The 121,896-nt window shown below is 44.5% G+C and overlaps 1 protein-coding gene across 1 annotated transcript; it reads left to right on the forward strand.

Annotated features, from left to right (window-relative positions):
• Window positions 1–16,369: 16,369 nt before the first annotated feature.
• LOC143767933 (uncharacterized) lies at window positions 16,370–120,083 on the forward strand. The gene is made up of 11 exons (XM_077256464.1): window positions 16,370–16,454; window positions 19,970–20,119; window positions 20,249–20,368; window positions 20,445–20,568; window positions 20,652–20,749; window positions 87,379–87,528; window positions 87,660–87,839; window positions 87,922–88,045; window positions 88,115–88,212; window positions 88,411–88,501; window positions 118,388–120,083. Exons 1-11 carry the CDS (start codon window positions 16,428–16,430, stop codon window positions 120,058–120,060), a joined length of 2,835 nt encoding a protein of 944 aa, XP_077112579.1. The 5' UTR covers window positions 16,370–16,427; the 3' UTR covers window positions 120,061–120,083.
• Window positions 120,084–121,896: the final 1,813 nt, after the last annotated feature.

The following is a 121,896-nucleotide window of genomic DNA, read 5'->3' on the forward strand; positions in this document are numbered from 1 at the left end:
GATATATCACTTGACATCAATTTATAAGGTCAATAGATACTGTGCACTTATAAATGAACTAGCTATTGAACCTGTTCTACATTTATATTGGTATATGGTCTCCATCCTGGTATGTGCTGCTTCTTTCCTGGGCCTTAATCCTGTCATGTGGTGCTCCCATCTTCCGCCCCAATCCTGTCATGTGCAGCCCCCATCCTGCGCCCCCTTCCTGTCGTGCAGCCCCCACCCTCTGCCCTCATCTTGGTTTGTGTGCCTCCATCTTGCCATGTGCTACTCTCTTCCTGTGCCCTCATCCTGTCATGTGCGCCCATCCTGAGGCCCCAATCCTGTCATGCACTCCCATCCTACGCCCCAATCCTGTCATGTGGTGCTCCCATCCTGCGTCCCCATCTTGTCATGTGGTGCTCAGATCCCGCACCCCCATGCTGTCATGGGCTGCTCTCATCCTGTGCCCCCACTATGGTATTGCCACCATCCTGATATGTGCTACTCCAATTCTGCGCCCCCATCCTGTCATGTGGTGCTCTCATCCTGCGTCCCCATCCTGTCATGTGGTGCTGTCATCCTGCATCCCCATCCGGTGAGGTGCTGCTCCCATTCTGCACCCCATTCTGTCATGCGCTGCTCCCATCCTGCGCCCCCATTCTGTCATGTGCTGCTCCCATCCTGCGCCCCATTCTGGTATGTGCTGCCCGCATCCTGCACCATTATGGTATGTGCTGCCCCCATCCTGGTATGTGTTGCTCTAATTCTGCACCCCTATCCTGTCATGTGCTGCTTTCATCCTGCGTCCCCATTCTGTCATGTGCTGCTCCCATCCTGCGCCTCCATTCTGTCGTGTGCTGCTCCCATTTTGCTTCCCCATTCTGTAATGTGTTGCCCCATCCTGAGCCCCTATTCTGTCATGAGCTGCTCCCATCCTGTGCCCCCATCCAGTCATGTGCTGCTCCCATTCTGCACCCCATTCTGTCATGCGCTGCTCCCATCCTGCGCCCCCATTCTGTCATGTGCTGCTCCCATCCTGCGCCCCATTCTGGTATGTGCTGCCCCCATCCTGCGCCCCCATTATGGTATGTGCTGCCCCCATCCTGGTATGTGTTGCTCTAATTTTGCACCCCTATCCTGTCATGTGCTGCTCCCATCCTGTGCCCCCATTCTGGTATGTGCTGCCCCAATTCTGTGCCCCATTCTGTAATGTGCTGCCCCCATTCTATCATGAGCTGCACCCATCCTGTGCCCCCATCCTGTCATGTGCTGCTCCCATTCTGCGTCCCCATTCTGTCATGTGCTGCTCCCATCCTGCGCCCCCATCCTGTCATGTGCTGCTCCCATTCTGCGCCCCCATCCTGTCGTGCTGCTCCCATTCTGCGCCCCCATTCTGGTATGTACTGCCCCCAACCTGCGCCCCCATTATGGTATGTGCAGTCCCCTTCCTGGTATGTGCTACTCCAATTCTGCACCCCCATCCTGTCATGTGCTGCCCCCATCCTGTGTCCCCATTTTGTCATGTGCCGCTCCCATCCTGTGCCCCCATCCTGTCATGTGCTGCTCCCATCCTGCACCCCCTTTCTGTTTTGTGCGCCTCTATCTTGTCATGTGCTCAGAGGTGTTGTGATAGAAATATATATATATATCATGTAGATCTCACTTGCATGTATATCCCTTTAAATCATGTCCTAGCTTAAAAGCAAATATATTCAGCTATTTTATGATCAATTGCTCAATTTAATCACATGAGTTAGGCAAGACAGACCTTGGGACTTTCTGGTATGTCTAGATCGCCAGAGAACAGGGAAGTTAAAGCAGATGGTTCGAAACTAATGTCCCAAAATGTTGCTGACTAGCAGGATAAAGGTGGCAGATGTTTCCGAAAGTGCAAAATCAGTTTGTTGCTAGGTAGACCATAGTTCAAAGATGCCATGTACTCAGTTAAATGCATTATGTACTCAGTCAGCCAATGAAATAATAGCTAAATTGAATGTTAATTTACTAACCACTCCCATTTTATACGCTTTTATAAGATCATGTATCAATCAATAAACCAGAGATCTGGATGGAATGTTATACTGTCACTTTGTGTCAGAGTTCATTCTTTCTTGAGCGCTCAATAGATCTGATCTGATAATAATTGGGAACGCACACAGCATACACACGGAGTTAAATTCACCCCGAGCCAAATTTCTATAACAGTGTAGCTAGAGGTTCAGCTCAGGAGGGCAAACCATCTGAGTGAGCCCCTAACTCTTGATTACTACTATGGTGGCACACTTTAATCATTGGTATAGGGGAACCTCAGCAGATGATCCTGCTGTAACCAAAATTAAATCAGCAAACAAAGACCAAAACTACCGCCATATGGTGACCACATAGTGATGGATACCAGTGCTGCAGAATATATAGGAGATTACAGTACAGGAACAGATAGTGACTTACAGCTGATGTTCATTCTTATGAAATCGTTCATCTTTTCCATCTGGCCCAAACTGACATGAATTCTCCAGCCAGGACTCGGCTGCAGAGATTACAACAAAGACACATTTGAATGCTCATATTTCCATCCCCATCACCATCTATTCCCAACCTGCACAAACTCCTCATCCTGCTGATACCCCAATATTGAGCCGCTGCTGCTGTATGTGTCCCTATTACTGCCCCTGATACCCAATACTGAGCCGCTGCTGCCGTATGTGTCCCTATTACTGCACCTGATACCCCAATACTGAGCCGCTGCTGCCGTATGTGTCCCTATTACTGCCCCTGATACCCCAATACTGAGCCTCTGCTGCCATATGTGTCCCTATTACTGCCCCTGATTCCCCAATACTTAGCCTCTGCTGCCGTATGTGTCCCTATTACTGCCCCTGATACCCCAATACTCAGTCCCTGCTGCCGTATGTGTCCCTATTACTGCCCCTGATTCCCCAATACTTAGCCTCTGCTGCCGTATGTGTCCCTATTACTGCCCCTGATACCCCAATACTGAGTCCCTGTTGCCGTATGTGTCCCTATTACTGCACCTGATACCCCAGTACTGAGCCACTGCTGCCGTATGTGTCCCTATTACTGCACCTGATACCCAGTACTGAGCCACTGCTGCCGTATGTGTCCCTATTACTGCACCTGATACCCAATATTGAGCCGCTGCTGCTGTATGTGACCCTATTACTGCACCTGATACCCAATATTGAGCCGCTGCTGCTGTATGTGTCCCTATTACTGCATCTGATACCCCAATACTGAGCCTCTGCTGCCATATGTGTCCCTATTACTGCACTTGATACCCAATACTGAGCCGCTGCTGCCGTATGTGTCCCTATTACTGCACCTGATACCCAATACTGAGCCGTTGCTGCTGTATGTGACCCTATTACTGCCCCTGATACCCAATACTGAGCCGCTGCTGCCCTATGTGTCCCTATTACTGCACCTGATACCCCAATACTGAGCCTCTGCTGCCATATGTGTCCCTATTACTGCACTTGATACCCCAATACTGAGCCTCTGCTGCCATATGTGACCCTATTACTGCACCTGATACCCCAATACTGAGCCGCTGCTGCCTTGTGTCCCTATTACTGCACCTGATACCCCATTACTGAGCCGCTGCTGCCATATGTGTCCCCATTACTGCACCTGATACCCCAATACTGAGCCGCTGCTGCCGTATGTGTCCCTATTACTGCACTTGATACCCCAATACTGAGCCGCTGCTGTTGTATGTGACCCTATTACTGCACCTGATACCCCAGTACTGAGCCACTGCTGCCATATGTGTCCCTATTACTGCACCTGATACCCAGTACTGAGCCACTGCTGCCGTATGTGTCCCTATTACTGCACCTGATACCCAATATTGAGCCGCTGCTGCTGTATGTGACCCTATTACTGCACCTGATACCCAATATTGAGCCGCTGCTGCTGTATGTGTCCCTATTACTGCCCCTGATACCCCAATACTGAGCCTCTGCTGCCATATGTGTCCCTATTACTGCACTTGATACCCAATACTGAGCCGCTGCTGCCGTATGTGTCCCTATTACTGCCCCTGATACCCAATACTGAGCCGTTGCTGCTGTATGTGACCCTATTACTGCCCCTGATACCCAATACTGAGCCGCTGCTGCCCTATGTGTCCCTATTACTGCACCTGATACCCCAATACTGAGCCTCTGCTGCCATATGTGTCCCTATTACTGCACTTGATACCCCAATACTGAGCCTCTGCTGCCATATGTGACCCTATTACTGCACCTGATACCCCAATACTGAGCCGCTGCTGCCTTGTGTCCCTATTACTGCACCTGATACCCCATTACTGAGCCGCTGCTGCCATATGTGTCCCTATTACTGCACCTGATACCCCAATACTGAGCCGCTGCTGCCGTATGTGTCCCTATTACTGCACTTGATACCCCAATACTGAGCCGCTGCTGTTGTATGTGACCCTATTACTGCACCTGATACCCCAATACTGAGCCGCTGCTGCCGTATGTGTCCCTATTACTGCACCTGATACCCCAATACTGAGCCGCTGCTGCCGTATGTGTCCCTATTACTGCACTTGATACCCCAATACTGAGCCGCTGCTGTTGTATGTGACCCTATTACTGCCCCTGATACCCCAATACTGAGCCGATGCTGCCGTATGTGACCCTATTACTGCACCTGATACCCCAATACTGAGCCTCTGCTGCCGTATGTGTCCCTATTACTGCACTTGATAACCCAATACTGAGCCGCTGCCATATGTGTCCCTATTACTGCACCTGATTCCCCAATACTGAGCCGCTGCTGCCGTATGTGACCCTATTACTCCACCTGATATCCCAATACTGAGCCGCTGCTGCCGTATGTGCCCCTATTACTGCTCCTGATACCCCAATACTGAGCCGATGCTGCGGTATGTGTCCCTATTACTGCACCTGATACCCCAATACTGAGCCATTGCTGCCATATGTGTCACTATTACTGCACCTGATACCCCAATACTGAGCCTCTGCTGCCGTATGTGTCCCTATTACTGCACTTGATAACCCAATACTGAGCCGCTGCCGTATGTGTCCTTATTACTGCACCTGATTCCCCAATACTGAGCCTTTGCTGCCATATGTGACCCTATTACTCCACCTGATATCCCAATACTGAGCCGCTGCTGCCGTATGTGCCCCTATTACTGCCCCTGATACCCCAATACTGAGCCGATGCTGCCATATGTGACCCTATTACTCCACCTGATACCCCAATACTGAGCCTCTGCTGCCATATGTGACCCTATTACTCCACCTGATATCCCAATACTGAGCCGCTGCCGCCATGTGTGTCCCTATTACTGCACCTGCTGTGTGGTTCTCTGCGCCCTCTAAATTCTATAGGAACCCTCTATAATATAGTAATGCCGGGTGCAAGTGCACTAGAAAACAGTGCCCATATTTTGCCCCCTAGAAAGTAATATTGCCCTGTGTGCCCCTTTGATAGTCACAGTAACCTAAGTTCCCTATAACAATAAGTGACCACTTTACATTTAATAATGTCCCGAGTCTCCCCCTGTACAGCTCCCCTATACACAGTGTGATGCTCTCTTATACACAGTATAATGTCCCCTCACTGTATAGTACCACCCACACACTATACTGACACCTTAGTAGCCCCCAAACTGTTTGATGGCCCCAACAATGTATGATGACCACCTCACTGTAATCTCCATACTGTATGATGGCCCCCTAGATAGCCTCCATATAGCATAATGCACCAAATAGTCCACAATATAGTATAATGAACTCGCTATAGGCAGACTCTATAGCATAAGGCAGACACTGTAATAAGGCAGCACCCCCATAGGCAGACCATGGAATAATGCAGCACCCCTATAGGCAGACCCTGTAATAAGGCAGCACCCCTATAGGCAGACCCTGGAATAAGGCAGCACCCCTATAGGCAGACCATGGAATAAGGCAGCACCCCTATAGGCAGACCCTGGAATAAGGCAGCACCTGTAATATTATTGTAGGAACTCAAGGATTCTGGTAGCGTGGGGCAATGAAAAGACAGAGACCGATTTCTTTAGTGCAAATAGTGTATTTGTACCACAGCAATAACACCCAAAACAATATACTGATATCCCGCAATGAAACAAGTCCCTCAACCATATATAGCAAATCGGCAGAGTTCTTAAGGCAGAGTCCTTGGCAAGGTGAGTGTGACAGGTGACGTGGTGCAGATCCAAAACCCTGTCAGTGCCGAAAGAGTCAAATCCGGGTATGTAGTAAACACAGGGAAGTCTAGAACAAGTCCTCAGGTTAATCCCAGGTGTGGCATGAACACGGGTAAGTCCAGAAAAAAGTTATCAAGTTGATCTCAGTTGTGGTATAAACACAGGTAAGTCCAGAACAAGTTCACATTAAATTATTATACTGGTGTAGATTCCAGTAGCTCCCACCGGGGGGAGTAAATGAAGGATTAAGTGGCAAAAACACAGTCCAGCAACATAAATCCAAAACAGTTCAAAAACAGAGTTCCTACCAGGAGGAGTGAACCAAGGGTTAAGTTCCAAAATGAACAGACTAAAGATAACTGAGAGTGTAGCTTACATAGGCAAAGAATGTCCAGAGCCACGGGTAGAAACACAGTAGAACAAGCAGCTAAGCTGAAGGGGAAACGGAAGCAGAATACTCCAGCAAGGAGGCTGACACCTGAGCCGGGTTTTAAACAAACGAACAGGAAATAGGGCAGACAAAAACAGGAAACTCCATCTTAACAAAGGGCAAGATCATTCACAAGGTGACTTGGAAAACCCAGAATACTGACAGCAACCCTATAGGCAGACCCTGTAATAATCCAGCACCCCTATAGGCAGGCCCTCTAGTAATGCAGCACCCCTATAGGCAGACCCTGTAATAATGCAGCACCCCTATAGGCAGACCCTGTAATAATACAGCACCCCTATAGTCAAACCCTGTAATAAGGCAGCACCCCTATAGGCAGACCCTGTAATAAGGCAGCACCCCTATAGGCAGACCCTGTTATAAGGCAGCCCCCATAGTCAGACTCTGTAATAAGGCAGCACCCCATACTCAGACCCTGTAATAAGGCAGCACCCCTATAGGCAGACCCTGTAATAAGGCAGTACCGCTATAGGCAGACCCTGTAATAAGGCAGCACCCCCATAGTCAGACTCTGTAATAAGGCAGCACCACCATAGTCAGACCATGTAATAAGGTAGCACCCCCATAATCAGACCCTGTAATAAGGCAGTCCCCAAAGTCAGACCCTGTAATAAGGCAGCACCCCTATAAGCAGACCCTGTAATAAGGCAGCACCCCTATAGCACCTGTGCAGCGCGTTCTCTTCTTGAAGGATCAATTAATGTCTCCATGCAAATGGAGTCAAGAAAAAGAATGTGCTGGAGCAAACAAAAATTTAAAAGTGATATTTTAAAAACAAGATAGCGACATCCTTCCCAAATTGAAAGTCATAAGGCAAAATATCACCTTTTGTGTATGACAAAGAAAGCAGCTTATTCAATGAACGGCTGCATATTTTAATGTCACTTTTTGATAAGGGGAGCACAAAAAAGCAGAAAACTGAACAGAAAAAAGGAAATAATTCAGCTCACCCTTATGATGGTATTCTCACAGCCTATGAGAATTTTGATCCGAGCACGGAAACGTCTCTGCTTGACGCCAGGTACTTGTGCATGAAAATGAAGGTATCCAGCTCAGGAAATAAAGTTAAAAGTCTTTATTTATACAAATTTAAAAAGCTGCTTGACAAACCAGTGCATACCGGGGGAAGGAATGTCTTGAATAACTGGACGCGTTTCGAACACATATAGTGCTCTTAGTCCTCAGTTTCACAATGAGCAGTCTTGCCACAAGTTAAAATACGCCCCAAACAGGTGGGGAACAGAGTGAAATGATTGCTCCACAGAATAAAATTAACACTTGAATAGCATGACATGCAATGAAAAGTGCACAAAGAAGAAAAAAAATAACCCTCCCCCCCAAAAAAAAAGAAAACTATTATGAATGTGCATAACATGCAAATAATATTGTCTATAAACAATCAATAATGCAACATAATTTCCTTCTTCAAGTTCAACCCTGAAGAACTAACCCCTTCTTGACCCAGCCTACTTTGACCTTAATGACCTGGCCATTTTTTGCAATTCTGACCAGTGTCCCTTTATGAGGTAATAACTCAGGAACGCTTCAACGGATCGTAGCGATTCTGAGAATGTTTTTTCGTGACATATTGGGCTTCATGTTAGTGGTAAATTTAGGTCGATAATTTTTGCATTTATTTGTGAAAAAAACGGAAATTTTGGCAAAAATTTAGAAAATTTCCCAATTTTCAAATTTTGAATTTTTATTCTGTTAAACCGGAGAGTTATGTGACACAAAATAGTTAATAAATAACATTACCCACATGTCTACTTTACATCAGTATAATTTTGAAAACAAAATGTTTTTTTGCTAGAAAGTTATAAGGGTTAAAATTTGACCAGGGATTTCTCATTTTTACAGCAAAATTTACAAAACCATTTTTTTTAGGGAACACCTCACATTTGAAGTCAGTTTGAGAGGTCTATATGGCTGAAAATACCCAAAAGTGACACCATTCTAAAAACTGCACCCCTCAAGGTACTCAAAACCACATTCAGGAAGTTTATTAACCCTTCAGGTGTTTCACAGCAGCGGAAGCAACATGGAAGGAAAAAATGAACATTTAAATTTTTAGTCACAAAAAGGATTTTTAGCAACAATTTTTTTATTTTACCAAGGGTAAAAGGAGAAACTGGACGCTGAAAGTTGTGGTCCAATTTGTCCTGAGTACGCCAATACCCCATAAGTGGGGGGAACCACTGTTTGGGCGCACGACAGGGCTCGGAAGGGAAGGAGCGCCATTTGACTTTTTGAATGAAAAGTTGGCTCCAGTCTTTAGCGGACACCTTGTTGAGTGTGGAGAGCCCCTGTGTGCCTAAAGATTAGAGCTCCCCAACAAGTGACCCCATTTTGGAAACTAGACCCCCCAAGGAACTTATCTAGATGCATAGTGAGCACTTTAAACCCTCATGTGCTTCACAAATTGATCCGTAAATATGAAAAAGTACTTATTTTTCACAAAAAAAGTTCTTTCAGCCTCAATTTTTTCATTTTCACATGGGCAACAGGATAAAATGTATCCTAAAATTTGTTGGGCAATGTCTCCTGAGTACACAGATACCTCATATGTGGGGGTAAACTACTGTTTGGATGCAGGGCTCGGAAGGGAACGAGCGCCATTTAACTCTGAATGGAAAATTAGCTCCAATCATTAGCGGACAACATGTCGCATTTGGAGAGCCCGTGTGTGCCTAAACATTGGAGCTCCCCCACAAGTGACCCCATTTTGGAAACTAGACCCCCCAAGGAACTTATCTAGATGTGTGGTGAGCATTTTGAACCCCAAAGTGCTTCACAGAAGTTTATAACGCAGAGCCGTGAAAATAAAAAATCATTTTTCTTTCCCCAAAAATGATTTTTTTAGCCCGCAATTTTTATTTTCACAAGGGTGACTGGACAAATTGGACCCCAAAAGTTGTTGTCCAGTTTGTCCTGAGTATGCTGGTACCCTATATGTGGGAGTAAACTACTATTTGAGCACACTTCGTGGCTCGGAAGGGAATTACTGACGTTTTGAAATGCAGACTTTGATGGAATGGTCTGCCGGCGTCACGTTGCGTTTGCAGAGCCCCTGATGTGCCTAAACAGTAGAAACTCCCCACAAGTGACCCCATTTTGGAAACTAGACCCCCCAAGGAACTTATCTAGATGTGTGGTGAGCATTTTGAACCCCAAAGTGCTTCACAGAAGTTTATAACGCAGAGCCGTGAAAATAAAAAATCATTTTTCTTTCCCCAAAAATGATTTTTTTAGCCCGCAATTTTTATTTTCACAAGGGTGACTGGACAAATTGGACCCCAAAATTTGTTGTCCAGTTTGTCCTGAGTACGCTGGTACCCCATATGTGGGGGTAAACCACTGTTTGAGCACACGTCGGGGTTTAGAAGGGAGGGAGACCAGTTGGCTGGAATCAATAGCGGCGCCATGTCATGTTTGGAGACCCCCTGATGTGCCTTAAGAGTGGAAACCCCTCAATTCTAACTCCAACACTAATCCCAGCACATCCCTAACCCTAATCCCAACTCTAACCATGACCCTAATCACAACCCTAACGCCAACACAACCCTAACCCCAACACACCCCTAACCCTAATCCCAACAGTAACCACAACCCTAACCCCAACACACCCCTAACCCTAATCCCAACCATAACCCTAACCACAAGCCTAACCCTAACCCCAACACACCCCTAATCTTAACTCTAATTCCAAGCCTAACCCTAATTCCAACCCTAAGTCTAAATCTAGCCCTAAGGCTATGTGCCCACGTTGGGGAGTTTTCCGCACCATTTTTGAAAAATCCGCAGGTAATATGCACGGCGTTTTACCTGCGGATTTACTGCGGATTTCCAGTGTTTTTTGTGGGTATTTCACCAGCTGATTCCTATATAGAAACAGGTGTAAAATGCTGCGGAATCCGCACAAAGAATTGACATGCTGTGGAAAATACAGAGCGGTATTTTCTGCACCATGGGCACAGCGGATTTGGTTTTCCATAGGTTTACATGGTACTGTAAATGTGATGGAAAACTGCTACGAATCCGCAGCGGCCAATCCGCTGTGGATCCGCAGCCAAGTCCGCACCATGTGCACATAGCCTAATTCTAACCCTAACCCTAATTGCAACCCTAACCCTAATTGCAACCCTAACCCTAGCTCTAACCCTAATCCTAGTTCTAACCCTAACCCTAGTTCTAACCCTAACCCTAGTGGAAAAATAAATATATTTTCTTTATTTTAATATGTTCCCTACCTATGGGGGTGATAAAGGAGGGGTTTATTAACTATTTTTATTTTGATCACTGTGATATGATCTATCACAGTGATCAAAATGAATGAACCAATCTGCCGGCCGGCAGATTCGGCGGGCACACTGCGCATGTGCCCGCCATTTTTAGAACAAGTATATGGGAGGGGGAAAACTTTTCAGGATGGGTGGTGACCATGGTGGCCATTTTGAAGTAGGCCATTTTGGATGCAACTTTATTTTTTCTAATGGGAAGAGGGTCACGTGACACATCAAACGTATTGAGAATTTCACAAGAAAAACAATGGTGTGCTCGGTTTTAACGTAATTTTATTCTTTTATCAGTTATTTACAAGTTTACGACAACTTATACAATGTGTTCAAAGTGCTGCCCATTGGGTTGGATTGTCAATGCAACCCTCTTCTCCCACTCTTGACACACTGATAGCAACACCGCAGAAGAAATGCTAGCACAGGTTGTTTCAGATGTTGGGGTCATCTGAAGGCAATTGTCTATGCTGTGAAGATATGAGATATGCAGCATCTGAAACAGCGGATACTGGATATTCGAAGAGCGCGTGTTGGTTCCTGATCGCGGCTGTTCTAGTAGCAGGAGACATAAACCTATTGAGCATGTATCAGGGTCAAGATACTATGGTGGAAGCTGATAGAACGTGTAGTGAATAGGAGTGAGGGAAAATGAGGGAGGTTTTGTAGATTAGGTGAATAATGCGATACAAAGAGCATCGGCTGATCACTCAGGCTACAGAACGGAGGATCCATTGGAGGAGCGCTCTGGATGCTGGAGACAACAAAAAACACTGGGGGAACAAACTACACACACAGGAATTGTTGGCAGGCGTGTAGTATATGATATAGTATATATCAGGATATGAAAAGAATAATTACCCGATTTGATATAAACAAACTATGTGTTATTATAGTACAAATCTATTAAAACTGTATTATAAATAAGGGTGATAAGAAATATAACAATGACATTTATGAATGTATTAGAAGTATGTTAAAAATATTAAAATAGTTAAGATCCTCAATGAATAGATCAATAACATTTATGATGAATATGACAATAACATTTTATAACAAATAATACAATTTATGAAGTCAAAAAGGTCATCACAAAAATACATCTGTAAATCTGTAACTTCGTTGAGTCCATTTGGAGTAAGGTGTTTAGTTTATAAATCAAAAAGGTTTCTTTCCGATTCAGTTGTCCAATGCGATTCTGAACCTGTGGGGGAACCTCCTCTCTAGGGAATATTTTCAGTTGTTTGTAATATTTGGGAAATAAATAATAGTGGTGCTATTATACCAAATAACTGCTCAGCTGCAAATAAAAAATAACCACAAATCAATGAATGTGAATTTGTGCTAAAGGAGTATGGTTAGGGAGAAAAACGATTCTAGTGTTAAGAAGGGAAAACAATGACATCTGACCCCACATATAACATAGTAACATAGTTATTAATGTTGAAGGAAGACTTTAAGTCCATCTAGTTCAACCCATAGCCTAACCTCACATGCCCTACATGTTGATCCAGAGGAAGGCAAAAAAAAACCACGTGGCAAAGAGTAAGCTCCACATTAGGGAAAAAAATTCCTTCCTGACTCCACATACGGCAATCAGACTAGTTCCCTGGATCAACACCCTATAGAACATGTAAAAGTAATAAATACGTCACTGATCCTAATGTAGATTCAAAATTGAAAATCACTACATGTTATAGTGGACTAGTGATCCTACCATAAAGTTTTAGCGTGAGTTAGACCAATAGGGAGGTTCATTTACCTTGTATTTGGTAAAGCCATGCATAATGATTAAATTCTGCGAGAGCAGGCTTCATGTACAGATGTAGTATAGAAGTTATGGGGTAAATGCTGTCTCACCTCCGATGGTCAGCAATATGGAGGTACAGTCAGTGGGGCGCTGTCACGGCCAGTGACAGGTGCTCAATATTCATCCTATAATACAGGCGCGTCTTCTGTGTAGTATGGTAACGTCAGGACCTACATGACATTGTTGATCATGTGAGAATCACGCGACTGATCTTCTGTATGGAGCAGCAAGTGTACCAAAGCAATCCTAGCATCCTACGCATGTTAGGTGTCGAGTTCTCTCCGCTGCACGGGGGGAATCTCAAACCATGTCATCTGCGGACTCCCATTCTTCCCCAGCCGCAGAGTAGGCTGCTCAAGCTGATACTGAGCGTCTGGTTACTGCTGCCCTCCCAGGTTCAGCAATTGTAACCAGCAGTAATTAGCGGTGAGCAGACGCTCCAGGGACTAAGTCCTGCTTTTTGGTCAACTGAGCATGCTCGTGGGACAACCTCTCATTGGAGGTCAGGGGTCACATGCTCAGTTCCTGAAGTGGCCCTAATTGGACCACCGGGAAGTTCCCGGAAGGACGCAACTATAAAAAGTTTGCATGGCCACTCGGCCATGCGCTAGTATGAATCTAAAATCGTGTATGTGTGGATGAGTGTGTGCAATCTGATGAACCCCTTCTCTAGTGTTGCTACCTGAGTGTGGGTGATTGGAGCTAACTAGCGCCAGATTGTGCCATCCAGCACTAGGCATGAGAGTACTGTGTCCATTGCAGCATCCGTCAGAGCAGCGCCATGCGCAATTGGTGGGCTTTGCTGCCCAAGTTTAGGGTGGTTAGTGGCGTCCACCAGAGCGGCTCTGTATGCACTTTATGCGGTAAATCTTTAAGTTCAGTTTTCTCTCTGGCACAGCAGTTGCGGCATCGAACGCTAGTGGGTCTAGAGGGACTCTAACCCTGTGTCCTTGGGGTAGAGTTCTGTGACCAAACATTAGCGTTCACTCTGTGGTATTGCGGCCCTGTGACGCAAGAGGGTTCGCCTCCTTACATACCGGGTGAAACTAACCTGTGTGTGCTCACATTATACCGCCATATACTGTCTGCCATTACCGAGCAGCAGGTGTCATCTCTGCACGGTGGACCCCGGGCTGCGAACGCACCTTATATTTTCCTTAATATTATTTGGTGTGTGCCGCCATCCCTAATATTGCGTTTATAAGAAGGCGGCCTTCTTCCTCAGACTGCTGCTAAAGTCTGGCTACAAATATCCTTGCTGACAATTAGATAATTGAGAGGTTATAAAATCCAAAGAGCTCCATTTCACTGTTTTACCCCTTCGGTCTCAGAGTGTCCAATTGATAGATCTATTTGCTTTCTGCCCTGGACATTTGTTTTACAAAGTCCCCTTTTCTCCATTACGGGTGAATAATCTCAATGCCCATTATTGTCATGTCTTACACCGTGCTGTTAGGGTGTTCATAGAAATGTTTGGACAAAGGATGTCCCATAAATTGTTTTTTAATATTTTGCATTTTGCTAAAACGCCCACTGCATATTGATTATCGAACACATGTGAAATATTAAAAAACAAAAAAAGGGATCTGTATTGTTTTGGAATAAAATTATCAGGATTGAGGTGCAAAAAAAAAATATTCCTAGCCACTGATACCTGGAACTAGGTATATATGTAATAGTCAGCAGCAGACAGTAATGGAGCCTTTTGATGCATGCAATGATATGTATATACCCACATACAGTGCCTGCAGGCCTCGTACTGATGTGTATATACGCACATACTGTGCACTCCCTGCTTCCCTAGCACTACAATCTATATATGCAGCACGGTGGCGCAGTGGATAGCACAGCAGCCTTGCAGCGCTGGAGTCCTGGGTTCAAGCCCCACTAAGGACTGCAAAGAGTTTGTATGTTCTCTCTGTGTTTGCGTGGGTTTTCTCCGGGCACTCCGGTTTCCTCCCACATTTCAAAGACATACTGATAGGGAATTTAGATTGTGAGCCCCAACGGGGACAGTGACGATAATGTGTGTGCAACCTGTAAAGCGCTGTGGAATATGTTAGCGCTATATAAAAATAAGATTATTATTATTATTATTATATACCCCGTAATTAGTCCTTAGAAGGACTGTTGGTTTAGCTGGATTTGTGGGTTCTAGGATGGTATACCCAAAGTATGTAATAACAGCACAAATCTGTCCATATCTCGGCAGCAGCTCTCCCTACACTGTCTGATTCCGGACATGACTGTGAGGAGCAGGGCGGCGGCAGGTCTCTTATAGACCTGATGACGCTGTGCGGCCAGCCAATCACTGTAATACCACAACAAAGATGGCTGCAGTATTACAGTACGTGGCAGACAATCACTGCATGTTGATTGGAGCTCTAAAGAGCCAGAATTGCAGGGCGGAGACCCGAGCTCCCACCGAATAATCCTGGAAATGCTCGGTACTCGCCGAGCACACCGAGCACAGTGATTCTCGGGCGAGTAACGAGTAGTGGCGAGCCTGTTCGCTCATCACTAAGATCGCATGTAATGATTTTATTCGGAAGACATGCCACTTTTAGTGAATCTTTCTTCTTTTTTTATCTTTCTTGGTGCTAGGACATTTTTCAATGGAGCTCTTCCAAATGTCAAAGGAGGATTGCTGAGTAATGTTTTTCCCTCTCCAGCTGTCTGACATGCTCATGATGCTCCTGCAGAGTACGTGAGTAACTCAATATATCATCCAGGTAAACCACCACAAATCTACCAACCAGTGAGGAAAACATATAATTTATGAAATGTTCAAAGACTGATGGAGCATTGCTTAATCCGAATGGCAACACCAAATTTTCACTCTGCCCCTCAGGTGTATTGAATGCGGTCTTCCATCCGTCACATGGATAAGGTTATATACCCCTCTCACGTTGAGTTCGTGAATTCATTTATCTCCAGGTAATTGGCTAAACAGATCAGGTATAAAGGGTAAAGTATAGGGATTGGGCACCGTGATTTTACTAATCTCTCTAAAATCCAAGCATGGACGTAGCCCTCCATCCTATTAAAAAAACCTCTCACAGTGACTGGAGAGGTGGATGGTTGTATATGACCCTTAGGGCTCATTTCCACATGCGAGGCACACGTCCGTATCTCGCATGTGGAAACCAAGCTCTGGCGCCAGCACTCCAGAGCGGAGCGTGCGGCCGCATAGGAACACATGGAGCTGCACAGCTCCGCTCCAAAGTGCCGGCGCCAGAGCTTGGTTTCCACATGCGAGATACGGACGTGTGCCTCACATGTGGAAATGAGCCCTCAGCCGGGCACTGGAAGGGGATAAATGAGATTTCGGCATTTTAGCTCCTGGTGTGGAGTCGATAGCACAATCATATGCCGCCATATACTAGACGTCCGGTAACTGGTGATAATTCCCTCATGTGTGGGGTCTATTTGTCTCCAGAGAAATCACACGTTACATTCCACACATAACACTGTGCAGAAAAGGCGGCGTGAGGTAATTGTGCCAGTAGTGAGGGGGAATAATGGCGGGAATGTCACTGACTGAGGAGAAGTTTCCATGTAGCCTCTTTACTCTGGATATCATTCACTCCCCTGATCATGTGACCCCTGACTCCTCCCCTCCGTGACCTCATCACAGGTCCTGTGCGCACAGAGCAGCCATATATGTGGAGTGCGGCTCTGGAGGTGGAGGTAAGTGGTGGAGATTCCCCATTACTGGGCGTGGGGGACATTAACCCCTTCAGCACTGAGACTCTTGAGGTTTCTGTTGCCACTTTATAAGAATTATTGCGTTTTTGTTCTGTTTCCTGTAATAGATACATACGGCCCAACTATGGAAGACAGGAAGTGAGGGAACGTATGGTTCTCACAGTACAGGGCCCCTTTCTTCGCCCCCATTTTGCCCCTTATGCAGTATATATGATGCCCCCACACAGTGTAATGCCCCCATTATGCCCCTGTAATCAGGTGACCGGATACAACACACCGACAAACACAAGATGGAAGTAACCAATATAATTATTTATTTCCTGATAATGGGAATTGTGGTCACTACGGCAACAGTGAATAATGCAGAACAGGGTGATTACGAGGTGAAATATCCAATATCAGATACACAATGAATTCTCCGCCTCACTCTCACTAATAGCAGCCTCTAACCACATGTGACTTTAGCTACTGACAAGGGGGATTTTCCTGGCACCTATAGTCGACAACACTCTACTCTGTGAACACCGGCCATAGCGGGGTCTCCGCCTCTTCCCGTTAGGCCATAAGTCCTCCTAATAAAGCCTATCAGGGCTCGCTGGGCCGCCTTCACTTCCACCAGCTTCCTCCTTGTCTCTTGTATTACCCTAGGCCAGGGGTAGGGAATCTTTTTTCTGCAAAGGGCCATTTGGATATTTATACCATCCTTCAGGGACAGTATAAACTCCACCCACAAAGTACATCCTGACTCTGGCATTGGTTTCAGGACGTAATCTTTCATTGCATGCCCTTCAGTGTCCAGTAGTGATCACTACGTGTGTGTGCTAACAGAGCAAGAAGAAATTAATGAGCTTGTGGCAATCAAAATACAGCTCCTTGCCCAAGAATGCGGTCCCTGAGAATCTGCTCGGGGGCCTGATAAAAGGTCACCGAGGGCCGTAAATGGCCCTGGGGTCTGAGGTTCCCCACCACTGCCCTAGGCCAACACCTGTACTGACTTCAGTGTTGGAAGCAATGGCCCGGCTCACTTGCACCTCCTGCTCTGCACTGCAGGCCTATACTACTGAGCGGAGTCTCCTTACAGATCCTCAGTGCTTGACCAACAGCAGATGTCTCTTGTTCCAGAAGAAATGAAAGCTGGGACTCTGTTCTTCCCTGGCGGAGTCTGAACTCTAGGTCTTGACCGCTGCAGGTCAGGTTCTTAGGCCTTGGCAGGCATATTCTGGACTCTGGGTCTTGACCAGCTCAGATGTGGTTCTCAGGCCTTGGCTGGGTTCTGCGACAACCAGCTGCCTCGGGCACTTTACCATGGCCTGGTACATTACATTCTTCCCTGGCACCCCATTGTTTTGTTTGGTGCCAAATCTGTTCTGGCTTTGGGGCTATGGCCTTTATAATAACAGGAAATTGCATCATCAAGGTCGCTTGACCTGGTGTACCTTCTAGACTCTTCCTTGCTGACACCCTCCCTCTTCCCATTGATTCCGCAGGGTCCCGTCTGGACGGCAGATGCCAGTCTTTTTGTACAAATGCCGCACAGCCCTGTGGAATTGTTCTTCTTATGACACACCTTTTTACACCCCTTATGCTGTATATATGATGCCCCTCACACAGTATAAAGTTTCTACAGTACTGGCTTCTCTCAGACAAAATATATTTCCACAGTTCCGCCGTACCCCCACACATAGTATAATCTTCTCACAGTACCGAAGTTCCCTCCATACACAGTATATGCTGTGTTCCAAATTATTATGCAAATTGGATTTAAGTGTCTTAAAGATTTAATTGTTTTGTTTTTCAAATAAACTCGTGGATGGTATTGTGTCTCAGGGCTCAATGGATCACTGAAATCAATCTTAAACACATGTGATAATTAGTTTTCCAGGTGATTCTAATGAAAGGAAAACTACTCAAAAATGATGTTCCACATTATTATGCAGGTCACAGGTTTCAAGCAATATGGGAAATAAAAAGGATCTCTCTGCTGCTGAAAAGCGTTAAATAGTGCAATGCCTTGGTCAAGGGATGAAAAAATTAGATATTTCACGAAAACTTAAGAGTGATCATCATACTCTGATGAGATTTGTGACTGAAACAGAGCACAGACAGAGTTCATGCAAATAAAGGCATAATGAGGAAGTTTTCTGGCAGACAAATTCATTGGATTAAGAGAGCAGCTGCCAAAGTACCATTACAAAGCAGCAAACAGTTATTTGAAGCTGCTGGTGCGTCTGGAGTCCCTCGAACCTCAAGGTGTAGGATCCTTCATAGGCTTGCTGTGGTGCATAAACCTACTATTCGGCCACTCCTAAACAGTGTTCACAAGCAGAAATGGTTGCAGTGGGCCCAGACATACATGAAGACTAATTTTCAAACAGTCTTGTTTACTGATGAGTGTCGAGCAACTCTGGACGGTCCAGATGGATGGAGTAGTGGATGGTTGGTGGATGGCCACCATGTCCCAACAAAGCTGCGACGTCGGCAAGGAGGTGGAGGAGTCATGTTTTGGGCTGGAATCATGGGGAACCAACTGGTAGGGCCCTTTAAGGTTCCTGAAGGTGTGAAAATGACCTCAGCAAAGTAAATAGAGTTTCTGACTGACAACTTTCTTCCATGGTCTAAAAAGCAGAAACGTGTCATCAGGAACAAAATCATCTTCAAGCTGACAATTAATACCTCTGAGTAATTGGCTGCTATGGGCATAAAAGGAGATAAACTCATGGTGTGGCTACCATCTTCCCCTGACCTCAACCCTATGGAGAACCTTTGGAGTATCATCAAGCAAAAGATCTATGAGGGTGGGAGGCAGTTCACATCAAAACAGCAGCTCTGGGAGGCTATTCTGACTTCATGCAAAGAAATACAAGCAGAAACTCTCCATAAACTCACAAGTACAATGGATGCAAGAATTGTGAAGGTGATATCAATGAAGGGCTCCTATGTTAACATGTAACTTGGCCTGTTAGCATGTTTTGGAGTTAAATAGCTTTTTTGCTCAGTGGATGTGACCTCCTAATGCTGCAAATTCCACAAATGAGCATTTTCAGTTCTTTAAAACATATCAAATGTTTAGAAATATTACTGTGCCTAATAATTTGGAACAGTGCATTTTGAGTTTTTATTCATTTTGGAGATTTTACTGTTATCATTGGGAGGTTTCTTCTATAAAATTCGATGTATACTCTAACGGGTGATGACTTTTATTAGACTGACTGTCATTTGCACAAACCATTTAGGAAAATCCGAGAAAAATGTCCTGACCTCCCTGGGACAATGACTCTAGTATAAGCCGAGAGGGGCACTTTCAGCCTAAAAGAATGGGCTGAAAATCTCGGCTTATACTCGAGTATATACGGTAGGTTTTATTAGTAGATGTAAAGAAGAAAATTAAATACTGTAAACTAATAAATCTCCTCATATGTTTCCCTTATTATCTCCAGTAATTGTATTATTACACAGGATTTTATGATGTTACATCGGCTCATCTTCTTCTCATTCAGGTCTCTACAATATCAGATCCTCTCGGGGAATATCTTCTGTATAAGAGAATTTTCCTAATTTACCCATCAAGGATTGATATGGACAGAGACAAGATGGCGGAGAGGATAATACACCTCACCCTAGAGATCCTCTTCCGGCTTACTGGAGAGGTGAGAGATTCTGATGATGTCACATTACATCATTCTTATCTATGGGAATAACAGATGGACAGAACTGGAGAGGTGAGGACTCTGGAAATGTCTGTAGTGTCATTTATTAATGTGTCTCTCCATAACCAGGATTACACAGTAGTGAAGAAGACCTCTAGTGAGCGCTGTCAGGACCCTGTAGATGAGGATATCAATGACCAGAAGATCTTAGAACTCACCTACAAGATGATTGAGCTGCTGACTGGAGAGGTGACACTGCTGGGAATGCTGGGACATTATACAGTAAGAAGGGAGCAGGGGATGATAGTATCATTGTATGTGTCAGGTTCCTATAAGGTGTCAGGATGTCACTGTCTATTTCTCCATGGAGGAGTGGGAGTATTTAGAAGGACACAAAGATCTGTACAAGGACGTCATGATGGAGGTTCCCCAGCCCCTCACATCACCAGGTAATAGACAGGACTAAATACACACTTCCTATAATTATCTGTATGTAAAGAATGAATTCAGTCCCTGTATGTGTTTCCTCCAGATCTATTCATTAAGAGGACAACACCAGAAAGATGTCCCCATCCTCTTCTTCCACAGGACTGTAAACAAGGAGATCCCAATGTTCCTCAGGATCATCAGGTAGATGGAGAGAAGGAGTCATGACATCTCCTCTATGATGTGTAGACGGCTGTGAAGGTCTTGTGTCCAGTCTTGTTTTATCCACCAGTATTATATGTTTTATACTTAGAATCATAGTTAGTTATATTCCATTGCTTCTCGTGTTTCCATGTGCAAATGAGAATAAGGATGATCCCTCTATACTGTAACATCCATTCAAATATTTTTAGACAATTAAGTCTCCTCTTGGCCTTCTTTTTGCAAGATAAACATTCCCAAATCCACCCCCTTCATGACATGTGCCGTACTAGTACTGCTCAGCAGGAGGTGCGATTGTGCCCGGAGCAGTGCTAGTACAGCGCCGCGATTACCACGGCCTCACGGTGAGGGCCGCGGCGATCGCGTGTGGGTGTCAGCTGTATGTGACAGCTGACACCCAGCAGCAATGCCCATGATCGGTGCTATCACCGGAAATGGGTGTATAACTCCTTTGATGCCTCTATCAGTAGTGACAGCAGCATAGAGAAGCATCGCACGGGAAGGGGGCTCCCTGCGTGCTTTCCTGAGAACAATGCAATGTGATTGCGTTGTCCTGAGGGTCAACCCCCAGCACCAAGATGGCCACGGGGTCCTTCCGGGTCCTGCAGGGAGGTGACTTGTCAGCGCTTTCTTAAAGCAGGACCTGAGAAGCCTCCTTCACTGCCTGACAGATCGCTGATCTGATAATCAGCAGTACCAGATCAGATCACTCAATCCACAAAAAAAGAAAGTCCCCACTCAGATCTGTCATCTGTTAACGGAAATATAGGGGGCTTCCACGTTACTGGTAGTACAAAGGCTCTGGAAAAGCAAAATGGCTCTTCATCCGTCAAAAGAAATTCAGCAAATTTTCCGCTCCCAAATCCAAATGCCCCCTCCCTTCTGAGCCCCACTGTGCCTAAACAACGATTAGCACCCACATGTTTGGCATTTCTGTAGTGATGAGAGCCTACCTAATTTACAGGTGCGTGTCTCCAGAAGCATGAGCTGGGCATAATGTACTGGTCCCTACAGTATACTGGTCACTGCAGAGTACTGGTCACTACAATAGCAGTTTGCAATTTTCACTCTGCAACATCCACTGCTGCCTGTTTCTGGAAAACACCTATAGTGTCAAAATAGTCCCTACATCTGTAGATAAATTCCCCAAAGGGTTATAATTTCCAAATTGGGGTCCCTTATGGGGGGTACATCTGCACTGTAAGATGGTGCTACTTCCCTTCTGAGCTTTGCACTGTGACTGAAAAGTAGTTTTCGACCACATATGGGGTATGGGTGAACTCAGGAGAAATTCTCCATTTTCTCCTTTTGCCCTTGTGAAAGTACAAAATTTGTAGCTAAAAAAAAATTAATTGTGGGAAAAATGTGATTTTTCAACCCCTTCCCGACCTGTGACACAGCGTATGCGTCATGAAAGTCGGTGCCAATCCGACCTGTGACACATATGCTGTGTCACAGAATGATCGCGTCTCTGCAGATCGGGTGAAAGGGTTAACTCCCATTTTACCCGATCTGCAGAGACAGGGGGAGTGGTACTTCAGCCCAGGGGGGGTGGCTTCACCCCCCCCCCCCGTGGCTACGATCGCTCTAATTGGCTGTTGAAAGTGAAACTGCCAATCAGAGCGATTTGTAATATTTCACCTATGAAAATGGTGAAATATTACAATCCAGCCATGGCCGATGCTGCAATAGCATCTGCCATGGCTGGAGACCCCGATCTGCCCCCACCCCACCCCACCGATCGCCTCCCCAGTCGTCCTTTTTGCCCCGATCTCCGTTCCGCTCCCCATCTCCCTCCTGTCGGCTCCCCCGGTCCTCCTGTCCCCCCCCCGTGTTCCGGTCCCACCCGCCCATACTTACCTAGCTCCGATGTCCCTCCCGGTGTCCGGCCGTCTTCTTCATGGGCGCCGCCATCTTGGAAAATGGCGGGCGCATGCGCAGTGCGCCTGCCGAATCTGCCAGCCGGCAGATTCGTTCCTGCACATTTTGGTCGCTGTGAGTTCTATTACAGCGATCAAAATAAGAAAAATAGTAAATAAATCCCCCCCTTTATCACCCCCATAGGTAGGGACAATAATAAAATACAGAAAATATAATTATTTTTGTTTTTCCATTAGGGTTACTGTTAGGGTTAGGGGTAGGGTTAGGAGTACGGTTAGGGGTAGGGTTAGGGGTAGGGTTAGGGTTGCACTTAGGGTTGCACTTAGGGCTAGGGTTGCACTTAGGGTTGCACTTAGGGTTGCACTTAGGGCTAGGGTTGCACTTAGGGCTAGGGTTGCACTTAGGGCTGCACTTAGGGCAAGGGTTGCACTTAGGGCTAGGGTTGCACTTAGGGCTAGGGTTGCACTTAGGGCTAGGGTTAGAATTAGGGTTAGAATTAGGGTTAGGGTTGGAATTAGGGTTAGAATTAGGCTATGTGCACACGGTGCGGATTTGGCTGCGGATCCGCAGCGGATTGGTCGCTGCGGATTCGTATCAGTTTTCCATCACGTTTACAGTACCATGTAAACCTATGGAAAACCAAATCCGCTGTGCCCATGGTGCGGAAAATACAGCGCGGAAACGCTGCGTTGTATTTTCCGCAGCATGTCAATTCTTTGTGCAATTCCGCAGCGTTTTACACCTGTTCCTCAATAGGAATCCGCAAGTGAAATCCACACAAAAAACACTGGAAATCCGCGGTAAATCCGCAGGTAAAGCGCAGTGCGTTTTACCTGCAGATTTTTCAAAAACTGCGGAAAAATCCACACAAATCCGCAACGTGAGCACATAGCCTTAGGGTTAGGGTTGGAATTAGGGGTAAGACTAGGGTTAGGGGTGTGTTGGGGTTAGGGTTGTGGTTAGGGTTGGGATTAGAGTTAGGGGTGTGTTGGGGTTAGTGTTGGAGTTAGAATTGAGGGGTTTCCACTTTTTAGGCACATCAGGGGGTCTCCGAACGCGACACGGCGCCACCATTGATTCCAGCCAATCTTGCGTTGAAAAAGTAAAATGGTGCTCTCTCCCTTCCGAGCCCCGACGTGTGCCCAAACAGTGGTTTACCCCCACATATGGGGTAACCAGCGTACTCAGGAGAAACTGATCAACAACTTTTGGGGTCCAATTTCTCCTGTAACCCTTGGGAAAATAAAAAATTGCGGGCTAAAAAATTATTTTTGAGGAAAGAAAAATGATTTTTTATTTTCACGGCTCTGCGTTATAAACTTCTGTGAAGCACTTGGGGGTTCAAAGTGCTCACCACACATCTAGATAAGTTCCCTTGGGGGTTTAGTTTTCAAAATGGGGTCACTTGTGGGGGGTTTCTACTGTTTAGGCACATCAGGGGCTCTGCAAACGCAACGTGATGCCCGCAGAGCATTCCATCAAAGTCTGCATTTCAAAACGTCACTACTTCACTTCCAAGCTCCGGCATGTGCCCAAACAGTCGTTTACCCGCACATATGGGGTATCACCGTACTCAGGAGAAACTGGACAACAACTCTTGGGGTCAAATTTCTCCTGTTACCCTTGGGAAAATAAAAAAATCAGGGCTAAAAAAATTTTTTTTGAGGAAAGAAAACGTATTTATTATTTTCACGGCTCTGCGTTATAAACTTCTGTGAAGCACTTAGGGGTTCAAACTGCTCACCACACATCTAGATAAGTTCCTTTGGGGGTCTAGTTTCCAAAATGGGGTCACTTGTGGGGGGTTTCTACTGTTTAGGCACATCAGGGGCTCTGCAAACGCAACGTGACGCCCGCAGAGCATTCCATCAAAGTCTGCATTTCAAAACGTCACTACTTCCCTTCCGAACCCCGACGTGTGCCCAAACAGTGGTTTACCCCCACATGTGGGGTATCAGCGTACTCAGGAGAAACTGGACAACAACATTTTGGGGTCCAATTTCTCCTGTTACCCTTGGGAAAATAAAAAATTCTGGGCTAAAAATAATTTTTGAGGAAAGAAAAATTATTTTTTATTTTCACGGCTCTGCGTTATAAACTTCTGTGAAGCACTTGTTGGTTTAAAGTGCTCACTATGCATCTAGATAAGTTCCTTGGGGCGTCTCCTTTCCAAAATGGGGTCACTTGTGGGGAAGCTCCAATGTTTAGGCACACAGGGGCTCTCCAAACGCGACATGGTGTCCGCTAACGATTGGAGCTAATTTTCCATTCAAAAAGCCAAATGGCGTGCCTTCCCTTCCGAGCCTTGCCATGCGCCCAAACAGTGGTTTACCCCCACATATGAGGTATCGGCGTACTCAGGAGAAATTGCCCAACAAATTTTAGGATCCATTTTATCCTGTCGCCCATGTGAAAATTAAAAAATTGAGGCTAAAATAATTTTTTTGTGAAAAAAAAAGTACTTTTTCATTTTTACGGATCAATTTGTGAAGCACCTGGGGGTTTAAAGTGCTCTCTATGCATCTAGATAAGTTCCTTGGGGCATCTAGTTTCCAAAATGGGGTCACTTGTGGGGGAGCTCCAATGTCTAGGCACACGGGGGCTCTCCAAACGCGACATGGTGTCCGCTAAAGATTGGAGCCAATTTTTCATTCAAAAAGTCAAATGGCGCTCCTTCCCTTCCGAGTTCTGCCGTGCGCCCAAACAGTGGTTTACCCCCACATATGAGGTATCTGCGTACTCAGAACAAATTGGACAACAACTTTCGTGGTCCAGTTTCTCCTTTTACCCTTGGGAAAATAAAAAAATTGTTGCTAAAAGATCATTTTTGTGACTAAAAAGTTAAATGTTCATTTTTTCCTTCCATGTTGCTTCTGCTGCTGTGAAACACCTGAAGGGTTAATAAACTTCTTGAATGTGGTTTTGAGCACCTTGAGGGGTGCAGTTTTTAGAATGGTGTCACTTTTGGGTATTTTCAGCCATATAGAACCCTCAAATTGACTTCAAATGTGAGGTGGTCCCTAAAAAAAATGGGAAATCACTGGTCGAATTTTAACCCTTATAACTTCCTAGCAAAAAAAATGTTGTTTCCAAAATTGTGCTGATGTAAAGTAGACATGTGGGAAATGTTATTTATTAACTATTTTGTGTCACATAACTCTCTGGTTTAACAGAATAAAAATTCAAAATGTGAAAATTGCAAAATTTTCAAAATTTTCGCCAAATTTCCATTTTTTTTCACAAATAAACGCAGAAATTATCGACCTAAATTTACCACTAACATGAAGCCCAATATGTCACGAAAAAACATTCTCAGAATCGCTAGGATCCGTTGAAGCGTTCCCGAGTTATTACCTCAGAAAGGGACACTGGTCAGAATTGCAAAAAACGGCAACGTCATTAAGGCCAAAATAGGCTGGGTCATGAAGGGGTTAATTTTTACAACCTAATGTTATAAACGTCTGTGAAGCACCTGGGGGTTCAAGGTGCTCAATACAAATCTGGATAAGGTCCCAAAGGGGTCTAGTTTCCAAAATGGTGTCACATGTGGGGGTTTCCACTGTTTGGCACATCAGGAGCCAGGGGCTGGCTGGCAAATTTTAGCCTGGGGGCAAGCATAATGCAGTGGCCCACTGTGACGTGGGCCGGGGCCCATCTTAAGGCTTGGGTCTCCTGTAGTAGCACTTGAGTATAGCACATGTGCCACAGAGGTACACCTTCTAACAACCCATTTCATAAAAATGGTTGAGGAACAATAAATACTTATCAATAGAAAAAATGCTCTGTTATTTGTGATGCAGTGACCCCTGTGGCAGCTAGGGGGCGCTGTGTGTGAGCCTCAGGATATGCATGGAGGCGTATCTGTTGTTATAATGGTGGTGAAACAGTGACTGGCAGAATTGTAAGTGGCGGATATGTGCCGCAGAGGGAGTCCGCGTGGTAAGTCTGATGTAATGTTGTTGTTCTGGGACCTGTAGTCTCTCAAGTATTTGTATAGTTGTAAGGGAGACTTACTAGGCTAGTTATGAAAGATGGGCGGGTCAAACTGGCCACACACACACTCTCCCACCTGTGGGAGTGGTTACAGCTGCATAATATGACCAGGTTGTGGGTCACATGTTCGCTGAGTGTGGACCTGAATGGTCTATACTGGAAGGTCGTGGAGAACCTTTGTGTTGGGAGTGTCGTCTCCCTGAAGAGCACGTGGTGGGGCTTTGGACCAGGTGGCCTGGGGTGTTGGACAGATGTCCTGAATAGCACCTGGACAGGTCACATACCTGTGTGTTGGGCGGTCCCATGTGGGATGAATGTCCTGAATAGCGCACAGTAAGACTATGGTCCTGGACAGTCTGTGTTGGAAGCTCCTGTGAGTGGAGCACCTGAGAGACTGTGGACCTGGATGGTCTGTGTTGGGGAAGCTACCGTCCTTTGGTGGCTCTGGACTGACTGATGTGTGCTGGCCAGGCAAGTTGGTGAACCCTGTAAGGCAGTTTCCCCAGGAGAGAATATTAGGGTTGAACAATTAATATAAATGTTCAATTTTCTAGTTGCCTACTCCTGGCCTAATGGATATTGATCATGTGCACTAAAGAAATACACCAGACACAGTCAGCTGTAACTCTCCTTGATCAATGGGTGGCTCAGCTCCAAGAAGAAGAAGAAGAAGAAGAAACTTTTATTAGTGAAAACACAATGTTATATATCTCCTGTAAGGGGGCTCGGTTAGCTCTAAAATGGGAGTGATCGGATGTATTCCATTGGTTAGTGGGTTGGGCATGAGCAAGTCCATGGGCGGATCCATGAGGTCATCAAGGTGGGTTGGTCCGTGAGGTCATCAGAGTGGGCGTTGCTGTGGGTGGATCCATGAGGTCATCAGTGTGGGCGTCATCTTGGATACCAGACCGCATGGTCTGCTGAGACAGGAAATGGCAGCCATCTTCAGTGTCTTCATTGTTCATATACCAGAGCACACGGCTCTGATACAGGAGATGGCAGCCATCTTAAGTGTCTTACTTTGTCTGAGGAAAACTTATGTAAGGTTAAACAATACATGTTATGGGTTATTTCTCTCAATTACCTTATGTGTTGAGGTTAATTAAGTATTTGATCTTATGGCTCTCCTCAACAGTCCCCCCTAAATACTTTATTAACCTTTTCTTTTATCTTGATCCCACCGTGGTTCCCTAACCCACCGATGTTAAGTGTTATTATGACATCAGAAGCTTCATGACAATATGGATGCTATAGACACCAGAGAATGTATGACTAATTATGGGTATACTGCGGAGGTATATCGGAGCGTGTTACCAGTGTCCTCGGGACTTCCCAACCTGCTGGATCTATTACTCTCCAATCTCCCATCTCCATGGTTACTTACAGTAAAATACACATGTGACTAACCCTGTTGTACACATCCTAGATCTGACCGTCTTGCCCGGGAGGGGGAGTTGGAGTTTTCACCAGTTTGAGACAAGTTTTCCCTTGTGGAAAACCTCCCTTTGTAGCTGGACTTTGACAAGCAGGTCAGATCCTACTCTGTCCCTAACTGTCTAACAAGTTCATAATGTGAGAGATGGATCCAGGAGGCGCTCAGCAATCCTGACTGAAGTAGGAGTAGTCAGGAGCACTTGGTAGGGACCCTCAAATCTCGACTCCAGGAATGTCTTTTCGGATGGACTTCTTTACTAGCATGTAGTCACCAGGTTAGAAAGTATGGGTACCGTCACTGGAATCTGGACCTGGAATGGATGATAAAACTTGTACATGTGTTATTGACAGTTCTTTAGTAACAACAATTAACAACAATTACAGAATTTACAAGAGTATCACTTCCCAAGGCTAGCTGTTGTGGAAAATATTGACCCAACCTTGGAGGCCCCCCCAAAAAGAATCTCGTATGGTGTAAGTTTAGTGGGACCCCTTGTAGTGTTTCTGACTGAGTATAAGGCAACGTGCAAAATGTCCGTCCAAGTCTGACCTCCTAACTGGCTTTCAGTATTTTATTTTTCAAGGTGCCATTCAGTGTTTCTACTTTCCCACTGCTGTGTAGGTGATATGGAGTATGTAAACCCAAATCCGCTCCCACTAATGTTCATAGTTCCTTAGACAGTGCTGCAATGAACGCAGGTCCTTGGTCACTCTCAATTACCTCTGGGACCCCATATCTGCAGACTACTTCAGTCATCAGTCTCTTAACAGTCACTCTGGCAGTCATGTTTGTTACTGGATAGGCTTCGGGCCATCCTGAGAACATGTCAGTCACTACCAGTACATACTCGCACTTCCCTACTTTTGGCATTTGAATGTGGTCAATCTGAATTCTCTGAAAGGGATAGAGTGGTTTAGCCAAATGTTTCTGAGTAACTTTCTGAGGCGGTGCTGGATTGCATGCTGCACACACAAGGCAGGACTTGAAATATTTTTGGTTGACAGTAGAGATCCCAGGTGCCATATAAATCTTCCAAATCATGTCATTCATCCGATTCTTGCCTCTGTGGGTGATACCGTGTGCCCATTCTGTCACTGAGGGGTACAGATTACGGGGTAGACCTTTGTGTTCACCCTCCAGACTCCATCTTCATCCTTTTTTAGTTCCTCCTTCTTGCCATGACTTCTTTTCATCATCTGATGTCTTGTCTTGATGTAGATGGATGATCATCTTAAGAGAGCCTTTAGTCCCTTCTTCAGTGTCTTGTGACACGTACACCGCTGCTTTTTCTTTCCCAAATGGATCCACAGCATAGGTTTTTTCTGTTTTGTCAGCAAAGAAGTTCCCCCTTGCTTCTGGAGAATCCAGTCTCCCGTGAGCTTTGATCTCGATCACTGCAACCTTTGAAGGTAGATTCAGAGTGACTACAAGTTCTTGCATGGTAGCAGCATGTTTTACAGGAGTTCCACTGGACGTTAGGCATCCTCTGGCTGCCCAGATACTGCCGAAGTCATGAGCCACTCCAAAAGCGTATCTTGAATCCGTATAGATGTTGACCACCTTCTCCGTCGCTTCCTGACAAGCCAACGTCAAAGCTTTAAGTTCCGCTTCTTGTGCAGACATGTGCGGTGGTAGCGATCCAGCTGAGATGACCTGGTCATGTGTAACCACGGCATATCCCGTATGGAATCTTCCTGTTTCATCTGCAAATCTGGAACCATCAGTGAAGAACGTCAGGTCAGCATGTGGGAGTGGGTCTTCAGACACGCTTTTCTGGGAGGCTACTTCTTCATGCATTTGTTCGAGACAGTCATGATCCTCTGAGTGTGTAGAGGCATCTTCTCCGAGAGCATCAGTATCATCCACATCCCCCCTGGAAAGAGGAAGCAGCGTGGACAGTTTGAAGATGCTGCAGCGGACAAGAGTGACATTATCCGGAACCAAGAGCGAACATTGGAGTCTCATATGATGCTGTACCAACAGATGTTTAGGTTCCAACAATAGCAATTATGTCGTGTGGAGCCATTAAGAGAACTGGATGTCCTCAGATGATATCAGAAGTTTTGTCCAGAAGCATATGTGCAGCATGAACAGCTCTGAGGCAAGTCGGGGAAGCTTGAGATACAGAGTCCAGGCGGGCAGAGTAGTAGCCGATTGGTCTTGTTCTTCCCCCATGTTTTTGTGCTAGGACTCCGGAAGCATGTCCTGCTACTTCACTGACAAACAAGTAAAAAGGTAGTTGATAATTTGGGATTCCAAGAGCTGGTGCAGACTGTATGGCCTGTTTAAGAGCGTAGAAAGCTTCCACGGATTTAGTACATAGTGGAAACGCTGATGTCTTGAGGTCATCGTACAATGGCTGCATCAGCTTTGAGGCATCTGGAAACCTTTGGCAACAATAATAATTGATAGGTCAGCCAACTCATCTGAGGCCCTTGTCTTAGGTTCTTGGCAGAACTCAACACCAGAGTCCCATGTCTCGTCATGCTCCTGTAGAAAGGCATTGGCTGTTTTTCTGGATCTAGAACTTGGTTCAACAGAGTAGCAGCGTGCCGGGGTGTAAACTTGACACAGATGGTGGGCTCCTCAGACATGAGCATTGGCACTGTTGGCGGTGGCACCTGAAGCGGGAGTAGAGATGGCACCGGGAGTGCAGATGTAGTCCCTTGTGTATGAGGAGCCGGAGGAGGTAACAGAACTGGAATGAAGGGCTCTATTTGGGCAGCTCCAGTATCATGGTATGGGCTCCAGGTGACGCAGGCAGTCTTAAAAGCTTTAACAGTCCTGTCCTCATTAATGCGAGTTATTGCTGCACGAAGTTGTTGAGCACTAACGTCTGGATGAATAGGGTCATAAGTAGGGGTCACAGCATGTATGATCATTCTACATGGAAGATTGCCAGCTTTAGTCACCGCTATGTCCCCAACAGCTATCTGACCACGTGACTCAACAATGATATGACTGTCAGCTTGAATAGTCACCCCTCCTGCTTCCACTATAGCTCTAGCTACACCTCCATTGTGTTCTAACCGAGAATTGGCAGCATTAACAATAGCGTCTGTCTCCATTGTTATGTCACCCTTTCCCACCACTAACAAGGGTCCCTCAGGAAGTTCTTTTTCAAAAATAGGTTGCCAACATTCCCTCCCCTTTGTGCTTCCTGTGCTATTGGTATCCCCCTCCCACATTGAGCCCCCCTTGTTACAGTTGCCACCGTCCCATACAGGTGTGCGCTTGGCTGCGAGACAGCCTGTGAGGTACTGGGCATAGGGTTATGTAGGCTGCGTGAGAGTGCTGTTGTGGAAGCATTGGGAGGAGAGGCCGCTGCTTGGAGCATCTCATGTGGGTGTGCGGCTAAATTGGCAGTGGAAGTGAGAGTAGAAAGGGTAGGTGCTGGGGACGATCCAGGTGGGAGGACTGCTGGATTCACAACAGGAGTGATAGAGGAAAAGGGTTGGTGCCCCATTGGAAACAACTGAGATAGGAAACATGGGTAAAGCCTGTTCACTTCCCGAAGGAATATAGTATTGGCCATTAGTGGTCATTACTGGGTAACAAGGATTTGGTGATGTGGTGTGTAGCCTTAATCTGAGATGTTCAACACCAGGAGCAGCACATTCGCCATCCACAACATGGCTGCCGTCAGAATTATATTTACCACCACCAAGATGGCTGCTATTAGAATTACATTTACCACCTCCAAGATGGCCGCTATTAGAATTACATTTACCACCTCCAAGATGGCCGCCATTACATTTAGCACCTGGCTCTGGGCCACCATTTTGGCTGCTATCACATTTAACACATTGGCCATTAACAAAATGGCCACCATTACATTTACCACATGGCTCTGAGCCACCATTTTGGCTGCTATCACATTTAACACATTGGCCATTAACAAAATGGCAACCATTACATTTACCACATGGCTCTGAGCCACCATTTTGGCTGCTATCACATTTAACACATTGGCCATTAACAAAATGGCGACCATTACATTTACCACATGGCTCTGAGCCACCATTTTGGCTGCTATCACATTTAACACATTGGCCATTAACAAAATGGCGACCATTACATTTACCACATGGCTCTGAGCCACCATTTTGGCTGCTATTACATTTAACACATTGGCCATTAACAAAATGGCGACCATTACATTTACCACATGGCTCTGGGCCACCATTATACGGTGGTGGCCGCTCACAGGATATATTTTTGTAATACACAACTCAAAACTCTATTCTTTCTATTCCTTTTCTCTTCTACCCAATTTCCAATTTTTCCTTTTTTTTTTTTTTTTTTTATATAGACTTTCAGAGACTCTTTCTCCTGCCCTAGCAATAGACAACAATCCATTATCTTCTAGGGTACCTTTTCTTTCTTTCAAGACAAGCTTCCACTCCAGGGGCTGTAACCATCCCCCCTCTGGCATTCCACACAATTTCCACTAATGTGCATGAGTCTAACTTGCCATCTGAATTTGGCTTAGTGCCCATGCGGCAGAACTGCATTAATTTCTCCATCTTTCTATAGATATACAGTATATATATATCTATCTATCTATCAAGATAACAAACACCAAACAAACAATAAGACGGGGGAGATGACTCAAACCTGAGATTCTAAAGGGAACTGAGTCTGCAGTACCCAGTTCCTATTGCTTCTTGTCACGTGGTCCCTGTCTGACTTCCGTGCTCCGTACTTTACAAACCAATTATTCCCTACTTTGTCAAATTGCTCCCTAACTTACCGGTCCCCGTGCAGAGTCAATTACTCGATGTCACGGGGCAAAAAAAGAAAAACTATAAATTTAATTGGCCCAAACTGAGCCAATTGCTCCAAGTTTCAATGAGCCGCTACACAATTTCTTATGCCCGAACTGAGCCAATTGCTCCAAGATTTACCGGGTCCCCCTAGGCCGAGTCAATTACTCCAGGTCCTAGTCCTCATGTACAGAACTGAAAATCTTATCACAGGCGACAACCGTATACCACAGACAAAAATTATTATTATTTTTTCCTACACTTGCTTTCTTTCCTTCTTTAAAAACAAAACCTGTTTTTCTCGTCCTACCACATGCTTTTCTTTCTGTAAACAAACCTGTTTATTCTTTCCTAGTAACCTGCTTTGTTCCAAACACAATGCTTTTCTTTAACTACCAGTACATACCCTGTTTTTTCCTGTTTTATCACTTGCCTGTAGCCCTCTGTAAACACTTCTATTTGTCATCTCCCCTCTCCACAACATGTAACAGGCAGTAGGCAACTAAAACGTGACGGTTCTTGCAATTAAATGACCAGCAGCGGAGATACCCTTTCTGCCGTCTTACAGATACCAAGAAAACCGGACACGGTCAGGCAATCTGCACAGGATACCCCGAAAGACACAGGTAAAGACTACAGATTATAAAAAATCAGCAGACTTACCGTGTTCTGTTAAAGAGGTGATCAGTCTCCAGATTCGGGGTACTCAGTGCATCCAGCCGTTCCACTCGCCGGTTTTACAGGGTTCAGGGCTCTTCCTCTGCTGGCCCCCCGTTGGGCGGCCAAATATTAGGGTTGAACAATTAATATAAATGTTCAATTTTCTAGTTGCCTACTCCTGGCCTAATGGATATTGATCATGTGCACTAAAGAAATACACCAGACACAGTCAGCTGTAACTCTCCTTGATCAATGGGTGGCTCAGCTCCAAGAAGAAGAAGAAGAAGAAGAAACTTTTATTAGTGAAAACACAATGTTATATATCTCCTGTAAGGGGGCTCGGTTAGCTCTAAAATGGGAGTGATCGGATGTATTCCATTGGTTAGTGGGTTGGGCATGAGCAAGTCCATGGGCGGATCCATGAGGTCATCAAGGTGGGTTGGTCCGTGAGGTCATCAGAGTGGGCGTTGCTGTGGGTGGATCCATGAGGTCATCAGTGTGGGCGTCATCTTGGATACCAGACCGCATGGTCTGCTGAGACAGGAAATGGCAGCCATCTTCAGTGTCTTCATTGTTCATATACCAGAGCACACGGCTCTGATACAGGAGATGGCAGCCATCTTAAGTGTCTTACTTTGTCTGAGGAAAACTTATGTAAGGTTAAACAATACATGTTATGGGTTATTTCTCTCAATTACCTTATGTGTTGAGGTTAATTAAGTATTTGATCTTATGGCTCTCCTCAACAAGAGGACTGACGAGGAGTCAGCAGGTGGAGCAGGAGCTCCCATAAGGTACCATTGACTGTTGGTGCTTGTGATATGCTATGAACTGTGTGGTCTCTTACGGTAACTGAACGAAGCGAGGTTCAGGGTGTTTAGAGACCGCGACCCAATGTCATGTGCGCTATTTGACTAGGGACATTGGTGAACTGTTCGGCTTACGGACACCCATGGTAACTGGACGAAGTGTGAGGTCCAGCATGTTTAGTGTCCGTGAGATAAAGCCGAGATATGAAGTGTCTAAAGATACCTTCACACGAAACGACTTTGTAACGATATCGCTAGCGATCCGTGACGTTGCAGCGTCCTCGCTAGCGATATCGTTTAGTTTGACACGCAGCAGCGATCAGGATCCTGCTGTGATGTCGCTGGTCGCTGAATAAAGTTCAGAACTTTATTTGGTCGTCCGATCGCCGTGTATCGTTGTGTTTGACAGCAAAAGCAACGATACCAGCGATATTTTACACTGGTAACCAGGGTAAACATTGGGTTACGAAGCGCAGGGCCGCGCTTAGTAACCCGATGTTTACCCTGGTTACCAGTGTAAAATGTAAAAAAAACAAACCGTACATACTTACATTCGCATCCCCCGCCGTCTGCTTCCCACACTGACTGAGCGCCGCAAAGTGAAAGTGAAAGCACAGCACAGCGGTGACATCACCGCTGTGCCCTGCTACTGCCGGCGCTCAGTCAGTCAGTCAGTGCAGGAAGCGGACGCCGGGGGACGCGAATGTAAGTATGTACTGTTTGTTTTTTTACATTTTACGCTGGTAACCAGGGTAAACATCGGGTTACTAAGCGCGGCCCTGCGCTTAGCAACCCGATGTTTACCCTGGTTACCCGGGGACCTCGGCATCGTTGGTCGCTGGAGAGTGGTCTGTGTGACAGCTCTCCAGCGATCAAACAGCGACGCTGCAGCGATCGGCATCGTTGTCGCTATCGCTGCAGCGTCGTTTCGTGTGAAGGTACCTTAAGGTAAAGCTGCAACTTAATGTCACCGGTTGGTGACTATTGTGTTCCACGAAGTGTAATGAACTGTGCATAACCCGGTTTATGATGCCATAATAAACCGCATAGACTGTGTTTAAGTGAAAAACGTGCCCGTGTGCTTGAATTCTCTGCGAAGCGAGTATTCCCCAATGCGTTAGTGAGCGCAATCTTACATATTGTATCACCATCGATAACACAAGTGCTCAATTAACAAATTGCCTGGTTGCTAGGGAATCCCCACATGTACTTATGCTGGCTAACAGATGTAAATCATTCAGCTGCGGCAAGAAAAACTAAATCTCTGAGCACTAAAAAATACTCGGAGGCCCCCCGAGCATGCTCGAGAAATCTCGAGTAACGAGTATATTCGCTCATCACTAGTGACCTCCGATACACTCCATGAAACACTGGATCTGCCGGAAGGTCACAAAGGAGCCCAATGGGAGCAACACTGGAAACAGATGATGATGGCGGAGGGTGAGTATAAAGCAGGGAGCAGGAGACTTACATTTAGAGCACCACTCCAGCACTGAAGAAAAACAAATTGCTAGAGTGGTGCTTTAAACACTGAGAATTCTCATACAGTTAGCGAAGATCTCATCAGAGGTGAACTTCCACAAATAATTTCCAGCACATCTTGAAATTGAACTAGTTCCAAGAGATCTCGCTCCACGGACATGATCATAAAGGCTTCAAGCAGGTCTTGTCCCATTGTAACCCGCAGTCTTGTCTTCATGAGTTAAAGCTTGCTGAATGCTCTTTCACATGAAACTTGTGAGAAAGATGGAGTCAGTAAGTACTCATATGCCACAGTCAGAGTCTCATAGGCAGCTGTAGAGATTGTACTTCATGAGTAATCGGTGACAGCAGAGGAAGCAATTTTTACATGACTTGCATTTCATTTTGACAACGTCTGTAGGTACACCCCATTCATCTCCATCTCCTCCATATTCTTCTGTAGCTGCAGTTGCTTTTTCTGGTTCATCCAAGTGTACCATCAACTTAGGAAAGAGGTTTGCAAAACTTTTGAGCTCACTAATAAGAGCTTCTTCATTAACTTTTGATAATTCTGAGATTCTTGTTAGGTTGCCTTCCTTGAGTAGGTTGGGGTCATTTTGAATATTTTCAAAAAATGTTGGCTGCAAAAATTGAGTATCAATTATCAACTGTTTATTTTCTGAAAATCTTTCAGTGAGGCTTGTCAAAATCTGATCTAAAATTGGCCTGTATACTTCCACACGAAAACGTTGTGTTTGATCAGCCGGCCGTTCATCAACTGAGCTTTCACCTGCCATTCTTTTCTTTCTAAACAATTGAAATAGCAGCCTTATTTCCCAGCCAGACCATAATAAAGGTAAATATAAAATATCTTAAACTCATATTATCAATAGGGTCAAACAAACCAAAATGTGACTGCTAAAATGCTAAAAAATTGAATGGCTGACCATTCGGATAACTAAAAAGAACAAAAAAATAAATAAATAGGATAACGAATAAATATAATTAAAAATTATCTAAATATATAATAAAACAAAACATGCTAGGATGATACAATAAAAAATGCCTTTTTTATATATTATTTGGTAAATGGTAGCATTGTGCCCGTACTTGGAAAGCAGATACAACAATAATTTAAAAATAATTTTAAAAAATTAATGTGTATTATTGTACAAATAATGGCGGCAGAGGTGAAAAAGCAAATGCAAAGATAAAGTATAATATCACATAAAATATTCTATAACCATCAGATAAAAGGGAGGTATGGTGTGCACAAAAATCAATACTAGAAAATATATATTATTTATGGTTCTCAACTTAATATATATGGCCACAGAGCAGGATATTCCCAGAGATCCTATTGTCTGTGTGCTTGGATATGTTGAGGAGGCGGGAGGAGATGATCATTCACAAATAGCTGTTGCCAGAATGCTTTTTACTGCTAGAAAATTAATAGCATATCACTGGATCTCAGATAAAGTTCCCACGAGGAAGGAGTATGTAAATAAGCTAAACCTCATACTATGCAGAGAGAAGGCCATTTATCTTAAACGGGGTAGACCGGCAGTGTTTGAGAAAATTTGGGCAGGATGGTTGAATGTTCCAGGCTTACCGTCTGTAAGTTTATTCTCGTGATACCATGTTTATATCACCCTGAAAGTGATTTAGTTGTACTCCATGACTGGTGCCTTGGGATATGTGCCTTATCTATGTCTGTATTTTTCTTGTGATATATTTTATCATTGGACCAGGGTTGGGGGGGGGGGGGGGGGAAGTTGTTGGGAATGGGAAAAGACTGTGGGGTATTTTGGAAAAAATTCTGTTATGTTCTGAAAACTTTAATAAAAAATATCTGATTTAAAAAAAAGAAAATATATATTATAATATATACATGTGCAATAAACCCCCATCAATATTAACTAAGTGTACTCAAAAAAGTGCATGGTGCAATATAGAATGTATATATAAATTAAGTGGAAGAAAGATCAAAATATAATGACAATATGGTCAAAAAAGTGCACCCCGACCCGCTTTTTGGATAAATCCTTCCCGTGACGAAGGATTTATCCGAAACGCGCGTTGGGGTGCGCTGTACTTGGAGAATCTTTAGATTTTATACACAACTTTGGTGTGCGTATTGAATATATGCATGGGAGATGTGTGTGTGTGCGTGTGTATATATATATATATATATATATATATATATATATATATATATATATATATATACTGTGTGTGTGTGTGTGTGTGTGTGTATGTGTATATATATATATATATATATATATACTGTGTGTGTGTGTGTGTGTGTATGTGTATGTGTATATATATATATATATATATATATATATATATATATATATATATATATATATATACACTCACCGGCCACTTTATTAGGTACACCATGCTAGTAACGGGTTGGACCCCCTTTTGCCTTCAGAACTGCCTCAATTCTTCGTGGCATAGATTCAACAAGGTGCTGGAAGCATTCCTCAGAGATTTTGGTCCATATTGACATGATGGCATCACACAGTTGCCGCAGATTTGTCGGCTGCACATCCCAAAGATGCTCCATACAAGGCAGGATGGATCCATGCTTTCATGTTGTTTACGCCAAATTCTTACCCTACCATCCGAATGTCGCAGCAGAAATCGAGACTCATCAGACCAAGCAACGTTTTTCCAATCTTCTACTGTCCAATTTCGATGAGCTTGTACAAATTGTAGCCTTAGTTTCCTGTTCTTAGCTGAAAGGAGTGGTACCCGGTGTGGTCTTCTGCTGCTGTAGCCCATCTGCCTCAAAGTTCGACGCACTGTGCGTTCAGAGATGCTCTTAGGCCTACCTTGGTTGTAACGGGTGGCGATTTGAGTCACTGTTGCCTTTCTATCAGCTCGAACCAGTCTGCCCATTCTCCTCTGACCTCTGGCATCAACAAGGCATTTCCGCCCACAGAACTGCCGCTCACTGGATTTTTTTTCTTTTTCGGACCATTCTCTGTAAACCCTAGAGATGGTTGTGCGTGAAAATCCCAGTAGATCAGCAGTTTCTGAAATATTCAGACCAGCCCTTCTGGCACCAACAACCATGCCACGTTCAAAGGCACTCAAATCACCTTTCTTCCCCATACTGATGCTCGGTTTGAACTGCAGGAGATTGTCTTGACCATGTCTACATGCCTAAATGCACTGAGTTGCCGCCATGTGATTGGCTGATTAGAAATTAAGTGTTAACAAGAAGTTGGACAGGTGTACCTAATAAAGTGGCCGGTGAGTGTATATATATATATATATATATATATATATATATATATATATATATATATATATATATATATATATATATATATATATATACACACTATGTTCCAAATTATTATGCAAATTACATTTTTCTCGGATTTTCCTAAATGGTCAGTGTAAATGACAGTCAGTCTAATAAAAGTCATCACCCGTTAGAGTATACATCGAATTTTATTGAAGAAACCTCCCAATGATAACAGTATAATCTCCAAAATGAATAGAACTCAAAATGCACTGTTCCAAATTATTAGGCACAGTAGAATTTCTAAACATTTGATATGCTTTAAAGAACTGAAAATGCTCATTTGTGGAATTTGCAGCATTAGGAGGTCACATTCACTGAACAAAAAAGCTATTTAACTCCAAAACATCCTAACAGGCCAAGTTACATGTTACCATAGGAGCCCTTCATTGATATCACCTTCACAATTCCTGCATCCATTGAGTTTCTGCTTGTATCTTTGCATGAAGTCAGAATAGCCTCCCAGAGCTGCTTTTTTGATGTGAACTGCCTCCCACTCTCATAGATCTTTTGCTTTATGATACTCCAAAGGTTCTCTATAGGGTTGAGGTCTAGGAAAGATGGTGGCCACACCATGAGTTTATCTCCTTTTATGCCCATAGCAGCCAAAGACTCAGATGTATTCTTTGCAGCATGATATGGTGCATTGTCATGCATGAAGATGATTTTGCTCCTGAAGGCACATTTCTGCTTTTTAGACCATGGAAGAAAGTTGTCAGTCAGAAACGCTATTTACTTTGCTGAGGTCATTTTCACACCTTCAGGAACCTTAAAGAGCTCTACCAGCTGGTTCCCCATGATTCCAGCCAAAAACATGACTCCTCCCCCTCCTTGCTGATGTTGCAGCCTTTTTGGGACATGGTGGCCATCCACCAACCATCCACTACTCCATCCATCTGGACCGTCCAGGGTTGCTCAATACTCATCAGTAAACAAGACTGTTTGAAAATTAGTCTTCATGTATATCTAGGCCCACTGCAACCGTTTCTGCTTGTGAACACTGTTTAGGAGTGGCCAAATAGTAGGTTTATGCACCACAGCAAGCCTTTGAAGGATCCTACACCTTGAGGTTCGAGGGACTCCAGACGCACCAGCAGCTTCAAATAACTGCTGCTTTGTAATGGTATTTTGGCAGCTGCTCTCTTAATTTAATGAATTTTTCTGCCAGAAAACTTCCTCATTATGCCTTTATTTGCATGAACTCTGTCTGCGCTCTGTTTCAGTCACAAATCTCATTAGAGTTAGATAATCACTCTTAAGTTTTCGTGAAATATCTAATTTTTTCATACCTTGTCCAAGGCATTGCACTATTTAACGCTTTTCAGCAGCAGAGAGATCCTTTTTATTTCCCATATTGCTTGAAAACTGTGACCTGCATAATAATGTGGAACATCATTTTTGAGTAGTTTTCCTTTCATTAGAATCACCTGGAAAACTAATTATCACGTGTTTAAGATTGATTTCAGTGATTCATTGAGCCCTGAGACACAATACCATCCACGAGTTTATTTGAAAAACAAAAAAATTAAATCCTTATGACACTTAAATCCAATTTGCATAATAATTTGGAACTCAGTGAGTGTGTGTGTGTGTGTGTGTGTGTGTGTGTGTGTATATATATATATATATATATATATATATATATATATATATATATATATATATATATATATATATATATATATATATATATATATATATATATAGTAAGATTGCACCTACTTGCGGGTTGGGGAATACTCGCTTGGCAGCAGGATAAACATAGACAGGCACGGTTTTTTCTCATAAATAGTCCATGTGGTTTATTATCCACTCAGCATAGACCACGGAAGGCCATGTTCCACATCACAGACCTCACATAATACTTAGCACTTCACAGTATATGGCTTTGAAGCACAATCGGTCAACATGCAGGACCTTACTTTGTCCAGTTGTCCTGGGTGACTGCATGCCGCACAGTTCAGTAACTGACCTTCAATAAAACACATAGTCCTTTCCTTGTGCTGTTCAGGGATCCGGTCCTCCTCCCAGGACCTCCCAACACCAGCATGTGCTTTCAGGAAGCCTCCTCCCAGGTCTTCCAACACAGGAACTTACACAGAGACCTGTGACCCACACCCTGGTCACATTATGTACCTTGTAACCACGCCCCATAGGTGAGGTATATCACATGGGCTGATCACGTGATCATGACATCACTCCAGGTCCTCATATTCCTGCAGGGAAAAAGGTACAGTGAGTGCCCTCACCCAGTGGTGAGGTATGTGGGTAGCCAGACCCTCCCATCTCTCATAGCTACGCACAACCCGGACCCAGGTGCACTAAATGACATCATCAGTGCTTACGTGCTCTAATGACAAGATACTCCGGGTTGCATCGCAGGGAGCATCAATCCCTGTGACACATACCTCCCATTAACCACAATGCCAGACACTGTCTCACTACCACATCCATGCATACCCATGGCCTCAATATGCCTCCGTGCATATGCTGGAGAGACCATGCAGCGCCCCCTACCTGTTTCAGGGGTCACTGCATCACAATATATATATATTATACATACAGTATATGTATGCTATATCATCCACACTTTAGGTCTTTGCACTTATATTTTCATTATATTTTGATATCTTTTTCTATTTAATTTATATATACATTCTATATTGCACCATGCACTTTTTTGAGTATACTTAGTTAATATTGATGGGAGTACCGCAATGCATGGCCCGGAGCGTCGCGAGGAACAGGAAAGGCGCCGGAAGGTGAGAATAGCACGATTTTCCATTTTTTTATTATTTTTAACATTAGATCTTTTTACTATTAGTAAATTAGTAATTAGTATAGTAAAAAGTTCGTCACATAGGGTTAATACCAGCGTTAACAGACTGCGCTACACCGCGTTATGCTACGGTGTAACGCAGTCGGTTTAACAGACTGCTACAATGCTATGTGGGTGGTGGGCGCTGACTGGGGGGGGGAGTATGGAGGGGGCACTGAGTGCAGGGGAGTAGGGAGCGGCCATTTCACGGCCGGACTGTGCCTGTTGCTGATTGGTCGCGGCCAGCTGGCCGATCAGCGACTTGGGATTTCCGTGACAGACAGAAAGACGGAAGTGACCCTTAGACAATTATATAGTAGATATTATTTGTAATTATATTTATTTGTTATCCTATTTTGTTTCTTTTTTTTTTTTTCCTTTTTATTCTTTTCCTTCTGCCAGTCCGCTTCACTTGGATTTATGTTTCAATTTCCAAGAAATAATATCACGACTCGATATTTTATCATTCATTGTTTATGCAAACTGTGTATCAGTTTCTTTAATATGTTCACATGTTATCTTCTTAAGCTGGCCAATCGCATTTTCAATCATTGCCCATGCTACCATGAAGTCAAGGCTACTTGTCTGCAAATATTCTGAAACAGGCCCGATAATAACATAAAAAATAGGAAGAAACACGTGTGCTGTTAAAATGGTCTTGAACTCGCACAGCTTTTCATACCGGGATGCAGCCTCAGATGAATTTCTTGAATCACAGTTGTGCATTTGTGAGATTAAAAATAAAACCTCAATGGCATCCAGAAAAAGAGATTGCTTCTCCCCAAATAGCCAATTAAGTTCCTTCTCCTTTGCCCACCATCTTGTTTCTCCAATTTTCTGTACTCTTAAAAGTTTTTCATGACCATGGCGTTTTTGAAGTTGTTCTCCCCAAATGTTCATTCGCTTGTGTGAATCTCCAATAAAGGATGCCATGCGATTTAACAGCCCAAAACAGTTTTTTGCCTCAAGGACCTCCCAACAATCGGAGATACAGAGATTGAGGATGTGACTGTAGCACCAGATGTAAATAGAGTCAGGCACTTCTTTAGCAATCTGTGCTCGTAAGCCTACATATGAACTTCACATATTTGCTGCACCATCAAATGATTCTTCAGCGATCTTATGGTAGTCAAGTCCAAGTACTTTGAAGTTGGCCATTAACAGTTCATGAAATCCTCGACCAGATGCATCTTTAACTGGAAGAACAGAAATGAGTCGTTCCTGAATCTCTTCATTTTTCACATACCTTAAGAGACATGTTGCTTGATCTACAATCCCTGCATTTTGAGTGGAATCAACTTGGATGCTAAATCTCTTTTCACCAATTCCAGAGACTATGGCTTGTTTTACACAATGACCCACTGCCATAACAAGTTTATTAGCGGTCTTGTATGATAAAAAGTCACTAAACTTCCATGACCAACTGCCATTTTCCCAGCTTTTCCTCTTTTTTCCTTTTTCACTCTTTTGAATACTTTTTTCAAGGTGATTTTTTAATGGTACATCATAATGGGATAACAGTAAGGTCATTTCCAAAAAATGACCATGGTTAATTTCACTATTGTTAAGGTTGTAGAGTGACTCGTTGGTTCCATGGGCACGAAAAGGCAAGCCTTGCTTCCCTAATAGTTTTACCACATCAAAAATGCATTTCATGACTTCAATATTCTGAAGTACTTCCTTCTTTCATTTTGAAGCTTGACCTGGGTTTATTAATACGTCGATGGTTTTGATTTTCTTTGCATTATCGTCATCACAATCACTGTTTGATAATTCATGTTTTATAACAGCTTGGTAGCAGTGTCTAAAATTTGTAGAGCCATCAGTAAAATGTGAAACAGCATTTGAAAAGCCAATGCATATGCTGCAGAAAAATGCTTCAATTTTTCGATTTATCACCTTTAAGGTTAGCCAAGAGCGCACAACATGATCTCCATTTTGTTTCCTCCGATAATAGAAATCTGCCTCCCTAAATGGGATGTGGTCGCAATCCAAGGTAGTAGGTTGATCTACAAATGCAATTTTTTCAGCAACAGAACTTGATGAAGATAGCACAAATGAAAGGCTGGTATATTTTTTTTCTACATCTAAGTAATTGCTTTCTGATATCATGGTGACCTCTTGCTCTGGAAGGTTCATTTGTTCTGCTTGGGAAGCACTGTGTGATTGTGGCTGAAAGCTCTGCCGTGAGCTGCTTTCAGGGAAAACCTCTATATCACTAGCATTAGCGTCCAAATCTCCTTCATTTGTATGTAACATTTTTGGACAGCTTGAAAGTTCACTTGGATCAGCCAAAATCTCCTCAGTATTACTTTTTGGGGTTTCATCTGTTCCCTAAGAAAAGATTTGTGTCAGTAAAAACAAAGGTCTTTTGTTTATAGCGCTTTAATGCCGCACTACCACCTAAACCAATATAGGTCAGTAGTGTATCTTACATATTACTCATCAAACTCAATTTGACAGGTGGACCCGCCCCTATCAAAGTGTATCAAAGTGTGTAACCCCTCCCCTCCCTGTCTGGCAGCTGTCCCTGTGTGTCTGCTCTCTTCTTTTGATACAGTTTGATATTGTTAATTTGATACAGTGATTATTATCCCAGTATTTGTTTTTATATTAGATTTTTCGTATTATATGTAGCTGCTGTGAGATTATTCTGTAATCAGGGCAGTGTGTTTTATTTTTTGTATTATATGTAGCTGGTGTGAGATTATTCTGTAAGATGTGTTTTATTACCAATGAGCACATATAGTGCAAAATTGTGTTTTATAACACACCGGGGCAATTATATAATTTTATATCCTAGGATTCTCATTTTTACACGTGGTTTATAACACCAGTCTCATTATATGGGCACATTATGTATATGGCCATATTACAACACCCGCAAGTATGAAGCGGTGTGTTTTATACATTTATAAAAAACCAAAGACACGATATTGTAAAAGTTTAAAAGATTTTATTGTTGTAAAATAAATACATCTCAAAGACATTTCAATACTATAAAATTCTTACAGAATATAAAAAAAGCAAACATTAAATAGTACAGTGATCATACATCAACACACTTCTTACAAAATAAATAAGTAAATAGTATCACAAGTACAATTAACATTACACTTCTTACAAAATAAATAATATAGTGTTACAAGCCAAGTACAGCATTTATCCAGTACATTCTTTACATTGTGAGCCACATAGTTTGTAGTATCGGAAGAGACCTTTTTTTTAGGTAGCAGAGTTCCGCGTGTGGTACCTAATGACGGGGAATGTAAAGATTGAATTGTACGCGGCGTTGGGGCTAGCTTCTGTGGTGTAGATACAGCGTGTGTCTCACTGCTGGAAATTTTTAATTCATCTAAAGCTTCCTAGTAGTGGGATTACCCACAACTGTAGACGGTATATTTAGCTCGGCCATAGCTTGCATAAATGAATCCCAACCCGGTAGTAAATTTCTGCCGGTCAGAGCATGACTCTGCATTGTACTACGTACCAAATCCAGTAAGTTAAACCCTGGTATTACGGATCCTTTGAAAATAAATTCAGCTTTATTATTCCAGGCTGTAACATTTTTATTCTGCAGTAACCTGTTTAGTAAAAATTCAGCATTCTTTTTATATCTTTGGTTTATATGGCTGACAATTTCAGCGATCTCTTGATTTTTATCAGTCGGTATTTGACAATTGTTGCTGATCAGGATCAGGAGTGCTAACGAGATTTAAAGCCGTTACTTCTTTTGAGCTGTGTCTCGTATGTACCAAGTAGCGCTGTAGCACGGAGCTATACATTTTAATTTTCACATCATCGGGAATGTCACGACGTTGTAAAATGGCGCTAATTTCACCATCAAGGCATCGAATAACACTGTCGCGTATGTTATCTGTAGTACCGGGTCTTAGTTTGTCTAGCTCCTGTTTGGAGACTCGATACATTTTCTCTGTGTGCTCCATTATTTTCCTGCGAGCAGGCTTGTTATTATTGGAATTGCAAAAGCTAAAAGAGGGCCGATAAACCCGCCGGCCTGCTTTAGTAGCCGCTTCTTTTTCTTTATGGGCTGAGATCTGTCGCTCAGGGTTCTTATAGCTTTACGCCACTTCTTTAATATGCCTTTTTGACGCTCTTTCAGCGGAATCCTGCCTTTTAAAATGTTTAAAGCAATCTTGCCTATGGCTGTAATTAAATCATTGCTTGAATTGCGCAAAATAGACTTTCTGACAGCGGGGGTTGCTTTCACCAGAGTTTTTAAGAGCGCCCAGTTACGCCGGAGTCTCTCAGACATCTTTACATCACAACGCACACAGCGTAGAATGTCTGATACCGGGTAAAATTCACTTTTTAGAAGTGTTTTTCTTTTGAACATAGACAGCAGGCAATGCTGGTGGAAAGAATCCGGTCCTTAAGCGAAGATCCTCAGGGGTATTAGCTCTCAAATCTACAAGCAAATACCCATAAGGCTCCCGCGTGGCATCCTCAAAAGCTTCTAGGAAAAAACGTGTTTTTCCGGGATACATCTGACGAGCTAGAGTTAATTTGTAATTTATCTCGGGGGTTATTAAAAAGCACCATGTACTTGGTGTTTAAATTTATCTTGCGGCTTTTCTTACCCTGGCAAAATATGTTTTGTACCAGGTAGAAAATGCTGAGATTTCTGTGGTGGACATACTTAGTAAAGGCTTTTTCTATCTCACAATTTTCACTAGCACTCTCCATAAGATCGTCAACAATAGCCAAATTCACGTTCTCTGGCGGGAATAATTCGTCATCTACGAATGTATTCGGCAGACCCTCCACAAATCTGGCGTTGGGAAAAGAGAGAGAGAGATTTCATCATATAGTTTTTGCCAACACGAATAAAACCAAACAATATTATCAGGTTTCTGAGAAAAATTAGTTTCAATATTATATAGCAGTTGTTTTACAAAATAGCTCTTTCCAGAATTAGACGGTCCTGCTAGAATGCATGAGAATGGGTGTTGCAGGCGTGTATCCATCACAATACTCGACTAATACCCAAAAGGTAAGGTAGTGAAATCGTCAATTAGTCGCCGCTTTGTGTAAACGCACTTTTGTGTTTTGCGTAATGTCCTCGTCTCAATCTCCCAGTACTTTTTATTTCTCACAATGGACGGCTGCTGTATGACAATACGTTTCTGTGTATCTGTGTCAGAATTGCGCGGGTAGTCCAGAACTAGGTCTTTTAGACTGTTGAAATTAATAGATTGAGAGTTACCGACATTTAGTGTTATCCCCTTAACTTTTAAGACCGTTTTACCGGTGTTGAGTTTGTACCCGTAAGTTTTGGGGCCCGCGGATACAAATTCTGTGATGTGTGTACCATCGGGTATTTCACTGGTCAGTTCCCCCAGGTAATCGCCTAAAGGCGGCTGCCACTCACCATCTCTCTGTACAAAAATAACAGAATCTGTGTCGTGATAAAGGCACCTCTCCTGCAGCCTGTCCAGCAGCGAATAGAGCTCTAGCCGGGCATACGCTGTTGTAAAACACGCTATAAAAATGTTTGTGTTTTTGTTGAGTGTGATAGCCTTTTGCCTATTTCCAGTTAATGGTTGCGGTGTCATCATCAAGGAAATGTAACATCGAGATGTCATAGTAAGGCAGGAACAAATACGTAAAAAGCTCATCTGGATCCCTAACAATGCTGGTACATGATAGATTAGACCTCTGAGCAAACTTTCCCCATAAAGAATTTAAGAAAAGCTTGGAGATCCGTCTCTTAGCAGGATTGACAGCTATATTTTCAGGCCATAATTGGACACCTTCTTTTTCAAGAAAAGAGTCAATGTACTGCCTTTTCTTGTCGTCATCAGTGCACCAGCTAGGATAACCAGAGGCTTCCTGCTTATCCCTAAGATGTAATTTAATGTAGGGTGCAAACAGATCATCAGTGGTTTTAGGAAAATGCCATATTTCATAGATGTGTGCGATCCGATACCCTTTTTCTATCGCCATCTCGAGCTCTATAGTGCACCAGGTGCCTGTCAGGGCACGTTCTTCATCACTATGAGCACAAATATCTGTCTGGGAGTTTACAACACATGTGTGGCAAAGGGGGAACATTAATTTTTTGTTGAGTTTTACCGGTAGAACTGGAAAAAATAAATCTCTCGGTGGGTAGACCTTGACTTTAGCAATGCCAAAGTATTTTTTAATGAATCCAAAATTGTCATAGATGATGTCTGGATGGCCTACAGGGTATGTTTTAGTTTTGTTTACAAAGGGGTACAGACTGGTGAAATCGTAGTAATGTAAAGTTGTTGAGGGAGGATCTAAATTGATCCTTCACGGTTGACTCAGTGATTTCCAAATTAATCTACAGGGCGTTGCCGGCAACTGAAAATGACCAGACGGAGACGTGTGCCTCTGTATGGGGGATCGAGCAGATCTCTGGCCCCCGTTTATTGTGTATGAGTTTTCATAGTCATAGAAATTATACTTCAACCAATCAGCATAAAAACACGCTCACAGTTCTTAACCTATAAGAATGCAGGAAAAACTTAACCCATGAGGATACAGGAAAAATGGAAACTACAGATATGGTCATAACTTCTTGGCATAGTATGTGTTTTTCTAACAGATGCCTCAGTCTTGTATAGCGATACACCCCTGAATCTATTATCTGGCTCGAGTCAGAAGACTCAAGGTCTTTATACCAATTATGAACCATAGCCTAATTGCATAACAGGCTTGTGAACAACAAGATAAAGTTACTTCATGGCAGATGTAACCTTTTACCTAATTAAATAACAGAATTTATCTTTAAGCAACAAGAAAATGGAGTCAAAAACACAAAATGGAGAATCTAGCACAAAATGGAGAACCTTTCATAATTTGTTCCTTCACAAAGTCTCCCCTTCTTCCAGATAGTGATAGAGCTTAATGGCGTTAGTTCGGCCGCCATAAAGTGCATCACGGGGGTCTAAAGGAACGGGGAATTCCATCTGGTGGAGAAATGCTTGAAGGTTAGAATCATTTTCAACCATTTCATTCCACGCATGCTCCCACATCACTCTTACTGTGTACCCGCAGCACTGTAAGTAATGCTTTTCTCTATCCCCATGATGGCACCACGGAGAGAGGGGTCCGCCCCCAGGGACAGGAAACCTACAGGTGAAAAAGGGCGTACCTCTCTCCCACATCAGTTGGTTTCCTGTCCCTGACGGGGAACCTACAGCACGTACCTGAAGGATTCTTCGTGGGATTCCAGGGGCTGGTCCAGTCGATTTCTTGATAGGGGGCGCCCTGTCACGGCTGGATTGAGCGGTTTTCTCCCCCCTTTTTTCCCTTCCCTGAAGCACCACCACAGGGGTCGGCGGGCCTCATGGGTGAGTGAGGGGGGAAGGCAGTGAAAGGAAGCAAGTCTGCCTTCCTCACAAAAAAAAAAAAAAAAAAAAGGGGGTAGGAAGGAGCGGGTGACGGCGGCCGCCAAAAGAGCTCTATACCACCGCATGGAGGTAGCGGCGGCTACCTTTCCATAAGCCCAGGCAAGATCGGGGCTGCAATGGCCGAACCATGACCGGACGATGTGGGCAAAGACACCGGCGCCATTACCGGCAGAACCGTTACCGCCGAAGTGTAGGCGCCGACAGAGCGCTAGTACGCGCGCGCCGGTGTCCCAGCGCATATCTTTCCCCATGTGAGGCCGGCGATCCAGGGAACCGGAAGTGGGGCGGGCGCATGCGCAGACCGCCACTTCCGGTATCGCCGGCACAAATACAATAAAAGAACGCCAGCAAACAGAAAAGTGTGGCAAATTCAAACTCCAAGTGCACCAGACAGTGCGGAGGCCACTATGAGCGAAAACGAGCAGCAGGTTATGCAGGAAGCTGTCCAGCAATCTCCTGAGCAGGCACATGTGCAGCGGCGTCTGCACTTACAGCAGCAGCGCAAAGGAAACTCTTCCTCTGTACAGCGCAGCAGCAGCGGACGATCAGAGTCTCAACGCAGTCGAGGATCTGCAAAAACCACACGGCCAGCGACGATTCCAGCGGATACAGTCCCCAGGCCTGAGACGGTATCTCTGATCCACAGGGGGTGAGTGATCTACGTGAAAGTGCTGAGTTTAATATGGGGTTACTCTTTTTATTCTAGGGTAAAAAATGTACAAGCAAAACTAAGCACAAGGAATGTGCCATATGTTCAGACGAGCTGCCTTCCTCCTGGGAGAAGAGATTATGCAGCGGTTGTATAAAAAAGACGATTCAGGAGGAAACCCCATCATTTGCCTCAGAATTAAAGTCATTAATAAAAAGCCAGGTGGAAAGTGCCATTAAAAACATTAAAACCACAAAGAAAAAACATAAAAAAAAGACCGGAGTTCCCTGAGTCTAGTGCGGACGAGTCAGAAAGCGAGTTATCTGACTCAAATGATTCGTCAGCCTCTGACACCTCTTCAGTATCCTCTGAGGGGGGACGCAGTTGCTTCCCTATCGAGGAAACAGACGCTTTGGTGAAAGCGGTCAGAGCAACAATGGGGCTAGTAGATGAGCGACCTAAAAGAACAGCGCAGGACATAATGTTCAGCGGCCTGGAACAAAAAAGGAAAAGAGCATTTCCAGTAAATGAGAAAATTCACTCGCTAATCAAAAGAGAATGGAAAAAGCCAGACAAAAAAGCTCTCCTGACCCCCAAAAGAAAATACCCGTTTGATGACCCAGCCTGCTCGTCCTGGAGTAAGGCACCAAAATTAGATGTGGCCATAGCAAAGGCCTCAAAAAAGTTTGCCCTACCTTTTGAGGACATGGGTACCTTAAAAGACCCGATGGACAAAAAAGCCGAGGGTTTCCTAAAAAATTCCTGGGAAGCGGCAGGAGGCGGGCTTAAACCAGCTGTCGCGGCCACCTGCACGGCTCGCGCGCTAATGGTGTGGCTCGAACACTTGGATTCCCAATTAAAAGAAAAAGTCTCAAGAGACACAATTCAAAAATCAGTGTCCGTAATGAAAGGTGCAGCAGCTTTTTTGGCGGATGCATCTGTAGATTCGGCCAGACTAGCAGCCAGGGCTGCCGCCTTCTCGAACGCCGCAAGACGTGCCCTGTGGCTAAAATGTTGGCCAGGGGACCTTCAGACAAAAACAAGACTGTGTTCAATACCCTGTGAGGGTGAATTCTTGTTCGGCGCAACGCTAGATGACATCCTCGAGAAAGCCGAGGACAAGAAAAAGTCTTTCCCTGGTTTCCCCAACCAATCTTACAGACGTTCCTTTCGGAATAAAAAATTTATGCGGAGAAAACCTCCGAAAGGGAACAAAGAAACGTGGGAGGAAAAAAGAAATAAAACCAGAGGGTTCCTATTCAACAAACCTACTCCCGACAACAAAAAAACTCAATGAAGGTGTCCACCAGGTTGGCGGAAGACTGAAAGGGTTTCTTCCAGCCTGGGAAAAAATTTCAAGCAGTCCCTGGATACTAGGCATAGTACGAGAAGGGCTCAAGCTAAAGTTCCGCATTCCCCCCAACAACCTCTTCATGGTGACACCACAGAGACAGTCTCAAGAACAGTCGGCTCTTCAGGAAGAAATTCTAGGCCTAGTCCAGAAGGAAGTCCTACAGGAAGTCCCACACCAGGAAAGGGGCATGGGCTTCTACTCTCCCCTCTTCCTCCGAAAGAAGCCAGATGGATCATACAGGACGATAATAAATCTCAAAAAGTTAAACAGTTTTCTCGAGATCCCACACTTCAAAATGGAGACAATAAAATCTTGCGTAAAAATACTCTTTCCCAGGTGTTTCATGACTGTTCTAGATCTACGAGATGCATACTATCATGTACCGATCCACAAGGATCATCAAAAGTACCTCCGGCTAGCAGTGAATATCCAGGGGGAGGTGAAACATTATCAGTTTCGGGCCCTCCCATTTGGGTTAGCTGTCGCACCCCGGGTATTCACGAAACTAATGTCGGAAGTGATGGCTCATATACGAGAACAGAATATCCTGATAGTTCCCTACCTGGACGACCTCCTTGTAGCAGGGACATCATTCCATCACTGCAAACAGCAGTTGGATTTGGTTATGACTTCTCTGTCAAGTCTAGGTTGGCTGCTGAACAGGGCCGGCGTTAGGGGCAGGCAGACTAGGCAGCTGCCTGGGGCCCCCGCTGCCCTAGGGGCCCCCAGCCAGGGGCAGACATACTGTTGATGGCACTGCTCTGGGGCCCAGAGGTGGAGGGGGGCCCCTGCAGGCAGGCCCGGTATCATGCAGGGTCGGGCCCCTCTCACTCCCTCCTGTAATCACGGAACACCGAGTGCCGGGGAGAGAGCGGGGCGCGAAGTGCAGGAGATCAAAAAGGGGGCGTGTCATGCAGGAGAGACGCTGGCCAATGAACGCTTTCCTTACCTCACAGTGACCAGACTGAGGAGAGCGTTCACTGGCTGCCGTCTGTCCTGCTGCATGGAGCGTCCCAATGGTGAGTGCTCGCCTACAGTCAGGGGCCCCGGCTGCACAGCACATAGAGCCGTCATGGAGGAAGAGCAGGACTTACAGGGGGTCTTCTGCTCCCTCCACTGTTCTGTTCAGAGCAGGCTGCAGCGTCTCCTCACAGAGAAGAGATGGGGGAGGAGCTCACTGCAGGGGCAGCACGGCAGCAGCAGGGGGCCGATATCAGTGCTGCCTGCTCTGTGCCCCATCCCCACAGTGGGGTCTGCAGCCTTCTCCAGCTGAACTGACCTGCAGGGCTCATCTGACCACCTATACAAGATTAGTATGTATGTATGTATATGCTTGTATATGTATGTGTGCATCTGTGTGTATCTATGTGTATGTTTCTATCTGTGTGTGTATCTGTGTATGTACAGTATATGTGTGTATGTATGGTATAGTTGTATGGCTGTGTGTGTATGCATGTACAGTATGTGTGTATCTGTGTATGTGCAATAATTTGTATGGATATATGGTATATATGTATGTTTATGTGCATGTACATACAGTATATGTGTATGTATATGTGTGTACGGTATGTGTATATACTGTATGTGTGTATGTACGCTACGTGTATGTGTATCTATGTTCGGTATATGTGTGTGTATGCATGTAGGGTATATGTATGTATGTACGGTATGTGCATTTGGGTGTATTTTATATGTATGTACGGTATGTGTATACTATATGTACTGTATATAACTGTATCTGTGTATGTACGGTATATGTGTGTGTATCTGTGTGTATGTACGGCATTTGTGTGAATGTACGGTATATGCATGTGTATGTACGGTATGTGTATGTATGATGGTATATGTATGTGTATCTGTTTGTATGTATGATATATGTATGTGTTTGCATATACTGTATTTGTATGTGTATCTGTGTGTACGAACGGTGTATGTATGTGTATTTGTGTGTATGTATGGTATATGTATGTACGGTATGTGTATACTATATGTGTATATAACTGTATGTGTGTATGCATGTAATGTGTATGTCTGTGTGTATGTACGGTATGTGTATCTGTGTGTATGTACGGTGTATGTATGTACAGTATATGCCGGAACAAAAATCATTGTTCTCATCAGCACATCGCCCAGTTAAAACTGCAGATATTCTGCTAAGATGATACTGTATGGGGACAGATTGATTTACTAGTGATCATTCTGTCCCCAGCCAGTGTAAAGAGGCTGGAAACAAGTGGCGAATGACTTCAATATTGTTGATCACGCTCGTTTAGTGGCCTGAAATCAGCACATGTAGCTACAACCAAAATGTTTCTGTTGGTGCAATATGTTAGCATTTGGGGCCCCATTTTAAACTTTTGCCTAGGGTCCCACTTTGCCTAAAACCGGCCCTGCTGCTGAACCTTACCAAATCCAAAGTAGTCCCATCACAGGTACAGGAGTACTTGGGGATAGTCCTCGACTCAACCACACAAATGTGTTATCTTCCTCAGGGGAAGATTCAAAAAATGACACAGGCAGCAGTACAGTTGTCAGCATCCCCGGTCACCACGCTCAGGAAAGCCATGTCCCTGCTGGGCTCCATGACATCCTGTATCCCGGCCGTGCAGTGGGCACAGTGCCATTCCCGGGACTTACAATGGGAGACTTTAAGTTCAAGCCTGTGTCTGGGAGGAAATTTAGACGGGCAGTTAAGCATATCACCAACTACGCTACACTCCCTACAGTGGTGGGCGGACCCGATAAATCTTACCAGGGGGGTCCCCTGGTCACTACCGACAGAAAAAATCCTAACGACGGATGCAAGCCCCTGGGGGTGGGGTGCTCATATAGACGGTCAGGTGACACAAGGGAACTGGAGCAAAAATCAAGAACTAACCTCATCAAATATGAAAGAACTGCTAGCGGTAAAACTCGCCCTAATACACTTTCTAAAAATCATCCGCTCCCACCACGTAAAAGTCTTCTCGGACAATCAGGTAGTGGTAGCATACCTAAACCACCAAGGGGGTACCAGGTCACAAACACTGATGGAAAAGACCCGATCCATCTTTTACATTGCAGAACACAATCTGAAGTCCCTAACAGCCCTTTACATAAAGGGTTCAGAAAACCAGACCGCAGACTTTCTCAGCAGAACACGCTTGAAACAGGGGGAGTGGGAGCTGAAACAGTCGGTATTCAACCAAATAGTGAAACGTTGGGGAGAGCCAGAAATAGACCTATTCGCGGACTATCAGAACCGGAAAGTGAGAAAGTTCTGCTCAATCGATCCCCGGGGAGGGCCAGTAGCTCTGGACGCTCTTACAGTCCCCTGGAACTATCGCCTCTCCTACGCGTTCCCTCCAATATCCCTCATTCCCCTAGTCTTGAGGAAAATTCGGGAGGAGGGGGCAACAGTGATAATCATAGCTCCATTCTGGCCTCGCAGAATATGGTTTTCTTGGCTGAGAAAGATGTCCTTAGACAGCCCGTGGGTTCTACCAGACACGCAAAATCTGTTATCCCAGGGCCCAGTGTGTCACCCCAATGTAAAAAGCCTACATATGACAGCTTGGCTTTTGAAAGGAAGCTACTAAGTAGCAAAGGGTTTTCATCCAATCTGGTGTCCACATTACTACAGAGTAGGAAACCCGTAACCACCAAAATATATGGCAAAGTGTGGAAAAAATTCATGTCTGTATCGGGAGCTGACCCAGGGGGGGAAATCCCAATAGATAAAATTCTCGAATTCCTGCAAAAGGGTTTGGAAAAAGGGCTAGCTACAAGTACTCTAAAGGTTCAGGTAGCAGCCTTGGGAGCGCTGTATAATTACGATCTAGCCAGAAACCGATGGATCGTGAGATTCATCAAAGCCTCGGGTAGATCAAGACCGGTTCCTTTGCATAATGCCCCTCCATGGGATTTAAACCTTGTTCTAAATGCACTAACCAAATCTCCTTTTGAGCCCTTGGCAGACGCACCCCTAAAGATTCTATCTTTAAAAACAACACTCTTAGTGGCCCTAACCTCAGCCCGTCGCGTTAGTGACATACAAGCATTGTCCGCGGGCCCTCCCTTCACTCAAATTCTCGAGGACAGAGTCATTCTAAAAACAGACCCGGCTTACCTCCCAAAAGTCGCGTCTCAATTTCACAGGACACAAGAGGTCTCCCTGCCCTCATTCTGTCCCAACCCCAAGAATGAGGGAGAAAAAACACTACATACCCTTGATGTTAGGAGGTGCCTACTCCAATACTTGTCAGCCACTAGGGAGTGCAGGAAGGATAGGGCTCTGTTTGTCTGCTTCCAGGGTCCACGGAAGGGACAGAAAGCGTCAAAAGCTATGCTAGCGAGGTGGATAAGAGATGCCATCGCCCTATCCTACTCTTCCAGCGGGGCGGCCATCCCGGAGAATATAAAAGCGCACTCGACCAGAGCAGTGGCATCATCCTGGGCGGAAAAAGCGGGCGCTTCAATACAACAGATATGTAGAGCGGCCACTTGGTCTTCCCAGTCTACATTTTTCAAACACTACCGCTTAGACTTGACCTCCTCTGATCTCACCTTTGGTCGAAGGGTTCTAGAGGCAGTGGTCCCTCCCTAAAAAAGTTACAATCTATGTAAATCTCTCCGTGGTGCCATCATGGGGATAGAGAAAATCGTAGTTACTTACCGATAACGGTATTTCTCTGATCCCATGATGGCACCCGTATATTCCCTCCCTTTTCACACACAGGTGTGCACATAATAATAATGTTGATAATTAGTTTAGTCACGGTGCCTCTGTTAAGTTAAAATTGTTAAGCTTAATTTGTGTAAATATTAAGTTGCAGCTGAAGTTCTGTATAAGGCTCTGTAAACCAACTGATGTGGGAGAGAGGTACGCCCTTTTTCACCTGTAGGTTTCCTGTCCCTGGGGGCGGACCCCTCTCTCCGTGGTGCCATCATGGGATCAGAGAAATACCGTTATCGGTAAGTAACTACGATTTTTAGCTAAAAAGGTATAATATAACTGGCCGTAGGACGTGTTTGTGACCTTATTCGTGTCATTTTCATTATAGCACACGGGACAACCGTGGTAAAAACAACCCTGAAATTCAAAGGCTATGTGTTGGCCGTTAACATAGGCATAACCATCTAGAAAATATTTCCCGACCAGTTTTTCACCGCCTCTCAAAGCGTGCTGTATGTCGATGTTCTCGGAGTGGGCTACATACATGAGCCACTGTATAGCGGGTGACGAGTAGCGCTTTTTTGACTTGTGATAATTATCACCTGGCAAAATGGCGATGGTCTTTTTTGGAAGAAATTTAAATCGGTACATTGCCATACACACCGAGGCTAGGGTGAGGAGCTGAAAAGGATCAACACATCTGCTCACTACAATCGTTTGCTTTTGACGCTTACAGTATTTGTTTACTTTTTTCTGTGTCATTTGCATAATACGCTCTCTATAGATCTCGCAGGAGCGTCTCAAAATTTCAACATCCTGTTTGCAATAAGATTTTAGCTCATCCTTGAAGTTAAAAGTTGTGTTTACCTGTGTCTCATACCACTCCAGGAACTCTATCTTCTCACCAGGTGACATGTACTCCACCCCATAATATTTTACATCAGTTGTGGGGCCTACATAGCTTTGGTTTTCTCTGGTATTGAAAAAGTGTGGAAAATGTCCTTTGCCGTCTGAAAAACCCATGGCCTGTGGTAATTTACTGAGTTTCATGGGGATAAAATTTAGAGAGTCTATGAACCTTATAGACAAATCGGGTAGCGTTACACACAAGAGACGGCCACCTTGGGTATCAACTGTACCTGTAGTTTTTCAGAAATCAGTTCCTTAACAATAAAGTATGAGTCGTATCTTCCACCATTGTGGGCAATAAATGTATGATCTGAAAATTTACCGCTTGTAAAGAACTGTACAAAGTCATGGGTACAGGTATCCCCCTCAATCTCCCAGGAGGGGTGACCATACAGCGTTGTAGCATAAATGTAATTCGGGATGTGCGTGCCTGTCTCCTGCATACATTCAAAATCATAAAAGATATAACAATCTGACTCATCCTGTGCTACATACCTCCGCATGTAACAAAGATGAGCATCAAATTTATTTATACGGCTGCAACATACAGGACAGCGCAAACCATTACATTTATGCTCAGTCTCGCTATTTCTGAAAACAAAACGGTTGCATTCATCACAAAATGTTTTAAGCCTGCAGAAGGCCAAGTCGTCTACACCCAATTGTGTGTGATAATCTAAGCACGCGCTCGAGCGGCAATAAACCCGGGAAACAGGACATCTGGGCTGCTGGTCGGCAGTGCCTTCTGCACATTCCTCTCTCTGACAGGCCCTACAAAAATGCTGGCAGGAATGATTGTTCTTGTGATGAAACACTGAATTGCAGAGCTCACAAAAGTAATCAGCGCTGATAAAACCCTTCATATTTTTGATACCGTAGTAGTGATTATCATGGAACAATATGAATACGGTTTTACCATTAGCTGTATTGCCACTCTGAAAGTAACGCCAATCACCATGACTATAGTACAGCACTTTAATGGTAATCGCCAAATATTTTTCAAATGCCGGAATGTCGCTAAAACTCACTAATTGATCATCAGGGATGCCCAGGGCTGTGTGTATGTTTTTAGAGCGGCTCACTAAAACATCATCAGCGACATCCGTGTCGTCCATCAGGGCGCACACACTAGCAGCCAAACACAGATTTGTCGTGTAATTGTTAAAATCATACAGCCATCGCACCTTTTGTTTAATGACCCGACTGCTCGCTATAGATTTCAAGCGCCTTTTTACACCACCGCATCGGTTTTTAATGATGGTGACGACTAGCTTTAGCGAATTGGATGATATGCATTCAGCGTTACTTTTAAGTGTGCTGGCAACGGCATTTAAAAAAGATTCGGAATTAAAATCTTCACGGGTTTGTTTTGTAGTGAAAATAGGGTCTAAAGTATTGCCACCTTCAAGCCTTAACTGTACAAAGTCGCCAGGTTAATGTCCCTGATGATTCTATCCAGTAATGACTGAATGCCGTCATGAACAATGTTCACACCCTCTTCAAATGATCGTACACGCACCAAATTTACAAATCTAAAATGATCTGTATGTATATGGCCGTTGAAATTGCGGAGGGCCCTTTGATGATGATGAATGTGTTGCAAAAACACTGTATGATCGGTGCTCTGCACATCACCATCAGCGACAAAGTCAGCGTCTGAGGCTTGTGAATTTTGTGTAGATGCATGCAGGACATTTGCAGAGTTATCATGGCTATGTGAATGGTTTCTGACTCTTGTGGCGACAACTGTGGCGTCTGTAGAGCTATTGCAGGACACAACCCACCAAGATGCCTCCTAGCACATAGCACGCGTTTAGCGCTGACCAACAATTTTAGAGCCCTCTTTATAACTCTAGCCCTATTATACCTGGGTAGTGTTGGTTTAGGTGGTTTATGCATGCCGTGGCCGACCATATTCAGTCATAATGGGCTAGCTGCAGATGTTGTCTCGCCATCCAACTCAGATTCCGGAGTGCATATAGTTCGGCCTTATTAGCATGTGTTGGGGCTAGTGTTGATAATAATTTTTCAAAAGTATCACAAAAAAAATTATGTTGGGGACCCAGAGTTTGTAGCGTAAGTAGCGGCTGAACTGTTCCTGAAACACAGCCATTTCAGCGGGGCCCCAACCGACGGATTCATGCAGCAGATTTGTAGATGCCGCTTGAATCCTTGGCTTTTTACACACCTTAACAGTCACTGGTAAAGACCTCTTTAACCATTTCTTAACATTAACAGAGTTAGATACACAGGCATGAGATGTGCCACCCAAATTAGAGGGTCCTGAGGGACCGGCACCAGAGGAATTAGCAGGTACAGTTAGATATGCCGCTGGCGGCTGCATAGTGTGTGCCATACGTATAATGATCGGTTCTATGGCTGATTGCTTACCATCAGCGAGCTGATCAATCGCACGATCAAGCGCTTTACCAGTCAGCGGGGCTGTGGCACCCACGGCGCTGGATGTGCTTGCTGGCTCTGTAATATGCTTTGTTTTTCCCTTATGTTTTCGGGGTGCCTCTACCACTTCTGGATATAGTAGCGCTGGGTCATTCACACGGCTGGTCGATGGCTGGTCACTACTTGAATGGGGTATTTCACGCTGGGCCGCTGGCACAGGGTTTCCCAGACCGTGCACCACACAGATTGGCGATACCGGGGCTGTTCTAACAGGACCATTAGACGGCTGTATTGCAGACCACACTGGTGACGCGCCATTCACGGAGAGTTGTAGCGGCTGTAGAGGTGCTGGTGGCATTTTTCTCACGACTTTACGTTTAGCTGCAGGAAAGATTACATGTGTGAGATATGTGCGAGACCGCCGCATGTCGCTGCACTTAGCTGCTGGAAAGATTATACATGTGTCAGTTATGTGCGAGACCGCTGCATGGCGCGGTGCTTAGCTGCTGGAAAGATTATACATGTGCCAGATATGTGTGAGACCAGGAACTCGCTGGAGAAGCACTTGTATCATTGATTGTACAGAGGCTATGCATATATATATATATCAAAATATACACTTACGGACTAGCGATGTGGGGTGGACGATTGCCGTGGCGGCTTCTGGAGCTTCTGTGAGGTTCTCCATTAGCAGCGGTATATTCTCTTTTGTGTATACAATTCTCCTAGGCTTAACTTTACAAGCTATAAATAAAGATAGAGGACTTAGTAGAGGCGAGGGGGATTTTCTCAGAGCGGTTGTGCAAAAACACGTTTTCATACGATTGCTACCTTTTCCTTTCTTGTTCGCAGGCACTCGCGTTTTTTTAGGGGTTCTAGAAACAGGGCTGTTTCTCGGTGTGGGGGTCTGGTACAACAGGTCTTCAGCTGACATCTGATTGTGTTCCGAGGTAATTGGTTCTGGAATCAGGTCGACATCTGTAAAGAATTAATATATATTTACACGTCTAAATACTTAAAAGATATATATATACACACACACAGACACACACAACGCACCTATGATGTCTTGCGCCAAATCCCACACCGCTGCGTCAGCCTCATTAGTGTTACTATACTCAGCTCCGGGTGTATCACACTCCAGAGCAGGCACGCTGAAGGCGTGTAAAAAAATCATCGGGGATGCTCCTCATGGGTTCATCTTAAACAAGAAAGAATAAAACAATATAAAAATAATATACAAAACACCCCTTACTTAGAATGGCACACTAACAGATGCATTTATATAAAGCTTGAAACATACCTAATAGCGAATCCTCAACTTGGTCGGAAAAATCCAAACAATTTTGGGATTCCATCTAAAATAAATTAACTGTAAATTTTTGTGCTATCTATATTAATTTTACACCACAGACAAACACATTTTATATACCGTAACAAATAAATTTGCGCCTACTGCATAAATATGGCTATACTAAGCAAAACATAGGTAATACGGATAAGTCTTTCTATATTAATTTTACACCATAATACGGGTTATACCGTAAAACTATATTATACAGCACAACTAAATTTGCGCCTACTGTATAAATATGTTTGTCATGCAAAACATATGTAATAAGTCTTTATACATGGTTAAATACCTCAAACGATGAATAGGCTAGTTATGATGTAATAACAGCTATTAACTACTGTATTACACAAATTATGTCATAATAAATATACGGTTAAATTATTAAAACAAATAATGCAGCTAACCATCAATATAATACTAAATTATTAAACCAAATAACAACCTTAATTATGGTTTTAGAGATGCATAGTTAAATATAATTAACCACTTGCGAATAATAAGACAAAATAGAATAATGCGGCACTCTTTATATACTTACATTTAGAATAGCTCTGCGGTTAGTCTGGTCTGACTTCTGGTGGATGTTTGGTGTAATGCATTGCTATAGGCAGCTGTATTTATTCTGACTGTCAGAAAACAAGCCAACTGTTAACACCCAGAAACACACCCAGTTACGCCCCGCCACACGCCTTCTCTTAACACCCAGAACACACCCATACAGACAATTATTGCTTGTACTAACTCAATCATGATATAGCCAGATTAAAACTTGAAATTTTATACAATTGAATTTCTGAAAAAAGCAGGCGGTTGTCGATTATCGACACAATCATTTTATTCAATCATGGCGTCTAATTCGTATCATGAAATATTAGAGAAACAATATTTTACACCTAAGGCCCCCGGATCATTCTGCGGTATTGACAAATTATTTAGAGAGACAAGAGACCGCGGAATAAAGAAATCTGTTGTGACTGACTGGTTGAATAAACAAGATGCCTACACTCTACACAAACCTGTTAGAAAACGCTTTTTGACAAATAAAATTTACGTCTCGGGCATTGATGCACAGTGGCAAGCAGATCTCGTAAGTTTAATTGACTATTCAAGGGAAAATGATAATGTCAAATACATCCTGACGGTGATTGATACTCTATCGAGATACGCATGGTGCGTGGCCTTATCAAACAAAACCGGTGCGAGTGTAGCCAGATCATTCGAATGAATGTTTCAAAATGATATGCGCATACCGAGGAAATTGCAGACGGACCGCGGCAAAGAATTTATAAATTCATCACTCAGGCAACTATGTAATATGCATAATATTCACCACTTTTTTACCAACAATGACGTGAAAGCCGCTATGGTGGAGCGCTTTAATCGAACATTAAAAACTCGTATGTGGCGCTATCTTACGAAGCATAATACCTTTAGGTACATTGATATTTTACCGGATTTGGTGCATAGATACAACCATACTTATCACTCAACTATACGCTGTAGCCCAGCTGAAGTGAGTTCGCAAAACGCGATGCAAATCTGGCGCAATATTTACAGTTCTACTATTACTAATAAAAGGATTAAACCATCTTTAAAAGTTGGAGATCATGTCAGAATTTCCCACTATAAGGGAACATTCTGTAAGGCCTATGAGAAAACGTACAGCGAAGAGATTTTTTTAATTACCGGCGTCTCCAATAAATTTCATAAACCTCGTTATAAAATTAGTGATTTAGCCGGCGACGCTGTAGAGGGGTCATTTTATAAGGAAGAGCTGCAAAAAATACCTATGGATGAGAATCGTGTCTACAGAGTAGAAAAGATTTTGAGAAAAAAACGCGTAGGGGGTGTGAGTCACTGCTTTGTCAAATGGCTGGGGTACCCCGAAAAATTCAATAGTTGGATCCCGGCTTCGGAGTTGACAGATATATAGCCATGGAAGCTGGTTCATTTTTCGTCACATTACCCAGCAATTCCTCAATCAAAATCTACCCCGAAAACACCATATCGAGCTACAATACCAAGTTAGCGAAGGCCGTTCAACTTTCAGACGCTTATGAAGTGGCGTTAACAGAAATACAGTACCCCCATACGTGGAACATGTTTGAGGCTTTTGAAGGGAACTTCTACGCGGCTAAACACAACGATCCATTAGAACATTATCACATAAAATCAGGATTTTACTCAAACATTCATAAGCTGGTTGGCGCGGTCAATGCCCGAATAGAAGCGCTGAATTTATCCACGCCTGCCTACAGAATACGGTATGATGAGCTACGCCGAGAGGTGATCCTGCCCGACCCAGCCCCTATACAGTTTGCTCTGGGTACTAAGCTAAAATTTATTTTCGGCCTACAGACCCTCGATGACTCCCCCCGTTGCTTTAATGCCGTGGAATCGCCGCTTTGACCCTGATTCAAAGGCTGGTTTTTATTCGCTTTTTGTAAACACTGATATAATTCAACATCAGCTTGTAGGGGACAGTTACGTTCAACTGTTACGAACCGTAGAAGTTAGCGGCGATGATAATGATATTGTCACGATGCGCTACTCGCGTCTGATTACATACCGCTGTGCAAACAATACTTTGACTCCATAAATATTACAGTCATGTCGGACCAGGGTACGCAGGTTAAATTCAGATACGGAAAGTGTATAGTGCGATTACATTTTAGACCACGACAGTATTGACACGATAAAATGGTGTCTCAAAGGGTGTATGGAGATCCCGCTGTTTATGCCCGCTACTATACTGCCCAGTCAGGGCACGGTCTAGAGGGGTTCCGCGGGAGTGAGTACATGTATGGCTCTGGCCTGGCCGGAATATTTAAAGGCTTATTTCGCCACGCCGTGTCGCTTTTCAGAAAAGGCCTAGAATTATTAAAACCGCACGTTAAGACAGCGGTACGGAACATCGCGACGGACGCCGTCATGACCGCCTCAACGGCCCTTATGAAACGGCTAAATACACAACCTCAGCAAGACGGATCTGGGATAATTTATGTCACTAAAAAAGCACTAAAAGGAAAGAGGCGCGCTTGCCCGCCTTTAGCGCCGATGCTCATGAATAAAAATACCACCAAGAGACGCCCCCGTCAGAAACGAGTAAGACGCTCTGTGGACGACATCTTCTAATCAGTTATCATGGCTTTCCTGCATGACGCTTCTGTAGAGTGCGCAAAATCTGAACTGGATATTTTTGACGTACCCCCGACACAAACAAGTATAGATAATGGACCGTTGGAATTTTTCATATCTGGGAGCGGCAATTATTATTATGATCTGAACAACACGCTGCTGTACATAAGCTGTCGCATCGTGAAGCATGATAATACGTCTATCGCCGATGGCTCCCGTGTGGCTCTCATAAACTACCCTCTAGCCACTCTTTTTAACCAGGTCGATATTACTCTGGGAGACCGACTTATCTCACAATCGGACAATCACTACAGCTATAGAGCGTACATAGAGACCCTTTTAAATTACAGCTCGCAGACGCTGTCATCACAATTTACAGCCGGTTTGTTCTATAAAGACACTGCGGGCCATCATAATGACCGGAGCTTGGATGGCTCAAATGCAGGGTTTATCAAAAGAGCCAATGCAGCTTCCCGCTCAAAGCCCATCGACCTCTTGGGGCCCATTTTTGGGGATATATTTAATCAACCAAAGTTAATTTTGAATGGACTTGACCTTAAGGTTCAGTTTACAAGAAATAAGGATGCTTTCTGCCTCATGTCCTCAGAAGCCGAGCCGCTGAAGGTGCAAATCTCACAAGCGGCTCTCTATGTGAAAAGAGTGCAGGTATCTCCGGCTGTCCGAATCGGTCACAGCCAGGCCCTCCTATCCGCAACAGCCAAGTTCGCTATTGACCGAACATGCATGAAAGTGTACAGCATCGCCGCGGGGACACGGATCACGAACCACGAGAACCTCTTCCTAGGACAGATACCAAAAACTGTTATATTGGGGTTTGTAGATAATGAGGCGTTCAGCGGTTCTTACGCGAAAAACCCGTTGCACTTCCACCACTACCACGTCCATGTCAACGCTGCATTATATCTGGATGGCCAACAGATACCCGCGAGACCTTATAATCCTAATTTTAATGATGATTTAGCCATCAGAGAGTATATGGCGCTTGCCCATATATCTGGCAAGCAAAAGGCTGATTGTGCCATGGCGATAGATCGTGAAGAATTTATGGCTGGATTCACTCTATTTGCTTTTGATTTATCGCCTGATCAAGAGCCTGGAGGACATTTCTCGCTCATTAAAACAGGTAACCTACGTGCTGAAGTCCGCTTTGCGCTAGCGACATCCCCACACGATAAATATGATTGTTTTTGCAGTCAACCACACCATTCTGGAAATTAATAATAGGCGTGAGATCTTGTACGATTTTAATTAAGTAACGATGGACAGTCTGCAGCTTACAGCGGTATTGAGGGCCGATAATTATACAGAGCGCATATGCGCTGGTGTGTTTCCGTGTGATTTGCTTCCGGAAGAGAGAGTGACTCAGAGACCCGTGGCATATATCGTGAATACAGACCCGGCGAATCGAGCTGGATGCCACTGGGTATTAATCGTACTCTGCGATGATAAGACGGGCATATTTTTTGATAGTTATGGCTTTTGTCCGGCCAATATAATCTTCCCACGCGATTTTGTGACATTCCTGAACAAGAATTGTGAATCATATTGTTACCAGAACGCGCAAATCCAGGATTTGTATAGCCATGTATGCAGCCATTATTGCGTATATGTATTACATCATTTAGCACACGGGTTACCATTCAAGAAGCTTTTACAGCGTTTCACTTCTGACTTGCAGAGTAATGATAGAATCGTATCAGATTTTGTGTCATCAAAATTTTCAAGTTTAACCCGTTGTTCTTTCAGAAATTACTAATTTAATCAAAAATGTACTTGTCAGCTTCACACTGTTAGCTAGCATCTGCTAGCAATTAGCTAAATTCCCTAATGCCCAACATTCCAGGCTGTTGTGTGTGGCATTGCTACCTTATGTGTTTTTTATTTAACATTCCATGCTGTTGTGTGTGGCATTGCTACCTTATGTGTTTTTTATTTGCATTTAGTTCTGACAATAAACATTTTAAACAGCTCTGTGTCTACATACTCCATATGTTTTTTGTTGCTTTGGTCACGGTTGTGTACGTGAATGTGTGTCTTGCAGAACTACATCTGTTTGTGTAAAATGAGAATATGTTTTTGTAGCGTCCTTGGGAATAGACAGCTAGGGGCCACCTGTCAAATTGAGTTTGATGAGTTATATGTAAGGATGTTTTTGTTTCTCCAGACACTCTGACAGTAGTGGTGAATGTCTTGTATAGAGACACAGCTGTGCTTGTGTGTCAGTTTCACACTGATAACTAGTATCTGCTAGCAGTTATGTTATAAAACACATATAAATGAGAATCCGTTTCACATAACAGGCTGCAGACAGAAACACTGCTTCTAAAATACATCTTACAGAATAATCTCACAGCAGCTACATATAATACGAAAAATCTAATATATAAACAAATACTGGGATAATAATCACTGTATCAAATTAACAGTATCAAACTGTATCAAAAGGGGAGAGCAGACACACAGGGACAGCTGCCAGACAGGGAGGGGAGGGGTTACACACTTTGATACACTTTGATAGGGGCGGGTCCACCTGTCAAATTGAGTTTGATGAGTAATATGAAAGATACACTACTTAGGTCTGGCCCATCAGTAACCCTGGGCTCTGACAAGTGCATTGTTTCTTTTCTATGAGTTTTACTATTAAACATATGAAAATTGTAAATCTTTAAAGCAATATGGACATGGTGACATTTCATTGGTCTTGAAACTGCCAAAAGCTCAACCAATTTTAGTGGATAATGAAAATGATCATACATTTAGGTGTTACTGCGGCTTAAAGATATTCGTGCAGAAACCAAATAAACATAATAATCATGGATAAGACAGGTGACATGAAGCAGAATTACCATGAGTGATAAAGAGACCTGAATAGTCTCGAAAGCTTGCAATTTGTTGCTATCTTTTCAGTTAGCCATTAAAAGGTATCAACCACTGAGGACTCTCTCTCTCTCTCTCTCTCTCTCGATCCAGGTAAAAAACGGATCCGGTGCATCAGTTTTTTCAAAATTTACGCCGGATCCGTTTTTGGAAAATTTGCCGATTGTGAAAGCAGCCTTATGGTGTATCTCATGCCAGAGAGGTATGTGGACCAATAGACTTACTATTGAGCCCATACAATGCTCTATGCACTCGGCTGTTGCAGGAGCTAGGCATTTCAGACCATTCTTTTGACTAATCGGGAAACCCCAATGACTGGAAACACAAAAGTCTTTATAATATTTAAAAAATGTTTGCATATGATTGGTACTTTTTAAACATTTTCAGCCATAATTTAAAGAAATAGATTAAGTAACAAGTAATTTATTTTTATAAACAAGTAAGAGTGACTGCATACAGCCCTACGACCTTCTGACATTTTTTAACGGAAACCTGTCACCTCGTTTTGCCACTATAAGATGTGGCCACTGACTTTCAGGACTTATCTACAGCATTCTAGAATGCCATAGATAAGCCCACGATCTGACCTGTAAGACAAGAAAAATAAGTTTTATTATACTTGTCATGAAGCGGGGTTGTTTGGTTGCCCCAGTTCTTCAGGGATTTATTTATATCCCACTTCCCAGTTCCGGTTTGGAACTTGCAGCTCTCTGGTGCCCCCTTACCCTTAGGTCAGTCAGGGAACTGCACCTAGGATAATTATTGGGCAGAAAGGCTGCCTTGCTATGTACTGACTATTGGACACACTGCAGCGAAGACGATATAACTACTCCCGCTCAGGCAGGTATTATAATTATCAAACACTGTCTGTCGCTGCCAGTTTTGCCCAACCAGCTCAGAACGCTTTGCTGCCACCAGCTCCTATTACTATGATTAATAATGAGTCAGGAGCCAACCCAATCAGTAGCGTGATTTACTTCAGAGGACGTACGTTTTAGAGCAAGGAGAACAAGACTAGTAGATATTATAGCTTTCACTCCAAAAAGATTAGGCAGTGTTTACAAAAAGTATAAAAAATGATAATACGAGATGAGACTATTATAGTATGTACAAAATGTTTACAAAATAAAAGGGATTAAAGTTGAAAAACACTTACAGTTCTCATATGGCAGGCTGTGTGGCTGGCGGGAAGGGCAACACATTCCAATGCATCAGAGCAGGTTGCAGAGTTTCTGTTAGCTGACTTCCTGGGCAAAAGACACTCCTAAAATGAGGCTGAGTCTCTTATACCCTCGGCTTGTGACATCACTGAGGGGCTGGATACTCCCCTTTTTTTGAAAGTTATGAAATCCAGCTATTCGCCATAATTCCTGGTGGGGAAGCCCATAGAAGGAAGACAAAATTATCATTTTTCTCAGCATGAAAGGGATGTTCATTTAAGTCTAAACACGATTTGGGTATATGCCTCGGTTAAGCTGTAATCTTATCTGTAATGGATTCTGCTGGTACGGGAAATTAGGAAACACACTGGTGTGTAGCTCTATCGTTGCACATCCCAAATATGTAACTTTCACACCTATACCACTACTTGGGGTTCGAGTTATTCCATCTTGAATAACTCTCATACACAAATGGAAGCATATGGCTGCAAACAAAGAACTGGTTTCTGCTAACCAACACATTCTTGAGAGAGGGGGAATGAGTGGTATAAAATTCCACAGATTGAGAAGGGGAGCTTTCTAGGCAGTGAGAAGGAGGAGCTGTGGAGGGGAACCTCAACTGCAGCATGTGTCTTACACAGACCTAATGGATGTAGCAGAGCTCAGTGTGCATGATAATGTAGAATCAAATACGTCATATTTCCTGACAATAATCACCCGGGGGCGGTCCGGTCCAATGGGTGTCGCAGACCCAGATCCAGCACCTCCCATCTTCTTATGATCGCCATCCTCTTGCTTGCTTAATGGGTCTTGGCATCGCTCTCCTGCGCAGGAGTACTTATCTGCTCTGTTGAGGACAGATGAAAGTACTGCAGTGCGCAGGCACCAGGAAAGGTCAGAGGCCCAGTGCCAGCGCACTGCAGGACTTTCCTCTGCCCTCAACAGGGTAGATTAGTACGTTTGCGCAGTAGTGCGATGCAGGGTAGCCATGAAGCAAGCAGGAGGGCGGCGATCATAAGAAGATGGGAGGTGCCGTACCTGTGACACCCATCAGACCGGACCGCCCTGAAAGGCAGTGGCAGTGTCTTATATCAGCCAAAACAGCTGACAGGTTCCCTTTAAAAAAGATTATGTAACTTGGCATTTTTCATTTGTATTTTAAATGCCACACTTACAAAAGGACAGTAGATACCTGACTTATAACCAGCTGATATGAAATCAGGGTTGCCAATTTTATGTTTTTTATTCTATCTGTATAACTTAATCAAAAGTCACAGCCAGTCTGCCCTCGGACTGGAGCATGCAGCTCCATGTATTTCTATGTGAGACTCACATCTTCACCCTGTGCTGCCGCCGGCCCTCAGACCAGAGCGTGCGGCTCCATGTATTTCTTTGTGAGACTCACATCTTCACCCTGTGCTGCCGCCGGCCCTCAGACCAGAGCGTGCGGCTCCATGTATTTCTTTGTGAGACTCACATCTTCACCCTGTGCTGCCGCCGGCCCTCAGACCAGAGCGTGCGGCTCCATGTATTTCTATGTTAGTCTTTCACATCTACACCCGGTGCTGCCGCCGGCCCTCAGACCAGAGCGTGCGGCTCCATGTATTTCTATGCCAGTTTCTCGCATCAACACCCAGTGCTGCCGCTGGCCCTCGGACCGGAGCGTGCGGCTGCATGTATTTCTATGTGAGTCTCTCACACCTTCACCCTGTGCTGCTGCCGGCCCTCGGACTGGAGCGTGCGGCTGCATGTATTTCTATGTGAGTCTCTCACATCTTCACCCTGTGCTGCCACCTGCCCTCGGACCAGAGCGTGCGGCTGCATGTATTTCTATGTGAGTCTCTCACATCTTCACCCTGTGCTGCCACTGACCCTCGGACTGGAGCGTGCGGCTGCATGTATTTCTATGTGAGTCTCACATCTTCACCCTGTGCTGCCGCCTGCCCTCGGACTGGAGCGTGCGGCTGCATGTATTTCTATGTGAGTCTCACATCTTCACCCTGTGCTGCCGCCGGCCCTCGGACTGGAGCGTGCGGCTGCGTGTATTTCTATGTGAGTCTGCCACATCTTCACCCTGTGCTTCCGCCTGCCCTCAGACTGGAGCATGCGGCTGCATGTATTTCTATGTGAGTCTCTCACATCTTCACCCTGTGCTGCCGCCTGCCCTCGGATCGGAGTGTGCGGCTGCATGTATTTCTATGTGAGTGTCTCACATCTTCACCCAGTGCTGCCGCCGGTCCTCGGACTGGAGCGTGTGGCTGCATGTACTGTATTTCTATGTGAGTCTCTCACATCTTCACCCTGTGCTGCCGCCGGCCCTCGGACTGGAGCGTGCGGCTGCATGTATTTCTATGCGAGTTTCTCGCATCACACACGCTAGTGTGAAACCGGCCTTAAAGGAAACCTAGCATGTCCCTAAAACTATTAAGCTGCAGATATGTGGATAATCTGCAGGTTAGTAGTGTTCTGACACCGTGAGGCACCTGCTCTGAGAGCTCTGATGCTGGGAGGAAATTCACCTTATTCCATCTGGCAGTCTCACTCTTTCAGTCACGTGGTTACTGCCGGCGTGGGTTCAGTCATCACTCTGTGTATAGGGAGCAGTGGCTGTGACTGTTCCCGCTGCACTGACTGACAGCTAACTATGCTTTAGGACCTGCTGTCAGTCAGTGAACATGTGATTGAAAGAGCGGTACTGTCGGATGGAATATATTAATTTCCTCACAGCATCAGAGCTCTCAGAGCAACCGTCTATTCAGGGTGCAGTATATACAGGTACTATATACAGGCTGCAGTATATACAGGTACTATATACAGGATGCAGTATACACAGGTGCTATATACAGGATGCAGTATATATATTGTATATTGTACAGCATACACAGGTACTATATACAGGGTGCAGTATACACAGGTACTACATACAGGGTGCAGTATACACAGGTACTACATACAGGGTGCAGTATACACAGGTACTATATACAGGGTGCAGTATACACAGGTACTATATACAGGTACTATATACAGCGTGCAGTATATATATGGTACAGTATACACAGGTACTATATAAAGGGTGCAGTATACACAGGTACTAAATACAGGGTGCAGTATACATAGGTACTATATACAGGGTGCAGTATATACAGGTACTATATACAGGGTGCAGTATATATGGTACAGTATACACAGGTACTATATACAGGGTGCAGTATACACAGGTACTATATACGGGGTGCAGTATATACAGGTACCATATACAGGGTGCAGTATATATGTTACAGTATACACAGGTACTATATACAGGGTGCAGTATATACAGGTACTACATACAGGGTGCAGTATACACAGGTACTATATACAGGGTGCAGTATACAGGTACTATATACAGGTGCAGTATACACAGGTACTATATACAGGGTGCAGTATATACAGGTACTATATACAGGGTGCAGTATACACAGGTACTATATACAGGGTGCAGTATATATATAGTACAGTATACACAGGTACTATATACAGGGTGCAGTATATACAGGTACTACATGCAGGGTGCAGTATACACAGGTACTATATACAGGGTGCAGTATACACAGGTACTATATACAGGGTGCAGTATATACAGGTACTATATACAGGGTGCAGTATATACAGGTACTATATACAGGGTGCAGTATATACAGGTACTATATACAGGGTGCAGTATATATTAAACACAAATTTTTGCATATCCCATTAGGAACAAAAATTAAATTGAAGTGACCAAAGAAAATATATTAAAATGATGAAATGTATTAATTCATACAAAAATTGATCAAAATAACAGGAACAAAAGGTACTGGATGGTGGAGGCTGTCTCATAAAGTCCACATGTTAATTTTTAATGACATAGAACATATAGCTTATATCAGTAATTGCCAATGATTATTTTTGGGCTTGATCCTAAGTAAAAAGGTACATGTGCAAAAAAGGTGCTATAATGCTATAAAGTGCTTAGTGCAGAAAAATGTACTAACATTTCATTTGTGCCTTAAATACAATCATAATATGCAGTAGTAGTTGCTATTTCCACAATTAGCCATCAGATGGTTCTGTTATCCCATACTAAAACATTCTCCTAGCAAGTCAAGCATTTATCATTAAATCAATAAATATCAGATAGACGATTTTAAATGGAACCTGTCACCTCGTTTTTCCGCTATAAGATGCGGCCTCTGCCTTTCAGGACTTATCTACAGCATTCTATAATGCTGTACATAAGCCCCCGGTCTGACCTTAACCCCTTCATGACCCAGCCTATTTTGGCCTTAATGACCTTGCCGTTTTTTGCAATTCTGACCAGTGTCCCTTTATGAGGTAATAACTCAGGAACGCTTCAACGGTTCCTAGCGATTCTGAGATTGTTTTTTTCGTGACATATTGGGCTTCATGTTAGTGGTAAATTTAGGTCCATAATTTCTGAGTTTATTTGTGAAAAAAACTGAAATTTAGCGAAAATTTTGAAAATTTCGCAATTTTCACATTTTGAATTTTTATTCTGTTAAACCAGAGAGTTATGTGACACAAAATAGTTAATAAATAACATTTCCCACATGTCTACTTTATATCAGCACAATTTTGGAAACACATTTTTTTTTTGCTAGGAAGTTATAAGGGTTAAAATTTGACCAGTGATTTCTCATTTTTACAACAAAATTTACAAAACCATTTTTTTTAGGAACCACCTCACATTTTAAGTCAATTTGAGGGTTCTATATGGCTGAAAATACCCAAAAGTGACACCATGCTAAAAACTGCACCCCTCAAGGTGCTCAAAACCACATTCAAGAAGTTTATTAACCCTTCAGGTGTTTCACAGCAGCAGAAGCAACATGGAAGGAAAAAATGAACATTTAACTTTTTAGTCACAAAAATGATCTTTTAGCAACAATTTTTTTATTTTCCCAAGGGTAAAAGGAGAAACTGGACCACGGACGTTGTTGTCCAATTTGTCCGGAGTACGCTGATACCTCATATGTGGGGGTAAACCACTGTTTGGGCGCACGGCAGGGCTCGGAAGGGAAGGAGTGCCATTTGACTTTTTGAATGAAAAATTGGCTCCAATCTTTAGCGGACACCATGTCGCGTTTGGAGAGCCCCCGTGTGCCTAAACATTGGAGCTCCCCCACAAGTGACCCCATTTTGGAAACTAGACCCCCCAAGGAACTTATCTAGAAGCATAGTGAGCACTTTAAACCCCCAGGTGCTTCACAAATTGATCCGTAAAAATGAAAAAGTACTTTTTTTCACAAAAAAATTATTTTAGCCTCAATTTTTTCATTTTCACATGGGCAACAGGATAAAATGGATCCTAAAATTTGTTGGGCAATTTCTCCTGAGTACACCGATACCTCACATGTGGGGGTAAACCACTGTTTGGGCACATGGTAAGGCTCGGAAGGGAAGGAGTGCCATTTGACTTTTTGAATGAAAAATTATCTCCATCGTTAGCGGACTGTTGTGAATTCCGTTCTCGGGCTCCCTCCTGTGGTCATGAGTGGTACTTTGTTGAGTTCTGTTCTTGGGCTCCCTCTGGTGGCTTTGAGTGATACGGCTGGTCTTTAGCTGGGCTCCCAGCTGCCTTTTTTTCTGCTATGCTGGCTGCCTATTTAACTCCACCTGGATCTTTGCTTGTTGCCAGCTGTCGTTGTATTCAGTATTGGTTCAGATCTCTCTGGGACTTCTCTTGTGACCTGTCTCCTCCAGGAGAAGCTAAGTTCATGCTAGTTCATTTTTGCTCATTGCTTTTGAAAAATGTTTCTCTGTATATGATCAGTTCAGTCCAGCTTGCTTATATGCTATTTCCTTGCTAGCTGGAAGCTCTGGGGTGCAGAGTTGCGCCCCTCACATCGTGAGTCGGTGTGGGGGTCTTTTTGTATTCTCTGCGTGGATAATTTTGTAGTATTTTATACTGACCGCACAGTCCCCTTGCTATCTTCTGACTATTTAGTTATTAGCGGGCCTCATTTGCTAAAACCTGTTTTCATTTCTATGTTTGTGTTTTCCCCTTAACTCACCGTTATTATTTGTGGGGGGCTGTCTATACTTTGGGGAAATTTCTCTGAGGCAAGTGAGGCTTTGTTTCTCTCTAGGGGTAGCTAGCTCTCAGGCTGTGAAGAGGCATCTAGGCAGAGTCAGGAACGCTCCACGTCTGCCTATAGTGTGTGTTGATAGGATCAGGGTTGCGGCCAGTAAAGTTCCCACATTCCCAGAGCTTGTCCGATATTTCTGGTTTACCTATCAGGTCATTTCAAGTGTTTCACAAATTGATCCGCAAAAATGAAAAAGTACTTTTTTTTCACACAAAATTTCTTTTAGCCTCAATTCTTTCATTTTCACATGGGCAACAGGATAAAATGGATCCTAAAATTTGTTGGGCAATTTCTCCTGAGTACGCCGATGCCTCATGTGTGGGGGTAAACCACTGTTTGGGTGCACGGCAAGGCTCAGAAGGGAAGGAGCGCCATTTGACTTTTTGAATGTAAAATTAGCTCCAATCGTTAGCGGACACCATGTCGCGTTTGGAGAGCCCCTGTGTGCCTAAACATTAGAGCTCCCCCACAAGTGACCACATTTTGGAAACTAGACCTCCCAAGGAACTAATCTAGATGTGTGGTGAGCACTTTGAACCCCCAAGTGCTTCACAGAAGTTTATAACGCAGAGCCATGAAAATAAAAAATAATTTTTCTTTTCTCAAAAATGATTTTTTAGCCCACAATTTTTTATTTTCCCAAGGATAACAGGAGAAATTGGACCCCAAAAGTTGTTGTCCAGTTTCTCCTGAGTACGCTGATACCCCATATGTGGGGGTAAACCACTGTTTGGGCACAAGTCGGGGCTCGGAAGGGAGGTAGTGATGTTTTGAAATGCAGGCTTTGATGGAGTGGTCTGCGTGCGTCACATTCCATTTGCAGAGCCCTGATGTGCCTAAACAGTAGAAACCCCCCACAAGTGTCCCCATTTTGGAAACTAGACCCCCCAAGAAACTTATCTACATATGTGGTGAGCACTTTGAACCCCCAAGTGCTTCACAGAAGTTTACAACGCAGAGCCGTGAAAATAAAAAATCATTTTTCTTTCCTTAAAAATGATGTTTTAGCAAGCAATTTTTTATTTTCACAAGGGTATCAGGAGAAATTGGACCCCAAAAGTTGTTGTCCAGTTTCTCCTGAGTACACTGATACCCCATATGTGGGGGTAAACCACTGTTTGGGCACAAGTCGGGGCTCGGAAGGGAGGTAGTGATGTTTTGAAATGCAGGCTTTGATGGAGTGGTCTGCGTGCGTCACATTCCATTTCCAGAGCCCCTGATGTGCCTAAACAGTAGAAATCCCCACAAGTGACCCCATTTTGGAAACTAGACCCCCCAAGGAACTTATCTAGATGTATAGTGAGCACTTTGAACCCCCAAGTGCTTCACAGAAGTTTATAACGCAGAACCGTTAAAATAAAAAATCATTTTTCATTCCTCTAAAATTATGTTTTAGCAAGCAATGTTTTATTTTCGCAAGGGTAACAGGAGAAATTGGACCCCAATAATTGTTGCCCAGTTTGTCCTGAGTATGCTGGTACCCCATATGTTTGGGCACACGTCAGGGCTCGGAAGTGAGGGAGCACCATTTGACTTTTTGAACGCAAGATTGGCTGGAATCAATGGTGGCGCCACGTTGCGTTTGGAGACCCCTGATGTGCCTAAACAGTGGAAACCCCTCAATTCTAACTCCAACACTAACCCCAACACACCCCTAACCCTAATCCCAACCCTAACCCCAACACACCCCTAACCCTAATCCCAACTCTAGCCATAACCCTAATCACAACCCAACCCCAACACACCCCTAACCACAACCCTAACCCTAATCCCAACCCTTACCCTAATCCCAACCCTAACCACAACTTTAACCCCAACACACCCCTAACCATAACCCTAACCACAAGCCTATTCTTAATCCTATTTCCAACCATAGCCCTAATTCCAACCCTAACTCTAATTCCAACCCTAACCCTAAGGCTATGTGCCCACGTTGCGGATTCGTGTGAGATTTTTCCGCACCATTTTTGAAAAATCCGCAGGTAAAAGGCACTGCGTTTTACCTGCGGATTTACCGTGGATTTCCAGTGTTTTTTATGCGGATTTCACCTGCGGATTCCTATTGAGGAACAGCTGTAAAACGCTGCGAAATCCGCACAAAGAATTGACATGCTGCAGAAAATACAGCGCAGCATTTCCGCGCGGTATTTTCCGCACCATGGGCACAGCGGATTTGGTTTTCCATAGGTTTACATGGTACTGTAAACCTGATGGAACACTGCTATGAATCCGCTGCGGATCCGCAGCCAAATCCGCACCGTGTGCACATAGCCTAATTCTAACGCTAACCCTAGTTCTAACCCTAACCTTACCCCTAACCCTAACCCTAGTTCTAACTCTAACCCTAGTTCTAACCCTAGTGAAAAAAAATATTTTCTTTATTTTATTATTGTCCCTACCTATGGGGGTGATAAAGGGGGGGGGTCATTTACTATTTTTTATTTTGATCACTGTGATAAGTTTACCACAGTGATCAAAATGTACATGGAACGCATCTGCCGGCCGGCAGATTCGGCGGGCGTACTGCGCATGCGCCCGCCATTTTGGAAGATGGCGGCGCCCAGGGAGAAGACGGACCGACTTCGGGAGGCTCGGTAAGTATGAGGGGGTGGGGGGGTGGATCGGAGCACAGGGGGGGGGATTGGAGGACAGGGGGAGCGGACAGGAGCACGGGGGAGCGGACAGGGGGATGGAGGGGGGTACCGGACAGAACGGAGGACTGGGGAGGAGATCGGGGGCGGTGGGGGGGGGCAGAACATGATTTCCAGCCGTGGCCGATGCTATTGCAGCATCGGCCATGGCTGGATTGCAATATTTCACCATTTTCATAGGTGAAATATTGCAAATTGCTCTGATTGGCTGTTGCACTTTCAACAGCCAATCAGAGCGATCGTAGCCACGTGGGGGCAAAGCCACCCCTCCTGGACTGAAGTACAACTCCCCCTCTCCCTGCAGGTCGGGTGAAATAGGAGTTAACCCTTTCACCCGATCTGCAGGGACGCGATCATTCCATGACGCCACATAGGCGTCATGGGTCGGATTGGCACCGACTTTCATGACGCCTACGTGGCGTCAAAGGTCGGGAAGGGGTTAAAGATAAGAAAAGCCTGCCATCTTCATGCGATGTTGTTATCCTGCTTGCTTCGTGTCGTACTCCTGTGCAGGCGTACTGATTTGCCCTGTTGAGGGCAGAGCAAAGTGCTGCAGTGCGCAGGCGCTGGGCCTCTGACCTTTCCCGGCGCCTGGGCACTGCAGGACTTTGCTCTTCCCTCAACATGGCAGATCAGTACGCCTGCACAGGAGCACAATGCGAAGCAAGCAGGATGACGACATCGCATGGAAATTGGAGGCACCGGACCCAGACCTGCGACTCCCATCGGAGTGGACCGCATCGGACCGCCCCCCGTGTGAGTATAATAAAATTTGTTTTTCTTATCTTTCAGGTTGGACCGGTGTTGTGAGTTCTCTTGGGCTCCCTCTGGTGGTCGTTAGTGGTAGTGCAGTTGTCTCTGGGTTGTAATCCAGGGCAGGTGTTTCTGCTTATTGCAGCTCTATTAGGTATTTAGGTGTGTAGGATCCAGGAGTCCCTGCCAGTTGTCAATTGTTCTTGGAGGGAATGCATCTCTGTCTGGCTCCTCATGCCCTGCTGTCAATTCAGCTAAGATAAGTGTCTGTTTTTTTGTCCCTGCAGCATACTTGCAGTGTGCTTTACTGTTCAGTGCAATTTATTGTGTTTTTGTCCAGCTTCGACTTTGTTTGGATTTTCCTGTCATGCTGGATTCTCTGGAGATGCAGATATACATTTCTTTTTTGGGCTTCATTTTTTCTCCCTTGTCTATAGAGATGGATCCGGTTAAGGTTCAGGCCATTCATGATTGGATTCAGCCCACATCCGTGAAGAGCCTTCAGAAATTTTTGGGCTTTGCTAATTTTTATCGCCGTTTCATTGCTAACTTCTCCAGTGTGGTTAAACCCCTGACCGATTTGACGAAGAAAGGCGCTGATGTGACGAATTGGTCCTCTGCGGCTGTCTCTGCCTTTCAGGAGCTTAAACGCCGATTTACTTCTGCCCCGGTGTTGCGTCAGCCGGATGTTTCTATTCCATTTCAGGTTGAGGTTGACGCTTCTGAGACTGGGGCAGGGGCCGTTTTGTCTCAGAGGAATTCTGATGGTTCCTTGATGAAACCATGTGCCTTCTTTTCCCGAAAGTTTTCGCCTGCTGAGCGCAATTATGATGTCGGCAATCGGGAGTTGTTGGCTATGAAGTGGGCGTTCGAGGAATGGCGACATTGGCTTGAGGGAGCCAAGCACCGTATTGTGGTCTTGACTGATCATAAAAATCTGATTTACCTCGAGTCTGGCAAGCGGCTGAATCCTAGACCGGCTCAATGGTCCCTGTTTTTCTCCCGTTTTGATTTCGTGGTCTCGTATCTTCCGGGTTCTAAGAATATTAAGGCTGATGCCCTCTCTAGGAGCTTTTTGCCTGATTCTCCTGGGGTCCTTGAACCGGTCGGCATTCTGAAGGAAGGGGTGGTCCTTTCTGCCATCTCCCCTGATTTACGACGGGTTCTTCAGGAATTTCAGGCTGACAAACCTGACCGCTGTCCAGTGGGGAAACTGTTTGTTCCTGATAGATGGACTAGTAAGGTGATTTCTGAGGTTCATTGTTCTGTGTTGGCTGGCCATCCTGGGATTTTTGGTACCAGAGATTTGGTTGGTAGGTCCTTTTGGTGGCCTTCTTTGTCACGGGATGTGCGTTCTTTTGTGCAGTCCTGTGGGACTTGTGCGCGGGCCAAGCCTTGTTGTTCTAGTGCTTGTTGTGCTAGTGGGTTGCTTTTGCCTTTGCCGGTACCTGAGAGGCCCTGGACGCATATTTCTATGGATTTTATTTCAGAACTTCTGGTTTCCCAGAGGATGTCGGTTATTTGGGTGGTTTGTGACCGGTTTTCTAAGATGGTTCATTTGGTGCCTTTGCCTAAATTGCCTTCCTCTTCTGATTTGGTTCCGTTGTTTTTTCAGCATGTGGTTCGTTTGCATGGTATTCCGGAGAATATTGTGTCCGACAGAGGTTCCCAGTTTGTTTCTAGGTTTTGGCGGGCCTTTTGTGCTAGGCTGGGCATTGATTTGTCTTTTTCTTCCGCATTTCATCCTCAGACAAATGGCCAGACCAAGCGAACTAATCAGACTTTGGAAACTTATTTGAGATGCTTTGTGTCTGCTGATCAGGATGATTGGGTGGCTTTCTTGCCATTGGCTGAGTTTGCCCTTAATAATCGGGCTAGTTCGGCTACCTTGGTTTCGCCCTTCTTTTGTAATTTTGGTTTTCATCCTCGTTTTTCTTCAGGGCAGGTTGAGCCTTCTGATTGTCCTGGTGTGGATTCGGTGGTTGACAGGTTGCGGCAGATTTGGGCTCATGTGGTGGACAATTTGGTGTTGTCTCAGGAGGAGGCTCAGCGTTTTGCTAACCGTCGTCGGTGTGTTGGCTCCCGGCTGCGGGTTGGGGATTTTGTCTGGTTGTCTTCCTGTCATGTTCATATGAAGGTTTCTTCCCCTAAGTTTAAGCCTCAGTTTATTGGTCCTTATAGGATTTCTGAGATTATCAATCCAGTGTCTTTTCGTTTGGCCCTTCCGGCCTCTTTTGCCATCCATAATGTTTTCCATAGATCTTTATTGCGGAAACATGTGGTGCCCATGGTTCCCTCTGTTGATCCTCCTGCCCCTGTGTTGGTTGATGGCGAGTTGGGGTATGTGGTTGAGAAGATTTTGGATTCTCGTTTTTCGAGGCGGAACTTCAGTATCTTGTCAAGTGGAAGGGTTATGGCCAGGAGGATAATTCTTGGGTTTTTGCCTCTGATGTCCATGCTGCTGATTTGGTCCGTGCCTTTCATCTGGCTCATCCTGATCGGCCTGGGGGCTCTGGTGAGGGTTCGGTGACCCCTCTTCAAGGGGGGGTACTGTTGTGAATTCTGCTCTTGGGCTCCCTCCGGTGGTTGTTAGTGGTAGTGCAGTTGTCTCTGGGTTGTAATCCAGGGCAGGTGTTTCTGCTTATTGCAGCTCTATTAGGTATTTAGGTGTATAGGATCCAGGAGTCCCTGCCAGTTGTCAATTGTTCTTGGAGGGATTGCATGTCTGTCTGGCTCCTCATGCCCTGCTGTCAATTCAGCTAAGATAAGTGTCTGTTTTTTTGTCCCTGCAGCATACTTGCAGTGTGCTTTACTGTTCAGTGCAATTTATTGTGTTTTTGTCCAGCTTCGACTTTGTTTGGAATTTCCTGTCATGCTGGATTCTCTGGAGATGCAGATATACATTCTATGTCTTTAGTTAGATGTGGAATATAGTATTTTCTGCTGTGGATATTTTTAGGGGTTTTAATACTGACCGCTTAGAATTCTGTCCTATCCTTTTCTATTTAGCTAGAAGTGCCTCTTTTGCTAAATCCTGTTTTTCTGCCTGCGTACGTCCTTCCTCTTAAATTCACAGTCAATATTTGTGGGGGGCTGTCTATCCTTTGGGGGTCTGCTCTGAGGCAAGATAGAATTCCCATTTCCAACTTTAGGGGTATTTAGTCCTCCGGCTGTGTCGAGGTGTCTAGGCCGTGTTAGGTACACCCCACGGCTACTTCTAGATGTGGTGTCAGTTTAAGGTTGCGGTCAGTACAGGTACCACCTACTCCAGAGATAGTCTCATGCGGCTCCAGGGTCACCGGATCATAACAGACCGGGGGCTTATCTGCAGCATTATAGAATGCTGTAGATAAGCCCCGAAAGCCAGTGGCCGCATCTTACAGCAGCAAAACGAGGTGACACGTTCCCTTTAAGTATTCAACTGAGCAAATGCACTAATAAAACTGGCAAAAACCCTATCGTTGCATATATTCATGTTAATACCATCTAATTCAGTTTGCTATTCAAAAAATGGCATAATACTACCCAAAGGTATCTGGGATAATATTGGACGTGGACACCACTTACCGCAGGACACAGGCACTGAGCAGCAGGGACTGGAGTAGGAGTGGAACTCAGACTATCCTGTGAGCTGTGGGCCTGTGGCAAACTGTAATGGCGGCCACTGCCTGTCTTCTCAGCCTCAGATTCGGAGGGTTCAGAGGCGTGCTTACGTATTAGGCTATACATGACAAGACTCTCTGAACCCCAGCTGGATCCAATCCCAGCATGCCACTGGGTGCCATAGCAATGCGCTCTCAGCCTGCAGTGAGTCCCGCCCGCCCCGCTGTCAGCTGTGTGTGGTTGGCCGCTCTCCACTACCGCGGGCCGCAGTCAGGTGTTCTTTCATTGTACACGCTGCAGGGTGGGCAGGTGCTAATTAACTGGCTCGGGGCAAATGCCTCTCTGCCACCCAGCCCAGCGCGCACCTGCCTACAGCACATTTCTTGGTATTCGCCATCAGGCCCACGGCTTTCAGCAAATCTACTACCGCTTGCACCTAGAACAAGTGGGCATGCCAGTCAGTACTAAAGATGAAAACGTCTTCCAATGGGGTTCCAGTACTATGTCCATTAACCTCTGGAACCTGGCTGGGGCCCCATGTAGTCCAAAGGGCAGGCTGACATAGTGGTACAGACTCTCCGGTGTTATGAAGTCGGTCTTTTCCTTTGTCGACTCTGTAAGAGGCACCTGCCAATATCACTTAGTCAATTTGAGCGTGGTGATGTACTGGCCTGACCCAGGTGCTCGATCAGCTCGTCTACCCTGGGCATTAGGTAAAGGTCGAACTTTGACACCTCAATTAACTTACGGAAGTCAATACAGAACTGTTATGAATATGACCAATCCGGCTTCAGAATTAGCACCATCGGGCTAGCCCAGTTACTCCGGGATTCCTCAATTACTCCCAGCAGAAGCATTTGTTTCACCTCACTTACGATCGCTTGTCTGCGTGCCTCGGACACACAGTACAGTTTCATTTATACCGTCACATGAGGCTCGGTGACAATGTCCTGCTGGATGACATAGGTTTGACCGGGTAAACCCGATAATACATCAGTATTCCCTTTTACCAATTTCCGCACCTCTCGCTGCTGCTGTTTCGAGAGGGTGTCTCCTATCTTTACCTCTCCCTCGGCCTCCGTCTGGGCTGATATCGGAAGGTCCCCAGATGATATGTTGGGAGTCGCCTTCGTAAGCATACACTCCCGGTCCTTCCACGCTTTCAACAGATTAATGTGATACAACTTCAAGTTTTCTTTCCCCAGACTGGTACACTCTGTAGTTTACTTCGCCCACTTTTTCCCAAACTTCATACGGCCCTTGCCACTTGGCCATAAGCTTGCTTTCGGTAGTGGGCACCAAAACCAACACCTGATCTCCCACGTTAAAGGAGCGAACCATGGCCTTTTTGTTATAGGCAGACGCCGGTATACCGCCATATAGTTCAATGCGGTGGTGGGGGACTTGGCGCTGGTGACAGGCGGGCCCCCCTGCCTCACAGAGGCCCCATAGTGGCTGCGTGATGTGCCGCTAGCTGAGGGCCCCTGGGGGAGCGGGGGCCCCAGGCAGCTGCCTGCCCCTAATGCCAGCCCTGAATGAGCCCCCTTGTCTTGCCAGGGCCCCGGCACTTGCCCAGGTACGCCGGGTGCTGACGACTGCCCTGATCACCTGGTCCAGAGTGCACTGGTCCCCACCCAATGCTGTATGGCATGAAGGTATTAACCCCCAGTCGGGCGAGGATCTCACCTTTTAGCATGGTGTAGTCCTGGGCGTCCGTCCAACTGAGGTCAAAGTAGGCCTTTAGCACATCACCCCTCAGGAATAGAGCCACCACTTTGGCCCACTGGAACGTTGGCAGGTTCTCCCGCTCTGCCGTGCGCTCATGGACGGTGAGGAAAGCTTCCACATCCTCTTCCAGACTCAATTTCCTCAAAGCAGAGCAAACCTTTTCTTGGGCCTCGCGACATTCCAGGGTCAGCGGTGGAGGTGCCTCACGCAGGGCTGCAATTTGCTGCAGCAACTGGTTATTGGTTTCTTGCTGTTGTTGCTGTGTGAGAACCAGCTGCCTCAGGATTTCCTCCATTTTGTCCACAGGCCTGGGTTGCAATGTGGCAAACTGTAGTGCAGTGGGGATGGTTCAGTGTGACAGACAGTGACGACAGGAAAAGTTCACAGCAAACGTGTTTTAGTGTCCACACTCACACATTATACAGCATCCAGATCACAGCGGGGAAACAAAACAGTCCATGTGTGTCTGGTTGCTGTGGGCGACGGCACCACCATATCACTCTGCGGGGTGCCAGGAGCTAATTCTGCTGGCTCTTTGTTAACTCACACAGACTGAACTTCTGCAGAGCTGACCGCTCCGCAAGTGACAAACTCTAAACTGACACACCAAAACTCGTGCAGCAGGGGTTTTAACCAGGAATCTGTGGCCATGGGCCACTTGCAAGACCTATCTGGAGGAAACGCACTGCCCAGCTACCTTCCTGTAGTCAGTTTCAAAAATAAATTTCCTTAACGGGTTTTCCTGGAAAATTTCTTGGTCAAATAGCTTGACCAGGCCATGCTTACTTTTACTTTGTTTTGTGACTCACAGGCGTCCTGTTGTGACCACAAGGCACTCCAGCAGGTCTAATAGGACTTCGTCCACATCCTGGGGGATACATATCACCATTCACATATGATCCCCCCTGCCTCACAGCCCCCATATATTAGTAATGTCACCTATGTGCCCCCATAGTTTAGTAATGTCAGCTATATGACCCCATATATTAGTGATGTCACTTATGTCCCCAATATATATATTATGTCTCCTATGTGCCCCCATATATTAGTAATGTCACCTACGTGCCCCCATAAATTAGTAATGTCATCTACAGGTGCTTCTCACAAAATTAGAATATCATCAAAAAGTTAATTTATTTCAGTTCTTCCATACAAAAAAGTGAAACTCTTATATAGAGTCATTACAAACAGAGTGATCTATTTCAAGTGTTTCTTTCTGATAATGATTATGGCTTACAGCTAATGAAAACCCAAAGGTCATTATCTCAGTAAATTAGAATACTTTAGACCACCTGCTTGAAAAATTATTTTAAATTCCAAAATGTTGGCCTTCTGAAATGTATGTTCAGTAAATGCACTCAATACTGGGTTGTGGCTCCTTTTGCATCAATTACTGCATCAATTGGTGTGGCATGGAGGTGATCAGCCAGTGGCACTGCTGAGGTGTTATGGAAGCCCAGTTTGCTTTGATAGCAGCCTTCAGCTCGACTGCATTGTTGGGTCTGTTGTCTCTCAATTTCCTCTTGACAATACCACATAGTTTCTCTATAAGGTCAGGCGAGTTTGCTGGCCAATCAAGCACAATGATACTGTTGTTTTTAAACCAGGTATTGATACTTTTGGCAGTGTGGACAGGTGCCAAGTCCTGCTGTAGAATGAGATTTCCATCTCCAAAAAGCTTTTCGGTAGAGGGAAGCATGAAGTGCTCTAAAATTTCCTGGTAGACGGCTGCACTGACTTTGGTCTTGATAAAACACAAGGGACCTACACCCGCAGATGACATGACTCCTCATCACTGATTGTGGAAACTTCACACTAGACCTCAAGCAGCATGGATTGTGTGCCTCTCCACTCTTCCTACGGACTCTGGGACCTTTATTTCCAAATGAAATGCAAAATTTACTTTCATTTGAAAACAAATCCTTGGACCACTGACAACAGTCCAGTTCTTTTGCTCCTTGGCCAAGGTAAGGCGCTTCGTGTGCTGTCTATTGATCATGAGTGGCTTGACACAAGGAATGCGACACTTGTAGCCCATGTCCTGGATATGTATGTGTGCGGTGGCTCTTGAAGCAATGACTCCAGCAGCAGTCCACTCCTTGTGAATTTCCCCCAATTTTTGGAATGGCCTTTTCATAACCATCCTTTCAAGGCTGCGGTTATCCCGGTTGCTTGTGCATCTTTGTCTACCACACTTTTAATTTCCACTCAACTTTCCATTAAAATGCTTGGATACAGCACTCTGTGAACAGCTAGCTTCTTCAGCAATGACATTTTGTGGCTTACCATCCTTGTGGAGTGTGTCAATGGATAACTGTCAAGTCAGCAGTCTTCCCCATGATTGAGGAGCCTACTGTAACAGACTAAGGGACCTTTTTGAATGCTTAGGAAATCTTTGCAGGTGTTTTTGTTAATTATTCTAATTTACTGAGATAATGACTTTTGGTTTTCATTGGCTGTAAGCCATAATCATCAACATTACCAGAAATAAACACTTGAAATAGATAACTCTTTTTGTAATGACTATATATAATATAAGAGTTTCACTTTTTGTATTGAATAACTGGAATAAATTAACTTTTTGATGATCTTCTATTTTTTTGAGAAACACCTGTAGGTGACATTAAAATATATTTTCTATTTTCTATTTTTTTCCTCTTGAGATTGTGGGCCCAATTCCAGCTATTGCTGTCAGACCTGTGATTTCTATCTACACCACAGTGTATAGGATAATAAAGTATAATAAAATTGTTATGGACGTGACTTAACTAACATTGTGCAGTGATTCTGTTTTCCCTATAGTGAAGTATATTTCTTATTGCTAAAACTGGGAATTTTTTTTCACATTAAACCTTTTGTAAAACTTTTTTAAACACCTCTAATAAGTGCGATCATACAACATACAAGCCTCTGATGGCTCCGGTGGTGCACTGTACTACTGTAGTGCCATGTATCATCACTGCTGTCAGTGTAATACTAACGGCCCCATACGCATGAGATAACTGTTGGCTGAATGGTCATTTGGCAGATGGATATCTCTCCCGACTTCCCCATACACACAAATATTCCAGCTTTCCTGTGGTCTGTATGAGAGAGTCGCCTCCAGACTCCTCTAGTGGAGGATTATCTACAGGAACAACAAACGGATTAGCCTCTGAAATTCAGGATGCCAGATCCTTCTCTGCCCCAGTATCATCTGTTGGGAGGCCCTGAAATACATTATATTGTCGGCCAAACCCCCAAAATCAGTGCTTTCATGTAACTTTACTCTAAGGTGTATGGGGGCGATAAAAGGTAACTTATTGGACGCTGCCTCTGGCCCGGCCTAATAGACCTTCGTACATTGCAGGACCAGACACAATTATTAGGCATGTAAGTATCGTAGTAACTAGGCTGCCCCATACTATCGAGTACTTGGGGGCAGAAGGCCATTCAGTGTAACTCTCACACCCTAGATGCCATGTTTACTTTTGGCAGCAGTAAGTGGTTAAACTGCCAGGGTTTTTGTTGCAGACACCCTGTACCGTCCCTGCAGTGTACATCTATGTTCTGGTGCCCGAAAGACTTAATTTTTTTTAAACAATTGTTTATTGTGTGAAAAATAAAATGTGTCTTCTGCTTTTTCCATGTATTTTTCTTTTACAAAGAATTTTCTTTAGAAACATTTTAATATGTGTTCATTTTCTGGTGTTTTTCTTGTAATATAGGAAAGCCTAGTGACAGAAATAAACCCCATAAAACACTGTACATGGAGACGTTGGGATGAGATAATTTCTGTCCGCGGTGTTTGTGGAAAAAAAAAAAGCTTTTATAAAAGCCTCAAACTTCTGGGTGTGAATCAGACATAAGATCTAAAGTGGTACAGTGCGGGGAAGTCGGGAAACCTTCATATAGATGGCCGGTGGTGATGGAGTCAGTGACGGACTCTGGCCAAATATGTTTCTAGAGCCATAGTAAAAGATGAAGGTGTCGTCCTCATCATGAAGTAGTTATTTCTCCTGTCACGTGTAATGAATATCTCCTGCAGTATTGCTAATGCCGATTCCAGTGTCGGTAAATGAGACGAGAATTAGGATACTTTCACACTAGCGTCGTGCACTGCACGTCGCTATGCGTCGTTTTCTAGAAAAAACGCATCCTGCAAAATTGCTTGCAGGATGCGTTTTTTCTCCATAGACTTGCATTAGCGACGCAGTGCGACGCATTGCCACACGTGTTGCGTCGGACCGTCGGCACAAAAAGCGTTACATGTAACGTTTTTTGTGCGTCGTGCCCGTCTTTTTCGACCGCACATGCGCGGTCGAAACTCCGCCACCGCCTCCCCGCACATCACAATGGGGCAGCGGATGCGTTGTAAAACTGCACTGCCACCGTTGTGTGGCGCTTTCAGAGTTTGCGTCGTGCGCCGCAACGTCGCATTGTGACGTGCAGTGCACGACGTTAATGTGAAAGTAGCCTTAGCGTTATGGAAGATGAGTCTATGAGAAACGTATTCAGCTGCCGACTCCGAGGAAGAAACTACTTGTTGTCTGTGGCCTAAATATATAGGTTTTATTAGTAGATGTAAAGAAGAAAACTAAATACTGTAAAATAATAAATCTCCTCATATGTTTCCCTTATTATCTCCAGTAATTGTATTATTACACAGGATTTTTATGATGTTACATCGGCTCATCTTCTCATTCAGGTCTCTTCAATATCGGATCCTCTCTGTGAAGATCTTCTATATAAGAGAATTTTTCTGAATCGCCCATCAAAGATGGATATGGACAGAGACAAGATGGCGGAGAGGATATTACACCTCACCCTAGAGATCCTCTTCCGGCTTACTGGAGAGGTGAGAGTTTCTGATGATGTCACATTACATCATTCTTATCTATGGGAATAACAGATGGACAGAACTGGAGAAGGGTGAGGACTCTGGAAATGTCTGTAGTGAGATTTATTAATGTGTCTCTCCATAACCAGGATTACACAGTAGAGAAGAGGACCACTAGTAAACGCTGTCAGGACCCTTTGTCTGAGGGATGCGAAAGACTCCTGAGCCCAATCACAAGGCCTCCATCTCACCCCCTGATACATGAGGACATCAATGACCAGAAGTTCCTAGAACACATCTACAAGATGATTGAGCTACTGACTGGAGAGGTGACACTGCTGGAAATGCTGGGACATTATACAGTAACGCTATGAAGGGATCAGGGGATGACTGTATCATTGTATTTGTCAGGTTCCTATAAGGTGTCAGGATGTCGCTGTCTATTTCTCCGTGGAGGAGTGGGAGTATTTAGAAGGACACAAAGATCTGTACAAGGACGTCATGATGGAGGTTCCCCAGCCCCTGACATCACCAGGTAATAGACAGGACTAAATACGCACGGCCTATAATTATCTGTATGTAAAGAATGATGTGTTTCCTCCAGATCTATCCAGTAAGAGGACAACCCCAGAGAGATGTCCCCATCCTCTTCTTCCACAGGACTGTAAACAAGAAGATCCCATTGTTCCTCAGGATCATCAGGTAGATGGAGAGAAGGTGTCATGAGATCTCCCCTATGAAGTGTAGACAGCTGTGAAGGTCTTGTCCTCAGTCTTGTTTTATCCCCCAGTATTATATGTTTTATACATGTGTAATGTGAACGGTGGAGATGGCAGGATTAGAGCTGATCATAGATGTGACTTCTCCATCTGTCTGTGACTTTTACAATATTTGTTTCAGGGTGAAGATCTGACCCGTATTAATACTACAGAGACATATGTGAGGGGTGATGAGTGGTGTAAAGAGGAGATTCCTACATATGAATACCCAGGTGAGTAGTAATCACTAAATGCAGAGAAGTCACAGACTCTTCTCCGCCACCGGCTGTGGCTGCTTTATAGGTGGTGTAGTCTGACTGTATCACAATCGTGCGATCACCATTTGGCCTCCCGACCACGACATTCTCCTCCACCAAAAACTGTTCAAATGACTTTTGGGTATTGAAAGCCCTTTTCTATAGAACTTACCACCTGGATGATCCACCTACCCCCTGGGATTAGAAGACAGTGACCGTTACCTGCCCAGATCTGTGTCATGATTTCCAATGGCAGGAAAATAACACGGACATAGACAAAAACAGGACTAGCTCTAGGATGATGGAAGCTGAGCTGACCGCGATGCTAAACCTAACACACAACTAATAATAGCCGGGGAACGTGCCTGCGGTGACTCTAGACGTCTCGCGCCAGCCTAAGATCTAGCTACCCCTAGCAGAGGAAACACAGACCTGGCTTGCCTCCAGAGAAATTTCCCCACAGAGATAGTACCCCCAACATATAATGACGGTGAGTTAAGAGGAAAACACGTACATAGTCATGAAAATAGATTCAGCAAAATGAGGCCCATTTAGCTAGATAGCAGAGGATACAAAAGGAGACTTCGCGGTCAGCTGAAAACCCTTCAAAATACCATCCTGAAATTACCTTAAACTCCGGTGCCAACTCATGGCATCGGAGTGGCAATTTCAGTTCACTAGAGCTTCCAGCAGCAAAGATTCATATTACTGCAAGCTGGACAAAAACATACAAAAGTGAACAAAGGACAAAAAATCCAACTTAGCTGATCCAGCAGACTAGGAGCAGGTAACAAGAGCTACAGAGAGACTCTGGTAACATTGATAGCCGGCAAGGGAATGACAAAGAAACCAGGATAAATAGGGAACTCCCATTTCCTGATGGAAACAGATGGACTGGAGACCGCTAGCACATAAGTCCTCCAGTACCACCAGCAGCCACCAGAGGGAGCCCACAAACAGAATTCACAACAGTACCCCCCCTTGAGGGGGGAGCACCGAACCCTCACGAGAATCTCCAGGACGATCAGGATGAGCCCCATGAAAAGCGCGGACCAAATCAGGGGCATGGACATCAGAGGCTACCACCCAAGAATTATCTTCCTGACCGTAGCCCTTCCATTTAACCAAATACTGGAGTTTCCGTCTGGAAACGCGAGAGTCCAAGATCTTCTCTACAACATACTCCAATTCACCCTCCACCAGCACAGGAGCAGGGGGCTCAACCGAAGGAACAACCGGTACCTCATATCTCCGCAATAACGACCGATGGAAAACATTATGGATAGCAAAAGATGTCGGGAGGTCCAAACGAAAAGACACAGGGTTAAGAATCTCCAAGATTTTATAAGGACCGATAAACCGAGGCTTAAACTTAGGAGAAGAAACCTTCATAGGAACAAAACGAGAAGACAACCACACCAAGTCCCCAACACGAAGACGAGGACCAGCACGACGACGGCGATTAGCAAACTGCTGAGTCTTCTACTGGGACAACTTCAAATTGTCCACCACATGTCCCCAAATCCGATGCAACCTACCCACCACCATGTCCACTCCTGGACAATCCGAAGATTCCACCTGACCAGATGAAAAACGAGGGTGAAACCCCGAATTACAAAAGAAAGGAGAAACGAGGGTAGCAGAGCTAGCCCGATTATTGAGGGCAAACTCTGCCAACGGCAAAAAGGAAACCCAGTCGTCCTGATCAGCAGACACAAAACACCTCAAATAAGTCTCCAAGGTCTGATTAGTCCGTTCCGTCTGGCCATTCGTCTGCGGATGGAATGCAGACGAAAAAGACAAATCAATGCCCATCCTGGCACAGAACGCCCGCCAAAATCTAGACACAAACTGGAATCCCCTGTCAGAAACGATGTTTTCCGGAATCCCATGCAAACGAACCACATTCTGAAAAAACAGAGGGACCAACTCAGATGATGAAGGCAATTTAGACAAGGGTACCAAATGAACCATTTTAGAAAAACGGTCGCACACCACCCAGATGACAGACATTCTCTGGGAGACAGGGAGATCTGAAATAAAGTCCATCGAGATGTGCGTCCAAGGCCTCTTCGGAATAGGCAAGGACAACAACAATCCACTAGCCCGAGAACAGCAAGGTTTGGCCCGAGCACAAACATCACAAGACTGCACAAAAGTACGCACATCCCGTGACAAAGAAGGCCACCAAAAGGACCTAGCCACCAAATCTCTGGTACCAAAGATTCCAGGATGACCTGCCAACGCAGAAGAATGAACCTCCGCGATGACTCTACTGGTCCAATCATCTGGAACAAACAGTCTCTCAGGCGGACAACGATCAGGCCTATCCGCCTGAAACTCCTGCAAGGCACGCCGCAAGTCTGGGGAGACAGCAGACAATATCACCCCATCCTTAACCCCTTCATGACCCAGCCTATTTTGGCCTTAATGACCTTGCCGTTTTTTGCAATTCTGACCAGTGTCCCTTTATGAGGTAATAACTCAGGAACGCTTCAACGGATCCTAGCGATTCTGAGATTGTTTTTTCGTGACATATTGGGCTTCATGTTAGTGGTAAATTTAGGTCGATAATTTTTGAGTTTATTTGTGAAAAAAACGGAAATGTGGCAAAAAATTTGAAAATTTCGCAATTTTCACATTTTGAATTTTTATTCTGTTAAACCAGAGAGTTATGTGACACAAAATAGTTAATAAATAACGTTTCCCACATGTCTACTTTACATCAGCACAATTTTGGAAACAATTTTTTTTTTTGCTAGGAAGTTATAAGGGTTAAAATTTGACCAGTGATTTCTCATTTTTACAACAAAATTTACAAAACCATTTTTTTTAGGGACCACCTCACATTTGAAGTCATTTTGAGGGTTCTATATGGCTGAAAATACCCAAAAGTGACACCATTCTAAAAACTGCACCCCTCAAGGTGCTCAAAACCACATTCAAGAAGTTTATTAACCCTTCAGGTGTTTCACAGCAGCAGAAGCAACATGGAAGTAAAAAATGAACATTTAACTTTTTAGTCACAAAAATGATCTTTTAGCAACAATTTTTTTATTTTCCCAAGGGTAAAAGGAGAAACTGGACCAGGGACGTTGTTGTCCAATTTGTCCTGAGTACGCTGATACCTCATATGTGGGGGTAAACCACTGTTTGGGCGCACGGCAGGGCTCGGAAGGGAAGGAGCGCCATTTGACTTTTTTAATGAAAAATTGGCTCCAATCTTTAGCGGACACCATGTCGCGTTTGGAGAGCCCCCGTGTGCCTAAACATTGGAGCTCCCCCACAAGTGACCACATTTTGGAAACTAGACCCCCCAAGGAACTTATCTAGAAGCATAGTGAGCACTTTAAACCCCCAGGTGCTTCACAAATTGATCCGTAAAAATGAAAAAGTACTTTTTTTTCACAAAAAAATTATTTTAGCCTCAATTTTTTCATTTTCACATGGGCAACAGGATAAAATGGATCCTAAATTTTGTTGGGCAATTTCTCCTGAGTACACCAATACCTCACATGTGGGGGTAAACCACTGTTTGGGCACATGGTAAGGCTCGGAAGGGAAGGAGCGCCATTTGACTTTTTGAATGGAAAATTATCTCCATCGTTAGCGGACACCATGTCGCGTTTGGAAAGCTCCTGTGTGCCTAAACATTGGAGCTCCTCCACAAGTGACCCCATTTTGGAAACTAGACCCCCCAAGGAACTCATCCAGAGGCATAGTGAGCACTTTAAACCCCCAGGTGCTTCACAAATTGATCCGCAAAAATGAAAAAGTACTTTTTTTTCACACAAAATTTCTTTTAGCCTCAATTCTTTCATTTTCACATGGGCAACAGGATAAAATGGATCCTAAAATTTGTTGGGCAATTTCTCCTGAGTATGCCGATACCTCATATGTGGGGGTAAACCACTGTTTGGGTGCACGGCAAGGCTCGGAAGGGGAGGCGTGCCATTTGACTTTTTGAATGGAAAATTAGCTCCAATCGTTAGCGGACACCATGTCGCGTTTGGAGAGCCCCTGTGTGCCTAAACATTGGAGCTCCCCTACAAGTGACCCCATTTTGGAAACTAGACCCCCCAAGAAACTTACCTAGATGCATAGTGAGCACTTATAACCCCCAGGTGCTTCACAGAAGTTTATAACGCAGAGCCGTGAAAATAAAAAAATAATTTTTCTTTCCTCAAAAATGATTTTTAGCCCAGAATTTTTTATTTTCCCAAGGGTAATAGGAGAAATTGGACCCCAAATGTTTTTGTCCAGTTTGTTCTGAGTACGATGATACCCCATATGTGGGGGTAAACCACTGTTTGGGCGCACGGCAGGGCTCGGAAGGGAAGGCACGCCATTTGGCTTTTTGAATGGAAAATTAGCTCCAATCATTAGCGGACACCATGTCGCGTTTGGAGAGCCCCTGTGTGCCTAAACATTGGAGCTCCCGCACAAGTGACCCCATTTTGGAAACTAGACCTCCCAAGGAACTAATCTAGATGTGTGGTGAGCACTTTGAACCCCCAAGTGCTTCACAGAAGTTTATAACGCAGAGCCATGAAAATAAAAAATAATTTTTCTTTTCTCAAAAATGATTTTTTTAGCCCACAATTTTTTATTTTCCCAAGGGTAACAGGAGAAATTGGACCCCAAAAGTTGTTGTCCAGTTTCTCCTGAGTACGCTGATACCCCATATGTGGGGGTAAACCACTGTTTTGGCACACGTCAGGGTTCGGAAGGGAAGTAGTGACGTTTTGAAATGCAGACTTTGATGGAATGCTCTGCGGGCGTCAGGTTGCGTTTGCAGAGCCCCTGATGTGCCTAAACAGTAGGAACTCCCCACAATTGACTCCATTTTGGAAACTAGACCCCCAAGGGAACTTATCTAGATGTGTAGTGAGCACTTTGAACCCCCAAGTGCTTCACAGAAGTTTATAACGCAGAGCCGTGAAAATAAAAAATGTGTTTCCTTTCCTCAAAAATATTTTTTTAGCCCAGAATTTTTTTATTTTTGCAAGAGTAACAGGAGAAATTGGACCCCAAAAGTTGTTGTCCAGTTTCTCCTGAGTACGCTGATACCCCATATGTGGGGGTAAACCACTGTTTTGGCACACGTCGGGGTTCGGAAGGGAAGTAGTGACGTTTTGAAATGCAGACTTTGATGGAATGCTCTGCGGGCGTCAGGTTGCGTTTGCAGAGCCCCTGATATGCCTAAACAGTAGAAACCCCCCACAAGTGACCCCATTTTGGAAACTAGACCCCCCAAGGAACTTATCTAGATGTGTGGTGAGCACGTTCAACCCCCAAGTGCTTCACAGAAGTTTACAACGCAGAGCCGTGAAAATAAAAAATCATTTTTCTTTCCTCAAAAAAGATGTTTTAGCAAGCAATTTTTTATTTTCACAAGGGTAACAGGAGAATTTGGACCCCAATATTTGTTGCCCAGTTTGTTGTGAGTACGCTGATACCCCATATGTGGGGGTAAACCACTGTTTTGGCACACGTCGGGGTTCGGAAGGGAAGTAGTGACGTTTTGAAATGCAGACTTTGATGGAATGCTCTGCGGGCATCAGGTTGCGTTTGCAGAGCCCCTGATATGCCTAAACAGTAGAAACCCCCCACAAGTGACCCCATTTTGGAAACTAGACCCCCCAAGGAACTTATCTAGATGTGTGGTGAGCACGTTCAACCCCCAAGTGCTTCACAGAAGTTTACAACGCAGAGCCGTGAAAATAAAAAATCATTTTTCTTTCCTCAAAAAAGATGTTTTAGCAAGCAATTTTTTATTTTCACAAGGGTAACAGGAGAATTTGGACCCCAATATTTGTTGCCCAGTTTGTTGTGAGTACGCTGATACCCCATATGTGGGGGTAAACCACTGTTTTGGCACACGTCGGGGTTCGGAAGGGAAGTAGTGACGTTTTGAAATGCAGACTTTGATGGAATGCTCTGCGGGCGTCAGGTTGCGTTTGCAGAGCCCCTGATATGCCTAAACAGTAGAAACCCCCCACAAGTGACCCCATTTTGGAAACTAGACCCCCCAAGGAATCTATCTAGATGTGTGGTGAGCACGTTCAACCCCCAAGTGCTTCACAGAAGTTTACAACGCAGAGCCGTGAAAATAAAAAATCATTTTTCTTTCCTCAAAAAAGATGTTTTAGCAAGCAATTTTTTATTTTCACAAGGGTAACAGGAGAATTTGGACCCCAATATTTGTTGCCCAGTTTGTTGTGAGTACGCTGATACCCCATATGTGGGGTTAAACCACTGTTTGGGCACACGTCAGGGCTCGGAAGGGAAGTAGTGACATTTGAAATGCAGACTTTGATGGAATGGTCTGCGGGCGTCACATTGCATTTGCAGAGCCCCTGATGTACCTAAACAGTAGAAACACCCCACAAGTGACCCCATTTTGGAAACTAGACCCCCGAAGGAACTTATCTAGATGTGTGGTGAGCACTTTCAACCCCCAAGTGCTTCACAGAAGTTTATAACGCAGAGCCGTGAAAATAAAAAATAATTGTTCTTTCCTCAAAAATTATGTTTTAGCAAGTAATTTTTTATTTTTGCAAGGGTAACAGGAGAAATTAGACCCCAGCAGTTGTTGCCCAGTTTGTCCTGAGTACGCTGGTACCCCAAATGTGGGGGTAAACCACTGTTTGGGCGCACGTCGGGGCTTGGAAGGGCGGGAGCACCATTTGACTTTTTGAACGCAAGATTGGCTGGAATCAATGGTGGCGCCATGTTGCGTTTGGAGACCCCTGATGTGCCTAAACAGTGGAAACCCCTCAATTCTAACTTCAACACTAACCCCAACACACCCCTAATCCTAATCCCAACTGTAGCCATAACCCTAATCACAACCTTAACCCCAACACACCCCTAACCACAACCCTAACCGCAACACACCCGTAACCCTAATTCCAACCCTAATCCTAACCCTAATCCCAACCGTAACCCTAATCCCAACCCTAACCACAACTGTAACCCCAACACACCCCTAACCCTATCCGTAACCCTAACCACAAGCCTAATCTTAACCCTATTTCAAACCCTAGCCCTAATTCCAACCCTAACTCTAATTCCAACCCTAACCCTAAGGCTATGTGCCCACGTTGCGGATTCGTGTGAGATTTTTCCTCATGATTTTTGAAAAATCTGCAGGTAAAAGGCACTGCGTTTTACCTGCGGATTTACAGCAGATTTCCAGTGTTTTTTTGTGCAGATTTCACCTGCGGATTCCTATTGAGGAACAGGTGTAAAACGCTGCGGAATCCGCACAAAGAATTGACATGCTGCGGAAAATACAACGCAGCGTTTCTGCACGGAATTTTCCGCACCATGGGCACAGCGGATTTGGTTTTCCTTAGGTGTACATGGTACTGTAAACCTGATGGAAAACTGCTTCGAATTCGCAGCGGCCAATCCGCTGCGGATCCGCGGCCAATCCGCTGCCAATCCGCTGCGGATCCGCGGCCAATCCGCTGCGGATCCGCGGCCGATCCGCTGCGGATCCGCTGCCGATCCGCTGCGGATCCGCTGCCAATCCGCTGCGGATCCGCTGCCGATCCGCTGCGGATCCGCTGCGGATCCGCTGCCAATCCGCTGCGGATCCGCTGCCGATCCGCTGCGGATCCGCTGCCGATCCGCTGCGGATCCGCGGCCGATCCGCTGCGGATCCGCGGCCGATCCGCTCTGTGTGCACATGCCATAACCCTACCCCTAACCCTACCCGTAACCCTAACCCTACCCCTAACCCTACCCCTAGTTCTAACCCTAGTTCTAACCCTAACCCTAGTGGAAAAAGAAAAAAAAAATATTTTCTTTATTTTATTATTGTCCCTACCTATGGGGGTGATAAAGGGGGGGGTTTATTTATTATTTTTTTATTTTGATCGCTGTGATAGAACCTACCACAGCGATCAAAATGTACCTCTAATGAATCTGCCGGCCGGCGGGCGCACTGAGCATGCGCCCGCCATTTTGGAAGATGGCGGCGCCCATGATGGAGGCGGACGGGGACCGGGAGCCTCGGTAAGTATAAGGGGGGGGAGATCGGGGCACGGGGGGGGCGTCGGAGCACGGGGGGGTGACATAGGAGCAGGGGGGGAGCGGGCAGGAGGACGGGGGAGCGGACAGCAGGACGGGGGAGCCGGCAGGCGGACGGAGGGGACCGGACCCTATAACGGAGCACTGGGGGGGCGATCGGTGGGGTGGGGTCACATTAGTGTTTCCAGCCATGGCCGATGATATTGCAGCATCGGCCATGGCTGGATTGTAATATTTCACCAGTTTTTTAGGTGAAATATTACAAATCGCTCTGATTGGCAGTTTCACTTTCAACAGCCAATCAGAGCGATCGTAGCCACGGGGGGGTGAAGCCACCCCCCCTGGGCTGAAGTACCACTCCCCCTCTCCCTGCAGATCGGGTAAAATAGGAGTTAACCCCTTCACCCGATCTGCAGGGACGCGATCATTCCATGACGCCACATAGGCGTCATGGGTCGGATTGGCACGGGTTTTCATGACGCCTATGTGGCGTCATGGGTCGGGAAGGGGTTAAGGATGCCAGTAGGCTCAGAATCACCAGGAGAGTCAGGCTCAAAACTCCTAGAAAGAGCATCTGCCTTCACATTCTTTGAACCCGGTAGGTATGAGACCACAAAATTGAACCGGGAGAAAAACAACGACCAGCGCGCCTGTCTAGGATTAAGACGCCTGGCAGACTCAAGGTAAATCAGATTCTTGTGATCAGTCAGGACCACCACCTGATGTCTAGCACCCTCCAGCCAATGACGCCACTCCTCAAATGCCCACTTCATAGCCAAGAGCTCCCGATTACCAACATCATAGTTTCGCTCGGCGGGCGAAAATTTCCGAGAAAAGAACGCACATGGCTTCATCACTGAGTCATCGGAACTTCTCTGCGACAAAACCGCCCCCGCTCCGATCTCGGAAGCATCAACTTCCACCTGAAAAGGGAGAGAAACATCAGGCTGACGCAACACAGGGGCAGAAGAAAAGCGGCGCTTAAGCTCCCGAAAGGCCTCCACAGCCACAGGGGACCAATCGGCAACATCAGCACCCTTCTTAGTCAAATCAGTCAAAGGTTTAACAACACAAGAAAAATTAGTTATAAACCGGCGGTAGAAATTAGCAAAGCCCAAAAATTTCTGAAGACTCTTAAGAGATGTAGGTTGCGTCCAATCACAAATAGCCCGAACCTTGACGGGATCCATCTCAATAGTAGAAGGGGAAAAAATGTACCCCAAAAAAGAAATCTTCTGAACCCCAAACATACACTTTGAACCCTTCACAAACAAAGAACTGGCCCGCAAAACCTGAAATACCCTCCTGACTTGTTGAACATGCGACTCCCAGTCATCAGAAAAAATCAAAATATCATCCAAATACACAATCATAAATTTATCCAGATATTCGCGGAAAATATCGTGCATAAAGGACTGAAAGACTGAAGGAGCATTAGAAAGACCAAAAGGCATTACCAAATACTCAAAATGGCCCTCGGGCGTATTAAATGCGGTTTTCCACTCATCCCCCTGTTTAATTCGCACCAGATTATACGCACCCCGAAGATCAATCTTAGAGAACCATTTAGCCCCCTTAATACGAGCAAATAAATCAGTCAACAATGGCAACGGATACTGATATTTGACTGTAATTTTGTTCAGAAGCCGATAATCAATACAAGGCCTCAGGGAACCGTCTTTCTTGGCCACGAAAAAAAAACCTGCTCCTAAAGGGGATGAGGATGGACGAATATGTCCCTTTTCCAAGGACTCTTTAATATACTCTCGCATAGCAGTATGCTCAGTGTTGTGAATTTGGTTTTGGGCTCCCCCGGTGGTCACTGGTGGTACTGGACTTGTCTTCACTTTCTCTGTTCACCTGTTTCCTCCAGGATATGGGAGTCTCCTATTTAGCCTTGCTGCTCAGTCATTGCCTTGCCGGTCATCAATGTAACCAGAGCTTTCTGTTGCATGTTCCTGCTCCTAGTCTTCTGATCAGCTAAGTTGGACTCTTGTCCTGAGTATTATTTTGCATTTTTGTTCCAGTTCACAGTTATGGTATATTTCTGTAGCTGGAAGCTCTTGTGAGCTGAAATTACCACTCCAGTCTCATGAGTTGATACTTGAGTTTAAAGTAATTTCAGGATGGTTTTGTAAATAGGGTTTTCAGCTGACCGTGAAGTTCCCTTTCCTATTTTCCTACTATCTAGTAAGTGGACCTCGCTTTGCTGAACCTGCCTTCATACTACGTATGTCTTTTCCCTCTGAACTCACCGTCAATACATGTGGGGGGCTTCTGTCGCCTTTTTGGGGAATTTCCACTAGAGGTAAGCCAGGCCTGTTTTTCCTCTGCCAGGGTTAGTTAGTCCTCCGGCTGGCGCTGGGCGTCTAGGGATATACGTAGGCATGCTACCCGGCCACTGTTAGTTGTGCGGTAGGTTTAGCTCACGGTCAGCTCTAGCTTCCATCATCCAAGAGCTAGTCCTGATTTATGCTTTTCTAAGTTCTCTTGCCATTGAGAATCATGACAGTATGACCGGCCAAGTGTTAAAACTATTGGCAGAAGAAAGGAGAGAAAAAGAAGTCTGCAGATTTTTTTTTTTTTCTTTTTCTGAGCTTGCTCAATAGTTGGCTCTTTAGCATTTCTGCTTAAATTGCAGCCTTTGTCTCTCTCTCCTTCTAATTCTTGAATGGCTCTGATCTCACCTAATTAAAATGGATCCTCAGAGTTTGGCTACAGGTTTGAATAATCTTGCTATGAAGGTTCAGAATTTACAGGATTTTGTTGTTCATGCTCCTGTATCTGAACCTAGAATTCCTTTACCAGAATTTTTCTCCGGGGATAGATCTCGTTTTCAGAATTTCAAATATAATTGTAAGTTGTTTCTGTCTTTGAGATCTCGCTCCGCTGGAGACCCCGCACAGCAGGTCAGGATTGTGATTTCCTTACTGCGGGGTGACCCTCAGGATTGGGCATTTGCATTGGCACCAGGGGATCCTGCGTTGCTCAATGTGGATGCGTTTTTTCTGGCTTTGGGGTTGCTTTATGAGGAACCTAATTCAGAGATTCAGGCCTTGATGGCCCTATCTCAGGGGCAAGAGGAAGCTGAAATATACTGTCAAAAATTTCGCAAATGGTCTGTGCTTACTCAGTGGAATGAGTGTGCCTTGGCGGCGAATTTCAGAGAGGGTCTCTCTGATGCCATTAAAGATGTTATGGTGGGGTTCCCGGTTCCTACAGGTCTGAATGAGTCCATGACAATGGCCATTCAGATTGATCGGCGTTTGCGGGAGCGCAAACCTGTGCACCATTTGGCGGTGTCTCCTGAGAAGGCGCCAGAGAATATGCAATGTGATAGAATTCTGTCCAGAAGCGAACGGCAGAATTTTAGGCGAAAAAATGGGTTGTGCTTATATTGTGGTGATTCAACTCATGCTATATCAGCATGCTCTAAACGTACAAAAAAAGTTGATAAGTCTATTTCAATTGGCACTTTGCAGTCTAAGTTTATTTTATCTGTGACCTTGATTTGTTCTTTGTCGTCAATTACCGCGGACGCCTATGTCGACTCTGGCGCCGCTTTGAGTCTTATGGATTGGTCCTTTGCCAGGCGCTGTGGGTTTAATTTAGAGCCTCTGGAAGTTCCTATACCTCTGAAGGGTATTGACTCTACGCCATTGGCTAGTAATAAACCACAATACTGGACACAAGTGACTATGCGTATGAATCCGGACCATCAGGAGACGATTCGCTTCCTTGTGTTGTACAATCTACATGATGTTCTGGTACTTGGATTGCCATGGCTGCAAGCCCATAATCCAGTCCTTGACTGGAAAGCAATGTCTGTGTTAAGCTGGGGATGTCAGGGGGCTCATGGGGACGTACCTTTGGTTTCCATTTCGTCATCTATTCCCTCTGAGATTCCAGAATTTTTATCTGATTATCGTGATGTTTTTGAGGAGCCTAAGCTTGGTTCACTACCTCCTCACAGAGATTGCGATTGTACCATAGATCTGATTCCGGGCAGTAAATTTCCAAAGGGTCGTTTATTTAATCTATCTGTGCCTGAACATGCTGCTATGCGAGAATATATTAAGGAGTCCCTGGAAAAGGGACATATTCGTCCATCTTCCTCTCCCTTAGGAGCCGGTTTTTTCTTTGTATCTAAAAAAGATGGCTCTTTGAGGCCGTGTATTGATTATCGACTCTTGAATAAAATCACAGTCAAATATCAGTATCCTCTGCCACTGCTGACTGATTTGTTTGCTCGAATAAGGGGGGCTAAGTGGTTCTCTAAGATTGATCTTCGTGGGGCGTATAATTTGGTGCGAATTAAGCAGGGGGATGAGTGGAAAACCGCATTTAATACGCCCGAGGGCCACTTTGAGTATCTAGTAATGCCTTTCGGTCTTTCAAATGCCCCTTCAGTTTTTCAGTCCTTTATGCATAACATTTTCCGTGAATACCTGGATAAATTTATGATTGTGTATCTTGATGATATTTTGATTTTTTCGGATGACTGGGACTCTCATGTCCAACAGGTCAGGAGGGTTTTTCAGGTTTTGCGGTCTAATTCCTTGTGTGTGAAGGGTTCTAAGTGTGTTTTTGGGGTTCAAAAAATTTCTTTTTTGGGGTACATTTTTTCCCCCTCGTCCATTGAGATGGACCCTGTCAAGGTTCGGGCTATTTGTGATTGGACGCAGCCTTCTTCTCTTAAAAGCCTTCAGAAATTTTTAGGCTTTGCTAATTTTTATCGTCGATTTATTACTGGTTTTTCTGATGTTGCTAAACCTTTGACTGATTTGACCAAGAAGGGTGCTGATGTTGCTGATTGGTCCCCTGCTGCTGTGGAGGCCTTTCGGGAGCTTAAGCGCCGCTTTTCCTCTGCCCCTGTGTTGCGTCAGCCTGATGTTACTCTTCCTTTTCAGGTTGAGGTCGACGCTTCCGAGATCGGAGCGGGGGCAGTTTTGTCGCAGAAAAGTTCCGACTGCTCCGTGATGAGACCTTGTGCTTTCTTTTCTCGAAAGTTTTCGCCTGCTGAACGAAATTATGATGTTGGTAATCGGGAGCTTTTGGCTATGAAGTGGGCTTTTGAGGAGTGGCGTCATTGGCTCGAGGGGGCCAGACATCAGGTGGTGGTATTAACCGATCACAAGAATTTGATTTATCTTGAGTCTGCCAGGCGCCTGAATCCTAGACAGGCGCGCTGGTCGTTGTTTTTCTCTCGGTTTAATTTTGTGGTTTCATACCTACCGGGTACTAAAAATGTGAAGGCGGATGCCCTTTCTAGGAGTTTCGAGCCTGATTCCCCTGGTGATTCTGAACCTACTGGTATTCTTAAGGATGGTGTAATATTGTCTGCTGTCTCCCCGGACCTGCGACGGGCCTTGCAGGAGTTTCAGGCGGATAAACCTGATCGATGCCCGCCTGGTAGACTGTTTGTTCCCGATGATTGGACCAATAGAGTCATCTCGGAGGTTCATTCTTCGGCGTTGGCAGGTCATCCTGGAATCTTTGGTACCAGGGATTTGGTGGCTAGGTCCTTCTGGTGGCCTTCCCTGTCTCGAGATGTACGAGTTTTTGTGCAGTCTTGTGATGTTTGTGCTCGGGCCAAGCCTTGTTGTTCTCGGGCCAGTGGATTGTTGTTATCTTTGCCTATTCCGAAGAGGCCTTGGACCCACATCTCTATGGATTTTATTTCTGATCTCCCTGTTTCTCAGAAAATGTCTGTCATCTGGGTGGTGTGTGACCGTTTCTCTAAGATGGTTCATTTGGTTCCCTTGCCTAAATTGCCTTCCTCATCCGAGTTGGTTCCTCTATTTTTTCAGAATGTGGTTCGCTTGCATGGCATTCCGGAGAATATCGTTTCTGACAGGGGGACCCAGTTCGTGTCTAGATTTTGGCGGGCGTTCTGTGCTAGGATGGGCATTGATTTGTCGTTTTCGTCTGCGTTCCATCCCCAGACTAATGGCCAGACCGAACGAACTAATCAGACATTGGAGACTTATTTGAGGTGTTTTGTGTCTGCGGATCAGGATGACTGGATTGCCTTTTTGCCGTTGGCGGAGTATGCCCTCAATAATCGGGCTAGTTCTGCCACTTTGGTTTCTCCATTTTTTTGCAATTCGGGGTTTCATCCTCGTTTTTCTTCTGGTCAGGTGGAGTCTTCGGATTGTCCTGGAGTGGATGCTGTGGTGGATAGGTTGCATCGGATTTGGGGGCAGGTAATGGACAATTTGGAGTTGTCTCAGGAGAAGACTCAGCGTTTTGCCAACCGCCGTCGTCGTGTTGGTCCTCATCTTCGTGTTGGGGACTTGGTGTGGTTGTCTTCCCGTTTTGTCCCTATGAGGGTTTCTTCTCCTAAGTTTAAGCCTCGGTTCATCGGCCCGTATAAGATTTTGGAGATTCTTAACCCTGTGTCCTTTCGATTAGAACTCCCTGCATCTTTTTCTATTCATAATGTCTTCCATCGGTCATTATTGCGCAGGTATGAGGTACCTCTTGTGCCTTCTGTTGAGCCGCCTGCTCCGGTGTTGGTTGAGGGTGAGTTGGAGTACGTCGTGGAGAAGATCTTGGACTCCCGTGTTTCCAGACGGAAACTTCAGTATTTGGTCAAGTGGAAGGGTTACGGTCAGGAGGATAATTCTTGGGTGACAGCTTCTGATGTTCATGCCTCTGATCTGGTCCGTGCCTTTCATAGGGCTCATCCTGATCGCCCTCGGGGTTCTTGTGAGGGTTCGGTGCCCCCTCCTTAAGGGGGGGGTACTGTTGTGAATTTGGTTTTGGGCTCCCCCGGTGGTCACTGGTGGTACTGGACTTGTCTTCACTTTCTCTGTTCACCTGTTTCCTCCAGGATATGGGAGTCTCCTATTTAGCCTTGCTGCTCTGTCATTGCCTTGCCGGTCATCAATGTAACCAGAGCTTTCTGTTGCATGTTCCTGCTCCTAGTCTTCTGATCAGCTAAGTTGGACTCTTGTCCTGAGTATTATTTTGCATTTTTGTTCCAGTTCACAGTTATGGTATATTTCTGTAGCTGGAAGCTCTTGTGAGCTGAAATTACCACTCCAGTCTCATGAGTTGATACTTGAGTTTAAAGTAATTTCAGGATGGTTTTGTAAATAGGGTTTTCAGCTGACCGTGAAGTTCCCTTTCCTATTTTCCTACTGTCTAGTAAGTGGACCTCGCTTTGCTGAACCTGCCTTCATACTACGTATGTCTTTTCCCTCTGAACTCACCGTCAATACATGTGGGGGGCTTCTGTCGCCTTTTTGGGGAATTTCCACTAGAGGTAAGCCAGGCCTGTTTTTCCTCTGCCAGGGTTAGTTAGTCCTCCGGCTGGCGCTGGGCGTCTAGGGATATACGTAGGCACGCTACCCGGCCACTGTTAGTTGTGCGGTAGGTTTAGCTCACGGTCAGCTCTAGCTTCCATCATCCAAGAGCTAGTCCTGATTTATGCTTTTCTAAGTTCTCTTGCCATTGAGAATCATGACAGCTCAGGCACTGACAGATTGAACAAACGACCCTTAGGAAATTTACTGCCAGGAATTAAATCAATAGCACAATCACAATCCCTGTGAGGGGGAAGCGAACTGAGTCTAGGCTCCTCAAAAACATCTCGATAGTCGGACAAAAATGCCGGGACCTCAGAGGGAGTAGATGGAGCGATGGAAACCAAAGGTGTCACCATGAGCCCCCCGACATCCCCAGCATAACACAGACATTGTTTTCCAGTCAAGGACTGGATTATGAGTTTGTAACCATGGCAGGCCAAGCACTACAACATCATGCAAGTTATACAGCACAAGGAAGCGAATCACCTCCTGATGAACGGGAGTCATACACATAGTCACTTGTGTCCAGTATTGTGGTTTATTCCTAGCCAATGGTGTAGAGTCAATTCCCCTCAAAGGGATAGGAACTTCCAGAGGCTCTAGACTAAACCCACAGCGCTTGGCAAAGGACCAATCCATATGACTCAGAGCAGCGCCAGAATCCACATATGCATCGACGGAAATGGATGATAATGAACAAATCAGAGTCACAGACAAAATAAACTGCAAACTGCAAAGTGCCAATTGCACAAGACTTATCAACCTTTTTTGTGCGTTTAGAGCATGCCGATATAACATGAGCTGAATCACCACAATAAAAGCACAACCCATTTTTCCGCCTATAATTCTGCCGTTCGCTTCTAGACAGAATACTATCACATTGCATATTTTCTGGTGCCTGCTCAGAAGACACCGCCAAATGGTGCACAGGTTTGCGCTCCCGTAAATGCCGATCAATCTGAATAGCCATTGTCATAGACTCATTCAGACCTGTAGGCGCAGGAAACCCCACCATGACATCTTTAACGGCATCAGAGAGACCTTCTCTGAAATTCGCTGCTAGGGCGCACTCATTCCACTGAGTAAGCACAGACCATTTTCGAAATTTTTGACAATATATTTCAGCTTCATCTTGCCCCTGAGAGAGGGCTATCAAAGCCTTTTCAGCCTGAATCTCCAAGTTAGGTTCCTCATAGAGCAAACCTAAAGCCAGAAAAAACGCATCCACACTGAGCAACGCAGGATCCCCTGGCGCCAATGCAAATGCCCAATTCTGAGGGTCACCCCGCAGTAAAGAAATAACAATCTTGACCTGCTGAGCGGGGTCTCCTGAAGAGCGGGATTTCAAAGAAAGAAACAATTTACAATTGTGCTTGAAATTCAAAAAACGAGATCTATCTCCAGAAAAAAACTCTGGGGTAGGAATCCTAGGCTCAGACATAGAAGTATGCACGACAAAATCCTGTATATTTTGAACCTTAGTAGCGAGATTATTTAAGTTAGAAGCCAAACTCTGGACATCCATGTTTCCACAGCTAAGATCTAAGCCATTCAAGGGTTAAGAGGAGAAAAGAAGCAGCAGACTGCAATTATGGCTAGGCAGCAAACTCTGAGTGAGAGAGGAAAAAAAAAAGGTTCCTCAGACTTCTTTAAACTCCTACTTCCGCCAATACACTTAACACATTGTGGGCCGGCTATACTGTCATGATTTCCAATGGCAGGAAAATAACACGGACATAGACAAAAACAGGACTAGCTCTAGGATGATGGAAGCTGAGCTGACCGCGATGCTAAACCTAACACACAACTAATAATAGCCGGGGAACGTGCCTGCGGTGACTCTAGACGTCTCGCGCCAGCCTAAGATCTAGCTACCCCTAGCAGAGGAAACACAGACCTGGCTTGCCTCCAGAGAAATTTCCCCACAGAGATAGTAGCCCCCAACATATAATGACGGTGAGTTAAGAGGAAAACACGTACATAGTCATGAAAATAGATTCAGCAAAATGAGGCCCATTTAGCTAGATAGCAGAGGATACAAAAGGAGGCTTCGCGGTCAGCTGAAAACCCTTCAAAATACCATCCTGAAATTACCTTAAACTCCGGTGCCAACTCATGGCATCGGAGTGGCAATTTCAGTTCACTAGAGCTTCCAGCAGCAAAGATTCATATTACTGCAAGCTGGACAAAAACATACAAAAGTGAACAAAGGACAAAAAATCCAACTTAGCTGATCCAGCAGACTAGGAGCAGGTAACAAGAGCTACAGAGAAACTCTGGTAACATTGATAGCCGGCAAGGGAATGACAAAGAAACCAGGATAAATAGGGAACTCCCATTTCCTGATGGAAACAGATGGACTGGAGACCGCTAGCACATAAGTCCTCCAGTACCACCAGCAGCCACCAGAGGGAGCCCACAAACAGAATTCACAACAGATCTGTAAACAACAAAGTCAAGACAGTGAATGTAGAATGTGCTGACAAGTTAGAAAATCACTTGAAGAATTATATGATGATGTGTCTGTAAGAGAAAGTGTCGGGGTCGTAACGACAATATACCCTCATTCACCAGTCATTCCAAATTAAACTATAAGCATGTGGTACCGGGTAAGAATGAGTCAGACAGGTAGCTGGTTCAATCTCAGTGCATGCTCGTGTGACTATATGTCTCAGCCACGGTCACAGCAACTGGCTTTATTCTAAAATACACAATACTTTATTGAGTGTTAGGGGAAGGCGTGCATTAGGCGGGGTTTAAGCTAGCATCCAGTCTTCCTGATTTGTCCTGACGTCTTCTGGTGGATTCCTCCTCTTCTTCTCATTCCTTAAGTTTCATTTCTGAAGAGATGAAACTTAACCCTTCGAATTCTAAACTAAAGTGAAGAATGAACACTAGCAGCCATCTTTAATACAGTTACATTTGCATTAGCAAGCAATTAGGAAAAACTTATTGTTTCACAGTATAAGAGTATAAAAGTACAAAAGTATATAAGGAAATATATTTTCACCTTGACAATCCCCCCTAAACACTAAGTTTTTCCCTTAAAGAAAGATCCTTCGAGACTGTCCATGTAATGGGAAAAGGGGAGGTGGATTTCTTCATCCAGACACTTCAGAAACTCTCCCCTAGCGAGAGGCCTCCAGGCAGCTGAACCCTTCACTAACCTCACATGGAGTTCTCCCACTATCCCTAAACTAAATCTCTTAGCATCATCTGAGAATGGAGGGTTTTGTCTACTCTCTTGAGGGGGACATACTTAGGAATCTCCCCTGGATCAGTACCATCGTACTCTGGTGAGTCTACTTCTTGATTGAGGAAGGTGCCAGTTGGAGTTGCTTTGGCAATAACTTTTTATACAAGGGAATAACACAACAGAGGATTATTGATTCAGTTATAAGGAGGGCAATCAGTACTAAACAAGCTTGTTGAAGGAATCCCTTGAGCCCACCCAACCAGCCGGAAAAGAAAGATGTGTCTACTCCAGCATACATGACACGTCGTCTTATTGTCCTAATTTGTTCAACTTCTTTTTGCAACTTTCAGGTCTCTTGGATCTACATTTCGCCATTCAGGTCTGGCTGTCTATATTTCGTCTCGTATGTCTTTGGTCATACCGTCAATGAATGTATTTACCAATACTCTAACATCAAGTGGGTTTATGAGACTGTACCCCATGTCTTCCCATTTCAGCTGTAACCGTCCAAAGTATAGCTCTACACTCTCTCCTTTTGTCACATCTGTAAAAAGTCCTAATTTGCGTCCTAGCACGTCACCTGTTTTTGTGCTCACCAACTACCTAGGCCTGCCTAGGTGCACTTATACATCCATCATATTGTCATTATTTGTCTGTAAAATGGGAAAGGTTGGTTCTCAGGGTCAGCCAATTATTTTTACATAGCCAGCTAGTCAGAGGGCCTCCAGGGATAATACTCCTGCATCTGTCTTACCCTACCTGATGTGGTTGGTTCTCTGGTGGTGGGGGTGACATGACATGCTGGTCTACAGCTCCTTCCCAAAAGGATTACTGTCAGCCTACTCCCAAAAGTTAATGTCTCCACTATCCACCAACCACAATCCTGTGTCAGCTTCTTATATCACTGCATGTGATCTTGTCTGGACAGGATTCAGTGTAATTCTTTTAGGTCGGGTTGCAGCACGGGTCATACAAGTATTAGGGCCCAAATCCTGAACTATACCCTGGAAGGCATCTTGGCTAAAATTGACAAACCTTTGTTCACTGTAATATATATATATATTTGATCCATTCAACATTTTTATTAATCTGCACCTGTGGGATTATAGAAGCAAAGCCAGCATAAATCTGGTTGTGGGCTTTAAACTGGTCAGGCACCCCCCTTGGCACTCCAATGGCATCAATATATACTAGTGGATCTTCTTCATAACTCATGTGGAGCTGATCGAGACTTCTCCTCTTTCTGGTAGGTTCATCAGGTGTCTTTGGATCCCAAGGTAAAATCTTGAACTGCATAGCTAGTTTAACAAGGGTGCATTGGCCTATCCAGGCATTAGGCAACCTGGGACGGAGCTTACCGTCTCCACATAACCAATAAATGTCGTACATATAATGTGTATATTTGATTAGCAAGTCAGTATCCAAAGAACTGTTCTCTTTGCAGAAACCTGTCTCGAGGATCCCTACTGGTGTAATTGTCAGCTAATACGGTTACTTCTCCTGGGACCTTTAGTTTGGGTTTCTCATGAATTGGTGGGACATAGTCTGGGCAATCGGTGGGCTTCAAACCTTTCAACAGATTCATGACACAGGCAGTGGTGTTGTCATCAGGAAAAAGCAATGCATGTGTGTATAGATGTGTATAGATGTGTATTCGCAGCAGCACAAGCAATACATCCTACAGAGATACTCTGGATTCTTACATTGTATCTCACCCATTCTAACCATAGGTTTTTCCTTGGGGCTGTTTGAGTTTCTATGGAGAAAACTTCTTGCCAACTGAGATCTGGAATGGGGATTACTTCATTAACTACATTTTGCAAACGCTCACCTGGGCTTGCTTTAGCTGTACTGGGAACAGGGGCTTTGGTTGGTCTGAAGCTAATATCCTGGAACTGTATATGGCCTAAACTCCCATGATATCCACTACTAAATACATAATTATAATGTCTTCCCAGTACATACGTCTGCAGATCAGCAGATTGGGGGCTTTCAAGATTTAGGAGGAAGGGGTGACAACTTTTACCCCATTTACAGCCTCTAAGTGGTTGCAGAAGGGCTGTTAGATGCATTCTTTCACAAAGACTCCTACCCGTCCCATCCTTAGGGAACATGGCTTCGCTAGGTTTATATCCCCAATCATCTCCCGTATTCCAGGCAGCATCTGTCCAATAATAACAGTTATTGTTGTCATTTCTGGTAACACATATATAAATCTGGATGATCCCCTCTACCACCCGTTCAGTCTCGGGCACTTGACTACATCACAGAAATCAAATCGCCAGATATTTGCCGGGGCTGTCAGGTTTACCCAGAGAATAGTGGGACCAGAATTCTTATTTTTGCAATAGGGGCCGAAGAGGTAGGGGCGAGGATGGCCCTCAGTTCCAGGATTAAAAACAACAGCAACATTTCCCTTCAGTCACTACTGTGACTAAACACTGGTTCGGTCTCTTCTACAGTGTGAAGCGTGGATCCAGGTGCTCTTTCCTTCAAGTTTTACTGCAGTGGGGGTAACCAGGATCACCGTGTGGGGTCCTTCAAATCTCGGCTGGAGACAATCTCTGCGCACAAACTTTTTCACATACACCAGGTCTCCTGGCACAAAGGGATGGTGTCCAGGAACCTTGTCTGGGTCTGGAAGAGAACTGAAGACAGTTAAATGCACTTTGGCAAGGTGTCCATGTAAGGCCTGCACATAGCTAGTCAAGTCCTGGTACTTGAGCTGCAACTGTTGTGGAAAGAAACATTCAAGATTGGGGCCCCTGCCAAACAGAATCTCATACAGTAACAGTCCTGTCTTCCTGTTTGGGGTATATCTTACTGAAAACAAAGCTAGAGGGAGGCATTCTGTCCATGGTTTACCAGTCTCTGCCATTGCCTTCTGGATTTTAAGCTCAAGAGTTCCATTTAGTCTCTCCACTCTTCCACTGCTCTGCGGATGGTATGGAGTATGCAATGCTTGACTTACCCCCAGTGCTGCCATTACCTCTGACATGATCTCTCCAGTAAAATGGGAACCCTGATCGCTTTCAATGACTTCAGGCACTCCATACCTGCATATGATCTCAGCCATCAGTTTCTTCGCCGTTGTCTTAGCCGTAGCTTTGGCAACTGGGTAGGCTTCTGGCCAACCTGAAAATAAATCAATGCAGACCAACACATACTCATACGTCCCTACCCTAGGCAACTGAATATAATCAATCTGCAGTCTTTGGAATGGGTTAAAGGGCCGGGGAGTGTGTTTGGATGGGGTTTTCACTGTCCTACCCTGATTATGTGTGGCACATATCATGCAGCTCTGTACCTGCCTTTCTGCGCAGGTGGAAAACCCGGGGGCAATCCATTGTTTCTGTAGGGTGTCACACATGGCCGTCTTCGAGTGGTGCACATTCCCGTGCAGAACCTGTGCAATCATTGGGTACAGTACCTGTGGTAGGCAGACCTTTTCACCCCTCCCCCATAGTCCAGTGACGGTATCAGAGCAAGCCCCTATCTTTTGCCACCTATTTTTCTCCTCCTTACTTGCCTGTTCTTGTAACCGGGCTAAGATGTCTTTCAACACAAGTGGAGATGGTGGGGTGTCTAGGTGATGTACTTGAGAGACCACAGGAGTGCTTGCTGCTTTCTTGGCAGCCTGGTCTGCCAGTGCGTTACCCTTTGTCCGTCCATCAGTGCCTTTGGTATGTGCCTTTACCTTTATGATGCCTGCTTGGGTGGGAAGCTGTAGTGCATTCATAAGTTGCTGGACTGCCTCAGCACGTTTAAAGGGGTGGCCATTTGCTGTCAGGAAAGCCCTGGCTCTCCAAATAGGCCCATAATCGTGTATAATACCAAAAGAATACCTGGAATCAGTGTAGATATTTACAGTCTTACCTTCTGCTAGTTTGCACGTTTCTATGAGCACCTTGAGCTTCTTGTGCAGACATATGAGCTGACATTGACTCTGCCTTGATTACCTCATGTTCTGAGACCACAGCATATCTGGTACAGAAGCGTCCTTGGTCATCTTGGTGACGGGATCCATCTACAAAAAGCTCAAAATCAGCATTAGAATAGGCACACTAGAGACCAGCCGTTTCCTGAGACATCAATTCTAGACAATCATGTGGTTTGGAAACCTAATCTTGTTCCTCTGGATCCATTCTAGAAAGAAAAAGAGTGTCATTTTTCATGTCACCTACTCCTCCCCCCTTTGGATCCATAGGAACTAGGAGAAAAGTAGCGGGGTTCAGAACAGTGCACCTTTTCAAAGTCACATTAGTAGGCATGAGAATAGCACACTGAAGTCGCAGCTGTCCAGCCATGGACATGTGGCTAGGTTGTACTTGGTTAAGGATACTATGTACATCGTGTGGGGTGTGGACCATCAGTGGGTGATCCAAAACAATCTCTGAAGACTTGTGTAGCAACAGCTGGACAGACAACACAGCCCAAACACATAAAGGATTTCCTCTTGCCACCGTATTCAGGCAGCCGCTGTAATAAGCAACAGATCTCTGTCTCCATGAAGCTGAGTCAGCACACCCGTAGCATGTCCTGCATAGGTGAGCACTGTCTGCAAGACAGTCTGCAATACTGTATCACAGGGCAAATTCCCTCCTTGGGTGGACATAGCGTCTCCTAGCTGCAAGGGGCCATAAACGGCAAGATAGGCCTGACACTCTTGGACTATGACTGGGCCTCTCTTTTTTAGCTATCTGTTGGGCCAAACCACCTCTATGTGACAGGGTAGAGTTAGCTGGGTTCACTATGGCTCCTGCCTGGTGGGTAATTATGTCCCCATACCCCACTGAGAAAAGAACCTGGGAGCCCTGAGGTGTGATGTAGCAGCGTGAATGACAGGGAAACCAAACTTCAGATTCCTAGAAAGTCTGGCCTTGTAAGTGTGAAGGTTTCATGGGAAGAGGAGATCTAGGGGCCTTTCCGGGCTGGGGGGTCTGCCATTTACACCGACCAAAGCAAGCTCTTGGTCTGAAAATTGACATGAGGAAGCTGGGAGGGAGTGAGATTCCTATACAGGGTTAAAGGCGTATTGCAGTGTGAAGCTGGACTTGCGTGTACAATAGGAGGAGAGCAGAAACTGGAATCTGTTACATAGAGATAAGGAACACTGTGATCTCGCAGCTGCAGGGGTGGGGGCTAGTGAACGAGCAAGAACTACTACGGCTAGTGATTTAACCCTTGCCTTTCCTGCTGGGCTAAATTCTTTTGAAAACTCTTTACTATTTTCAATGCATCATCCGGAGTGGAAATCTCAATATCGGATCTACTACAAAAGGTATGAATGGGCTTTTTGTTACAATGGGAATCCCAGATCTTTAAATACTACCATAAGACGCCCATAGAACTTCTCGGCAATCCAGGATATATTGGTGCCTTTTACCAATCTTTCAATTACTTACAAGTTTTCCTCTAAGACTAGGCACAGGTCTATTTCACTTTCAATTTCCAGATTATAATATTTCTTTGTACTTCAAAACAATATTGTCGCTTTAAGCAAAACCCAAATCTACCAGTGCGTAATCTACACCAAATAAACACAGGGAGACTCAAAAGCGGAGCTACGCGCTCGTCCCCCCTCCTCACCAGAAACAGGAGATAAGGAAGTCACTGCATTCCTCAGCGCAGAAGAGGAGAAAAGAGGAGAACTGACAAAGAAATCTCGCAGCGGTCCGCTCTTGCCCTCCCATCTCCCACACAGCACTGATAAGAGTTCCGTATCTTCTACAAAGTAACAAACTACAGCAGTTTTCAGACTTAATTTCTACAAAACTTTCCTATGATCCTCCGTGGTCTGGGTGGAGCCCCAAGGACGGCCCGTATGCACACACACGGCAGGTTTCCACCCAGGTTGGATTCTGCACAACACAAACAGGACACACCCATGCTTCTGGAGAGCTCGTCCCGTCGCCATTTCAGGGCGCTGGCTGAGACTGCATTTTCATCATCAGTGGCACGGCGGCCATTTTACAATCTATGGGATCACAGTTCTAAGGCATTTTATAACCAAATACGGGCTCTGTATTCTCTGATCCTCCCTCTCCATCAACCTATTTTCATCCTTTGTTCTTTAAGCCTCGCGCAACTCGCAGATAAGCTTCTTGACTGCCTCTTGCCCTCCCGTGACTATTGTCTTGACTTCCACGGCATCCTCATCTAACTTGTGGGGCACAGACTTCTTCTGCTTTAAGATACGCAGCTTGGCTCACAGAATACTATGGTTTTCTGCAGTAAACCACTGGTAGCGATATCAACACTGTGTTCCACAATACGGAATCTCGCTCAACGTATTAGGAAAAGAGCCTCGCGCTCAATATTTCCTGTCCCTAAACCAGAACAACAGTGATTAACAGACTATCCTACCACGATATTCCAACAGTCGGGAGGCGGTCTCCTAGTGAGAGCCCTCCACAGAAATACAGGTGGTCCCTTCTCGGGACGTCTTAAGTTACCTAGCTGGTACAATATCACAGAGGCTGCGTCTCCTATCCCTTCCTCTAAGCTGCCCCACACTCGACAACTTTCTCAATCTATCACTCCACTTCACTACTGGACAATAGTCACGGGTAGGGTGGTTGAACGGAGTACAATGACAGGTGGAGGAGGTGTGGTGTACCCGAGAACGCGCAAGATGCGACGTCTCTCAGTTGCTGGTTCAGAGCGTGGCACAGGATCACGTTCGGTCTCACCACTCGACCGGTCACTCCCCAGACCCAAGGAGACCACAGACAAACCAATAACGGCTGAGACACTAGCAAGTGTGACACATACAATGTATATGATCGCCACTTACCGTGTGCGGAGGGTGATCAGTCCTCGAGGTCAGCCACTACGGGTATCATCCACAGACATCCAGGCATGGGTCCAGAGGGTCTCGGTTCGCTGGCCACGCCCCACGTTGGTCGCGCCAAATTGTCGGGGTCGTAACGACAATATACCCTCATTCACCAGTCATTCCAAATTAAACTATAAGCATGTGGTACCGGGTAAGAATGAGTCAGACAGGTAGCTGGTTCAATCTCAGTGCATGCTCGTGTGACTATATGTCTCAGCCACGGTCACAGCAACTGGCTTTATTCTAAAATACACAATACTATATTGAGTGTTAGGGGAAGGCGTGCATTAGGCGGGGTTTAAGCTAGCATCCAGTCTTCCTGATTTGTCCTGACGTCTTCTGGTGGATTCCTCCTCTTCTTCTCATTCCTTAAGTTTCATTTCTGAAGAGATGAAACTTAACCCTTCGAATTCTAAACTAAAGTGAAGAATGAACACTAGCAGCCATCTTTAATACAGTTACATTTGCATTAGCAAGCAATTAGGAAAAACTTATTGTTTCACAGTATAATAGTATAAAAGTACAAAAGTATATAAGGAAATATATTTTCACCTTGACAATAGCAGAGGGTAATGATGTTGTTGGCTTCCTAGATCCCTGATATCTTATTAGGTGAATCTACCTTCTCCCCTTCTGTGCTGCTGAATGTGCTCATATGGTCCCTACAAGACCAGGTCCAGTCTTCCTGTGCAAACTTTACTTTTATGATTGACAACATTAAATTTGCAGTGAGGCCAAGTGTGAATTTCTGTACAATAACAGCAGAGTTTCCCTTTATCCTGACTTTTAAATTTCTTTTAAAACCTTCTAACTTCAAACAGGATTGTGATAAACTACAGGAAAATCATTATACCTGTGCCATGATATATCTCTAAGCTGTGCACGGCTGATGGCTGTAATATACATTTATTCACACCAGCAGGAGATATGTTGACATTGCTCGAGCCCTGGTTTCATGGATTCACTCCACGTCCTAAATAACATTATGTGTTCGATCCTAAGGAGTTCACCTTACTGCACAATCTCTCCTGAAATGGGGGCGCTAACACTTTCTCTACTCTTCTCGTCAGGACTCATAGTAGCTCCACTGGTCCACCATAAGTGATTGCAACTCTGGTATAGTGTTGGAGTTCTTCCCTTGTACATACATTGTTGTTGGGGATGTAACATACTTTTTTATTCTTTGTCTTTTTTCTACCTGTTCATTCTGTATGTTATTTTGATTGTGGTGGGATCTGCCTACCTCACTTATGTGAGTGTGTAACTGATAGTCTTAAAAAAAGCTCTCCATCGCCTCTTCCAAATGCTGAAGATCTAAATTTAAAGTGAACCTGTCAGCTGGATTGTGCACAGTAACCTACAGACAGTGTCAGGTCGGTGCCGTTATACTGATCATATTGATACCTGGTGACGAAATCCGTCTTGTCGTTGTTGTTTAATCTTTATTTGTAGTTTTCAGTTAATGAGATTCTCGTGCACTGAGGCGGGGCTGTGGGTGTGGCTGGGAATGTGGGCGGAGCTGTGGGTGAGGCTGTGGGCAGGGCTTTATTTTGTACTCTGATTACATATTCATCTGTATTGGCTTATGACAGGTCACTGATCCCTCAGTGACCTGCCCCCTATTTTACATAATGCATACAATGGTGTTGATATTATTGTTGATTTTGCCTATAATATTGTGGCTATTATGAGGCTTAGAAAAAAAATAACATCCAGCAAAATGACACCGGAGGCTCCTGTCCAGTAGCATCTATCTCTTACTTATAGATGCTACTGCACAGGCGCCGCCATCACCGGTGACATTTTGCTAGATTGGTTTATAGAAACCCTGTTGCTTCTCAACAGCCTTTGAGCCACTACAGGTATGTGCATACATTGCAGAATTGCCTGTGAAATTTTCTGCGCAGATTCTGCATCTCTTGGCAGATAGCACACGTAAAAATCCACATGGATTTGATGCTTATTTTCATGCTTTTTTTTATTTGGATTGGTATGCGTTTTTGAAAGCTAAATATAGAAAGAAAAAAAAGAATTGATGTAATTTCTTGTCCAACCTCTTCATTTACATACTCTATTGAACAATAATGTTTACACACACAGAAATAAAGAGATAGATAGATACATAGATTGATAGATGGATAATAGATAGATCTATAGATATATAATGCCAAGCCCGATGTTTAGGAATAAACATAATAAAACAGTACATAAAAAACTGAAATAAAGACACACACAAAATCTGCGTTAGGCCGGGGTCCCACTTGCGAGAAAATCGCAAGAGTCTCGGACCTTAATACCCGGCACTGCCACCGGCACTCGGGGATGTAGAAATACATGCAGCCGTACACTCCGGTCCCGAGCGCCGGCAGCAGGGCTTGAGTATTCATGCGAGAGACTCGTGCGAGTTTCTCACAAGTGTGACCCCGGCCTTAAACGCAATATCTGTTTAATTTATTTAAAAAAAATGGCGTGTGCTCCTGCGCAATTTTCTGCACCATAGAGGGGAAAGCCAGCGACTAGGGGCCGATGTTTATTGCCTGGGAAGGGGTTAATACCCATGGATCTTCCCAGGTTATGAATATCACCCCTGTAGCTGTATATTTAGTTTTTACTGGCTATTAAAATAGGGGCCCCCCCAAAAAAACTATGTGGGGTCCCCCTATAATTATTAGCCAGAAATGGCTATGCAGACAGCTGCGGGTTGATATATGTAGCCTAGGAAGGGGTCATGGGTATTGCCCCCTCCCCGGCTACAAACACCAGCTCACAGCCGCCCCAGAAATGGCGCATCTATAAGATGCGCCTATTCCGGCACTTAGCCTCTCTTCCCACTCCCCTGTAGCGGTGGCATATGGGGTAGTAGTTGGGGGTTGATACCACCTTTGAATTGTAAGGTGACTTCAAGCCGGCTTAGTAATGGAGAGGCGTCAATAAAATACCTATCCATTACTAATGCTATAGTTGTTAATGGGTTAAATAAACAAAGACACAGCCAGAAAAAAGTATTTTATGAAATTAAACACTACACAGTTTTGCCATCTTTATTGTTCTGCCAATCCATGCGACGCCCTCGATCTTCTGCAAAAAAAAGAAAAAATAATAAACCAACACAAATACTCCCTGGTCCGATGAAATTCATTTAATAACGACTGTCCCACGACGAACTCCCCTATAAAGGGTTCACATCAGCAGATGTGACAGAACTATAGGCCTCCAGTGACACACTGACAGGAGACAATGGCTCCTGCAGTGCAACACTGAAGAGGTTACCTGAGTTCAGGCTCTCACTTGACGGCAATGCTGCGTGAGAATTTTCCCACGCAGCGCTGTCGCAAGTGACAGTATGAACTATACTGAACTCACGGCGAAGGGATACAGTGCAGAAGATTACCTCCTCTCACTGTATCACCGGAGCCCCTGGAGAGCGGTCGCATCTGCTCATATGACAGCTCTCCACGGGAGATCGTCATTGGACGCTCATTATTACATGGATCACATCGGATCAGGGAGTATACTGTTGGTTTTTTATTTTTATTTTTTTTACAGGTGATCAAAGGCTTCGGAGACTAGGTGTATGGTCAGTATGTATGATGTGTATGATTTTTTTTTTTTTTTAAACTTGAACACAGCAGCCAGATGATGGTACTACTACTGTCCCATTATCCGGCTTCCTGTCACTGTAGCAGGCATAGCCGGATGGGACTAGTGGTCCGATCGGAAGATGCCTGCCCACACAAAGCCACACACACACAGATACACACACACAGCCATACACACACAGATACACACACACACAGATACACACACAGACACGCACATCTTCTCCGTACACAGTCTCCGCCCACACCCTCCTCCCCACCTGCAGTGTTTCTCACAGGCACATCCGCAGATCTTTTTTAAACCTGCGATATTGCTGTGGATTGGCCTAACACAATGGAAGTCAATGGGTTCAGAAAATCCACAAATAGAATTGACATGCTTTGGGAAAAAAACAGCAATTCCACGCATTTTTCCTCTGCATGTGCACTACAAATGTCAATTTCACATAGACTAATATTGCTTGTGCACTACACTGTGGATTTTATGCAATTCCGTTCGTCCAAAAACTCTGCAGATCCGCATCAAAATCCGCAATGTGTGCACATAGCCTAATGTTTTTCCATTGACAGATCATGGACCTGTTTGGACTTGTTTTTTGGGAGATGAGAATTGGTATTTTTTTCGCCTACATAACATTGATTGGTTTCTTTTTACTCTATATTTGTGAGGCAGAATGAACAAACAGTTGAACACCACACACTACTGGTTCATCTAAAGAGGTTTTCTATTAGACTGTGAACTGTCATTGTCTTGGTAAATAATTTAAGTTTTTTTTACATAGCTTGCCATTTTTATGGACAGTTTAATTAGAAATGTTAAAAAATATAAAACTCAAGGATATTTTATTAAAAAATAATTGTTTTTTATCTTGGCAGATGACTGTACCAGGAGATCAGAAGGACAGCTGACCTCTTCAATTTTTAAATATGATAATCTTGAGATCCTAGAAGGTACAACTGAAGTGAATGCTATTACTCCAGTTATAAAATCATCCATTCACAGCACAGATCTGTCAGCTGATCCTTTGAAACAGATGATGTCTTCTGATTCATTACCGACTACTAAGGAAAATCAAAGTCACAAAAGAGGCATTAAAAAACAAACTGCTCCTAAAGCAAAGAAGTCATTTTCATGTTCAGAATGTGGGAATTATTTTAACACGAAAGCACATCTTGATAACCACCAGAGAACTCACACAGGGGAGAAGCCTTTTTCCTGTTCAGAATGTGGGAAATGTTTTAATTGGAAAGATCATCTTACTGGACATCAGAGAACTCACACAGGGGACAGACCTTTTTCATGTTCAGAATGTGGGAATTATTTTAACACGAAAGCGCATCTTGATAACCACCAGAGAACTCACACAGGGGAGAAGCCTTTTTCCTGTTCAGAATGTGGGAAATGTTTTAATTGGAAAGATCATCTTACTGGACATCAGAGAACTCACACAGGGGACAGACCTTTTTCATGTTCAGAATGTGGGAAATGTTTTAAAACGAAAGCGCATCTTGATTACCACCAGAGAACTCACACAGGGGAGAAGCCTTTTTCCTGTTCAGAATGTGGGAAATGTTTTAACCGGAAAGAGCTTCTTGTTAGACACCAGAGAACCCACACAGGGGAGAAGCCTTTTTCCTGTTCAGAATGTGGGAAATATTTTCGCTGGAAATCAGATTTAGTTAGGCACCAAAGAACTCACACAGGGGAGAAGCCTTTTTCATGTTCAGAATGTGGGAAATGTTTTCACTGTAAATCAGATTTGGTTAAGCACCAGAGAACCCACACAGGGGAGACGCCTTTTTCCTGTTCAGAATGTGGAAAATGTTTTAAACGGAAATCTGCTTTGATTACGCACCACAGAACCCACACAGGGGTGAAACCTTTTTCATGTTTAGAATGTGGCAAATGTTTTAGCGGGAAATCAATTTTGGTTAAGCACCAGAGAACCCACACAGGGGAGAAGCCTTTTTCCTGTTCAGCATGTGGGAAATGTTTTCAATGGAAATCAGATTTGGTTAAGCACCAGAGAACCCACACAGGGGAGAAGCCTTTTTCCTGTTCAGAATGTGAGAAATGTTTTAATCGGAAAGAGCATCTTATTAGACATCAGAGAACTCACACAGGGGACAGACCTTTTTCATGTTCAGAATGTGGGAAATGTTTTAACACGAAAGTGCATCTTGATCACCACCAGAGAACTCACTCAGGGGAGAAGCCTTTTTCCTGTTCAGAATGTGGGAAATGTTATAACCGGAAAGAGCTTCTTGTTAGACACCAGAGAATACACACAGGGGAGAAGCCTTTTTCCTGTTCAGAATGTGGGAAATGTTTTAACCAGAAAGCGCTTCTTGTTAGACATCAGAACAGTCACACAGGGGAGAAGCCTTTTTCCTATTCAGAATGTGGGAAATGTTTTAACTGTAATGCAAATCTTGTTAGTCACCAGAGAACTCACACAAGGGAGAAGTCTTTTTCCTGTTCAGAATGTGGGAAATGCTTTAATCGGAAAGAGCATCTTATTAGACATCAGAGCAGTCACACAGAGTAGAAGCCTTTTTCCTGTTCAGAATGTGGGAAATGTTTTAATCGGAAAGAGCATCTTACTGGACATCAGAGAACTCACACAGGGGACAGACCTTTTTTATGTTCAGAATGTGGGAAATGTTTTAACACGAAAGCGCATCTTGATTACCACTAGAGAACTCACACAGGGGAGAAGCCTTTTTCCTGTTCAGAATGTGGGAAATGTTTTAACCGGAAAGAGGTTCTTGTTAGACACCAGAGAACTCACACAGGGGACAGACGTTTTTCATGTTCAGAATGTGGGAAATGTTTTAACACGAAAGCGCATCTTGATTACCACCAGAGAATTCACACAGGGGAGAAGCCTTTTTCCTGTTCATAATGTGGGAAATGTTTTAACTGTAATGCAAATCTTGTTAATTACCAGAGAACTCACACAAGGGAGAAGCCTTTTTCCTTTTCAGAATGTGGGAAATGCTTTAATCGGAAAGAGCATCTTATTAGACATCAGAGCAGTCACACAGAGGAGAAGCCTTTTTTTATTTTCTTAATGTGGGAAATATTTTACTTGGAAATCAACTGTTAATAAACATCAGAGATGTCACATAGGGGAGAAGCCATTTTTATGTTCATAATGTTGGAATAGTTTTAACCAAAATTGGATCTTCTTAAAGGGGTTGTCTCATGTCATTCCTCATGTTTGCTGACAGAAGGATAAAACTAATCTTTATTAATTCCAAATGTAAAACTATACTCATAATTCACCCCATGAAGGTAAGTCAGAAGGTGACTAATAGAAAAAACATGTACCCCACATTTCAGTATATAGGGTGAGGTGAGGTATACACACTCACTCTCAAAGCCTGTCACTTCTATGGGTTTCATTGTCCTCACCAAAGACGACTCATCGGGAGACTTTATTTAATATTGACCTATATTCAAGTCAGACTAGATGGGGAAAAACAACTAAAATTGTGTATCATGTTATCCAAAACAGTCAGAAAACTAGCCATATATAGGCAGATCCCAGACGTCAAACTACGGTATATACTTCGTAAGTTTATAAGCCACTCCAGTGGCTGTCAGTCAGGAATAGAAAGTATGTGAAAATACAATATAATTATTGTTTTTTTTATTTGTTATTGTAACAGCTGTCTATTAGTAGTGCAGGCAAATTGTCCTAGACTGAACTCAGTTTTCAGATGGCCAAATATGTACCACTCAGGGAAACTTATCTGCTCCAAAGATCATTAGCAGCTTCTACAGTAAGTAATGGCCATGCTGCGGTCTGTCAAGCAATGAGTACAATATCATTATAAGGACTAGGGATATGTGCAACCATAATGTCTGGGAGATCTGTGCTATTATTTAGTATGAATATGGAAATTAAGTTGTGTTCCCTGAGCGGTATGTACTGTATTTTCACATACTATCTATTCCTGACACTGGAGTGGCTTATAAACTTACTAAGTACATAGTTTGAAGTCTGTGATCTGCCAATATGTGGCTAGTTTTCTGACTATTTCAGATGACATGATACATGATTTAAATTTTTTTTTCGTCTAGTCTCGCTTGAATATAGGTCAATATTTAATAGTCTCTTGATGAGTCGTGTTTGGGGAGGACGATGAAACGCGTAGAGACAGAAAGCTTGGAGAGTGAGTGTGTATATGTCACCTCACCTTATATACTGAGATGTGGGGTACATGTTTTTTTCTATTGGTCACCTTCTGACTAACCTTCAGGGGATGAATTATGGGTATAGTTTTACATAAGGAATTAATAAAGTTTAGTCTTATCCTTTTGTCAGTGAATCTTCTATTCAAGGGATAATTATATACATATATATATATTTTTCTCC

Source organism: Ranitomeya variabilis, chromosome 4 (genome assembly GCF_051348905.1).
Source record: "Ranitomeya variabilis isolate aRanVar5 chromosome 4, aRanVar5.hap1, whole genome shotgun sequence".
Lineage (NCBI taxonomy): Eukaryota > Metazoa > Chordata > Amphibia > Anura > Dendrobatidae > Ranitomeya > Ranitomeya variabilis.

What these genes read in the sequence shown, in the direction of transcription:
- LOC143767933 (XM_077256464.1), top strand. Translation starts at nt 16,428, where the DNA reads ATGTGGAGTGCGGCTCTGGAGGTGGAG. An exon ending in TTGAGCTGCTGACTGGAGAG is followed by an intron (nt 20,369 to 20,444) that starts GTGACACTGCTG and finishes TGTATGTGTCAG; the next exon opens with GTTCCTATAAGGTGTCAGGA. An exon ending in CCAGCCCCTCACATCACCAG is followed by an intron (nt 20,569 to 20,651) that starts GTAATAGACAGG and finishes TGTTTCCTCCAG; the next exon opens with ATCTATTCATTAAGAGGACA.